The sequence below is a fragment of the Leucoraja erinacea genome, chromosome 1 (assembly GCF_028641065.1).
Source record: "Leucoraja erinacea ecotype New England chromosome 1, Leri_hhj_1, whole genome shotgun sequence".
Lineage (NCBI taxonomy): Eukaryota > Metazoa > Chordata > Chondrichthyes > Rajiformes > Rajidae > Leucoraja > Leucoraja erinaceus.
The window spans coordinates 50,699,458-50,843,636 of record NC_073377.1 but is presented as its reverse complement, the minus strand read 5'-3'; the positions used below and the strand labels follow the sequence as shown (position 1 = coordinate 50,843,636).

The 144,179-nt window shown below is 43.2% G+C and overlaps 1 protein-coding gene across 2 annotated transcripts; it reads right to left on the bottom strand.

Moving 5' to 3' along the window:
* Positions 1–45,463: 45,463 nt before the first annotated feature.
* On the bottom strand, positions 45,464–127,365 carry LOC129696592 (vasculin-like). Of its 2 annotated transcripts, none has more exons than XM_055634645.1 (12): positions 126,857–127,365; positions 121,444–121,613; positions 121,141–121,259; positions 90,127–90,250; positions 78,937–79,157; positions 69,371–69,434; positions 63,650–63,834; positions 62,164–62,283; positions 58,900–59,067; positions 55,350–55,537; positions 53,496–53,598; positions 45,464–46,426 (listed from the first exon to the last, which is right to left on the bottom strand). In XM_055634645.1, the coding sequence occupies exons 3-12, from the start codon at positions 121,201–121,203 to the stop codon at positions 46,286–46,288; spliced, it is 1,377 nt and encodes a 458-aa protein (XP_055490620.1). In that variant the 5' UTR covers positions 121,204–121,259; positions 121,444–121,613; positions 126,857–127,365; the 3' UTR covers positions 45,464–46,285. The 2 variants fall into 2 exon arrangements, with proteins under 2 accessions (XP_055490620.1, XP_055490625.1); XM_055634650.1 differs by having other exon boundaries at positions 126,898–127,365.
* Positions 127,366–144,179: the final 16,814 nt, after the last annotated feature.

Sequence of the window (144,179 nt, the reverse complement as noted above, 5' to 3'; positions counted from 1 at the left end):
ATGATACTGACCCTACTGTATCATTTTTAAGAACTGAAGGGTAAAAATATATGGCCAGGTTTATCCTTAATCATATTTGATGCCCTATCACTGCAGTGGCACATTTACTTTGGATTAATTTAAGATTCATTTTGAGAGGAGAATCACTAGGTACCAGTGGTTAATGCAACCTAGTTTCAGCACTCCAAGAAAGGTGTGAACTAAATTAACAGATATCCAATCTGAATATTGTCCTTCCATCAGTAAAACAGCTCTGAATACATCACTGTACATTTTAATTTTCTGGATTAGTCTACCATGGAGGATTTTATCAAATGCCTTACAAAAATCCATGTAGACAACATCTACTGCCCCACCCTCATTAATCACCTTTGTCAGCTTCTCAAAAAAGTAAATTGTTAGTAAGACAGGAAGATAGACACAAAATGCTGGAGTAACTCCGCGGGGACAGGCAGCATCTCTGGAGAGACGGAATGGGTAATATTTTGAGTTGGAGACCCTTCTTCAGACCAGTCAGGGGGAAGGGAAACGAGAGATATAGACAGTGATGTATAGATATAGTACAAATGAATGAAAGATATGCAAAAAAAGTAACATTGATAAATGAAACAGGCCATTGTTAGCTGTTTGCTTGGTAAGAACTGGAGCGTGGGGTGACTTGGGTGGGGAGGGATGTGCAGAGGTTACTTGAAGTTAGAGAAATCATTTTCATACAACAGTGTTGCAAACTGCCCAAGCGAAATATGAGATGCTAGTCCTCCAATTTGGGATTAGTCTCATTGACAATGGAGCAGGCTAAGGACAGAAAGGTCAGTGTGGGAATGGGAAGGGGAATTAAAGTGCTTTGCAACAGGAAGATCAGGTAGGTCCAGGCGGACTGTGCGAAGGTGTTCGGCGAAATGATTGCCCAATCTACGTTTGGTCTTGCCGATGTTAACAAGAGTCAACATTTTGTACAACGGATACAGTAGATGAGATTGGAGGAGGTGCAAGACCTCCGCCTAATCTTAAAGGACTGCTGGGGTCCCTGGACAGAGTCATGGGAGGAGGTCCAGGTACAGGTGGTGCATCTCCTACAGTTGCAGAGGAAAGTACCTGGGCTGGGTGGGTTTAGGTGGGATCAGTTAACCAAGGAGTTGCAGAGGGAACTGTCTCGGCAGAAGGCGGAAAGGGGTGGAGATGGAAAGATGCGACTTGCGGTGGGATCCCGTTGGAAGTGGCTGAAATGCCGGAGGATTATGTGTTGTATGTGATGGCTGATGGGGTGAAAGGTAAGGACTAGAGAAAGCGGGAGCAAGGGCAGAGCTGTGGGGTACAGAGGAGACATGTGTGAGGGCCTCATCTATGTTGGAAGAGGGGAACCCCAGCGCCCTAAAGAATGAGGGTATCTCGGATGTATTAGTATGGAACACCTCATCTTAAGTGCAGATGCGGTGTAGATGGTGGAATTATGAATAGGGGATAGAGTCTTTGCAGGAAGCAGGGTGGGAAGAAGTGTAGTTGAGATAGTTGTGGGAGTCAGTGAGTTTGTAATAGATGTCAGTCGATGGTCTATCTCCTGTGATGGAGACAGTGTGATTAAGACAGGGGAGGGAGGTGTCAGAGATGGTCCAAGTAAATTTGAGTGCAGGATGGAAATTGGTAGTGAAGTTAATAAAGTTCATGAGTTCTGCATGGGTGCAGGAGGTAGCACTGATGCAGTCATCAATGTAACTGAGATAGAGTTCGGGGATACTACTGTAACAGGGATTATTCAACGTATCCTAGAAAGAGGCAGGCATAACTGGGGCCCATGCGAGTGCCCGTAGCTACGCCTTTGATTTGGAGGAAGTGGAAGGAGTCAAAGTTACGAGTGAGGACCAGCTCCGCTAGGCGGAGGAGAGTGTTAGTAGAGGAAGAAACGGAGGGCTTTAAGGTCTTCCTGGTGGGGGATGGAGGTGTAGAGTGACTGAGCATCCACACCAAAGATGAGGGAGTGGGGTATGGAAAGCGGAAGTCATTAAAGAGATCACCCGACCTGACCTGACCTGACCCGACCCGACATTAAAGTCATGACCTGCAATGTACAAAGCTATGGTGACTGTTCCTAATGAACCCATTCTCTTCTAAGCGGGAGTAAACCCAATCCCAAAGAATCCTCTCCATCCTCTCCAATAGCTTCCCTACCATTGACGTGAGGCTCACCGGCCTATAATTTCTTGGATTCTTTCTACCTCTCTTCTTAATCAAGGAACATCATTAACTACTCTTATTGTACTGAATCTTATTAAATCTAATAATGTCAATTTTAAAGTTACTTAGCTATAAAAATACCATTATTGTCTTTTATGCGATTCATGTGTTACACTGTACACTTTAAAAGGTTGTTTTACTGATTCATACATTAAAGGAAATGGTTATACATTCACAAGAACCAGATCAATAAAACAGCAAATGCTGGAGATATAAAGAACTGCAGATGCTGGAATCTTGTCAAAACAAAGTGCTGGAGTAACTCAGCAGGTCAGGCAGCATCTGTAGAGAGATTGAAAAGGTGACATTTTGGCTCAGGTCCCTTCTTATGGCTGATCCACAGCAAGTTAGCCAACACCTGTAAAGCGGGCAAAGTGTTGGACCTTTCAGCAGAACATTTTTGGTAAAATCTCAGAGATCCCTTTATTCTCCCAACACTTGAAGAACATTGTTTTACCTTGGCAGTAGGAATATTTCATCTTCCTTCCTTCCTTTTACAAAGATCAGGAGGACACATTCAAATACAGATAAAATATGCGAATCCCACTCAATATGTAGGGTAGTAGAGTTCTCCACTTCCAAATGCACACCAACATGTGATTCTGAGTTCCCTGTAACAAACAACATGGAGAGAGTCACAGTGATACAGCACAAAAATACCTTAAATCATCCATGCCAATCAAGATGCCCCTTGCCCCAATCAGCATCAATGGTGCAGAAATGAAAATGGTTGAGTTCCAAGTTCTCCAGAATGAATATTATAAACAATCTGTTGTGACCACCCATATTGATGCAACAGCCAAGGTGGCACACCAAATGTCTACTTCCTTTGGAGACTGAGAGCATTCAGTTTGTAGCCAACGACTCTTACACACTTCTACAGATGGTGGTCAAATACCTCCTCTGGCAGCTTGTTCCATACACCCACCAGCCTTTGTGTGAAAACGTTACCCCTCGGATTCCTATTCAATCTTTTCCCCTTCACTTTAAACCCATGTCCTCTGGTTCCCGATTCACCTATTCTGAGCAAGAGACTGTGTGTAAAGAAGTCTCAACAACACATTGTCTTAACTGTAGCTTTTATTAACTGTTCACATAATTGCTATACTAGCTGTACGTGGTCTGTCACTGGAGCTAGAGAGAGAGACCCCAGGGAGGGAACATGCAATTATACACCTAATAAGGGGAGTGGTTAAGGGTGGTGAGGTCACTATGTTAAAGGCACATGCACTAGCTATCTACATCCTTCCTCTTGGAACAAAGCAATATAACAGTGACAGGGCGACCACGTCTCATGCGCTACAAGCAGGCATACAATGATTACAGAGCTAAACAAAATCCCCGTAGCGAACAGGCGGCTTGACCAGCCTGCCTGACCGGGTGCGAAGCTCGCCACCTCCTCCCCCTGCAGGAACAAGAGCAGCCGGGGCCGGGGCAGGTGAGCGAACCGGGGATACAGGGGGAGAAGAGGCAGGAGAAGACCCACCCGCTGGCGGGGTAGAGGGAGAACGAGGGCTGGGAGGCGGAGACGGGGGCTTAATCAACGGCGAAGGGAGGGATCTGGGCACCTGCGGAACGGCAGGAGCGGAAACAGACAAGGGAGGGGAGAAGGGGGCAGCAGGCGGAGGTCGGGGCTCGTTAACGAGCAGCAGATGCTGGCGGGAACGGCAGTAGATGACCCCGTCGTGGTCCACCAAGTAAGACCGCGGTGAGCCGGCATCACCGACCACCGTGGCGAGCTTGTAGTGGCCAGAGGCAGTCTGCATCCGGACGATCTGGCCGGGAAACAGGGGAGGCAGGGGGCGGCAGGACTGGTCGTGGGAGCGCTTCTGCGAGTCATGCTTGGTGGTGATACGCTCCTGGACAGTAGCAGGGGGGAGAACAGAGGGAACAAGGGATTGCTGGGCAACAGGGAGGGGGGGGCGAGTTCTGCGAGACAGCAGTCGTTGTGCCGGCGAACCCAGGGCAGGGTCGCGGGAGATGTTGCGGAGATTAAGTAGGGCCAGGTGGAAGTCCGACTTGGACAGCCGACAGTGCTCCAGCAAACCCTTAGCACTGCGGACTGCACGCTCCGCCAGGCCGTTGCTTTGCGGGTACTCAGGGCTGCTGGTAAAATGTTTAAAGTTCCACTGAGAAGCAAAACGCTGGAACTCGGCACTGGTGAACTGGCTGCCGTTGTCGGATTGGAGGCGAGCAGGGGAGCCAAACGTGGCAAAGTGGCGACGCAGCCTCCCGATGACAGCCGAGGAGGAAAGGGAGTGGAGTTGGTCGACCTCAAACCAGTTGGAATAGGAGTCGACGAGGACCAGGAAGTGTTTCCCACGCCACTCGAAAATGTCAGTAGCGACCGCCGTCCAGGGGAGATCGGGGGCAGGTTGTTGCAGCAGCGGCTGACGTTGTTGATGTGGGGCCAGGCTGTTGCAAGAAGGGCAAGCAGAGACCCACTCCCGGATGTCGTTGGCCATGCTGGGCCAGTAGAACTGGCCTTGGGCGCTGGACAGAGTGGCCTCGGCCCCAGGATGACCGTTGTGGGCAGACTGAAAATAGGCGACCCTCAGTGACTCGGGCACTACGACCTTGTGCCCCTTAACCACCATGCCGTCATGCAGGACGAGCTCATCGCGGACCAGGAAGTATGGGACTACACTGGCCGGCAAGGAGGAGCGGCGTTCAGGCCAACCCTGGATGATGATGTCGGACAGTAGCTGAAGGGTAGGATCCTTGGCAGTGTGGGAGACGAGGGACTGCATCTGCTTGGAAGGCACAAAGTTGACATTAAGCACCATTAGGTCCGACGACTCGTAGGGGTGGCGGGCAGAGGAAGGCAGAGGGGCGCGGGACAGTGTGTCGGCAATGAACATGTCTTTGCCTTTTCGGTAAACGATGGTAAAAGTAAACCGTTGCAGCTGCAACATCATACGCTGCAACCTGGAGGAAGCAGCGTGGATCGGCTTGTTAAGAATGGTCACTAGCGGCTGGTGATCCGTTTCAATCGTGAAGGTATTGCCCAGAATGTAGTCCTTGAACCTCGAGCAAGCAAACACCACAGCAAGGAGTTCTTTTTCAATTTGAGCGTAGCGCTGCTCGGCAGGGGTCATGGTGCGGGACGCATAGGAAACGGGCAGCTGCTGACCGTCGTGGAGCTGCATGCAAGCGGCGCCGAGGCCAAACTTGGAAGCGTCACAGGTGAGAACAATGGGGTGCTGTAGGTCAAAAAACTTGAGTGTGGGGGTACTGACCAGTCGGGACTTCAGGACGTCAAAGGCGCGTTGGTGTTGCGGGAACCAAGCCCAGGCAGTGTCCTTTTTGATGAGCTCCCTCAGGGGCGCACTCAGTTCGCTGAGGTCGGGGATAAACTTCCCCAGGTAGTTCACCATGCCCAGGAAACGCTGCAGAGCGGGCACATCGGTAGGAGGGGACATTCCAGAGACGGCAGCTGTTTTCTCCGGGTCGGGCTTCAGCCCCGAGGCGGTAAAGACGTGGCCCACGTAAGTGACTTCTTTAACGCGGAATCGACATTTCTTTGGGTTAAGTTTCAGATTAATGTCCCGGGCCCGATCTAGGACTTTACGGAGGTTCAGGTCGTGTTCAGCCACGTCCTTGCCATAGACCAGGATGTCGTCAACTATGATAGCACCCGGCAGACCGGCGAACAGCTGCTCCATGGTCCGCTGGAACACCTCACTGGCAGAGTTGATGCCGAATGGCATGCGCAGAAATCGAAATCTTCCGAACGGTGTGCTGAAGGTCGTCAGGTAGGAAGAACGTTCATCTAACGGTATCTGCCAGAAGGAGCTTTTGGCATCGAGGACCGAAAAGACAGTGGCCGGGCCAACCTGTGCAGCGACGTCCTCTACTGTGCGCATCGGGTAGTGCGGGCGTTTGATTGCCAGGTTCAGGTCCTTGGGGTTGATGCAAATGCGAATCTCAGATTTGTCCTTCTTGGCCGCCACCACCATGGTGGAGACCCACCGGGTGGGCTCGCTCACCTCTTTCAGGATGCCCTTGGAGACCATGTTCAGTAACGCAGACTTCACCTTGTCCTTCATGGCGAAGGAGACGCGGTGTGGCGGGCGGACCACAGGCTCTATGCTGGAGTCGACAGCAATCTTGTAGCAGCTGGGCAGCTTGCCCAGCCTGTCATCGAAGCGATCAGGGTATTCAAGCAGGGGGTCCATGAGGGTCTGTACCTGATGGATGTCGTGATGAAAGGAGACCAAACCGAGGTCCTGGCATGCTCGGGCGCCGAGCAGGGTCACGTTGTCGGAATCTAGCAGGTAGAAAGTGAGGGGCCGAGAGGCCTCCAGGACCTTGCAGTGCAAAGTTGTCTTTCCCACAGGAACGAGTACAGCTCCCCCATATGCATGCAGGCGGGAGTGAGCAGGAGACACTTTCTCACCAGACCTTATCTTGCGAAACAGGCTTGTTGACATAACATTTCCAAAAGCGCCTGTGTCCAACTTAGCTGAGAAGGTCGTACCATTAACGGTCACACGGACAGAAGGGTTAGCAACCAAAGCATGAGAGTCTAGAAGCGAAAACACGCTGGCCTCCCCTTCGGAGGAACTGATATCAGAAAGGGTGAGATCATCAGGCAGGTGCTCTGAGACAGTACTATCAGCCTGAGCAAGGTTGACCGGCACTCTCCGAAAAGGGGGGGCTTGATTCCCGCGGGCTCGGCAGGCTGCAGAAAAATGATTTAGCTTTCTGCAGAAATTGCAGGTCTTCCCCAGGGCAGGGCACACGTTGAATTGATGGGTAGCAAAGTTGCAGTTGGGGCAGCGGCGGGCGACTCCTGACCTGGGTGGGGGTGGACCCTGTTGTCGCCGTGGGGCAACGTTTCTTGGGTGGCCGGTGGCAGAGGCTAAGTCGACATGAGTGTCCTCGGGTGGCAGGGTAGAGGCGACAGCTTCAGCCATGAGTGCAGCGTGTAGAGCCGCATCCAGAGAAAGTTCGGGCATTCTGAGAAGTTCTGCTCTCAGTTTGGTATCGCGGAGGCCGTATACAAGGATATCACGAGTCAGCTGCTCGGGGGTCAGGGCATCAAGGCGGCAGCGCCGAGCCAGGTGCCTCAACGCGGCGATGTAGTTAGTGACGGACTCGTCAGCGCTCTGCCGACGGCCAAACATTTTGAAACGCTCCAAAATAGAGTTGGTGGGAACATCACACAGGGCAGTGAACTTAGCAATGAGACATACCGGATCGAGGGCACTCTCACCAGCAGCATACACAAACGACTCGGACCGTTCCAGGGCGTCGGGACCGGCCAAGTTGAGGAGCAGATGCACGCGTCTCAGCGGTGGCAGCAGGGTGGGCGATGGTCACATAATGCTGAAAATCACGTCGGAAGACATCCCATCGATGGGCAATGTCCCCATCAAATACAAGCGGGTCGGGCTTGCGGCACGAGTTTGCCATGGCACGAGGGAAGGAAACAGGATAAGGGTACTGGGGTATAAACTAAAAGAAAACCGGCAAACAGGAGGCGCAGGGTCTCACAGCTGAGACACCATGTAAAGAAGTCTCAACAACACATTGTCTTAACTGTAGCTTTTATTAACTGTTCACATAATTGCTATACTAGCTGTACGTGGTCTGTCACTGGAGCTAGAGAGAGAGACCCCAGGGAGGGAACATGCAATTATACACCTAATAAGGGGAGTGGTTAAGGGTGGTGAGGTCACTATGTTAAAGGCACATGCACTAGCTATCTACACTGTGCATCTACCTGTTCTATTCCTCTCATGATTTTATACATGATGACCCCTCATCCTCCTGTACAAGGAATAGCCCCAGCCTACTCAACCTCACCCCATAGCTCAGACCCTCTAATCCTGGCAACATCCTCATAAATCTTCTCTATACCCTTCAGCTTGATAACATATTTTGTATAACACGGTGCCCAGAACTGAACACAATACTCTAAATGTGGCCTCCCGTCATCTTATACAACTGCAACATGACCTCTCAACCTCTATACTCTGACTGATGAACGCCAATGTGTCAAAAACCTTTCGACGACCCATAGAAATCTACAGGGTTCAACAAATGCATATGAAGAATAAAAGTGAAATGTTATTTTCAAAATGTCAAACCTTTTCAAAGTAAGGCTTCAAAAAACTAATTGTTAATGCATCACTTATTTATCAAAAAAGTGATTAATGAATAATCACCCACGATTAATCGACTAAAGTGATTACATTTCTAAACTCTCTTTTTTCTAAGGCTAGTACAAGAGTAGGATGGTACGAGAATTCCTTGTTTTTGGTAAGTAAATATTTGGTATTTTTTCAGCGTTTATCAATTAAAGAGCTGAGAAAAACATAAATATAATCAATCAGTTGAATGCGTTCAGAAAATTTCAAACGGCAAAGTCAAATAACTGGATTGATGTTCTAGGCAAGGATTCGGACATTTGTTGGAACCTTCTTGTGAACTAAAACAATGGGGATTTAGTGAAGTGGAAGCATAATGAAGCAACTTTCAAATATCAGCCATCCCCATTCAAATATCATCTAGAACACAAACATGCCTTCCAATTTGACCCAGTTATTCAAACTCGGCAGTTGGCATTTCATCCTGCACAAATCCGGGATCAATCCTTTCACATTTCAAGAAGAAATCAATAAAAACACCCGAGTTTGTTATTGCACATTTCACAACTCTAGACAGAATTCCATTTAAAACTTTGACCAAAAGTGTGGACATCAAAAATAGTTGGAAAGCACAAAGTCTGAACATTTTAAGTATGAGAGAAAGAATTTGTGATATGGTCATGAAGTTTGGAACAAAAATCCAGGAAGAAATTAGGCAGGAACTGAAGGAAATACATACTAGAATCTGGAGAACGCTTTTCACTCACTTTAGACGAGTGCACTTAAAAGATAAATTGACGCTACATGTGTCTGTATTTGCATCCTACTGACAAGCTCTTTGGCCTCCGGTTGATGTGAATTAACTATATAAAATAACCATATAACAATTACAGCACGGAAATAGGCCATCTCGGCCCTACAAGTCCGTGCCGAGCAACTTTTTTCCCTTAGTCCCACCTGCCTGCACTCATACCTTAACCCTCCATTCCCTTCTCATCCATATAACAATCCAATTTATTTTTAAATGATACCAACGAACCTGCCGCAACCACTTCCACTGGAAGCTCATTCCACACCGCTACCACTCTCTGAGTAAAGAAGTTCCCCCTCATGTTACCCCTAAACTTCTGTCCCTTCATTCTCAAGTCATGTCCTCTTGTTTGAATCTTCCCTATTCTCAGTGGGAAAAGCTTTTCCACATCAACTCTGTCTATCCCTCTCATCATTTTAAAGACCTCTATCAGGTCCCCCCTTAACTGTCTGCGCTCCAGAGAATAAAGACCTAACTTATTCAACCTTTCTCTGTAACTTAGTTGTTGAAACCCAGGCAACATTCTAGTAAATCTCCTCTGTAATGGTTCAAAGCCTGCTGGAAAAGGACTAAAAATAATAATTATTAAATTTGTCTATTTGAAAAGAACATCTATGAAAAAGGGAAGATTGAGGAGAACGCTGATGAGGATGAAGGAGATGATAACTCCATCGGCGAGTGTGTTGAAGATTAATCTGCGGATGCTGATGCTCAATTTGCAGACAGCATTGCTGAATGAATTTGAAAAATTTGAGAAATTATTTACTGCAAAATCTAGTCAAATGTGAAAAAGGAAATGAGATGGCATTAATCCTCAACTGCAAAGCATGTTGGAATTGCTAGCTATGCAGAGGCAGATTTTAGAACCAAAAGATGTAACATGGGCTGCGGAACCGGGGGGGTGGGGGGCTGGGAGGGATGCAGCCCCTTACTATTTTTGGCTAGCCATGTTTCAGTGTCTCCGGCTTTGGACAAGGCGCTGCTGTGCTCTGAGCAACCTGGTCGTGGGTGTTTGTGAGCCGAGGCGGAGGGATGGATGGAAGCAGAGGCAGCGACAGATGCGAATGGGGAGCCGGGGCTGGCGAGTGTTTGCGGGGCTAGCGAGCCGCTCATTGCAGTTCCGGCCATGGAGCAGCCTCAGTGCAAGAGTCCCGGGCCGTAAGAAGTGGCCGGGCCTCAGGTCGAAGGCGAGGAAGGAAGCATTGCGCCACTGCCATGAAAGTCTCTGCGCCAAATTCGCCCAGGTGACCGGCATGGACCAGGTTGCGACTCGGTGCATCCTGGAGGACAACCAGTGGCTGCTGGAAGTAGGTACCAAGCACTGGGTTGAAGCGATGGAAGTTAGTGGCCTTCAAATGGGGTTGATTGGACAAAGCATCCTGCTTGCCTGCTAGATTTTCACCGTTACTGTAAATGCAGGAAAAATATTCCCCATGTTTGGGGAATCCAGAACCAGGGGTCACAGTTTAAGAATAAGGGGTAGGCCATTTGGGACTGAGATGAGGAAAAACGTACTTCACCCAGAGAGTTGTGAATCTGTGGAATACTCTGCCATATAGAAGGCAATGGAGGCCAATTCACTGGATGTTTTCAAGAGAGAGTTAGCTCTTGGAACTTGCAAAATCAAGGGGTATGGGGAAAAAACAGGAAAAGGGTACTGATTTTAGATGATCAGCCATGATCATATTGAATGGCGGTGCTGGCTCGAAAGGCCAAATAGCCTATTCCTGCACCTATTTTCTATGTTTCTATGTAACTTGCTCATGCTTGAGTATATGGCAATAAATCTCGACCACTTGATTTTGAAGCATTCATGCATGGTGGAGGTATAACGTAGTCATAGTGATACAACATGAAACCAGGCTCTTCGGCCCAACTTGCCCACACCTGCCAACATGTCCCAGCTACATTACCTGCTTTTGGTCCATATCCCTTCAAACCTGTCCTATCCATGTATCAGTCTAACTGTTTCTTAAATGTTGGGATAGTCCCTGCCTCAAATACCTCCTCTGGCAGCTTGATGCACCAACCACCCTTTGTGTGGAAAAAGTTACCCCTCAGATTCCTATGAAATCTTTTCCCCTTCACCTTAAATCTGTCCTCTGGTTCTCGATTCACCTGCTCTGGGCAAGACATTTTGGAGGTCGGGCCATAACTAAAAGAATAATTATCTGTAGAATAATCTCTCATGTAGGCCCTACATTATCTTAAAAATACTTAAAACAAAAAACATTGAATGCACTAAAACATGATTTTAATACATCAAATTTCAAAATGTTCCTACCAAGGGTGGGGCAGTGCCCCCGTCCCACACACTCCCATCACTCAGTCGCTCCTCTCCCTCGCCGGTTACCACCGAGGACGGTGATCAGTGGTCGCTCAGCCCCCCCACTTTCAAAAACGCTCTGCGGCCCCTGTGTAATACCAACTGTGCTTACTGAGTTTTAATCTAGCTATGTATTCCCATCTGAAATTGAGTTGTAGCAGGCATCCGAGTTAGCTGGAAGTCCGGATTTGATTGAAATGAATCTCCTCGCCCTTGGACGACGTGATTGCGACAAATGTCTGTCCCACTACGGCGACCTAATTGGCGAGTTTAGAACAGTTTGCTCTCGACTCCTGCTCGCAGCATGGTCGACATGAGGTCCTAGAAGGTCTTTGTAACTCTCCTTCATGTTCGAGAGTAGTCCCCGCGTACTCGAGGCCTCAGCTAGGTCGGGCTGTATTTTTCAACATTCTGAAACAATGCCCGCAAGTAAAAAAGGTCGCCATGGAAAAAAAAATTATATTTTTTTTACTCGTAGGTTTAGTCGAAGTAGGTCAGCATGTTATTCGTAGGTAATCAATGGTAGACGACGGTAGTCGTAAATAGTCTTCAACATGACACTTTTTCAAACTCCTCTAAACTCGCTAATTAGGTCGCTGCAGTGGGACAGCCCCTTTAATCAAAGCTGACAAAATATTTGATTAAATAAGGTTTGAGCAGAGAAGAAACGTAGACATTTCACGACTCCTCATGTACTTGGGTGATTCAATGGATTATGACGCTGCCTGAAATTCCCAACGTGTTTCCACCAAAATGATCTTTCCAAAATGGTGAGAGACATTTCCATGTAGCTGTTCTCAAAGATGATGAATCATAGAACATAGAAACATAGAAAATAGGTGCAGGAGTAGGCCATTCGGCACTTCGAGCCTGCACCGCCATTCAATATGATCATGGCTGATCATCCAACTCAGTATCCTGTACCTGCCTTCTCTCCATACCCCCTGATCCCTTTATCCACAAGGGCCACATCTAACTCCCTCTTAAATATATCGAATGAACTGGCCTCTACCTTCTGTGGCAGAGAATTCCAGAGATTCACCACTCTCGGTGTGAAAAATGTTTTCCTCATCTTGGTCCTAAAAGATTTCCCCCTTATCCTTAAACTGTGACCCCTTGTTCTGGACTTCCCCAACATCAGGAACAATCTTCCTGCATCTAGCCTGTCCAACCCCTTAAGAATTTTGTAAGTTTCTATAAGATCCCCCCTCAATCTTCTAAATTCTAGCGAGTACAAGCCGAGTCTATCCAGTCTTTCTTCATATGAAAGTCCTGACATCCCAGAAATCAATCTGGTGAACCTTCTCTGTACTCCCTCTATGGCAAGAATGTCTTTCCTCAGATTAGGAGGCCAAAACTGTACGCAATACTCCAGGTGCGGTCTCACCAAGACCCTGTACAACTGCAGTAGAACCTCCCTGCTCCTATACTCAAATCCTTTTGCAATGAATGTTAACATACCATTCGCCTTCTTCACTGCCTGCTGCACCTGCATGCCTACTTTTAATGACTGGTGTACCATGAAACCCAGGTCTCGTTGCATCTCCCCCTTTCCTAATCGGCCACCATTCAGATAATAGTCTACTTTCCTGTTTTTGCCACCAAAGTGAATAACCTCACATTTATCCACATTATACTGCATCTGCCATGCATTTGCCCACTCACCCAGCCTATCCAAGTCACCTTGCAGCCTCCTAGCATCCTCCTCATGGCTAACACTGCCCCCCAGCTTTGTGTCATCCGCAAACTTGGAGATGTTGCATTCAATTCTCTCGTCCAAATCATTAATATATATTGTAAATAGCTGGGGTCCCAGAACTGAGCCTTGCGGTACCCCACTAGTCACTTCCTGCCATTGTGAAAAGGACCCGTTTACTCCTACTCTTTGCTTCCTGTCTGCCAGCCAGTTCTCTATCCACATCAATACCGAACCCCCAATACCGTGTGCTTAAGTTTGTATACTAATCTCTTATGTGGGACCTTGTCGAAAGCCTTCTGAAAGTCCAGAATCATTTGATGACAATGGTGAAGAAGATAGTGACCCCACTACGAGGCAAAGTTAATAACAGCTCAATGCCAATCTCCAGAAAGCAAGTCAAGAAAATGAAGTCAACATACCCATAGTCACACCCTGCAGTGGGCGCATGTGCGGAGCTCTTCTAGAGTGTGCGCACGCACAGGACATTTCTAGAGTGCGCATGCGCAGGACATTTCTAGAGTGTGCGCATGTGCGAAGTATTTCGGGCAGGAAAAGCCTGCGGAATCAGCCATGTTTGCCAGACGTTTCTGAGTTTATGTATTAAAGAAATAAGTTGCTTAAAGCTTAAATAAAGTTAAGTTAATTACGAGTAGTGAAAGTTTCATTTATCTCACAACAATTTAAGCAACTTATCTCAGAAGTCAAACAGTCCGACTTGGGATGGAGAAGCTACTGAAACCACAACGCTTGGATCTGGATCCCAACTCACCTGCTGCTGCAAAGAATTGGAAGCACTGGCTTTGTATACTAAATAACTTCTTTGATGAGTGTGGCAATGATGCACCAGACAGACTCAAGACATTAATAAGCTTTGTCTCTTCTGATGTATATGATTACATAGAGGAATGTACAACTTATGATTCTGCTATTGATGTACTAAGCAAACTCTTCGTTAAGACACCCAACGTGATATTCGCTCGACACCTCCTTGCTACTCGGAAACAAAAACCTGGTGAGTCACTTGATGAATTTTTACAAGAACTTCAAAGACTTAGTAAAGACTGTGCCTTCAAAGCAGTTACGGCTGATCAATATCGACAGGAAGTTATTCGAGACTCTTTTATCAATGGTTTGGCATCGCCTTTAATACGACAGAGACTATTAGAACACAAAACCTTGGATTTACAGTCAGCTTACAATCAAGCTTACTCTTTAGACTTGGCTCAGAAAAATTCAGATGCTTATGGCTCATCTAATGTGTATTCTGCTGCAACTACTACAAAAGAATTTCACCCACGTACTAATATGGAGCAAACGGAAACAATTTCTACTGATAAAGGTGCCCTTGCTGCAGCATATAATTATTCAAAAAGGAACTTACTTTTGTGGGGGTAATATTCATAAGAGACATGTCCTGCTCGAGAGGCAACTTGTAATAGTTGTGGCAAGAAGGGACATTATTCTAGAGTATGCAAGTCCAAAGCAACTACTAAAAGTGTGACTGCTGCCATATACACGCCTTCTTTATGTGCAATTACAGCTGCATTTCCTGAGCTTGTCTCATGCAGCTACAACGGTATCCATTAATGGCCACACACTTAATGTACAACTTGATTCTGGCAGTTCAGAAAGTTTTATAAGTGAACAAGTTGAATCCCGACTAAATTTAACTATAATTCCTTCAAATAGAGAAATCTCGATGGCTCTGACAACTCTCAATACTCAAATTATAGGATCTTGAATTGTAGACTTTATTCTGAACAAAACTAGCTATAAATCTGTATGTCTTGGTATTTTGAAAAATTTGTGAGCGATATAATTCTAGGTCAGGATTTCCAGAAACTGCACAGATCACTTCAAATAATGTATGAAGGAACTATGCCTGATCTTGTATTGTCAAAGCCACCAGTATTGTGTGGTCTTTCTGCTGCATCTGTTGAATGTCCTTCATTATTCACTAATTTATCCTCCAAGTGCAAGCCAATTGCTACAAAATCAAGGCATTTTAGTAAAGATGATAGGAACTTCATCAACACAGAAGTAACTAATCTTTTACAAGAAGGGATTATAGAACCCAGCTTTTCCCCTTGGAGGGCACAAGTTGTCGTGGTTAAGGACCCCTTGGAGAGACATAGAAAGAGACTCTGCATTGATTACTCTCAAACTATAAACCAGTTCACGGAGCTTGATGCATATCCATTACCTCGAATAGAAGAGATTATCAATACATTAGCTAAGTATAAGATATTCTTGACTTAAAAAGTGCTTACTATCAAATTCCTCTGAAGGAATCAGAGAAGAAATACACTGCGTTTGAAGCAAATGGGAAATTATATCACTACTGCAGAGTTCCTTTTGGGGTAACTAATGGCGTGGCTGTTTTTCAGAGAGAGATGGACAAACTTGTTGAACAGGAAAACCTTAAAGATATTTTCCCTTATCTTGATAATATAACTATTGCAGGAAAAGACCAAACTGAACATGATGACAATGTACAACGGTTTTTAGATGTTGTACATTCTAAAAATCTAACATTAAATGAGGCTGTCAATAACATCAGTATCATCAATTAATATTCATGGTTATTGGGTTGGAAATGATATAATCAAGCCTGATCCAGAAAGACTCCGCCCACTCCAAGAGATACCTGTTCCAGCAACATTAAACTCTCTACGAAGGGTTCTTGGGATGTTTGCATATTATGCTAAATGGATATCAAATTTTTCTGACAAAATTCAACCTTTGATTAGAGCAAAATCTTTCCCCCTTGACTCTACAGCAATTGGTGCCTTTACTTCTTTAAAGAAACAATTGGAATCTGCGACATTACACGCCATCGATCTCCTCTTTGTTGTTGAATGTGATGCCTCTGATTTAGCAGTACAGGTGCACAACCTTTTATCCAGTGTTCCAGAAACCGAAAAGCTCCGAAAACCGGCCATTTTTTCCAGATGTCGTCTGCGCACCAAAGCTCGCGTTTGGCGCCAAACTTGACCCAAAACGACCCACGGTCAACCCAGGTCTGTACTACTGTAGCGGCTGCCTCCTCCCTGGAGACCGGGAGACGCTTAAACATCTGTAAATCATTGCTTAAATGTTAGTCAGTTAGTTTGGAGGGCTTTTATGTGAAGGGGGGTGAAGGGGTAAACTTTAATTCTTAGTCCCCTACCTGGTCGGAGAGGCGGGGAGCGGTCAATGCCTTACCGGGTCGCCGTGCAGTAAGCTCCGCAGCGCTGTGGCCGGTGGGGCTGTGGGCGACGCCGGTTGTAGCTCCGACCCCGGCAACTCTACCCCTGGCTGCGAGGCGCTCCAAATCCAGCGCGGCCCGCAGCCGGACGCCCCAGCTCCGCGAATGTCGGGAGTCGGCGGCTTCGCGGCGCTGGGATACCAGCGGGGAGCGGGCAATGCCTTACCGGGTCGCCGTGCGGCAAGCTCCGGAACGCTGTGGCCGCCGACACACAACATCGCGGAGCGTCGCTGGATTTGGAGCCGCGCAGCTAGGGGTAGAGTTGCCGGGGTCGGAGCTCCAACCGGCGCCGCCCGCGGCCGGACGGAGCCCCCAGCTCCGCGGCTCCAAATCCAGCGACGCTCCGCGATGTTGTGTGTCGGCGGCCACAGCGCTCCGGAGCTTGCCGCACGGCGACCCGGTAAGGCATTGCCCGCTCCCCGCTGGTATCCCAGCGCTGCGATGCCGCCGACTCCCGACATTCCCGGAGCTGGGACGTCCGGCCGCGGGCCGCGCTGGATTTGGAGCGCCTCGCAGCCAGGGGTAGAGTTGCCGGGGTCGGAGCTACAACCGGCGCCGCCCGCGGCCGGACGGAGCACCCAGCTCCGCGATGTTGGGAGTCGCCGACCAGGTAGGGGACTAAGAATTAAAGTTTCCCCCTTCACTCCGACTCCACCACCACCACATAAAATCCCTCCAAACTAACTGACTAACATTTATGCAATGATTCTCCCGGTCACCGGGGAGGAGGCAGCAGCTCCAGACTTTTCAAGCCGCCCGCGCTACCTACCTAATCTACGCTAAAAATCTTCCATTCTGAAATCCGAAAATGTCCGAAATCCGACAAGTGTCTGGTCCCAAGGCTTTCGGATAAAAGGTTGTGCACCTGTATCAGCAACATTAAATCAAGGAGGACGACCAGTGGCTTTCATGTCTCGTACTCTCCAAGGTAGTGAATTGCACTACCCATCCGTCGAAAAGGAAGCTACAGCAATTATTGAAGCAGTGAGGAAATGGAGTCATTTCCTTGCTCGCCAGCACTTCACTTTGATAACAGATCAGCGTTCAGTAGCTTTTATGCTGGATAATCGGAAACGAACGAAGATTAAAAATAGTAAAATTCATGAATGGAGGATTGAATTATCCGCATATAGTTATTCAATTGAGTACCGCCCTGGTAAGGATAATGTTGCTCCGGACACATTAACTCGAGCATTTTGTGCCTCTGTTCATTCTTCTGCACTCACTGATCTTCACAATGGGCTGTGTCATCCTGGAGTCACTCGTTTGTTACACTATGTTCGTTCCAAAAACTTACCTTTCTCTACAGAAGATGTGAAGATGATGTGTGCTTCATGTAGAATCTGTGCTGAATTAAAACCAAGGTTCTTCCGTCCTGAAGAAGGAAGATTGATCAAAGCCACTCAACCTATGGAACGTTTGAGTATTGACTTCAAAGGGCCTTTACCATCCTCCTCTCGAAATGTTTATATACTTACCTTAGTTGACGAATATTCGAGGTTTCCATTTGCCTTTCCTTGTCCAAATATTTCAGCTGCTATGGTTATCAAATGTTTAGATCAACTGTTTTCATTCTGTGGATTTCCAAGTTACATACATTCTGATAGGGGCACCTCATTCATGTCAAAAGATTTAAAGGACTACCTTTCTAAGAGAGGAATTGCAACAAGTAAAACAACACCATATCATCCTATTGGAAATGGTCAGGTTGAGAGGTATAACGGAATCATTTGGAAAGCAGTGAAACTGGCTTTAAAGTCAAATGATATACCAGATCAGCAGTGGGAATGTGTTCTACCAGATGCATTACACTCCATCAGATCTCTACTGTCAACTGCTACCAATACTACTCCACACGAGCGGTTCTTTAACTTCAAACGGCGTTCTTCTAGTGGTACTTCTCTGCCATCATGGTTGACGAGCCCTGGGCCTGTGTTGCTTCGTCATTATGTCCGATTAAATAAGAATGAACCTTTTGTTGATGAAGTTTGAACTGACTGATGTCAACCCTTCTTATACAACTATCAAGTATCGGGATGGACGTCAGTCAACTGTCTCACTTCGTGACCTTGCACCATGTCCATCTTCTCCATCAGCTCCGTCACTTCCTGATAACACTAATCGAGAACTTCCTCCGTCAGCTCCGTCAATTCTTGATAACACTAATCAGGAACTTCCTCCAACACTTCCAGCATCATCTATGGAAACTTCTACAAGAAATTCTAAAATTGAAAATCTAAATAACAATATGAGTGAAGTTGATGACCAAGCAATATATCTACCCTCAGCTATTGAAACACCGGTATCTCCTGAGGCTCCAGTGCTGCGACGGTCATCAAGACGTATTAAACTTCCTGACCGTCTCAACTTATAAATAGGAGGGGAGAATGAAGTGGGCGCATGTGCGGAGCTCTTCTAGAGTACGCGCATGCGCAGGACATTTCTAGAGTGTGCACATGTGCGAAGTATTTCGGGTGGGAAAAGCCTGCGGAATCAGCCATGTTTGCCAGACGTTTCTGAGTTTATGTATTAAAGAAATAAGTTGCTTAAAGACTAAATAAAGTTAACTTAATTACGAGTAGTGAAAGTTTCATTTATCTCACAACACACCCGCAAGACATTTAGAAGATTTTGAAATGAGAAATGGTTGCCCTGGAAAGCACTTTGAAATGGCCAACAACACATTGAAAAAATGTTCAGAGCACTCATGACAATTCCTCCTTGCTTTGTTGAATCTGAAAATAGTTTTAGTGCTGCTGGCCTCTTTGTCACGAAACTGCGCACAGCATTACGTAATGAGACCATTGAGACCTTATGTTTATTGAGATCTTTGACAGTCTAAAGTAGGTTTACATTTGTGAAATAAGGGTCAATTTGCCAAGAAGGAATAGTTTTAATTTGAAAGTCATGAAAACATGATTTTTAAAAATTAATCGCAGTAGCAATGTCATTAATTAATGACTATTCAATTAATTAGCTAATCAGAAAACACCCCCAATTACTTATATTACTTACTTATTATCAATTACTTACTTATACAGGGCTCTTCACACTGTCCTGACTCACCTGGAAAGACAGGGCACGTACGTGAGGATGCTCTTCATAGATTATAGCTCTGCCTTCAACACGGTCATCCCCACCAAGCTCACCGCCAAACTCCACCAGCTAGGCCTCAGCTCGCCGATATGCGACTGGATCCTGAATTTTCTGACGGAGCGACCACAGGCAGTGAGACTGGGCCCGCACCTGTCCTCCACTATCACCCTGAGCATCAGCACACTACAGGGCTGTGCACTGAGCCCCATGCTCTACTCCCTCTTCACACACAACTGTGTTCCTGCATTCGACACCAACACCATCGTCCAGTTTGCAGATGACACAACGGTGATTGGGCTGATCACCGACGGTGATGAAACTAAATACAGAGCGGAGGTGCAGAATCTGGCGGACTGGTGCTCACGTAACAACTTGTCACTAAACACCTCCAAGACCAAGGAGCTGATTATCGACCTCAGGAGGACATATAATGGGGAATACGCTCCAATCTCCATCTACGGGGACAGTGTGGAGAGAGTGTCCAGCTTTAAGTCAACGTTAAGTTAAGCCCATTTATATCAACGGGTCGATGGTTGATAGGGTCAAGAGCTTCAAATTCCTGGGCGTGCACATCTCTGACGATCTTTCCTGGTCCGAGAACACTGATGCAATTATCAAAAAGCTCATCAGCACCTCTACTTCCTGAAAAGATTACAGAGAGTCGGTTTGTCAAGGAGGACTCTCTCTAACTTCTACAGGTGCACAGTAGACAGCATGCTGACCGGATGCATCACGGCTTGGTTCGGAAACTTGAGCGCCCTGGAGAGGAAAAGACTACAAAAAGTAGTAAATACTGCCCAGTCCATCATCAGCTCTGATCTTCCTTCCATCGAGGGGATTTATCGCAGTCGCTGCCTCAAAAAGGCTGGCAGTATCATCAAAGACCCACACCATCCTGGCCACACTTATCTCCCTGCTACCTTCAGGTAGAAGGTACAGGAGCCTGAAGACTGCAGCAACCAGGTTCAGGAATAGACTGGTCTGCCCCACCAGCTGCTGACAACCTTCTACCGCTGCACCACAGAGAGCATATTAACGTATGGCATCTCTATGTGATATCACAGCTGCACAGAAGCGTAGAGGAGAGCTCTTCAACGCGTCGTCCACAGAGCGGAGAAGATTATTGGGACACAGCTACCAGCCTTGGAGGGCATCTACCACACACGGTGCCTCAGGAAGGCCGTCAGCATTCATAAAGACTCATCACACCCTTGTAATGGCCTGTTCGAACTACTTCCCTCCGGCAAACGCTACAAGGCCTTTTACGCCCGCACCTCCAGACTCAGGAACAGCTTCATCCCCAGAGCTATAGCGGCTCTGAACCAGCCCTGCTGAGTGCCCTCCACCCCCAAGAAATGTCTCCCTCAGATGGTCACGTCTCACATCGACCCGGCACAGACACATTTGTACTCTAGGGGCAATTTTGCAGAAGCCAGTTAACCTACAAACCCGCATGTCTTTAGGATATCAAAGGAAAACTGAGCACCCAGAACAATCCCAAACAGTCACAGGGAGAATGAGCAAACTCCAGACAGCACCCAAACCTAGGTATCTAGCACTGTGAGGCAGCAGCACTACTAGCTGCACCACTCTGCCTCTGCCTCCAAGTTTCATTTCATTCCTGTAAAAATACATGGACATTTTTTTCGATGTAAATATAACTGTACATATTCCATTTGTAAGTGTGTGTTGGGGGGTGGGAGGCACCTATGGGGATAAGGTACAAATACAGAAGAATACAGAGATTAGTGTGCAAAATTAGAGCTCACGCTATTGGGGGTAGGGTATTGACATTGATAGAGAACTGGTTGGCAAACAGGAAGCAAAGAGTAGGATTTAACAAGTCCTTTTCAGAATGGCAGGCAGCGACTAGTGGGGTGCCTCAAGGCTCAGTGCTGGGACCCCAGTTATTTACAATATATATTAATGATTTAGACAAGGGAATTAAATGTGACATCTCCAAGTTTGTGGATGACACAAAGCTGGATGGCAGTGTGAACTGCTATGAGGATGCTATGAGGCTGCAGTGTGACTTGGATAGGTTGGATGAGTGGACAGATGTATGGCAAATGCAATATAACGTGGATAAATGTGAGTTTATCCACTTTGGTGGCAAGAACAGGAAGGTATATTATTAACTGAATGGTGTCAGATTAGGTAAAGGGGAGGTGCAACGAGACCTGGGTGTGCTTGTACATTAGTCACTGAAAGTAAGCATGCAGATACAGCAGGCAGAGAAGAAAGCTAATGGCATGTTGGCCTTCATTGCGAGAGGGTTTGAGTTTAGGAGCAAGGAGGTCCTACAGCAGTTGTACACGGCCCTAGTGAGACCGTACCTGGAGTATTGTGTGCAATTTTGGTCTCCTAATTTGAGGAAGGGTATTATTGCTATTGAGGGAGTGAGGGAGCGTAGGGTCACCAGGTTAATTCCTGGTATGGCAGGACTGACATGATGAAAAATGGATCGACTGGGCTTGTATTCACTGGAATTTAGAAGGATGAGAGGATATCTTATAGAAACATCTATCTATATTACTAAAAGTCTGTTCTTGACCGGTTTTGGCCATCTGTGCTGCGATTTCCGAGAGAACGCCGCCACCTACGGCCGTCATTTTTGGCCATCTCGCTCAGAGCCCCCCTCCGCCGTATGTGTGCCAAGGATTTTTCCCGTCGATGAAAAATGACAAATATATATATGTTTTTACAAAATTCCCCATTCTCTCTGCTGCTGCTGCTGGTGGGAGGGGGAGGGACTATAAAACCAGATATACCCTTAATTTGGTTTGAAAATGAAAATATAGATAGTTTGAAGTAAAATAGCACTGTCTGCAAATGGTTGTTTGGGTTTGGGTTTAGTTAAATAGGCACTCTCTCTCTCCACCTGTCTCTCCCCCTCCCCCCCCCCCCCCCCCCCCTCTCCCCCCCCCCCCCCTTCCCTCTCAACCTTACCCCCCACCCCCCCCCTCCCCCCTCCTCTCCCCCTCCCCTCCTCCCCCCCTCTCCTCCCCTCCCCTCCTCTCCTCCCCCCTCTCCCCCCCTTCCCCCCCCCCCTCCCCCCTCCCCCCCCTCCCCTCCCCCTCCCCCTCTCCCCTCCCCTCCACACACCCCTACCCCCCCCTCCCTCCACCCCTCCCTCCCCTCCCTGCTCCCTCCCTCTCCCCCTCCCCTCCCCCTCACCCCCTACTCCCCTTCCCTCCACCCTCTCTCTCCCCCTCCCTCCCCCCCTCCCCCCCCCTCCTCCCCTCCCCCACCCCCCCTAAACCCCCCTCCACACTCCCCTCCACACCCCCTACCCTCTTCCCTCCACACTTCCTCCCCTGCCTGCTCCCCACGTCTCCCCCTCACCCCCCTCTCAGCACCCCCTCTCATCTCCCCCTCACTCTCACCCTCTCTCTCTCCTCCCCTTTCCTCCCGCACCCTCACCCACCCTCCCTCTTCTCCTCCTCTCCACCCCCCTATCCCTCTTGCCCCTCTCTCTCTGTGTCTGTCTCTCTCTCTCTGTCTCTGCCTCTTCACTCTCTACCCCCCCCCCCCCCCCCAGAGTGTGGCAAGTTGGGGGCTAGGCATCAGTAGATAAGGTGGTTATGGGGTAAAAGGAGCAAATTAATAATATTAATATAATATCAAGGGGGGTAATTAGCGTGTGTGGGGGGGGGGGGACAGTTAGTGTGTGACGCTGCATGCCGCCTCCTCCCTCACAACCGCACGTTGGGGGAACAGACCCAACGGGTCTGCACTTGGTCTAGTATAAAATAAAATTCTTAAAAGATTGGACAGGCTAGATGCAGAAAAAATGTTTCAGATGTTGGGGTAGTCCAGAACCATGGGTCACAGTTTAACAACAAGGACCGAGATGAGGAAAAATGTTTTCACCCAGAGAGTTGTGAATCTATGGAATTCTCTGCCGCAGAAGGCAGTGGAGGCCAATTCACTGGATGTTTTCAAGAGGGAGTTGGACTTAGCTCTTCGGGCTGAATGAATCAAGAGATACGGGGGAAAAGCAGGAACAGGGTACTGATATTAGATGATCATATTGAATGGCAGTGCTGGCACAAAGGGGCCAAATGGCCTACTCCTGCACCTATTTTTCTATGTTTTCTATGTCCAACATGTTGAAAAATAATCTCGAGGATGAAATGAACAGATAAAAGACGCTCAACTTTTATTCTGTACTCGTACCTTTAAATGGGTGTGTCATCAAATTGAAACTTTTCTGAGAGTTTAACACAATGAACTCAGTCAGTGGACCATTAACGTCCCGATGAAACTATATATCATTGACGTATATTTAGCATTTCTCAGTCTACTGTGAAACAAATTAACACGCCAATACTAAGACCAGAAATACAAGTTATAAAGAATGCTGCATTATTTGCTATCAATTTGTATTGTAGGATTCCTCAAGGCATCATTCTCTCGCAAGTCTACTGCACAGACAGCAAGAATAAAAGAAGTGACTTTATAATTAAGACCAAAGAAATTCTAAAGAATTCTGCCAAGAAGTTAAACTCACAGCAGCTATTGAACCACCGCATTGAAATACAAAGTATAGCCTCAATCACCATTTAGCCACTCTTTGATCTGGTATTTTGTTAGTTCACAATGGTTCACAATGCTTGATCAATGGTGCTTTTATCATTAATGTTTTATTATTATTAATGTTTAGTGTTTTCTGAGTCATTCGTAACTGTCACTGTATGTCATGTTGTTACTTGTGGGTGGAGCACCAAGGCAAATTCCTTGTATGTGAATACTTGGTCAATAAACTTACTTACTTTAAAGGCCATTTGATGCTGTATTTTGTTTCACTGAGTTCATTGGAATAAAGGGCAAGTCAAAAAAGTGATCTGACATTACAATTGAATTGGATAATTGTTTTTATTAGCCAAATATGTATACATACAAGGAATTTGCCTTGGTGCTTTGCTCGTAAGTAACAACACGATATGCTGTAGACAATTAAAAATAAAACATTATAATTTAAACATGTGAAGAATTAAGTAAAATACCAGAGCAAAAGGAGGCTACAGACTTTGGGCTGTTGAGTAGAGCTACTGCTCGTGGTAAAAAAAAAGAAGCTGTTTTTATGTCTGGCTGTGGCGGCTTTGACAGTCCGGAGTCGCCTTCCAGAGGGAAGTGATTCAAAGAGTTTGTGGCCAGAGTGAGAGGGGTCAGAGATGATCTTCATAGACAGTTCATCGATGGGGAGAAGGTTGCAGCCAACAACCTTCTCGGCTGATCGAATGATGCGCTGCAGCCTACGGATATCGTGCTTGGTGGCTGAGCTAAACCAGACCATGATGGAGAAGGTGAGGACAGACTCTATGATGCCAATATAAAACTGGATCATCAATGCCTGTGGCAGATTGTGTTTTCTCAGATGCTGCATGATGTACATCCTCTGTTGGGCCTTTTATTCTGTGGAGTCGATGGTGGCCCCTCATTTAAGGTCCCTGGAGATGATGGTTCCAAGGAACTTATGACTTCACAGATGTGACTGTGGTGTTGTTGATGGAGAGTGGGGTGAGGGGAGGGGGAGCTCTCCTAAAGTCTACAATCAATTCCACTGTCTTAAGAGCATTGAGCTCCAGGTAGTTGTGATGGCACCAGAACGCCAGTTGTGTCACTTCCGGTCTATAGGCAGATTTCTCCCCATCCTGGATCAGTCCAATCAGAGTTGTGTCGTCCGCAAACTTGAAAAGCTTGACTGTGGAATCTGTGGAGGTGCAGTCATTGGTGTAGAGAGAATGAAGGCGAGGGGAGAGTACGCAGCCTTGCAGTGCTCCTATGCTTAGTGTCTGCTGGTCAGAGACATGCTTTCCCAGCCTCACATGCTGCTTCCTGTCTGTCAGGAAGTTGATAATCCACCAACAGAGGGGTTCAGGCACAGTTAACTAGGAGAGTTTGGAGTGTAGTAGCTCTGGCACAATGGTGTTGAATGCAGAGCTAAAATCCACAAACAAAATCCTTGCATAGGTCCCCTGGCGGTCTAGGTGCTAGAAGTGCAGGCCTAGGTTGACTGCGTCATCCACTGATCTATTGGCCCGGTGTGCAAACTGCAGGGGGTTTGTGATATTTTTCAAGTGGGCCAGCACAAGCACAATTCTGCTGAAGATAAATTTTCCATCCCGGAGACAAAACCATAAAATAATGATCTGGGAAAGATGCGAGAAGGATAAGGAAATGAGCTGCAGGAAATGTTGCACCTTCTAGAGCCGACAGCGACAGAGAGTCGCATGCAACTCTCCAAAATCCTATACTGCATTTGGTGCTCATGCTGTGGCACGTTTACTTGCATTGGTGAGACCAAATGTCATTGTGCAACCATTTTGCTCTGTGTCTGCCAAGGTCTGCAGGATCTCCCTTATGCTAATCATTTTCAATGGTGCTTTTATTTGCACCACAGTGAAATTATTTTCTTACATACAGTCCAGTAATGTATTGCCACACCCAAACATGTTCCCGATTAGCAAAGAGTACAGAAATAGTCTACTGAGCCACATACAAGAGGCGCCAGATTGAGGTGCATGTGGCCATACTGTATTGTTGCATGACCCTGACATGCTTCCTTCCCACCCATATTCCTCAATCCAGTATATTTCATTCCTCTTCTCTTTTTATCTGACACCCTTTAATTCCTTTTTACAGAGTCAGAGTCTTACACCGTGGAAGCAGGCTCTCCGGCCTAACTTCCCCACATCGGCCAACATGTCCCATCCACCTACCTGCGATTGGCTCACATCCCACGATCCATGTACCTGTCTAAATGTTTCTTAACCATGTGATAGTATCTGCATCAACTACATTCCTCCTGAAACTCATTCTATACACCAACAACCCTTTGTGAAAAAGTTACCCCTTTGATTCCTATTACATCTTTTCCCCTTCACCTTAACTCCTATGTCCTCTAGATCTTGACTCCCCTACTCTGTGCAAGAGATTCTGAGCGTCTACCCGACCTATCCCTTTCATAACGTTACACACCTCTGAGATCACCCCTTATCCTTCTGCATGCCAAGGAATAGTCCCAACCTGCTCTACCAATCCCCACAGCTCAGACCCTCAACAGCATCCCTGTAAATCTTCTCCGAACATTTCCCAAATTGACAACATCTTTCCTACAACATGTTCAGTTTGGGAATGGAGGGAGGTTAAAGTGTTTAGCAACCAGGAGATCATGTAGGTTTGGGCAGACTGTGCGGATGTGTTCAGCAAAACGATCGCCGAGCCTGCACTTGGTCTCCCCGATATATAGGAGTCCACACCTGGAACAGCAGAGACAGTAGATGAGGTTGGGGGAGGTGCAGGTTCACCTCTGCAAAATGATATTGCCGGACAGAGTCCTGCACTTGGAAATCTGCCCCGATATATAGGGCTGATCATCCACACCTGGAACCCTTAGCACAGAGCCACATCTAACTCCTTCTTAAAGTAGATGAGGTTACCCTCTGGGGAGAGTGCAGAGTGAACCTCTGCTCTCAAAGGATGAAAGCTGTGACCCCTATCCTGGGGGGAACAATCCTGCATGGACAGAATTTTGTAAGGTTTCTATAAGATCCCCTCTCAATCTTCTAGAGATAATAAACCAATTGGAGGTAAAGGGACGCATGATAATCTTTCTGTCCTGCACCTCCTCCACTGTCAGAGGGCCAATGCAAATTGGAGGTACAGCACTTTATATTTCGCTTGGACAGCACCTCATATTTCACTTTGCTTGAACTTCATCCACTTTGATGTCACATTTTCATACCTTACCCTTCCATATCTCTGCCTCCCTCTCCCCTGACTCTCAGTCTGAAGAAGGGTCTCAACCAAAAATGCCACCCATTCCTTTTGTTGAGAAATGCTGCCTGTCCTGCTGAGTTACTCCAGCATTTTGTGTCCATCTTCAGTGTTAACCAGTATCTGTAGTTCCTTCCTACACAAACAGTAATGGGATCGGCACCGAACCCTGAGAACTAGTCACAGGTTAATCTCATCGGCCTATACCACCCCAACCAGAGTCTCAATTTATCTCATCATTCAGACGCCCTTCCCTCTCATGGGAACATACATGCCCTAAACTGTTTCTTTCACACTTTTAAAAGCATCTCACTATCAGGGCATCACTTTGCCCACAAACCACCTACTCCAATCAACTTTAGCAAGTTAATATCCAATTCATGGGCAGGATGATCCTAAATTTGAGTTACAGGATTGGGTCACAACTAACTTTTGCTTGGTAGGATATGGATCAGTGGCAACAGTGGACCAAAAGCTGCACAGATAACACTTAGCCTGCAGGTGGAGGCAACTTCGCGGAATCAAGGTGGAACCCGAGTTGTTAAAAATAAAAACACATTTGCCGTTAATTGCAGATTCAGGAAATCTGTTGGTTCATTTACTTTCCAGCTCGTAAATATCTGATTGGCATTCACGAGTTTGTATATAGTTCATTGAAAGTGTTGCATATGTGGATTGTTATTGTTCTGTGGGCTGTTTGTATGTTAGATGCAAGCAGTGTTGTGTATATTGAGTATCCATTTGCCGTTAAGAACGACGTGATGCATTTTGTTACATTGCATCAAGTTGAGCGTTATTTGCCATTAATTAAACGAGAGTTGATTATTCCACCATGTTACTTATTTAGAATAAACCCCGGGAGCCGTAGTAACAAAATGCTGCTTTACCACTGATCAACTCTCTACCCCGACAATGTTTGTTACTTATCCTACTTGTTAGCTCCACGAACATGAGTTTTCACTGCAGTTGTAATGTATCGTTATCTGAACCCTCCCACCGTTATGGTAATCTTAACTCCTTGGCCTCTCTTGTTATTTCATGCAATTCGCAATTAAAAAGTAGCCCAATGGAACGGGTCAGCTCACTCTTTCCAGTCTAGCTCATGCTTCGGGAAGGTGTCATCATACCCATACTAAGCCAGAAGTAGAGGAATGCCGGGAGATGGCATAAAACTCACTGTTCAAAGTATCGGCAGATGCTGGAATCATGAACATAACACAAAGAGCAGGATGAAGTAAATAGTTCAGGTAGCATCTGTGGGGGACATGGATAAGCGAATGGGGTCTTTAGAAAAAGTCCCGACGCAAACCACGTCGTCCAGAGATGCTGCTTGAGCCGCTGAGTTACTCCAGCACTCTGTGTTTTACTCAATTTACATTGCCTGTGTGTATAAAGTCTTGCAATAGAGACGCATCTAGGAATCCCCAGGCTGATGGAAAATACTTCCCAAAGTTGCCTGCATATTGAAACACAATAAAGCGAGGAAGAAACGGGTCAGAAGTGTGTGAGCGGCGAGGTTGGTCGGGGCGGGGGTGTTGTGAAGCACTAGGTAGAAATGATGCCATCAAATCAGTGGTCGGCCAATGCCTTTGATGAGCGGTTGATCCACCTCCAGCTACTGCGTGATAAGATCGGTTGGACAACAATGCCATGGCACAAACAAGTGTTACCATGCATCCCTCCTTCCAATGAGCAAAGTTTAAAACACTGCTTCAACTATTCAAAATCTCTCATTTACAGGAAGATCCACCTATTGGACTCTCATTGGTCCATGGCATTGTAGTCCGTTTGTTTAATTAGATACCGGGGGCGTCAATCAACAGGAACAAAGGCAAACTTCCCCTTTGTCTTCAGTCAACCGTGTAGCCAGCGCTGCTTTCTTGTTCAACTCTTACCTTCAGTGCGAACGATGGGTGCTAAGGATGCCAGGAGCAAAATGCGTAGGCTCATCTTGCCCCGAGACTCGGCGCAAAGTATTAATGCCGCCGAGAGCTTGGCTGCCTTTCCATCGTGTGGCCTCACTACTGGCCGCCCTCTGGGCACAGAGCCAGCGACGTGCGCTGCTCGTAGGATATCACTGCCCTCAGCGTACGAGGCGGAGTCGGGGTCTTTACTGCAGCATCTCAGCTTTAATGGACAAGAGTGAAAAATAAAAACAACGTCCTTGTGAATTCCAATAACCTATTTATCATCAAAATCAAGAAAAACTTGGTACTTCGTAATTGTGCAGTCTGGGTACCGAGTGGCAGTTGGCTTTTCGCTACGAAAAGATCCCCAAATTGTTTTTTAATGCCAATGACTGAAATGTGTTGATATATATTGTACAATAATAGATGTAGAAAATATAGCAAATGTCTGGTTTATAATTTCTTCATTTGAGTTTTTAAGAACGCTTGACGGCTTCTTGCAAAGTCTGAGCTAGAAATAGGAAAATTGGTGGTTTTATTAATAATAATAATAATAATATCTTTTATTGTCATTGCACATAAGTGCAACCAAATTTGGGTATGCAGCTTCCAACCGACATCATAACTTAAGTAACTACTAAAATTTAGTTTTAGATATCCCGAGAACATGGTTTGTACAAAGAACATTACAACAGTAAAATAGTCAAAACAGACTAAAGTGCAGATGTGTCTGTGTGACGTGACCATCCGAGGGAGACAGTCCAGGGGGGGATGGGGGGCACTCAGCAGGGCCGGTTCAGAGCCACTATAGCTCTGGGAAAGAAGCTGTTCCTGAGTCTGGAGGTTCAGGCGTAGAAGGCCTTGTAACGTCTGCCAGAAGGAAGTAGTTCGAACAGTCCATTACATGGGTGTGAGGATTCTTTGTGAATGCTGACGGCCTTCCTGAAGCACCGTGTGCAGTAGATTCCCTCCAAGGCTGGTAGCGGTGTCCCAATGATCTTCTGCCCTCTGTGGATGATGCTCTGAAGAGCTCTCCTGTCCGCCTTAATTTCAGGCCAACTACAGGACCAATTTATAAAGAGGCAAGTTATAGAATCACACAGCACAGAAATATGCCCTTTCAGCCCACCATGTCCATGATGTCCACATTAATACTTTTTGCCTGCATCGGAGATTTTCAAGCCAGGAGGCAAAGCAGAGCAGCAGTAAGGTTTAAAAAAAGCATTGTGTGGAAAGGAATTGCAGATGCAGTTTGATTAGCCCATTCTGAATCACAGCATCCTACAAAGAGTCAAGAAATAGAGGAGCCTATTAGGAGGTGCGTTCTGGGACAGGCAGTATAAAGGTGCAAGAGTTGTAATTTGCAGATGTGTTGAGGCATTGGCTGGAGGGACTTTGGCGAGAAGGCCAAGCATAGGGTGACGGCAAGAAAAAGTTAGGTCTTGTTTTTATAAAAGCATGCAGGTATAGCAGGCAGTGAAGAAAGCGAATGGCATGTTGGCCTTTTTAACAAGTAGAATTGAATATAGGAGCAAAGAGGTCCTTCTGCAGTTGTACAGAGCCCTAGTGAGACCACAACTGGAGTATTGTGTGCAGTTTTGGTCGCCTAATTTGAGGAAAGACATTCTTGCTATTGAGGGAGTGCAGTGTAGGTTTACAAGGTTAATTCCCAGGATGGCGGGACTGTCATATGCTGAGAGAATGGATCAGCTGGGCTTGTACACTGGAGTTTAAAAGGATGAGAGGGTATTTCATTGAAACATATAAGATTGTTAAGGGTTTGGACACGCTAGAGGCAGGAAACATGTTCCCGATGTTGGGTCATCCAGAACCATGGGCCACAGTTTAAGAATAAGGGGTAAGCCATTTAGAACAGAGATGAAATGGGGGAGATATTGAATATTTTTTTTCTTCGGTATTCACCAAGGAGAAGGATATTGAATTATGTGAGGTAAGGGAAATTAGTAGAGTAGCTATGGATACTGTGGTTCAAAGTAAAAGAAGTACTGACACTTTTGAAAAATATAAAAGTGGATAAGTCTCCAGGTCCTGACATTGAGGGGTTAGTGTAGAAATAGCCGGGGCTATGACAGAAATATTTCAAATGTCATTAGAAACGGGAATAGTCCCCGAGGATTGGCGTACTGCGCATGTTGTTCCATTGTTTAAAAAGGGTTCTAAGAGTAAACCTAGCAATTATAGACCTGTTAGTTTGACTTCAATGGTGGGCAAATTAATGGAAAAGATACTTAGAGATAATATATACAAGCATCTAGATAAACAGGGTCTGATTAGGAACAGTCAACATGGATTTGTGCCTGGAAGGTCATGTTTGACTAATCTTCTTGAATTTTTTGAAGAGGTTACTAGGGAAATTGATGAGGGTAAGGCAGTGGATGTTGTCTATATGGACTTCAGTAAGGCCTTTGACAAGGTTCCTCATGGAAGGTTGGTTAAGAAGGTTCAACTGTTGGGTATAAATGCAGGAATAGCAAGATGAATTCAACAGTGGCTGAATGGGAGAAGCCAGAGGGTAATGGTGGATGGCTGTTTATCGGGTTGGAGGCAGGTGACTAGTGGGGTGCCTCAGGGATCTGTGTTGGGTCCTTTGTTGTTTGTCATGTACATCAATGATCTGGATGAAGGTGTGGTAAATTGGATTAGTAAGTATGCAGATGATACCAAGATAGTATGATAGTTGTGGATAATGAAGAGGATTTCCAAAGTCTACAGTGATTTAGGCCATTTGGAAAAATGGGCTGAAAGATGGCAGATGGAGTTTAATGCTGATAAATGTGAGGTGCTCCACCTTGGCAGGACAAATCAAAATAGGACGTACATGGTAAATGGTAGGGAATTGAAGAATACAGTTGAACAGAGGGATCTGGGTATAACCGTGCATAGTTCCTTGAAGGTGGAATCTCATATAAATAGGGTGGTAAAGAACGCTTTTGGTATGCTAGCCTTTATAAATCAGAGCATTGAGTATAGAAGCTGGGATGTAATGTTAAAATTGTACAAGGCATTGGTGAGACCAAATCTGGAGTATGGTGTACAATTTTGGTCGCCCAATTATAGGAAGGATGTCAACAAAATAGAGAGAGTACAGAGGAGATTTACTAGAATGTTGCCTGGGTTTCAACAACTAAGTTACAGAGATAGGTTGAATAAGTTAGGTCTTTATTCTCTGGAGCGCAGAAGGTTGAGGGGGGACTTGATAGAGGTCTTTAAAATGATGAGAGGGATAGACAGAGTTGATGTGGACAAGCTTTTCCCTTTGAGAATAGGGAGGATTCAAACAAGAGGACATGACTTCAGAATTAAGGGACAGAGGTTTAGGGGTAATATGAGGGGGAACTTCTTTACTCAGAGAGTGGTAGCGGTGTGGAATGAGCTTCCAGTGGAAGTGGTGGAGGCAGGTTCATTGGTATCATTTAAAAATAAATTGGATAGGCATATGGATGAGAAGGGAATGGAGGGTTATGGTATGAGTGCAGGCAGGTGGGACTAAGGGGAAAAAATTTTTGTTCGGCACGGACTTGTAGGGCCGAGATGGCCTGTTTCCGTGCTGTAATTGTTATATGGTTATATGTTATATGGTTATATGAGGAAGCACTTTTTCTCACAGAGTGGTGAGCCTGTGGAATTCTCTGTCTCAGAGGGCAGTGGCGGTAAGAGAGAGCAAGATAGAGCTCTTAAAGATAGCGGAGTCGGGGGATATGGGGAGAAGGCAGGAATGGGGTACTGATTGGGGATGATTAGCCATGATCATATTGAATGGAGGTGCTGGCTCGAAGGGCCGAATGGCCTTCTCCTGCACCTATTGTCTATTGAATCCCGTGGCCAATTCCCTGCAAGTACAGTAAACCCTTGTTTTTACGGAATTCTTTATAGCGGATTTCGTTTACAGCATACCGACCCACCGACCTTCACTGCCAGGCTGGGCTCACTGCCAGGCTGGGCTACCTCACATGCCACTCCTGTCGTCACGCCCACGCCGTGGCCACCACCACTGTCCACCCTTGCCTGTACTCCTGCCGCCTGCAGTATGCAACCAATGACTGCGCCGATCCAATCTTCTCCCACAGCTATCGCCTCACCTGGTTTCCGAGTCCCGTTCCAGGACAAGAGTGAAGAAGGTTCTGGACCCGAGATGTCACCGATCCGTGTTCTCCAGCGATGCTGCCTGACCCGCTGAATCACTACAGCACTTTTATATATTAATCAGCAACTGTAGTTATGTGTTCCTACTATTTATACAATGATAATCCCTTATTAGATTATACTGGACAATCAGCAATAACAGATCCGACCTCCCCCCATGGTCAATTAAAACGGGGTTTTACTGTATACCCTTTTAGATGCTGTTGGGAGAATGACCAGCATTCAGGTCTGCAGCAAAAGGCCTGGCTCTGAGAAACTTGGAAAGGGTCGAGTCAGAGGGAGATTGTGATAGGAGACTCATTGGTTAGCAGGACAGACAGGAGATTTATTTGGCCACAAACAAAGCTCCAGGATGATGCGTTGCCTTCCTGGTACCAGGGTCCAGGAAATCTAAAGATACTGCAGAACATTATTAAGGTGTAGGTTGAGCAGCCACAGGTGGTTGTGCACTTCAGCACCAAGGACACAGGTAGGAAAAAGGATGAGGTCCTGCAGAGTGAATATAAAGAGTTGGGAAAGTGGTTAGAAAACAGGACCACATGGGACATAATCTCTGGGAATAGTCCACGAGAACAGCAATAGCAGGATAGACTGAATGAATACATAGCTAAAGAGTTGGTGGAGCAGTTTAAATTTTTGGATCATTGGGATCTCTACTCGGGTCAGAGGTGTTCTCTGTACAAGAGACAGGTTGCAGCTGAACTGGAGGAGGACTATTGTCCTGGGAGGGACATATACTAGTACGATTCAGAAGGATTTAAACTAGATTGGCAGGCTGGAGTATTCCAGAGCAGAAAGGAAGCAAATGTGAGGTTGTGGGAAAATATAGTACTCAAGGAAAACAAGATTAGCAGACAGGACAAGCAAGCACGTGGTAAAGAGAGGAAAGATCGGTGGTCTAAATTGTATTTATTTCAACGTTAGGGGGTTAACAGGAAAGGCAGACAAACTCAGGGCTTGGATTGGCTCAGAGGATTAGGATATCATAGCCATAACAGAAAGGTGGCTGAGTGAAGGGCAGGACTCTGTAATTTAAGAAAATAGATGCTGCACCTGTGATACAAATACAGAAAAAAGGGGCAGGGTGCCTCCATATAACAATTACAGCACGGAAACAGGCCATCTCGACCCTTCTAGTCCATGCCGAACACGTATTCTCCCCTAGTCCCATACACCTGCACTCAGACCATAACCCTCCATTCCTTTCCCGTCCATATAACTATCCAATTTATTTTTAAATGATAAAAACGAACCTGCCTCCACCACCTTCACTGGAAGCTCATTCCACACAGCCACCACTTTCTGAGTAAAGAAGTTCCCCCTCATGTTACCCCTAAACTTCTGTCCCTTAATTCTCAAGTCATGTCCCCTTGTTTGAATCTTCCCTACTCTCAGTGGGAAAAGCTTATCCACGTCAACTCTGTCTATCCCTCGCATCATTTTAAAGACCTCTATCAAGTCCCCCCTTAACCTTCTGCGCTCCAAAGAATAAAGCCCTAACTTGTTCAACCTTTCTCTGTAACTTAGTTGCTGAAACCCAGGCAACATTCTCGTAAATCTCCTCTGTACTCTCTCTATTTTGTTGACATCCTTCCTATAATTAGGCGACCAAAATTGTACACCATACTCCAGAATTGGCCTCACGAATGTCTTGTACAATTTTAACATTACATCCCAACTTCTATACTCAATGCTCTGATTTATAAAGGCCAGCACACCAAAAGCTTTCTTTACCACCCTTTCTACATGAGATTCCACTTTCAGGGAACTGTGCACAGTTATTCCCAGATCCCTCTGTTCACCTGCATTCTTCAATTCCCTACCATTTACCATGTACGTCCTATTTTGATTTGTCCTGCCAAGATGTAGCACCTCACACTTATCGGCATTAAACTCCATCTGCCATATTTCAGCCCACTCTTCCAACTGGCATAAATCTCTCTGTAGACTTTGAAAATCTACTTCATTATCCACAACACCACCTATCTTAGTATCATCTGCATACTTACTAATCCGATTTACCACACCATCATCCAGATCATTGATGTACATGACAAACAACAGTAGACCCAACACAGATCCCTGTGGCACCCCACTAGTCACTGGCCTCCAACCTGACAAACAACCATCCACCATTACTCTCTAGCATCTCCCATTCAGCCACTGTTGAATCCATCTTGCTACTCTACCATTAATACCCAACCATTGAACCTTCTTAACCAACCTTCCATGAGGAACCTTGTCAAAGGCCCAGCACAAATTGGAGCAACAGCACGTTATATTTCACTTGGATAGCTTACACCCCAGCGGTATGAACATTGACTTCTCTAACTTCAAGTAGCCCTTGCTTTCCCGCTCTCTCCATCCCCTCCCCAGTTCTCCCACCAGGCTTACTGTCTCAGACTACATTTTATCTCTGTACCGCCCACTCCCAATATCAGTCTGAAGAAGGGTCTCGACCCAAAATGTCACCCATTCCTTCTCTCCAGAGATGCTGCCTGTCCCGCTGAGTTATTCCAGCGTTGTCTATCCACAGCCCTCGTTATTCTTTAGTACACCACCAACACAGTGGCTGAGGTGTGCATCATCCACAAATGTACTGTAGTTACACACCTTGGCCAAAACGTTAAAAGTTATGGTTTATGGTTAAAAGTAGCTTGACTGAGCATTAGTTTTAAAATCTATTTAATATGTATGCCCTGGTTGTGCTAAAATCATTTAAAAATGCAAATTAATGATCACTTACTTGACTGTTTACACTGACACAGTTAGATTTATGCCACGAATATCAATGATACTCTGGCTGTGACAGTCCAGCCAAAAAGAAAGTCAGGAAATTTGAAACTCAAATGAGTTTCGGCCCATACCATTCACACTTGTGTCTTCCATAATCTTTCATGCTGATTGATGATTCACTGCATCCTGATCAGGTTCCAACCAAAAGGAATGCCAGGCTACACATAGAAATTGCAAGACTTAGTCAAATGCACTGGCTCCGATGCCCTTGCAATCATATTGTATAGGTTATTTTGTAACTCTTCTTACATAACCAAATTGACTGGAGTTCAGCAAAAACTTTCAAATCAATTTCACTACTTTTAGTGGAAGGCAGTAAACTTTAATGAAGGGGCAGCACAGTAGATAAATGGTATAGACAACGCCAGAGACCCACATTGATCCTAACCTTGTGTGCTGCCTGTGTAGAGTTTGCACATTTTCCCTGTGAATACGAGTGTTTCTTCCAGGTGCTCTGGTTTCTTACCACATCCTGAAGATGAGCAGATTTGCTGGTTAATTGACCTGAAAATTGCTCCCAGCATGTCAGGAATGGATGAGAAAGTGGGAGAACACAAAACTAGTGTGAACAGGTGATTGATGGTTAACATGGACCCGGTAGGCCTGTTTCCATGTTGCACCATTCGATTCAATTTGATAAACTGTTTGTTGAAGAATAAAAAAAACACCTCACTACCATACCATTCTTAAATATATTAAACTCAAAAAAATATTCTGTTCAATTTAGTATTTTTTCTGACTCATGAAAGATTATTAATTTGTGTCAAGGCAATGAATGTGAGCAGTGATCTGAATTATACCTTATCAATAGCAATTTAAAAATCACACTTTGATTGTAATGTGCATGACATAGAAAATCCCAGCTCTAAATACTTATTAGTTTATATAATAATGGGGTGTAACATAACATGATCAAAATAAAGACTTTTAGAACATAACTTCCAATCAAACAATTATGAATAACAGTATCTTGTAAACAGTAAGTTACGAAATAATGTTAAAAAAAAATAATATTTAACCTCAACCACCCTAAAGAAGGGAAAAACATGCACACTAAATTATCCTCCAGGCCACCCACTTGGCTTGGTAATAGATAATTTCAGCGTTAAAATTCTAACAGCAGCAAAGTAATAATTTCACCAAATTGCTTGCATTTGTTCGCATCAGTCAGCATTACCTCATGAGCAATAATTGGCATCAAATCTGCACCCCCTGAATAGAGAGGTGCAAACATAAATAATAAAAAGAAAATTAGAAATGTATCAAAATAGAGCATGGAGTAAAATAAAGAGTCAGCATTTTACATGGTCACGATTCCAATATAGAAATGCTGAACAAATGTATTAATAGACAATAGACAATAGGTGCAGGAGTAGGCCATTCGGTCCTTCGAGCCAGCACCGCCATTCAATGTGATCATGGCTGATCATCCCCAATCAGTACCCCATTCCTGCCTTCTCCCCATATCCCCCGACTCTGCTATTTTTGTCCTCAAATTAGGGGACCAAAACTGTACACAATACTCCAGGTGTGGTTTCACTAGGGCTCTGTACTACTGCAAAGGGACCTCTTTGCTCCTATATTTGATTCCTTGTGTTATAAAAGTCAACATGTCATACATTTTTTTCGCTGCCTGCTGTACCTGCATGCTTACTTTCATGGACTAATGCACAAGACCCCCCAGATCCTGTTGTGCTTCCCCTTTTCCCAACTTGATGCCAATTAGATATAAAATGAAATCAGTATGTTATGGATCTATAGGAACTGAAATCAATAGACTGTTTGGAGTATTGAGAATTCTTATCCCATTCAGTCTACTCCTTGAATAGAACTGCACGTCATTTAATACCAGAAAAAGATGGATTCTTTGTTTAATGTTACAAAATGACTAGGTATATTTAAAGGCTGAATAAAGATTATGTTTTGCAAGCTGAAAGCAGCTTATATTTTATATTCAAAATGTCATATTTTATCATGCCAAATGTTTTTTTCTCAAGAGCATCCTTTATAGGGAATGTGTTTATTCCAGTTTTAATATACCTGTAACATCACTCATGTCCTGTACGATTTCTTGCAAATCAAGATTAAATAGGATGTCACCCAAATTTTACATTCAACTCTTTGCAAATAGCACTTCAAAATATCATACCTTCCCATCGGACTAAAAATATAACTCATACTTGGCATAGCCCACCTTAATCACAGATTCTAGGCTTTGATTCTATTTGTAACATAGGCCATTTCTAAGGAGGTAGTAATATACTGACCAAAAGTGAGAGAGAATTGTCTACAGGGCTGCCAACATTGGGTGAGAGTTGAGAGTGAGAAATTGCGAGGGAGCTTAGCGACCGGGGGGGGGGGAATTGGGGTGTTCGGGTTTTTCGGGTTAATTCGGCCCGTGTGCAGTAGGTTGCCGAACCCTGTCCTAGATGTTTGGCCTCATTGTGATCCCCCCCCCATGTTTTACAACCAATTCACCTGGTTAGTTCTATCTCCGGCTGCTTCATGTTGTCGGCGGCTGCACATCCAACCAAGAAAGAAGAGAAGAGAAGAGACACGACGTCACTCACAGCCGCCAACTGACGCTCTTCCACAGACCGCACAGATCGCTCTGATGTGGCGCAAAAGAGACAAACTGTGCAGGGACTGAAGGCAGCGTGAGAATTCTGTCAAAGCGTGAGAGTTGGCAGCCCTGTCTCAGGACAGGATGTGACAACAGACACACAGGGAGACACATACACAAAGGAAGACACACACAGGGAGACAGACACACGCACACACAGGGAGGGAGACAGACACACACACACGGGGAGACACACACACAGGGAGACAGACACGCGCACACACACATAGGGAGACACACACACAGGGAGACACACACAAGGAGACAGACACACAGGGAAGCACACATACACACACAAGGAGACACACAGGGAGACAGACACACAAGCGTACACACACACCTTTCCTTCCCCCTCACTCCCTCCATCCTCCCTCCTGCCCCCATCCCCTCTTTCTCCCCCTCCCATCCTCTTTCCTCGCCCTCCCTCTTTCTTCCCTTTCTCCTTTCCTTCCTTCATCCCCTTTCTACATTCCCTCCCCTTGTCTCTCTTTGCCTCCATCCTCCTTTTTTTTCTTTCCCTCAATCTCTCTCTCTTTCTCCTCTCCCTCTCTCTCCCCGGCCGCCCAATGGGGAGTCTGGCGGGCACGGTGTAGCGTGGATTGGCGGCGCTGGCGCTGCCGTGTGAGTTGAAGGGCAGGAGGGAGGGAGGGAGGGAGGGAGGAGGGAGCGCAGCCCTCACAGCCGGCAAACAGACGTGCTGACACCCGGCGGCTGCACATCCAACCAAGAGAGAAGAGACGCGACGTCACTCACAGCCGTCAACCGACGCGCTTCCCCAGACCGTGCAGATTGTCGCAAAGAGACAAACTGTGCAGCAAAGATCGTATAGCTCCACTATAGGATCCTTGCTGTGCAGGGACTGAAGACAGCGTGAGAATTCTGTCTTCAGCGTGAGGGCGTGAGAATTTGCTGAAATGAGTGAGTCTCACGCTCAAAGCGTGAGAGTTGGCAGCCCTGTGTCTACCATAAGGGCGAAAAAAAGGTAACAGAACAAATAGCTCAACTTCAATGTTTTTGTAGTTTGAGAGATGTAACAGCAAGGCAAATTGAATGTTGTCCTTTATAACAAGGGGATGGGATTTAGAAGCAAGGAAGTCTTGCAATATTTGTACACATTAGTGAGTTCACAAAAGGAATATGCAAAAATATTTGGTTTTCTTATTCAAAAAGGTTTATAACTGGAAAAAATACTAGACTAGAAATCTGAAATAAATACAGAAATGTTCGAAGGACTGAAGTTAGGCAGCATCTCTAGACAAAACTAAGAGATAACATTTCAGATGTTATCCTTCATTAGAACTGGGAAATAAAAAATAAGTTACAAACGACTCCCACGTTAGAGGTGTTGCAATCTCAAAAAAGGTCCACAGTGCGATTTACCATAACCCAAAGCTATGTCATCTGCGTATGCACCATGAAAAGCAAGCTGAAAATAAACTTATACGTAAAGTGCTTGAGAGTAGTTTTTTTATTCAGTATCAGATTTTTTGGTCGAAATATTAAAATTCCCAAAGAGCAAATTTCCTTTTCAGTTCCAGGGTCAGTTTTTCTCCCAGCTGTATCAAACAACTGAAAACATCCTACCATAACGAGAGAGCAGTCCTGAACTACTATCTACCTCGTTGGTGACCCTCGGGTTTTCTGTGATGGGAATTTACTGGCTTTATCTTGCACTAAATGTTATTTCATTATCATGTATCTGTACACTGTGAATGACTCAATTGTAATCTTGTACAGTATTAGAGACATAGGGTCATAGAGTAATATAGTGTGGAAACAGGTCCTTCGGCCCAACTTGCCCACACCAGCCAACATGTCCCACCTACACTAGCCCCACTTGCCTGCATGGTGCATATCCCACCAAACCTGTCCTATCCATGTACCTGTCTAACTGCTTCTTAAATGTTGGGATAGTCCCAGCCTCAACTACCTCTTCTGGCAGCTTGTTCCATACACCCACCACGCTTTGAGTGAAAAGGTTACCCCTCAGATTCCTATTAAATCTTTTCCCCTTCACCTTGAACCTATGCCCTCTGGTCCTCGATTCCCCGACTCTGGCCAAATGACTCTGCATCTACCCGATCTATTCCTCACACCTCTATAAGATCACCCCTCATCCTCCTGCGCTCCAAGCAATAGAAACCCAGCTTACTAAAGCTCTCTATATATCTCACACCATCTCGGCCTGGCAACATCCTCGTAAATCTTCTTTGAACCCTTTTAAGCTTGACAATATCTTTCCTATAACATGGTGCCCAGAACTGAACGCAATATTCTAAATGCAGTCACACTAACGTCTTATACAACTGCAACATGGCCTCCCAACTTCTATACTCAACACTCTGACTGATGAAGGCCAATGTGCCCAAAACCTTATCTACCTGTGACTCGACCTTCAAGGAACCATGCACCTGCACTCTTAGATCCCTCTGCTCTAAAACACTCCCCAGAGGCCTACCATTTACTTAGGTCCTGCCCTTGTTAGACGTCCCAAAATGCAACATCTCACACTTCTCTGTATTAAATTCTATCAACCATTCCTCAGCCCATCTGGCTAATCGATCCAGATCCTGTTGCAATCTTTCACAACCATCTTCACTATTTTAAAATGCTTTGTAAAAACAGGTCTTTTTAACTTGTATTCTCCTTCCTGGTTAGCATGCAACAAAAGCTTTTCACTGTACCTCGGTACACGTGGCAATAAACTAACTCAACTGAACAAATGGATGTAACGGTGTGGTCCCTTGTAATTTTGAATTGAAAGAGGGTGGGTATAGGTGGATAGAACAAAGGGACTTGTGTAGGAAGATGCTGGTTTAAACAGAAGATAGACACAAAATGCTGGAGCAACTCAGTGGGACAGGCAGCATCTCTGGAGAAAAGGAATGGGTAGTGTTTCAGATCGAGACTCGTCTCCACATTTTGTGTGATAGGGATGCCTGGGTAATCTCAATATTTACAGAGCTATCTGCTTTATAGTCTTTATATGTCTGAAGAAGGGTTTTGGCCCAAAACATCGCCTATTTCCTTCGTTCCATAGATGCTGCCGCACCCGCTGAGTATCTCCAGCAATTTTGTCTACCTTTATAGATTGAGTAGAATTGTTAAAGAGCAAAAACGATGGTATTTGTAATGTTATGAAATGCAAATAAGAGCTGTTGCTGAAAAACAAAACCTAAAGGAATGGGTCTGTCCATCAGCTTAGATAATTTTCCACAATCCACAGCAGCTCTGCAAGACGAAAAACCTTGAAGAGATACTTCAAAGAACCTACCAAGTTTCCTGGTGTCCACCAGCCTGATTCTCTATCTCAGTAACACTCCAAGCCACTGTTCTGCCATCATAATGCCCAATGCAATTCACGGAACAGCACCCCAGCACCCCACCTCTAAGGGATATACTTACACTGAAGGCAATGTAGAGATAGTTCACGAGGATGAAGGGGTTGGCTTATCAGGAAATATTAATCTTATACTCATTGGAATTTAAGGTTCAGAAGTGATCACATTGAAGGCTGTAAAATTGAGAGGGCTTGATAGGTATGAAGGTCAGAGCACATTTTCCCTTTATTGGGGAATAAAATTAAGGAAGCAGTTTCTGAAAAAAGGATAGCCTATTTAAGACAGATAAGAGGGGGTTGTGAATCAAAAAATTATCTTATCCAAGAGCAATACAAACTGAATGGGTATATATTTATGTCAAATAAAGATCTTTTTTTTTTAAATTGATGCAGGAGTCAAGGTAATAGGATGGTGGTCCTGATCGGAAAAGCCAAAATCTTACAGAATGGTGGAGCAGATTAAAGCGGTGTACAGCCTAGTCCTGCTTGTAAAGTTCTAGCGTCTGAATATATGTTAGTTAAAATAACTTTTATTTGAAATCTTGTTTAAAAAATGAAATTTCTGCAAACCATCATCTACTCCTGTGCAGAACCACATTTAAATTTCCAAAATATATTTCCTTGGCGAATCCTGCCCATGGTATGGATGCATGTTACTCAATTTAGTCACTTAGAAATTAAACTTGTCACATAAACTGGTACGGAAAATCCTACATTCCACAGACATGCTTTAAAGCCCAATGGCATGTATAAACATACTGCCACTGCTAGAGTAATAATAATAATAATAATAATAATAATAAATACTTTATTGATCCCCTCAGGGAAATTCAGGTCCAAAAGTCAACAACCAACAAACCCACACATTCAGTATCCTCAGTTGCAAGTGCTTGTACTGGTGATAAAGCAGCTAGAGATGATAGATCATGCTCCTTTTGTGGCTGCTTTCAAGCCTACCATGGTGTTATTCTACCGTACTTCTACAGTACCGTGCAATGCTGCCAGTACTCTCCAATAATATAAAAGCACAACCTCTTTACTTGTGTGCAGTTGCTATCATCCGCCAAGGCCTAGTTGCTAATCATTTTAGCTCCCCCTCCCATTCCCCAGACTTACCATCCTGTCCTGGGCCTCCATCATTGTCAGAGTGGATGGTCTGCAGCTCATATTCTGCTTGGGTCGCTTACAACCTAATGGCATGAACATCAAATTCTCAAATTTTAAGTAACCTACAAACAACCCTTCCTCCCCCCCCGCCCCCAAACCTTCCTGTGCCCCACCTGGACTTGCACCTATTTCTCCCCTTCCATTTATATTCCTTCCCCTGGCTTCACAATTCACACCGCTTCTATCTTTGTCAAATATCATTTGTCTTTTCATCTCTGGCCTTTGTCCAGTCATCTGCCTATCACAAACCACCATCACCTGTGTCAATAGGCAATAGGTGCAGGAGCAGGCCATTAGGCCCTTCAAGCCAGCACCGCCATACAATGTGATCATGGCTGATCATCCACAATCAGTACCCCGTTCCTGCCTTCTCTCCATATCCCTCAACTCCGCTATCCTAAGAGCTCTATCTAACTCTCTCTTGAAAGCCTCCAGAGAACCAGCCTCCACCGCCCTCTGAGTCAGAGAATTCCACACACTCACAACTCTCTGTGTGCAAACTTTCTTCCTCGTCTCGTTCTAAATGGCTTACCACTTATTCCTAAACTATGGCCCCTGGACTCCCCCAACATCGGGAACATGTTTCCTGCCTCTAGCCTGTCCAAACCCTTAATAATCTTATATGTTTCAATAAGATCCCCTCTCATCCTTCTAAATTCCAGGGTGTACAAGTCCAGCTGCTCCAATCTATCAACATGATAGTCCACCCATAACTCGCCAAGCTTTGTCGTTCCCCTTCTCTCTTCCAGCTTTCTCCCTCTCCACCAGTCTGAAGAAGGAAACCGACCCAAAATGTCACCCAGAAATGTTCTCCACGGATGCTGCCTGAACGGCTGAGTTATTCCAACACTGTCTTTTTCTGCTAAATTCAAGAGCAGCCAAATTGAAAATGTTCCATGAATCCAATTTCATGTTTTCTAAAGTGCTCAAGCTACAAATGCTCTAATCTAAATCTGATAACCACTGCAAAAAGCAAATCATTCGCATTTCCGCCAAAGCAGAAATCTCAAGCGGCCTCTCATGGCAACCCATATCTTCCAGCCTTGGCCTCCAGACCTCAACTTCTCTCATTTCAGTATGTCCCATTTTCCCAGGAGGCACATCCTGATTTTGATATGTACTTCCTGCTTGGTACATGTTGTCTATTATCCAAGGTAGACACAAAATGCCGGAACAACTCAGTGGGTGAGGCAGCATCTCAGGAGAGAAGGAATGGGTGACGTTTCGGGTCGTGACCCTTCTATCATTACTCTTTTGATAGTGGCATTGAGTCTTTAATGCGACGTTTCGGGTCGAGACCCTTTTTATAGGAGAATAATGAATATTACCAAGATGTCTATTATCTCGATGCTTCGCCAGCATTTTTAAAAGATCCATGTTAATGGAGAAAATGAAAGATCCATGCTAATGGAGATCTATGTTATGTTTAGAATAATAATCTAAGATACTGCTGTCCAAATTACAACAAACGAGCAAGAAAATCCCTGTGAAAAATTCAATGTTATACATATTTAAACTCAAAAGAACAGTCAAGAATTGTTAGCTTTTAGTTTGCCGAGTTAAGGATTCTAGTGACCGGAATCCACCTGCCAACCATTGTACATTGACTGTTTTGTGGAGATATTTTCACTGCCAAACAATACACTCTCAATTCTTTTAAACCATAAAATAAATAAATGCAATTCAAATTGTAACAGTTAAAATAAAAATAATTTGGCACATATGCAAACATTCATGCAATCAAAACAATGCTATTTGAATGAAACAACAAAAGTAGTGAAATGATAAAATCTGACTGCGAAAAGTAAGCAGCTAAATAGTGAATAATTATGTTTTTTTGCTGCAGAGAGCTGAGAAAATAATTATAAGGATGCTGGAGCAGTCATTACTCTTTTGATAGTGGCATTGAGTCTTTAATGCATCTTCGTCACTCAAACAGTCTGAATTCAACGTATCATCTAAAAGACAACACTCCTAACAGCATAGTACTCCATTAGCACTGCGAAGGTTTAACCACGATTATGTACTCAATTGCTCATATGGAGATTAAATACATAACCACAACTTTAAGGTTTCATCTCACCTTACAGGGAATTTGAAGCTGTGGCAGATATAAAAAAAATGCAGGAGCACCAGCTCCTAAAATAGTCCTGGCACAAAGTCAGACCAGCATCAGACTTGCTGCAAATCCAGTTTTTATTCCATTTAGTGAATAGATCCAGCAACTGTGATCATAACCCTTTGGTAAGACTTGTATATAACTACTTTTATCAAAATAATCCGTCAATTTTCAATAGTTTGCTTTGTACAGTCCACCCTGAATATCAAGGCTTTGTGTAGCGCGGATAAAGCTCTTGATCTCAGAATTCTTCTTTCTACAAATTGAAGAAATATGACTTAAAAAAAAACTACAAATGGTTAGAAAAGCAATTAACTTTGAGAAAGAATTGGAACGGTACAAGAGCACTCATTCGGTTGCGGCAACAACGAGTTTACTGCATCCACTTTGACCAACATGCCAGATCACCCATTTTCCTGTAGACAGTGGACTTGCAGAGTCCAGTTTTGGTAATGAATATGAATCAGCAAGCAGGATACTGTGTTTTCTATTTGCTGCTTCTCAACAAATGGAACAACATTAAGCCAAAAGCTCCATGGAACAATACACAATTTGAACTTCAATTCGGTTTATTAGATCTGTGAATTATCCCATGATCAATAACTTTTTTTCACATTGTAGTAATGTATCCTCTGATCAGCAGTGATGAAGCAGATCAATGCTAAATCCAACTGAAATCCTCATTACTACAAAAGGCCATTACAAAGCATTAAGCAAAGTTCAAATTAGGCCAAGTCCAACAATGTCCATTCTGGAACAAAGAAGCCCCCTCAAATTTCTTCTGGGTGGGGTATTGTACTGCTTTTAATGCTGTTTATTTTTGGCAGTTTACCACAACGATAATAATTATACCCAAATCATTTTTACGTCTCTTTAACCTCTCACACATCATCATCAGATGTATCACTGCTGCTTGTCTCTGTGTCATCATTAACAGTAGGCTTGTAAGTGCTCTTCCACGTGAAGTTGCAAGTCAGGCCATTTTTCAGAAGACCATTTTTGCGAAGGCCATTTTTCTGGAGCTGAAATAAAGAAATTGAGTTAAAAGTTAAACTGCAATATTTACTTACACAAACCCCCTGCAATACTGAATCAGTCAATAAAAACTATAATTAATCAAATTCCAAGTGTTGTACATTGGTAGTTCAAATCCAGTAGAACATAGAAGAGCCAGATTAATTATCATACGAGGGTCAAACTCTTACAGCATGGAAACAGGTCCTTCGGCCCAACTTGCTCATCCGTCCCAACTGGTCATTGAAGAAAACAAATTGTGTCTTAACTCTCTCCAAGGATGCAGGAGGGACAAGGTCAGAATTCATTACCTTTCATTTATTGTGGTAATGAAGGTGGATAACAGGTGAAGATACATCCAAGAATGCAATTGTGTGGGAGATTCATGCAGCTAGACCAGCAACAATGGCACAACTGTAATACATTTCCAAGTCATCCCTATACATGTACCTACTAGCCTGTCCAGTTTGGTGCTAGAGACCAAATGTTTGGAAGGTTCTGCCAGAATAGCCAAGACAAATACCTGCAGAACATTTTGTAGATGCACCATGACTATGGGATGTGAGAATGTTGGTGGAGGTGATGAATCTTTAGGGTAATAGAGCTACACTCATCCAGGCAAACAGAGAATATTCCATCATGCTCCTGCCTTAAGCCTTGCAGCTGTTGGAGGCTCAACAGAGATATAATGCTGAGACTCTATAAGGCATGTCAAGCTGCATTTGGAGTACATTGCGCAAATTTAGGCCCCATATCAGAGGAAGGATGTGCTGGCTCTGGAGAAGGTCCAGAGGAGGTTTACAAGGAATGAGAGGGTTAGTATATGATTAGCGATTGACAGCACTGGGCCTATACTCGCTGGAGTTTAGAAGGTTGAGGGGGAGGGGGGAACGACATTGAAACTTACAGGATAATGCAAGGCATAGATGTGGATGTAGATGTGGAAAGGATGTTTCCACTGGTGGGAATCTTGGACCAGAGGTCACAGCCTCAGTATTAAAGAGCGCTCTTTTAGAGAGGAGGTGAGGAGGAACTTCTTTAGTCAGAGGGCAGTTAATCTGTGGAACTCGTTGCCACAGGAGGCTGTGGAGCCAAAGTCAATGGATATGGAGAGGCCTAGGGAGCCGTTGGTGCGAGGGGAGGAGTACCTGCGCTGTAAGTATAAAATACATCGCAAGGCTTGCTTTCACAGAGGCCCAGGGAGCCGTTGGTGCGAGGGGAGGAGTACCTGCGCTGTAGTTACACCAAAATCAGCAACATTCCAGAGAAGGAGTCTGGGGGAAGCCTCTGATTGGTGGAAGAGGACCGGGTTTACATTTTTACACTTCTACCTTCAGGTTAAGGATTCTGGGAGTTAAGTGACAGTATTTATTAGTAAAGTTTAAAGGATAAAGTTTTGTGTTTTTTAAATATTTAACAGAGTTAATTTGGGAGTAAGATATGTCAGTGGAGATTGGCCCCGTGGTTTGCTCAGCCTGCAACATGTGGGAGATCAGGGATATGGTCGGTGTCCCTGGTGACTACGTTTGCAGGAAGTGTGTCCAGCTGCAGCTCCTGGCAGACCACATTGAACGATTGGAACTGCGGCTGGATTCATACTGGAGCATCCACGATGCTGAGAAAGTCGTGGATAGCACGTACAGCGAGTTGGTCACACCGCAGGTAAAAGGTAAGAGGACAGAAAGGGAACGGGTGGCCAATAGCCAGCAAAGCAGTAGGCAGGTAGTGCAGGAGTCCCCTGCAGTCATCTCCCTCCTAAACAGGTATACCATTTTGGATACTGTTGAGGGAGATGGCTCATCAGGGGAATGCAGCAGCAGCCAAGTTCATGGCACCATGGGTGGCTCTGCGGCACATGAGGGGGGGAAAAAGAGTGGAAGGGCAATAGTAATAGGGGATTCAATTGTCAGGGGAATAGATAGGCGTTTCTGCGGCCGCAAACAAGACTCCAGGATGGTATGTTGCCTCCCTGGTGCAAGGGTCAGGGATGTCACTGAACGGCTGCAGAACATTCTGGAGGGGGAGGGTGAACAGCCAGTTGTCGTGGTGCATAGTGGCACCAACGATATAGGTAAAAAAAGGGATGAGGTCCTACAAGATGAATTTAGGGAGCTAGGAGATAAACTTAAAAGTAGGACCTCAAAGGTAATAATCTCTGGATTACTACCAGTACCACGGGCCAGTCAGAGTAGAAATAGGAGGATATTGCAGATGAATACGTGGCTTGAAAAATGGTGCAAGGGGGGAGGGATTCAAATTTTTAGATCATTGGAACCAGTTCTGGGGGAGGTGGGACCAGTACAAACAGGACGGTCTGCACCTGGGCTGGAATGGAACCAATGTCCTTGGGGGAGTGTTTGCTAGTGCTGTCGGGGAGGATTTAAACTAATGTGGCAGGGGGATGGGTACAAGAGCAGAGAGGCAGGGGGGTGTAAAATGAGGGTAGAAGAAAGAGGTAGCAAGGTGAAAAGTAAAAGTGGCAGGCAGACAAAACCAGGGCAAAAATCAAAAAGGGCCACTTTTCAACATAATTGTATAAGGGGTAAGAGAGTTGTAAAAACAAGCCTGAAGGCTTTGTGTCTCAATGCAAGGAGTATTCGTAATAAGGTGGATGAGTTGAACGTGCAGATAGCCATTAATGATTATGATATAGTTGGGATCACGGAGACATGGCTCCAGGGTGACCAAGGCTGGGAGCTGAACATCCAGGGATATTCAATATTCAGGAGGGATAGAGAGAAAGGAAAAGGAGGTGGGGTAGCGTTGCTGATTAGAGAGGAGATTAACGCAATGGAAAGGAAGGACATTAGTTTGGAGGATGTGGAATCGGTATGGGTAGAGCTGCGAAACACTAAGGGGCAGAAAACGCTGGTGGGTGTTGTGTACAGGCCACCTAACAGTAGTAGTGAAGTTGGAGATGGTATCAAACAGGAAATTAGAAATGCGTGCAACAAAGGCAAAACAGTTGTAATGGGTGGCTTCAATCTACATATAGATTGGGTGAATCAAATTGGCAGGGGTGCTGAGGAAGAGGATTTCTTGGAATGTATGCGGGATAGTTATCTAAATCAACATGTAGAGGAACCAACGAGAGCAGGCTATTTTAGACTGGGTATTGAGTAATGAGGAAGGGTTAGTTAGCAGTCTTGTTGTACGTGCCCCCTTGGGCAAGAGTGACCATAATATGGTTGAATTCTTCATTAGGATGGAGAGTGACATTGTTAATTCAGAGACAATGGTTTTGAACTTAAAGAAAGGTAACTTTGAGGGTATGAGACGTGAATTGGCCAAGATTGACTGGCAATTGATTCTAAAGGGGTTGACGGTGGATATGCAATGGAAGACATTTAAAGACTGCATGGATGAACTACAAAAATTGTTCATCCCAGTTTGGTAAAAGAATAAATCAGGGAAGGTAATGCATCCGTGGATAACAAGGGAAATCAGGGATAGTATCAAAGCGAAGGATGATGCGTACAAATTAGCCAGAAAAAGCAGCATACCGGAGGACTGGGAGAAATTCAGAGACCAGCAGAGGAGGACAAAGGACTTAATTAGGAAAGGAAAAATAGATTATGAAAGAAAACTGGCAGGGAACATAAAAACTGACTGCAAAAGTTTTTATAGATATGTGAAAAGAAAGAGATTAGTTAAAACAAATGTAGGTCCCTTGCAGTCAGAAACAGGTGAGTTGATCATGGGGAACAAGGATATGGCGGACCAATTGAATAACTACTTTGGTTCCGTCTTCACTAAGGAAGACATAAATAATCTGCCGGAAATAGTAGGGGACCGCGGGTCAAAGGAGTTGGAGGAATTGAGTGAAATCCAGGTTAGTCGGGAAGTGGTGTTGCGTAAATTGAATGGATTAAAGGCCGATAAATCCCCAGGGCCAGATAGGCTGCATCCCAGAGTACTTAAGGAAGTAGCTCCAGAAATAGTGGATGCATTAGTAATAATCTTTCAAAACTCTTTAGATGCTGGAATAGTTCCTGAGGATTGGCGGGTAGCAAACGTAACCCCACTACTTTAAGGAGAGAGAAAGCGGGAAATTACAGACTAGTTAGTCTAACATCGGTAGTGGGGAAACTGCTAGAGTCAGTTATTAAAGATGGGATAGCAGCACATTTGGAAAGTGGTGAAATCATTAGACAAAGTCAGCATGGATTTACGAAAGGTAAATCATGTCTGACAAATCTTATAGAATTTTTCGAGGATGTAACTAGTAGCGTGGATAGGGGAGAACCAGTGGATGTGGTGTATCTGGACTTCCAGAAGGCTTTCGACAAGGTCCCACATAAGAGATTAGTATACAAATTTAAAGCACACTGCATTGGGGGTTCAGTATTGATGTGGATAGAGAACTGGTTGGCAAACAGGAAGCAAAGAGTAGGAGTAAACGGGTCCTTTTCACAATGGCAGGCAGTGACTAGTGGGGTACCGCAAGGCTCAGTGCTGGGACCCCAGCTATTTACAATATATATTAATGATCTGGATGAGGGAATTGAAGGCAATATCTCCAAGTTTGCGGATGACACTAAGCTGGGGGGCAGTGTTAGCTGTGAGGAGGATGCTAGGAGACTGCAAGGTGACTTGGATAGGCTGAGTGAGTGGGCAAATGTTTGGCAGATGCAGTATAATGTGGATAAATGTGAGGTTATCCATTTTGGTGGCAAAAAACAGGAAAGCAGACTATTATCTAAATGGTGGCCGATTAGGAAAAGGGGAGATGCAGCGAGACCTGGGTGTCATGGTACACCAGTCATTGAAAGTAGGCATGCAGGTGCAGTAGGCAGTGAAGAAAGTGAATGGTATGTTAGCTTTCATAGCAAAAGGATTTGAGTATAGGAGCAGGGAGGTTCTACTGCAGTTGTACAGGGTCTTGGTGAGACCACACCTAGAGTATTGCGTACAGTTTTGGTCTCCAAATCTGAGGAAGAACATTATTGCCATAGAGGGATGGCAGAGAAGGTTCACCAGACTGATTCCTGGGATGTCAGGTCTTATGAAGAAAGACTGGATAGACTTGGTTTATACTCTCTAGAATTTAGGAGATTGAGAGGGGATCTTATAGAAACTTACAAAATTCTTAAGGGGTTGGACAGGCTAGATGCAGGAAGATTGTTCCCGATGTTGGGGAAGCTGGTGAATCTCTGGAACTCTCTGCCACGGAGGGTAGTTGAGGCCAGTTCATTGGCTATATTCAAGAGGGAGTTATGTAATGTGGCCCTTGTGGTTAAGGGGATCAGAGGGTATGGAGAGAAGGCAGGTACGGGATACTGAGTTGGATGATCAGCCATGATCATGTTGAATGGCGGTGCAGGCTCGAAGGGCCGAATGGCCTACTCCTGAACCTAATTTCTATGTTTCTATGTTTCTATTTCTAAGGCAGAGATAGACAAATGCCTGATTAGAACGCGAGTCAAGGGTTATGGGGAGAAGGCAGGAAAATGGGATTAGGAGGCAGAGATCAGCTATGATTGAATGATGGAATGGACTCAATGGACCGAATGGCCTAATTGCACTCCTATAACCTTGTGAACATGAGCCACAGTATTTACGTATTCCTTCATACACAGTATTTAAGTGGCCTAGTTGAATCTCCAATTAATGGTAACCATCAGGATGGTAACCATCAAGGGAGTTTGGCATGATATCGAAGGGTAGGCAATTAGACTTTCTCTCTCTCTCTCTCTCTCTCTCTCTCTCTCTCTCATCATGGTTTTGCTTCATATAGGTATCAACTACTTCATTTTCTGAAACCGTGTGAAATATTGCATAATACATAAATATCCCTACTTATGATGAGACGAGGGAAGAGAGATCACTTATGAATGAGCCAAAAGCAATTGAACCAGGGAAACCTATGACCAATTGTTTACCTTCTGCTGGGTTAGTTCAATCATTGCAGCCAATGCATGCATTTTATTGATATCACTCCCCATTTACTAACAAAAATGAGGCATATGATATTCCCGAGGCACTGTCCTGAATGACGTATTGCAGTTGGATTGATTGATCGCCGGCAAATACATCCTTCACCCTTTGTGTGAGAGGTCCCATTCATGTCCATTGACTAAACACTTACCAGAGCTCATTGGTGCCTCAGCCAATTGCTTACTTAAACGGCATGAGAAATACAACTTTTCACTTGTGAAACATAACCTCGCACTTATGAAAACATTCTCACTTGAAATACAACCTTTTGGTCCATGCTTTCACCAAAGTTTTACTGAAAATTGGACCAGAGGATTCTTGGCAAAACCCATACTAAGTATATGCATGCTGGTTTCTGTTGGGCCAACAACATCTTCCAGCAATTTGCTGATAATGGAGAGTAGATTTATTGAGCCATAGTAAGATTAGATTTGTTCTGAATTATGGCCAGGGGATAACCAGTCAAAATTTCTACTTTGTCTATGTCCCTTAGATGCTGGCATAAATTTATTGAAAAACCTTTAACCACAGGCTAGTTCTGGCCAACATATCTTTGTTACTGTAGTCCAGATATCTGGTCCCATAGCCTTTCCTGACTCCACTTATCTCAGCTATTTTGAAATCATTTGGAAGTGGCTGCAAACTGCTTTGAGTGATAGTGGTGATCACAGAAGTCACTTAGACAACTATCAGAAATAACAGACAAATTTGCAGGTCGATTTAGAATTGTAAAAACCCAGCTTATTCTGCAGCCACAATGATATTTTTATAGGAGAATAATGAGTATTATATCAAGAAGTGAGGTTGGTATTAGTTGGTAATGGTTACTCTAAGGTGTTAAAAGCTCGAAGTGATGAATAAGAGTTACAAGGGTAGCATTAACACTTGTGGGACTATAGTATCTAACTGTGTACCATAATTTACAAATTGAGCCCATTTCCATTTGCAAAATGCAGAGTGGAGTTTGATCAATGCACCTCTGAACAGCATTCTGGCAAAACTCAAATCTTAAACATACGATCTCATTAATATCCAACAAGGTACATGATTAAAAGCAGAACATCATAAAGGAAAAATGGGGAATATTAGGTGACTGGAGAATAGATCCAATTCCAAGTAGTACTGAACATATGCTGTTACCTGTTCACTGATGGCCTGGAATTCCCTCATCTCATCCTCTGTTAATGGAGCACACGTTTCATCATTTTCACTTTCTTCCTGCCAACCCATCTCCTTGAGCAGCCTAAAGGAAATAAAGTATTGAGAACAATACATTTTTGCAAAAGCAGAAAATCTATTACATATTAAATGGTTAATGGAGATAGTAACAAATTATTATTTTGAGGAGATTTCTTCCTTCGCCACTTTATTTTTAGCTAGAAGTAAAGTATTAGTTTGTTTATAGATAAAACGTTTATACAGATAATTAAATGAAAACAAAGTGGATATTGATCCTAAGATATAATGACCAGCAAACTTTCCAGACATTGTAAAAGTCCACATCTATTTTTCAATGCAATTCATGACCAATTGTGTCATGGTAATTAAATATGAACTAAATGCTTCAGCTCCACACAATAAAGAAAGTTCTCTGATCACAGAGAATCTCAGTATCTCACATGAAATCAAGTTTGATCTTAAGCAAAAAAATGAACAAGGAGAAAGCAGATGAACTCTTTCACTTCAGATAATACAAGTGAAATAGCAGGGAATTGGTAATTAGAAGGAAGGAGGACATCAGGAACTTACGATCATCAGGCAAGTCAGGGTGAACAATCTGATGTAGCTGCTGCCAAACAAATCCCTGAGGCCTAACGGACTTGATCCAAGGGTCTTAAAAGTGGTTGTTTAAAGAGCTGATGCATCAGTTTCAGTTTCCCCAAATTACTTACATTTGAGGAAAATGTTATTGGATTGAAAAATAGTAAAGATAACTCCTTTCCCTAGATAGAAAGGGAGATCAAGAACATGGGCCAATTCGCTTAACAGCTACTTTTAGGAAAATAGTGAAAGATATAATTAATGTCACAGCTGGGAATTTGAAAGAAATAAAATAAATCAGGGAAGTCCTGATTTTGTGAAAGGAAAATCACATGAGGTCAACTTGTTTGAGTTTGTTATCATATGGGCTGTACATAAAGAATCAGTAGATGTAGCTTATTTAAATTTTCAGAAGGCATTTAATGTTTATTCAAAGGTTAATATGAAAAATAAAAGCTCATGTGTAGGAGATGATGTACTCTCATGAACAGAAGATTGGTTGACTGAGAGGAACCAGGAGAATAGGCATAAGGAGATTCCATTCTCCCTGGAATCTAGTCAACAAGATGTGGTGCTTTGTCACAGAGATTGCATGAATGCAAATGACCTGTATGAAGGCAACAAGAGGGATGGTTACTAAATATTGACATGAATAGCATAAATGGGTCTTTTTCTGGACAACAAGATGTAGAGTGCTTTGTCACAGGGATTGCATGAAGGCAAATAACCTGTATGGAGGCAACAAAAGCGATGGTTGCTAAAGATAGACAGGAATGTAGGCTGCAAAGTAGACACAAGGAGGCTTCACAGCATCCAAGATAGGTCAAAATATTGCAACTAAAAACAATATGGGATACAATAGGTATTTTTCATTATGATAATACATGTTTGCATAATTGTACAAGTGGGGATGGGGGGGGTTAGGATATACATTTATTGTCTCAGATGGTACACAAAAATGCTGGAGAAACTCAGCGGGTGCAGCAGCATCTATGGAGCGAAGGAAATAGGTAACGTTTCAACCACAAACAGCACACTCTTAACAGCAAATAAACAAAATGGAAACTGCAGCAAGACACGCAAGTGGATAATCATAGTCAAAAGCAGGTGGCATCATACTGATCAAGTGCTACATGATGTTTACTGCAACTTGTAAATCATTTGACTCCTTTTCATTTTTACTACATCTAAATCAATAGATGATATCTTTAACCTATAATTATGTACACATACCTATGCTCAGCTTCCAACGAACTTGATAAAATATTAGATTGGGGGAATGCTGAAGAGCGAATAGTTGTCTGGGATAGAAGTCGAGAATTTCCATTCTCCCTGGAATCGCCATTTTTATCAAAATTTCTGTTTTTGTCTCTCTCTTGATGAGTATTCTTGTTGTGTTGCATGTTAAACATTTCATAATCCTGAGGATCAAGGCAGATAAAATATCTAGTAGACCAGCTGTTTGTTACCTCTCATTTCCGAAAAATCAGAGTGCATTCTGGAGCAATGAACAAGTTTTCATATTTAAAGTTCCACTTTGAAAATATAACAAGTTTTATTGCACAAATATATTACTGTAAAATAGTTCTCAAGACGTAAGATTCCAAGCTAATTGTTAAGTAAAGAGGAGCATAAGAATTTTTGATCATAAGACATTGGAGCAGAATTAAGCCATTCGGCCCATTGATTTGATCATGACAAATCTATTTCTCCCTCCCAACCCATTCTCCCAGTAACCTTTCATGCCCTTACTGCTCAAGAACCTATTAATTTCCACTTGAACAATACCCAATGACATGGCCTCCACAGCCATCTGGGGTAATGCATTCAACAGATTCACCATCCTCTGACTAAAGAAATTCCTCCTTATCTCCATTCTAAAGGTACGCCTTTTTATTCTGAGGCTGTACCCTTTGTTCCTAGACACTCCCGCTACTGGAAACATTCTTTCCACATCTACTCTATCAAGACTGTAACAGCCTAGTTTTTGTCCTTGCTTGAAATATCATTAAAATTAATTAAATCTTAAAAAATATTTCAATGGCATACTGCAAACAAATTCAGAAAACTTGATGGCACAAATAATAATTTATATAATTAAAAGTCTCATCTTGACCACTTCCTGTCTGCGCTTTATATTGATTTTAGAAAAAGTGCTACCCTGTATCGCTGTGATTTTTGGCCATCTTACTCAGTCCTCCTCCGCTGAACCAGCCCCGAGGATTTTTCCCATCAATGAAAAATAAAAAAGTTATGAGTGTTTAAAAAACCTTGAGATCAGCTGATTGGTCCTCTCGCCTGTCAATGACCAGGATAACGCCCCTTCTGGGGTGGGGGGGTGCAGGACTATAAAACCCCGGATGCCTGGACGTGAGAGTCACTCTGCAAGATTGCGAGGGAGAGGCCACGACTGTCATTCTAAGCTGTGAATCAACTGAACTGTGAGTCTGCAATGTACTTGCAATAAATGATTTGTTAGCCCTTAATAACAATGCCACGAGTTGTTTGGCCTGCTGTCCTGCCTGTGCTTGAAACTGCAATGCTTTATTAGGTCCGACTGTGTTTGGAAGGAATAAATGCTTTATTAGGTCCGACTGTGTTTGGAAGGAATAAATGCTTTATTAGGTTGGGCTGTGTTTAGTCCAAAAGTCCCGCTCATTTCGTGACTTCCGCTTAGTGGACAGGTCTCGCTGATTGTGTAATTTCCGGTGAGTGCAGAGGTCTCGCTGATTGCATAATTTCCGTTAAGTGCAGAGGTCACGCTGATTGCGGAAGTGCCGCTGACTGCGGAAGCCTCACAGTGGACGTGCCACGCTCAGCCGTGTGAGTAGATTCAAGAAAGTTTACTGTCATATATATGATGTGTGAGTCAGTGTGTGCGAGAGCATGTGTGAGCATGCGAGCGAGTGTGTAAGTGTGTGCGAGTGTGTGTGTGGGTGTGTGTGTGTGTGTGTGTGTGTGTGTGTGTGTGTGTGTGTGTGTGTGTGTGTGAGATGTGGAGGGTGTGCATGTATGTAAGGTGGAGGGTGTGCGTGTATGTAAGGTGGAGGGTGTGCGTGTGTGTGAAGTGGAGGGTGTGCGTGCGTGCGAGTGTGTATTGGAATTGATGGAGAGGTAGAATATTGTGTTGGGGGACCAGCCCTCCCCTGTGAAGCTGGGACCCAACGGGTCCCACTTCGTCTAGTCTATATTACTAAAAGTCTGATCTTGACCGCATTTAACTCGCTGTGCTGCGATTTCCGAGAGAACGCCGCCACCTACGGCCGTCATTTTTGGCCACCTCGCTCAGAGCCCCACTCCGCCTTCCAGGACCAGAAGGTTTTTCCCCATCGATGAAAAATCAGAGAGATATTAATGTTTTTAAATAATTTGTCATTCTCTCTGCTGCTCCTGCTGGAGGGAGGGGGAGGGACTATAAAACCAGGAAGTGGTGTGCCTCACTCAGTCTCTGCAAGATGGAGGAAGCCAGAGGGTCACGTCTCTCTGAGCTCTGAATAACACTGAACTGAGTGCCCTTAATGTGGTTTGAAAATGAAAATATGGTTGGTTTGAAGTAAAAATGCACTGTAAATGGTTGTTTGGGTTGAAGTAATTGGTGGAGAGGTGGAATATTGCGTCGGGGGACCAGCCCTCCCGTGTGAACATGGGACCCATTTAGTCTAGTATCATCTAAAAGTTGTTTTTTTAAAACTGCTTGAGGAACTCAGCGAGTCTCACAACATCTGTGGAGGGAAATGGATAATCGACGTTTTGGGTCAAGACCCGTCATCTTTTTTTTCCCCCACAGATGCTGCCTGATATGTTGAGTTCCTCTTGTAGCTTTTGTTTTTAGCTCCAGATCCTGTAGTCTCTTGTGCCCCAACTAGGAGTAGACTGTAACTGATGTTGGGCTCTTCACGAAGGTCCAGAAAACCCCAAATCATGCTTTGTAATTTCCCAGGATGTTAAATAATTAATAATACTAATTCAAATTCATTCTTGAAATGTGGGTGTCGACAAAAACACTGACCTATTCCAGGTTGCCAAAAGGACCTCACATTGAGTTGTACATTATACTGATATTTTAGAGTAGTTTATGTATCTAGCTTGCTTATAATTTGGAGGTATAATGCCACGATAAATGGACTGGTCATTTGAGATTCAAATAAATTTATCTTGATTAAATGATGGATCATCAATACAGCATGGAATCAAACCCTTTGCCCCATCGAGTCCACGCTAAACATCGTTCACCCATTCACAATGGTTTAATGTAATCCCACGTTCGCACATTCCCTGCACACTTAGGGGCAATGTATAGAGGCCAATTAACCTATAACCAACGCCTCTTTGGGATGTAGGAGGAAACAGGGGCACCGGGAGGAAACTATGCTGTCACAGGGAGAACAAGCAAGCTCCACATGCAAACACTGAGGTCAGGATCAAACCTGGTTCTCAGTCACTGTGAGCATCACCTCCACCATCATTTATCAGAGACTTACAAGTCTAGGTCCTCCCTAAGTTACAAACGCCTGATTTATATACAGTCCTTACATACAAAGTGATTGAGAGGCCGACAGTATTGATTTCCTGGCTGCTGTGGGGCTATAAGCGTCTTTTGAAGCGTTTGAGACGTAAACCTTCACCAAAAGTTTATGCTTTCTATTACAGCAAATTCAGCATCCATATCATAGTTGCATGCATTAATCTTAATAATAAGCCTCTTGTTCATTCTCATCACATCTGTCAAAAGTCCATATATGCAATACCGTAAAATTTCAATAATAAATTGAGGCAGCGTTACCTTTTCTTTATCCACATTATCTCCATCATCTTGATATCCTTCACCCGGCTTGTCCTGTTTCAAAGTCTTCAGAAATTCACTTTTCTTGTCAGATCGCATGCGTGTCAGTTTCAACAGACGTGGTTGACTTGCTATATCAATTGGTGAAGAGGAATTTGACCGACTACTCTGTTTAATGAAATAGAATTAAGTTAATTTATAGTTGAATAACAACACATTTAACATGCAGAATCACAGGCAATGAATGTACTAAATTATATTGATGTGGATTCTATTTCGCCAAACTTTTTTTAAAAATCTGCAAATACAACATTAAACATAAAATTGAGCAAAGAGTGCTTAAACAACCTGAGGTACAAGTGGCAACTTCACCTACATTTTCACAAATGCACAGGGAGCACAAAAAATGTAGGTCTTAAAAATGAAATAAGCAATTAAAACCTGGATAGGACTTGAAATTTAAGAATTAATGTGGCACAATGAAGAGACCCGAGTTCGATCCTGACTACAGGTGCTGTCTGTACGAAGTTTGTACATTCTCCGCATGACCTCGTAGGTTTTCTCCAGGTGCTTTGGTTCGGCACATTCCGTGCAGGTTTGTAGGTTAATTGGCTTCTGTAAATTATCCTTAGAATGTGGGATAGAACTAGTGTACGGGTGATCATTGGTTGGCGTAGACCCGGAGGGCCGAAGGGCCTGCTCCCATGCTGAGTAAACTAAAATTAATTAATCCACTGATAATGTGCAGACAAAAGCACTTTCATGCATATGATACAAGGAGATTTGAAAACACAAATATAGAAATCTGGAGTTTTAATATAACTTAGCTGAATCACAAAATATGTTACACAACATCGTCTTATCATTTGATGTTGTCAAAAATAGATTTTGTTTTACTAAATCTTTTAGAGCTATGGAATTCTGAGACTCTCAAAGTTCTGGATAAATTTGTACTAAGCTTTGCTCGCAAATATCTACCACAAGTGACCACATTCCTAGAAAAACAGCCAATAAAGCGATTTCTCACAACATAAACCACATCAACCGCACTGCGTCATGAAACACCAGGTGGAAAAAAATGTTTACAACTGTCACTATTATTTTTTTTTTTTAAAACAGAAATTCTGTGGGAGCAAATTTTATTCTGTACTTCAAATTTTGGATCAGTAATTCATGAATTCTATGAGCATAAATTTCTATCTCAAATAATTGCTACGCCGGGGTCGTCTGCACATCTGCTAATTATCTTTCCTTTTAAAACACAGATATTTATATTATGTATTGTAATTGCTCCTTTGTAATCTACAAAAGAAAATCTTAGAAAGAAATTTTCAAAAGAAAAATCAATGTGCATCAACATTCTGTCATACCAGAATGTTATTTGTAAATCATTTAAGTGATTGATATCAGAATGTTACATTTACCATCTCTGTCTTTCTGCTGAGCAGAGGTAATCACTGCAATGGTAAAGATGATGCATTTGGAAACTCTGCACTCTAACTTGGGCACAGGCCTATACTGGGGTGCTGATCACCAGGTTTGCTGGAGGAGGATGATTGACCCCACACTGCAACACTGTGCTCCTAATACATTTCATTGTGGTCCTGCAAACTAGCTGCCCATGCACTTATCCTGCTTGTGTCAAATCGGCCTGCACCAACTTGTTTCACACACCGGAGGTGAAGAAGCAGCATTCACAATTTTTTGTGAATAAGACAAAATCACTTAAAATACTTAATTTTGTGAAAGTGAAGAAATCATGCACACTGTTCTGAATTTGACGAGGATCTTCACAGGACATCATAACACAGGTATTATACACATGCAAGCAGATATACACACACATTCCTCAGTTTGAGCCTTTGTGAATAACCATGGGCTCAAAGAGATCTTTGTTTGCCAGAGAGGGGATTTGTAAAGGGCTAATTATTAGGTTTAAGGTTACATAAACATATTAATTCTTCAAAATCCATGCATGGCATGAATAAAAGGACAGCAGAATATGATTTGCTGCAATGTCTTCAAGTTTAGATTGCCAACATCTGTGACAGCTGTAATGGTCAGTGAGCCTGGGAAAATTTTGGTTCATGTGATATCAAAATCATTGAGGAAAAAAAACATTTCATTTGCATGCAGAAATGTAGCCTTGGAAAACACAGCATAGTCTGAGGGCAGACGATCAGCAAGCTTTCCAGACATTGTAAAAGTCCACCTCTATTTTTCAATATCATTCATCTCTATAGGAATTGTGTCGTGATCATTAAATATGAATGAAATGCTTCAGATCCACACAACTAAAGAAAGATCTCTGATGACAATCTCAGTATCTCGCAAGAAATCTAGTTTGATCTTTAGCAAAAAAAGTTAGATCTTGGTATACCCCAGGCCAAAAATTATCAAACTTCAAGGATTGGGTTACATCAAGAAGAAAGAGACATTGATTTGTTGACATAAGATTTAAGTGATTATTTATTATCATCACTCTATGTGCACATCCAACACAGCCAGGAGAAAACCACAGCCACTTATATCAGTCGTCAAAATTTGTCTTCAATAATCCTTTATGGACAGCACAGCAGAAGAGCTGCTGCCCCACAGCACCAGAGACCCAGGTTCAATCCCAATCTCAGGTGTTGTCTGTGTGGAGTCTGTACATTCTCCGTGATCACGTGGGTTTACTCGAAATCCTCCAGTTTCCTCCAACATCCCAAAGACGTGCGAGTTTGTAGGTCAATTGGCCTCCATAAAATTACCCCTAACGTAAGAAATTATGTAAAATTTGGATAACATGGAACTAGCATTAATGGGTGATCAATGGCCGATGCGCCCAAGGCTTATTTTCATGCTGTGCCTTTCAATTATTCAATCAATCATTTTAGAAAAATTAATTCCAGGCGGAAAAAAGTCAATTTATGGCTCACAATAAAATACCAGGGATAGTGGGAACTTGGAATGTTTAAAAAGAAAATTGAAAGTATATCAGTAGACAGCATCAGTAGCAAGAGAAATAGAGTTATCATTTCAGATTGATGACCTGAATAGTAAATGTTGCTCTTTTTTTTCCCTTCGATGACCACATGACCTGCTAAGAATTTCCAGGATTTTCTGTGGTTATGGTAAATATATGATTATTATTAACTGCAAGATTTGTAAGTTGTGATCCAGTAACTCATTAGAGCCAATATAAAATATTTGAAATTAAAACATTCTCTTACATGATGCATCAAATAGAAATTATCTTAAAATATATCTTTTTTTAAATACCTCCTTCAAAGAGTTTGGTGATGAACTGAAGGTCTGAGGTACAGGTTTCAGAAGCGCATTGAAGCTGACAAAGGGAGTTCCATGTTTGTTCTCCTTTGCTGAGCCTTTCCATTGCGCCGGCTAAATAGAAAAATCAGTAAGTGGCAAACAATTTATAAAAAGAATCAATTAGTGCAGGCTGTGGTGGACAGGTAGGAAAGATAGAGCAAAAATTATTAAGAGAAACAGATGAATCAGGAGTTTGTGCACGGTTGGAAAAAAAAAGCTTGAAAAGGAATAATAAGAAGAATAAATGGATTAAGGGCAATTATTGTCCACAATTTATTTCTTAGTTAACTTTCAGTTTTGGCCTAAGTGAAACTTAAACCAAACACGCATATTTAATGTCTTCTCAAATCAAAATTGTTCAATGATATCAACCCTCTTTAAATCTATTTCTCAGTTTTCAAACAATTTTGAAAGAAGTGAAATAGGCTTGACTCAATCATTCAATTTTGACGTGCTGGACGGATTAAAAAAAATTGAGAAACTACACATTAAAAAAGGCATAAATCACAAAAGTACATAGAGTATTGCATTCAACTGTGGTTATCACTTCTAAAGAGGAAATAAAAGCTTTTGGAGCAAATACAAGAGATATTTACTAGAATGGTTCCAAGCACTAAAACAGTAGACAAATTGGACACTTGATTGTACTCCTCATGGCAAAGAAGAATAAGAGAATCAATTGAGATGTTAGTGGATTTAGATGAAATAAACAATTACACATGGCTAAAGGGTTGAACAATTATTTTCTTCTTCCAATTTATTTTTAAGTGAAAACATGAAGTCACTTTTCATTGTATTGACATCTAGAGAAATCTTGCTTTTAAAGGCTTTGCATGGTTTTGCTTTCCTTCAGTTTATTCAACCCTCATATTTTTTGGATTACTACTAAATTCTTCAGGTTTGATAGTAATAGGATTCTTCATATCAGTTCTTATATAGAAACATAGGTGCAAGAGTAGGCCATTCGGCCCTTTGAGCCAGCACCACCATTCAATATGATCATGGCTGATCATCCAAAATCAGTACCCCGTTCCTGCTTTTTCCCCCCTATCCCTTGATTCCTTTAGCCTCAAGACCTCACTCTAACTCTCTCTTAAAAATATCCTGTCTTTATTATACAGTCTCTATTGTCCTTTAAACGATGAAAGGTTGACTAAATTTTGATGTGGCCTCAATACTGTTTTCTTAAACAGGATCATTTTTTTTCCAAATCCCAGTTACTAAAGTGATCAAATAGCTTTATATAGCATTCCATTGTAAAGCTCAATACTATAGATATGAGATCCAGGCTACATTTACATAGGTGACCGGAGTGAAGATACTAAAATACTGAATGCTGAAATGATGAATATATACAAATCAGAAAAAAGGGGAAATAGTAAGTAGCTTCTCATGTAAACTAAATAGAAATTGTTATTGTCAGTTTGTCTCCACTTACCTTTGCAGGAGGACCAGCGGCTTTGGGAACCAATGCCTTATACACATTGGGTCCTGTCCCATTCTTCACAGGCTGGGGATGAGAAACCCCTGTCAGAGGGTATCCTGGGAGTATTGGTTCTTCTTTAAGGACCTTTTTAATGACCAGCATTTTAGACATTCTAGATTTTGGATTTGGAGGATTTTCTACAAGGAAAACACATTTGAACTTTAATGCAAAATAACTGTTTATTAAAACCCTGTGACTTAACACAAAGCTGTAAGAATCTATGACTAACTATATCAGGATACAATTCATAGAAACATAGAAAATAGGTTCAGGAGGAAGACATTTGGCCCTTCGAGCCAGCACCGCCATTCATTGCCCTATCAATAACCCGTGCCGCCTTCCTCCCATATCCCTTGACTCCACTAGCCCCTAGAGCTCTATCTAACTCTCTCTTAAATCCATCCAGTGACTTGGCCTCCACTGCCCTCTGTCGCAGGGAATTCCATAAATTCACAACTCTCTGGGTGAAAACATTTTTTCTCACCTCAGTCTTAAATGATCTCCCCTTTATTCTAAGACTGTGACCCCTGGTTCTGGACTCGCCCCACATTGGGAACATTTTTCCTGCATCTAGCTTGTCTAGTCCTTTTATAATTTTATTTCAAAAGATTATTTTTTAACCTGGTGAAGGCATTTAGGTACAAAGGTATGAGAAACTGCTGAGGCTGAAATTAGGAACAAAAAAATGCAGAGCTGCTAGAGGATGGTGAATGTCGAACTAAAGGTGTTATATTTGAGTGCACGCAGTATACAGGACATGATGGACGAGCTTATTGCGCAGTTAGAAATTGGTAGGGACAATGTTGTGGGCATCAGAGACATAGCTGAAAGAGGATCAGAGCTAGGAGCTGGGAGCTGAACATCCAAGAATATACATCCTATCGAAAAGATAGGCAGGTGAGCAGAGGGGAAGGGGTGGCTCTGCTGATAAGGAATGAAATTCGATCCTGAGCACGAGATGACATAGGATCAGAAGATGTAGAATCCTTGTGGGTAAAGTTAAGAAATTGCACAGGTAAAGACCCTGGTGAGAGTTATGTACAGGCCTCCAAACAGTAGCCAGGATGTAGGGTACAAATTACATCAGAAGACACAATCAGCATGTACGAAAGGTAAGGTTACAGTGGTCATGTGAAATTTCAGGTAAGGTGTTGTATGCGAGGTTGCTAAACAAGATGGTTCTCCATGGTAGAGGGAAGATACTCGCATGTATAGAAGATCGGCTGACTGGCAGAAGGCAAAGAGTTGAAGGGCCTTTTCTGGTTGGCTGTCAGTGACGTGTAGTGATCCAAATGGGTCAGTGTTGGGCCCGTTGCTTTTCACATCATATATTAATGATTTGGAAAATGGAATCGATGGCTTTGTGGCCCAGTTTGCAGATGATACAAAGGTAGGTGGAGGACCAGGCAGGATTAAGGAAGCAGGTAGTCTGCAGAAGGACTTGGGCAGGTTGGGAGAGTGGGCAAAGTAGCAGCAGATGGAATATAGTGTAGTAAAGTGTGTGGTTGGCACTTTGGTAACGCCACATAGAGAGCACCAAGGTTGGAGACGGTTCAGGTAAATCTCTGTTGTACCTGGACAGGCTGTGTATGTGTTTGCACGGAGGTGAGAGAGATGGCATAGAGACAGGCGTTACACTCCTATGATTATAGGGGAAAGTGCCAGGGGAGTTGGGTAGGGAGAGAATAGAGAACCAGAGAATCAAGGAGGAAGCTGTTCCCACAAAAAGCCAAAAAGGGTGGGGAGGGTAGGATGTGGCTAATGCTAGAATCACGTTGTAACTCGCAGAAATGTTGAAGAATGAGGGGCTGGTCAGCCAGAGTTTGTGGGGGTGGAGTGGGGAGAGTAGGTGAGGAGAGTAGGGTGTAAAGGTAAGATATTACAGATATCCAGGAATGCAAAGCATCTTGTGAATGGATGTGGCGGGCACAGAGAAATTGAGTGGAAGGGTCCTTGCAAGAAACATTGTAGCCGGTTGTAGTCTGGGCCGCCTCCCCCCACCCTCTGTTTCTTTCTTCTTCCTTCACCTATCCTATCTGGTTATCACAGCCACATATTCTTAACTGGATCTCCTCTTTTCCACTGAACTCCCCCCCCCCCCCCCCCCCCCCCCCCCCCCCCCCCCCCCCCCCCCCCCATTCCTGCTGCTCACCCATACTATCTACTGGTCCCATCTACCACTCTACTCTTTATTACACTCCATTCTTCACCTTTCTTTCCTCTCCGATTCGTGAATCTGCAGCCTTGTGTTCTCCACTTATCACCATCCAGCCTCTGTTGCCATCTCTGCCCCCACCTGTCTATTAGCTGCCCATCAAGCCATTCTCAACTATATCCACATTCTTTGTGCCAGCCTTTCCCCATCCCTCTCTGCTGACTGTTTCCCCTCTATTATTTCACTTCAGTCGAGTCGATTCTAAATGTCAAAATCCATTTCCCACCACAGCTGCTGCATAACCTATTGGAGTTCCACCAGCATCTTTCCTTATTCTGCATTAAGGAATAATGCCCCTTCAAGCCATTGCACATTACCTGATAATATAATGCAGTAAAAATCAAAGGTAAAGGGCAGGAAGCAGGATTGATTCCGGATCAAGAATGTAGACTAAAATTAAACCCAATAAAAGAGACAACGAAGATGAGAGAAGATTAGTAAACACTTGTGTACAGGCCCTAAGATACCTAAAGAAGGCAGAAGATGAATAGAGGGATGAAGGTAGCTTAGGGATGCTTGCCTTTATTTGTCAGGATATAGAATAAAAGTGCTGGGAAAATTAAGTAAAAAGATGGACATTTAATGAGAGTTTTTTCAGAGATCAGGGCCCACACAACCTCAAAAATACCTTTAAAGGCAAAACATCCCTGCTTCAAAAGCCTCACAATCAAAAGCCTGGCAAACCCACATCTTAGCCACAGGTGGCACCAACAAAATAGAAAAACAAGGCTGATCTAATAATTTGAGTTGGTGAACAAGCAAGCAAAAAATTAAAAAAAAACTGAAGATGCTGGAAATCCAAAATGAAAAACAGAATATGCTGAAATTACCTAGCAGGTCAAGTCACATCTGTGAACTGACCAAGGTTGCTCAACATGAAGTGTTAGTCCTACCCACTGATATGGCCTGGCCTGCAGAGTATTTCCAGATTCTCAGATAATACATGGTTATTGAAAGCTGAAAGATCAGAAGACAAAAGCTGGCACAACTCAAACCAGTGTTGTATTCTATGCTCTTTTAAACAAATATTATGTCATGTTGGCAAACAATAGGGAGGAAAAAAATGTTATTACAAATAGCTCCCTGATATTTTAATAAATATCTGAGTGTGGTGCTTGCCTGACACAGTAATATGATCCCGAACACAGTAAAAATTCAGTAACTACAGACTTCAGGATTTCAATGATGCCAGACTGGCAGAGTTTCCTGATTATTTGATATAATTCAATATTTATACCTTAAAATACGCCAAAATACAGCATAACATGCCCTGTAGTCCAAAAATGTCTAGGTTATGCAAACATTATAATTACAGTGGAGATTTCAAACAATACCAAAGTTAGAAACTAGCTCACAAATTGAAGAATATTCCACATTTAAAAGGATAAAAAAGAATAATAATGTGGACAATTTGAAAAACATAATTAGCATAGTTAAATATCAATATTCCTATGCTTACATATACAGCTAGTAAAGATAATTTAAACACATCAGAAAATGTGATAATCGCAAATACATAATAGAAACATAGAAAATAGGGATACAAGAGATTTACCAGAATGGTTCCAAGAACTAAAACAGTAGACCCACTGCCTCGAGGATATAAAGTGTTGGATGGCCCAGAACTTCCTCCAACTAAACGAGAGTAAGTCTGAGGTCATCCTTCTCGGCCCCTCGGACTCAATCAAAATGATAGCAGGCAGCCTTGGAAGCCTTACCCCACTACTTAAACCTCACGTCAAAAACCTTGGCGTGATATTTGACTCAGCACTGAAATTTGACAAACAAATCAATGCCGTGGTAAAAGCTAGCTTCTTTCAGCTTCGGACGATAGCTAAAATAAAACAATTCCTCCAGTTTGATGACCTGGAAAAGATCATCCACACATTCATCTCCTCCCGCCTAGATTACTGCAACTCCCTTTACACTGGCATCAGCCAATCTTCCCTGTCCCGCCTGCAACTGGTCCAAAACGCCGCAGCGAGACTCCTGACGGGCACCCGAAAAAGGGACCACATCACCCCGATCCTGGCCTCTCTCCACTGGCTCCCTGTGCGGTTCCGTATAAACTTCAAGATACTCCTCCATGTCTACAAAGCCCTCAATGGGCTTGCCCCCACCTACATAAAAAGTCTTCTCACCCACCACTCCACCTCCAGGCCCCTCAGATCGGCCAACTTGGGGTTGCTGAATATCCCACGGTCTAGGCATAAGCTCAGGGGCGACCGCGCCTTTGCGGTTGCAGCCCCTAGACTGTGGAACAGCATCCCCTTTCCCATCAGAACTGCCCCCTCCATCGACTCTTTTAAGTCAAGACTAAAAACTTATCTATACTCCCAAGCCTTTCCTGACGTCCTCTGAGTGAGGGCTACATGTATATATGTATGTAGTCTGTTTTGGTGTGCTATTCTTATAACAAATGTAAAGCACTTTGGCCAACGAGAGGTGTTTTCTAAATGTGCTATATAAATAAATGTGACTTGACTTGACAAGACAAATTGGAAACTTGATTGTACTCCTCATGGCAAAGAAGAATAAGAGAATCAATTGAGATGTTAGTGGATTTAAATAAATAAACAATTACACATGGCTGAAGGGTTGAACAATTATTTTCTTCTTCCAATTTATTTTTAAGTGAAAACATTAAGTCACTTTTCATTGGTACAGATATCCTGATAAATCTTGCTACAAGAGGTTTTGCTTTCCTTCATAGTTTATTCAACCCTCATACTTTTTGGATTACTACTACATTCTGTAAGTTTGATAGTAATAGGATTCTTCATATCAGTTCTTATATAGAAACATAGAAACATAGGTACAGGAGTCAGCCAGTTGGCCCTTTGGGCCAGCACAGCCATTCAATATGATCATGGCTGATCATCCAAAATTAGTACCCCGTTCCTGCCTTCTCCCCATATCCTTTGATTCCGTTAGCCCTAGGAGTTATATCGAACTCTCTCTTGAATACATGCCAAATGCTAAAATAGAAAACAAATTCAGAAAGCTTTGTATCATTTTTTGTTACCTATTGATAATGTGTAATCATATGATTAAAAAAAACCCCGATATTTCCAATCATTCAGCGATGGCAATTTTATTAGTTGTTTGAAAATATTTGTTTTCCATGAGGTATGCAAGATTAAATGAGATCTTGTTAACATCCCTCAAACTTTTTGGCCAAACTACAGTGTTGTAGTCCTTGCACCCAAACTAATGACTTTAAAACTGCAACAATTATATATACACATTTCAGACTTTTTGATATTGATATTGTTTCATTGACTAATAAAGTAGAATGTTAAATATTTTATGCGTCCAACAGAGAACAGTACACAGATATGCAGCCGAAAAAGGACTTGGACGTTCTTGCTCTGTAAGAACGTAACCACCTCAATTATCTGGATTTTTTTTTGCACTACTCACATTTTTGTTATAGCCAGCAATATTCAGTAACTCACCCCATACTCCAGCGATGGATTTGTTCTTGCCAAGTTCTTTTTTCGCCTCAGGATTGAGAGATGGCTGGAGAGAGGAAAATAAAAGATAAACTTTAACAAGGAACCAGTTTCTTCTTTCCTCCAGTACAACTTACATCATTAAAATAACAATAAATTATGAAAAACATGGGACACTCATTTAAAAGAACACTAACGCTCGATACATCAATGCAATGTTTTGGTTATTATGGCTCAGCCAGGGCCGTGCTGTCCATAGGAATTTCAGAAATGCAAGAAAATACATTCCTCACATGTCGCCCAAATCATCAATGGAACCATGGCTTACCCTCCACTCAAGCCTACGATTTTGTTCCATATTCATAGCAAAAGGATTTGAGTATAGGAGCAGGGAGGTTCTACTGCAGTTGTACAGAATTTTGGTGAGACCACATCTGGAGTTTTGCGTACAGTTTTGGTCTCCTAATCTGAGGAAAGACATTCTTGCCATAGAGGGGGTACAGAGAAGGTTCACCAGATGCCATTCCTGGGATGGCAGCTTTCATATGAAGAAAGACGGGATAGACTCGGCTTGTACTCGCTAGAATTTAGAAGATTGAGGGGGGATCTTATAGAAACTTACAAAATTCTTAAGGGATTGGACAGACTAGATGCAAGAAGACTGTTCCCGATGTTGGGGAAGTCCAGAACAAGGGGTCGCAGTTTAAGGATAATGAGAAGTCTTTTAGGACCGAGATGAGATAATTTATTCTCACACAGAGTGGTGAATCTGTGGAATTCTCTGCCACAGAAAGTAGTTGAGGCCAGTTCATTGGCTATATTTAAGAGGGAGTTAGATGTGGCCCTTGTGACTAGAGGGATCAAGGGGTATGGAGAGAAGGCAGGTACGGGATAATCAGCCATGATCATATTGAATGGCGGTGCAGGCTCGAAGGGCCGAATGGCCTACTCCTACATCTATTTTCTATGTTTCTATATACATTCTTACGGTCACAAAAAAAGAAACCAGCCACAAATCTACTCACTGATTAAGCATCTTCTACTCTATTGAATTAAGAATACCAAAGAATACCAAAAATCCTCTGACAAAACAAAAACTATTTATATTTATTTGGTGCCCCATAGAAGTGGGCAAAGTTGATTACGTAATGAAACTGGATCATAAAAAAAGACATAGTTAGGATTAGGAATTAGAGCATAGGTGATCTTTCACTTCAGCGTCACTTTCTGGAATAAACCTAATATTTTGTTTCCTTTTAACATCTTAAAAACAATCCATTGTCATCTTGATGAACAATCCATTCAGTGACTGAGCCTTCAGAGCCCTCTTGGGTAGAAAGAGTCAATGGATTTATTATCTTCCAGGCGATCACAATTTTCTTCACCCATTGCCCAAAAGATAGTCCCTTTGATTTTGAGACCATGACTTCTACTCTTCTTGAGGTAACAGCAGAATCATTACACATTTCATCCCTACACCTACCCTGTCAAAGCATGGGAGTAATCTTAAATTTCAATGACATCATCCCCAAGCTCTAGAAAGCAAAATCCCATTACTCGTAATAGCATCCCCAACCCAGAGAAAGCTGGCAGATTTCTAATCTTGTGAACCTTTGCTGCACTAATTCCATCACAAATATTCCTCCTTGGGTAAGACAACCATCATCCCATGTGCAGCCTCATCAGAAGCCTAAATGAGTGGAGCAAAACATATTTATTCTTGTAGTCGAAACTCTCTTTCAAGGAACACCAAAATACCACTTGCCTTCCACAAAGTACTGATGTGAAAGCAAAACTCTTCTTGACAGTCCAATGTAAATATAGGGAGAAACTAGATTTTGAATATGATACTCCATTAGGAATGAAACAATCTAGCTAAATAACTGCTCAATCCTCCTACATTTCTATAAATCATGTACCATTGCTGACAGGCATTGGGAAAAGGCAACTATTCCCAATCCATCTGCAGGACTAGACCTGCCACCGTGGTTGGTAGTTCACTCTCAACAAAACTATTATCAAAGATTTATTATTGCATAATGTTATCAAGAATCAACTTATTAGACCAATTATTAAACTACAGCAAATTTATGAAGACTAACCAAAGTTTTAGATAACAGTTTCCATAGGCACTGACTTGATTTTCATGAGAGAAAAATTGCCTGTTGTCATGCAAAATCATTGCAGAGGATCTCCCTTCCTCATGAATCACCAGTGAACAGAAGATATTTGAATGAACAGCTATATTCAATTGATCTTCGTAAATAAGAACAGACAATTCTGGAAATAGCAGGCCAAGCAGAATTCGTGGTAATAGGAAAGAGTGAAACAGTTTCTCTCCAGAATTTGTCTCAATTTCAGATTTAGGACATTTACATCTTTTTTCCTTTATTTACAAAGGGTTGTCAGTCTCTTCTCAATATCAAACCTATTGGAAATGACTAAAAAGGATCTTCCAATCTCCAAAGCATTTCTGTGAAAGTAAACAGTAATGGTGTATAGGAATTAACTTTATCCAAAAATTAGCTGTCTCTTTCAAACTGAATATAAATATAACAGACAACTTGAAGCAAATATGAAAATAATGAAAACAATGCAATCATCACTTTAATAATTCTAAAATTAGTTTAGTACACTGTTAATGTGAATCATAATACAGAAATCAAAACTGACATTTTACTGTCAAACATAATGGGTTAATGTACTTTTAAAATTATCATTATGGTAACTTAGAATCGAATGTCCTGTTTGCAGAAAATGATTAAAAAATATCACAAACAAGGCGAGGTGAATTTCCAACATTGCTGTATCTTTAAATTTCAATTTATTAGTAGATTTTCTATGGCCTCCCTCAGAGCGAGTCAGAGCACATACAAAAACATACAGCAAAATAACAATCTCAGTTAGACATCCATGGTTATAAATTATGGCTATGCTTAACAAGTCACAAAATGTGATTAACACAGAATGAATTCACTGCAAATTGGAGGATATTTGCAACCTACACTCTCATTTCTGCTTTAATGCTCAAATCACACATGTCTATTATTTAGTAAAACAATTGTTGAATATCCACAGTATTAATATTTTATTATCTTTAAAATTGAGAATAACTGAAGCGGCATATAACATGTACATTAGCTGGAGAGGCGTCCAAATTTCCTTGGGATCTGTGCCAATTCTCCAAAAGGTAAAGGTAATGGGGAAGGAAGGTTAATCAGGGGGTTATCATTTTCTCTTCATGTGTGCAAGTACACATAGTTTTTCTGTAGGAAAATATACCCCAGAGTTGAAATTTGAGATTTCCTTCACTTAAATTTTGAAAAGGAAATAAATGGAAGTTAGATAGCAAGTACTAAGACTTTGACCCAGCTGCTATAAAGTGATGTAACAGAAAAAAGACAGTGCTGGAGTAACTCAGCAGTCAGGAAGCATCACTGGAGAACATGGACTTGGGTTGGGACACCTCTTCAGACTCCTGATTCTGAAGAAGGGTCCCAACCTGATAAGTCACCTATCCATGTTCTCCAGAGATGTTACCTGACTGCTGAGTTACTCCAGCACTGTCTTTTATCTGTTTCATCACTTTATAGCAGCTGGGTCAAAGTCTTAGTACTTGATATCTAATGGCACTGCAACTGCATCATCATCAGCTGGACTGCAGTAGCTTGTGAAAGCAGCACACCACTCTCCCCAGAGACATTGGAACTAAAAGTAATATACTGCAAATTTGATGAGTTTCTTTAAGGTAACACACAACATCAAATTTGTCTTTGGAAAGTTGTTCTAATAGACCACCATAAAAACTCAAGATTAGAAAATATTGGATTCTGATGTAAGGAGGTCATTAACAGCATCCGAATTAACAATCTTCTTACAGCATTGAACATTTGATAAAATGTGGTCTTTTTGTGGTCTGCTGGATACAATTTCTTTAGCACGTTGCATCTACATTCTTTATCTTATCATAATGTGCTCTTTTGAATGATGACTTGGTGGTGATCAGAAAATAACTAGACTATCTTTGAAGATGCAAGAGACTAAAAATGTTGGAATCCAGAGGAACAAAAAAATTAAAATAAAGCTGCTGGAGGAACTTGCAGTGCCCTCCATTTATTTATTTGCCTCTGTATTCCACAATTTGAGATTTGTAATAGAAAAAAAATCACATCTGGTTAAAGTGCATATTGCCAGATTTTATTAAAGGCCATTTTTATACATTTTGGTTTCACCATGCAGAAATTACAGCTGTGTTTAGACATAGTCCTCCCATTTCAGGACACCATAATGTTTGGGACACATGGCTTCACAGGTGTTTGTAATTGCTCAGGTGTGTTTAAATGCCTCCTTAATGCAGGTATAAGAGAGCTCTCAGCACCTAGTCTTTCCATCACCATTTTATTGCTATTTATCAACATGAGGACCAATTGTGCCAATGAAAGAAGCAATTATGACTCTGAGGAACAAGAATAAAACTGTTAAGAGACATCACCCAAACACTAAGGTTACCAAAATAAACTGTTTGGAACAGCATTAAGAAGAAGAAGAGCACTGGTGAGTTTACTAATCACAAAGGGACTGGCAGGCCAAGGAAGATCTCCACAGCTGATGACAGAAGAATTCTCTCAAAAATAAAGAAAATTCCCCAAACACCTGTACGACAGATCAGAAGCATCTTCAGGAGTCAGGTGTGGATTTGTCAATAACCACTGTTTGCAGAAGACTTCATGAACCCAAATACAGAGGCTGCACTGTAAGATGCAAACCATTGGTTGGCCACAAAAATAGGATGGCCAGGTTACAGTTTGCCAAGGAGTACTTAAAAGAGCAACCACAGTTCTGGAAAAAGGCCTTGTAGACAGATGAGATGAAGATCAACTCATATCAGAGTGATGGCAAGAGCAAACTATGGAGGAGAGAAAAAACTACCAAAGATCCAAAGCATACCATCTCATCTGTGAAACACGGTGGTGGAGGTGTTATGGCCTGGGCATGTATGACTGCTGAAGGTACTGGCTCATTTATCTTCATTGTTGATACAACTGCTGATGGTAGCAGCATAATGAATTCTGAAGAGTATAGACACATCCTATCTGCTCAAGTTCAAACAAATGCCTCAAAACTCATTGGCCGGCAGTTCATTCTACAGCAAGACAATGATCCCAAACATACTGCTAAAGCACCAAAGGAGTTTTTCAAAGCTAAATGATGGTCAATTCTTGAGTGGCCAAGTCAATCACCCGATCTTAACCAAACCGAGCATGACTTTTATATGCTGAAGAGAAAAATGAAGGGGACGAACCCCCAAAACAAGTATAAGCTAAAGTTGGCTGCCATACAGGCCTGGCAGAGCATCACCAGAGAAGACACCCAGCAACTGGTGATATCCGTGAATCGCAGACTTCAAACAATCATTGCATGCAAAGGATATGCAACAAAATACTAAACATAACTACATTCATTTACATGACATTGCTGTGTCCCAAACATTCTGGTGCCCTGAAATGGGGAGGAACTGTGTATAAACTCTGCTGCAATTTCCACATGGTGAAACCAAAATGTATAAAAATGGCCTTTATTAAAATCTGATAATGTGCACTGAAACCACATGTGATTTTTTCTATTACAAATCTCAAATTGTGGAGTACAGAGGCAAATAAATAAATGATGGGTCTTTGTCCCAAACAGTATTGAGGGCACTGTAGCTAGTCAGGGATCATCTATGGAGGCTAAGCATTTACAATACAGGGTTTGTTGATTGTCCTTCTACCTCTGCAGCAGAGGGCCAAGTTCTTCCAGCAGTTTTTTAGCTCCACATCCAATGAAATAAGTCCACTCAACTTTCCATTCACCAAAAATTGTAGAATCAGACATATTTTAATTATAGAATCTTGACCCGAAAAGACTCCCTTTCCTTCTATCCAGAGATGCTGCATGTCCCGCTGAGTTACTCTCGCACTTTGTGTCTACCTTTGGTGTAAAAGAGCATCTGCAGTTCTTTCCTAGACAGTCTTTAAACCCTTCTGCCTTGTGTTGACACAATATTTAGAGGATGGTTACATTTGAAAACAACATTATAGAAATAAAAACCAGTAAAGCTTCCGGTCATGCTTATTCAAAGTGCATTTCCTATTTCATTTTTCTACTATTGACGTGACAGACTGGGACAAGGATTGACAAAAGCAATAGATCTATGGGATCCATGGGAGATATGCGAGGTGAAGTCTTTTTTTTTTTTAAATCACAGAGGGTAGTAATGGCCTGGAACAGTTGTGGGTGGTGGTGGAGGAGGAGGCAGCAGATACACAACCACACAACACAGGTTGTGCCCACAATGTTTATGCCAAGCTGGACTGATCTCATTTGCCTATATAGGGAACCCCTCTAAATGAGGCTGCATTCTGGTAAAACCTTCTCTACACCCTCTCCAAATCGTTACTATAATGGGGTGACCATAACTGCACACAATACACCAAAAGAAACCTAACTAAAAGTCCTATAGAGCTGCATGATGACTTCCTGACTCTTATATTCAATTCCCCTAGGAATGAAAGCAAGCATACCATATGCATTCTTTACCACCCTATCTACAAGAGCTACCACCTTCAGTGAGTTATGCACTTGGACTGTGATCCCTCTGCACAACAACATTGTTGAGGGTCTTGCCATTAACTGTATATAATAATGGTATTAAGCAGCTTTTAGATAGACACATGGATATGCACAAAACCATGGGTTCATGGATTATGTGCAGAAAGAAGTGTTGATTTTCATATCATGTTTGACCATAAAATATAGGAGCAGAATTAACCATTCTGCCAATCTTGGTTCTTGGTTTCTTGGTCTTCCAAAATATTCCAAATGGAATTTAAACTGGAACTGGTGGAGGGAGGTCTTAAGCCAGAAAGGGTTATTGGGAAGAAAGAGCTACTTTAAATTTAGTTACATCTGGTTGGGTAACTATAGTAGGGTGGAGATTATTCCATGCTTTAATTGTGCGGGGGAAGAACGAATTGCTGTACACATCTGTCTTTGTAGCTAGGATCACAAATTGGATCGAATGCCCTCGTTTGCTCCTAATTGGTTTGGGTTTGGTGTAGGTCTTGTAATCTATGTCGAGCTGACCATTTAATATTTTGTAAAAACAGGTCAAACGGTGAGCTTCACGTCTGTCTTGGAGAGGGTTCCACCCCAGAGAATTCAGAAGTTTAGTGACATTCGCTTCTCTCTCATAGGTGTTAGTAACAAATCGAGTCTACTCTGCCATTCAATCATGACTGATCTATTTTTTCCTTCTCAATCCCATTCTGCTGTCTTCTCCCTGTAACCTTTGATGCCCTTCCTAATCAAGAACCTATCAATCTCCGCCTTAAAATACCATTGCAGTCTACGACAATGAATTCCACCGATTCACTTTCTTATAAAGAAATACCCCCTCATCTCCATTCTGTGGGTACATCCTTTTATTCGAAGGCTATGTCCTCTGGTTCTAGACTCTCCTATTACTGGAAACATATAGCCCATTGGCAATGGACATTGTGGGTAGAAGGGTCTATTCCTGTGGCATCCCAACAGGATTTCTAAAGCATTACACTCTAGACATTATCAAGACATCAATACAGCAAGATATTACTTAACTTTATCTAATGCACCCAGTTTTCCCGATGTGGACTCCCTGTACATTGCGGTCCAATTGTAGACTCGGCAAACATTTCGCTGAACACTTCCGCTCGGTCAGCCAAGACCTATCGGAATCTCTCAGTTGCTAAACATTTAAACTCCCCGTTCCATTCCCATACTAATATTTCTGTCCTCGGCCTCCTCCATTGCCAGTGAGGTTGCACGCAAACTGGAGGAACAGCACCTCATGTTCCATTTGGGTAGCTTACAACCCAATGGAATAAACATTGAATTCTCCAATTTTACATATCCTTAAACAACCGCACCCCCTCTTCCTCCCCCCCCCCCAACCATTTCTATCCCACGAGCCCCCTTTCTTCCCTCCCCACATCCCCCCCACCCCTGTGAACCACCGAGACTCACCTATTTCTCCCCACTGCTACATTTATTTTCCTCTGGCTTCACAAGTCACTCTCTTCAATCCTTTTGTCTTACAGCTTTTTATTCCATTTCTGGCCTTTGTCCAACCATCTGTCCATCAAACTCCCACTTGCCAGTGTTCACATGCCATGCTTTGTCCTGCCCCATCCTTCCATTCTTCCCCCCAACCCCACAATCGATCTGAAGAAGGGTCTCGCCTATTAATTCACTCCATAGATGCTGCCTCACCCGCTGAGTTTCTCCAGCATTTTTGTCTACCTTCGATTTTTCCAACATCTGCGGTTCCTTGTTTCTAGAGAATTGATCTTTCTGTAAAACCTGAGGCACGTGATCTCATTGATACATAGACAATAGGCGCAGGAGTAGGCCATGCTTCGAGCCAGCACAGTCATTCAATGTGATCATGGCTGATCATCCACATTCAGTATTCCGTTCCTGCCCTCCCAATACCCCTTGATTCCACTAGCCCTACGAGCTCTATCTAACTCTCTTTTGAATGCATCCAGTGAATCGGCCTCACTGCCTTCTAAGGCAGAGAATTCCACAAATTCACAACTCTGTGTGAAAAAGTTTTTCCTCATCTCAGTTCTAAATGGTCTACCCCTTATTCTTAAACTGTGGCTCCTGGTTCTGGACTCCCCCAACATCGGGAACATGTTTCCTGCATCTAGCGTGTCCAATCCCTTAATAATTTTATGTTTCTATAAGATACCCTCTCATCCTAAATTCCAGTCAATACAAGCCCAGTCACTCCATTCGTTCATCATATGCCAATCACGCCATCCCAAGAATTAACCTTGCGAACCTACGCTGCACTCATTGAGAATTAATATTGATGAAACAATTTTGAACAATGTTCAAATGAACGTTTAAATACTGCAAGATTTACAATTGAAATCATAATGGCACCAGCACCTGAAAATTGTAATACTCTTAAAATATAACTATCGATTACATAGATGACACTGTTTAGCCTTTAACTCCCCATCCCCCCAAAAAACTATCGGATTTCCATGATTGACTTACAGTATTAAATAATAAGGACAATATTCTATCTTTATGCATGTCAAAGAGAGCACAACCAAGGTACTGATCAATAACGTAAACTTCTAATAATTTGGAATATTGGCCCAGAAACCATGGCGCTGCAAGCACTGAAGTTTCAAATATGACCGTCAATGTGAAATGTTCACACCAACAAACACAAAATCAATTTCTCATATTACCAGCTTGTGCATAAATTGACAGGGGGGAAAGACAATGCGAGACGAAACATAATATTTTTGTACGGTAAACAAAATTGGAACTTAAAATGATACAATTTATTGCAACATGTTTTAGAAATAGCTTGAAAATGCATACGCAACATCTTAAATGAGATGGTGATGGCCTAATGCATCACCATTGACATAATTATCTGTGATTATTTGATGAATTTACAAATCAAATTAGAATAAAAGAATTTAACATTAAATAGTGAGATGTTTATTTAAAAAAAATCAACCTACAAAATCCTCAGCCTCAAATTGTTTAGTCTTCTCCTTTTCTTCCCTCTTTGCATTTTCTTCTTCCGTTAAGTTATTTTCGTGCAACGGTGGAGCTTTTCCTCCATGAAAAGTACCACTTCGGGCACGGGAATTTCCTCCATGGTAACCACTTCTTGGATTTACTGTGTCTGTGCCCCTTGTGTGTGTCCGCCAACCATTCTTCTCTTTTCTTCCAAAGTTTCCTACAAATCAAACACAATTTATTCCCGATCTCAAAATAATAAACAAGGTAGATAATCCCACAATACTGTTCTTCAAGATGTTTGCAAAAGATTGCCCATCCGAAAGGGAAGATCAATTAAATTAATTTAAAATGCCATGAAGTGCATAGCCAGGACAGAAGACAGAGAGATCATTAAAGGCCTAAAGTGAAGTGGAAGGATTGGATTGGTTGTGCAGTATAGGACAACTCAACCAAAGCATTCCACAAATTGTAACTGTCTCAATTGCTGATTCAGCGAGGACAAAGATTTGGGCTGACAAAGGTGGCCAAATGTCGCACATGAACCAGAAGGCAAGATGGACTTTTTCAGTGTTTATTTCCTACTTCGATTTTATGCACTATTTATCTCACGGTTAAAAATTCAGGACAATTTCACAAATGTACCACAATGGATGTGGAGAGTCTACTAGATCTCTATGAGAGTCTACGAGAGTCTCTCTATGTGGAGAGAACTAGAGGTCACAACCTCAGAATTAAAGGACGTTCTTTTAAGAAGGAGATGAGGAGACATTTCTTTAGTCAGAGGGTAGTGAATCTGTGAAATTCTTTACCACAGAATGCTGTGGGGGCCAAGTCAGTACATAGTTTTAAGGCAGAGATAGATTCTTGATTAGTACAGGTCAGAGGTTACGGGAGATGGCAGGAGAGTGGGAGGAAGAAATAGATCAGCAATGACTGAATGGCAGAGTAGACTTGATGGGTCGAATGGCCTAAATCTACTCCTGTTCCTTTTGACTTATGACCTTATAATTTCCCTCAGATAAAGAAATTAATCAATTAGAAGTTGTGATGCTTCAAATGTGATTATGTACCATACAACCATCTTATAAGCAGACTGGATGAAGGAAACCAGCTGATGTTTGGATTTTCATAAATATATTAGTGGAGTTGCCACAGAAGAGCTTGTATGAGAAGTCAAGTTCATAAGGTCTGGGATACTGCATTATCATGTATGAATTGAAGATTGATTAATTGAAATAAATAAAACTTGGGAATCAACTGGAAACTTTAGTATTAGCAGGTTCCAATTAAGTCACACATGGTCCAGGTTCTGGCATTGTTACATGTGTTATCTACCAATGATTTGAATGAAAAGACCATTCCAAACATGGTGCTTATAAGATGGTTAGCACAGAAACAAACAACTTGATTCCAGAAAGTTCAGTCCGGAAATGCAACAACCTTGCATGAAAACGCAGTAAACATTAAAAAAAATCCAAACATATTCTCTAAGCAAACTGACAGGAAATATATTATAAGAGAGATAGGGCCAATTAGAAACCAAAAGAGAAATGTACTCGTGGAGGCAGAAGGTATAGTTGAGGAACAAATTAAATACTTTACATTAATCTCAATTAAAGGATGCTTGAGAAGGGGTAGATTTAACAGGAACCCGAGGAGCACCTTTTTCCATGCATTGGGTGGTGGGTATATGGAACGAGCTGCCAGAGGATGTAGTTGAGTCTGGTGCTATAACAACATTCGGGTCCAGTGATCACAATACCAATAGTTTCAATATAATTATGGAGAGGATTAGAACTGGACCTAGGGTTGAGATTTTTGATTCGAGAAAGGCTAACTTTGATGAGATGCGAAAGGATTTAAAAGGAGTCAATTGGGACATTTTGTTTTATGGGAAGGATGTAGAAGAGAAATGGAGGACATTTAAAGGGGAAATTTTAAGAGTACAGAATCTTTATGTCCCTGTTCAGTTGAAAATAAATAGTAAAAATTGGGAAGAGCCATGGTTTTCAAGGGAAATTGGACACTTGGTTCGGAAAAAGAGGGAGATCTACAATAATTATAGGCAGCATGGAGTGAATGAGGTGCGTGAGGAGTATAAAGAATGTAAAAAGAATCTTAAGAAAGAAATTAGAAAAGCTAAAAGAAGATATGAGGTTGCATTGGCAAGTAAGGTGAAAGTAAATCCAAAGGGTTTCGACAGCTATATTTATAGCAAAAGGATAACGAGGGATAGAATTGGTCCATTAGAGAGACAGAGTGGACAGCTATCTGCAGAGCCAAAAGAGATGGGGGAGATATTGAACAATTTATTTTCTTCGGTATTCACCAAGGAGAAGGATATTGAATTATGTGAGGTAAGGGAAACTAGTAGAGTAGCTATGGATACTATGAGATTCAAAGAAAAAGAAGTTCTGACACTTTTGAAAAATATAAAAGTAGATAAGTCTCCATGTCCTGACAGGATATTCCCTAAGACATTGAGGGAAGTTAGTGTAGAAATAGCAGGGGCTATGACAGAAATATTTCAAATGTCATTATAAACGGGAATAGTGCCCGAGGATTGGTGTACTGCGCATGTTGTTCCATTGTTTAAAAAGGGTTCTAAGAGTAAACCTAGCAATTATAGACCTGTTAGTTTGATTTCAGTGGTGGGCAAATTAATGGAAAAGATACTTTGAGATACTATATAGAAGCATCTGGATAAATAGGGTCTGATTAGGGACAGTCAACATGGATTTGTGCCTGGAAGGTCATGTTTGACTAATCTTGATTTTTTGAAGAGGTTACTAGGGAAATTGATGAGGGTAAAGCAGTGGATGTTGTCTGTATGGAAATTAGTAAGGCCTTTGACAAGGTTCCTCATGGTTGGTTAAGAAGGTTCAATTGTTGGGTATAAATGCAGGAGTAGCAAGATGGATTCAACAGTGGCTGAATGGGAGACGCCAGAGAGTAATGGTGGATGGCTGTTTGTCAGGATGGAGGCAGGTGACTAGTGGGGTGCCTCAGGGATCTGTGTTGGATCCACGGTTACACAAAAAAGCTGGAGAAACTCAGGTGCAGCAGCATCTATGGAGCAAAGGAAATAGGCAACGTTTCGGGCCAAAACCCTTCTTCAGACTGATCGGGGGCGGGGGTGGGCGGGGACAAGAAAGGAAAAAGGAGGAGGAGCCTGAAGGCTGGGGGATGGGAGGAGACAGCAGGGGGACTGAGGAAGGGGAGGAGACAGCAAGGACTAACAAAATTGGGAGAATTCGATGTTCATGCCCCCAGGATGCAGACTCCCCAAACGGAATATGAGGTGCTGTTCCTCCAATTTCCGATGCTGCTCGCTGTGGCCATGGAGGAGACCCAGGACAGAGAGGTCGGAGACGGAGTGGGAGGGAGAGTTGAAGTGCTGAGCCACCAGGAGGTCAGCTTGGTTATTGCGGACCGAGCGGAGGTGTTTGGCGAAACGATCGCCCAACCTCCGCTGGGTCTCACCGATATAGATCTGCTGACATCTGGAGCAGCGGACGCAATAGATGAGGTTGGAAGAGATGCAGGTAAACCTCTGTCGCACCTGGAACGATTGCTTGGGTCCTTGAACGGAGTCGAGGGGGGAGGTAAAGGGACAAGTGTTGCATCTCTTGCGGTTGCAAGGGAAAGTGCCTGGGGAGGGGGTGGTACGATAGGGAAGGGAAGGATTGACAAGGGAGTTATGGAGGGAGCGGTCTTTGCGGAAGGCAGATATGGGGGGTGATGGGAAGATGTGGCGAGTGGTGGGGTCACGTTGGAGGTGGCGAAACTGACGGAGGATTACTTTTTGTATGTGACGGCTGGTGGGGTGAAAGGTGAGGACTAGGGGGACTCGGCCCTTGTTGCGAGTGGGGGGATGTGGAGAGAGAGCAGTGTTGCGGGGTATGGAAGAGACCCTGGTGCGAGCCTCATTTATGGTGGAGGAGGGGAACCCCCGTTCCCTGAATAATGAGGACATTTCAGATGTCCTGGTGTGGAACGCCTCATCCGTGGAGCAGATGCGGCTTAGACGGAGGAATTGGGAATAGGGGATGGAGTCCTTACAGGAAGCAGGGTGGGAAGAAGTGTAGTCCAGATAGCCATGGGAGTCAGTGGGTTTATAGTGTATGTCGGTCAGAAGTCTATCACCTGCAATGGAGATAGTGAGGTCAAGGAATGGTAGGGAAGTGTCGGAAATGGTCCAGGTGTATTTGAGTGCCGGATGGAAGTTAGTGGTGAAGTGGATGAAGTCAGTCAGTTGTGTGCGGGTGCAGGAGGTGGCACCAAAGCAGTCGTCGATGTAGCGGAGGTAGAGGTCGGGGATGGGGCCCTGGTATGTATTGAACAAGGATTGCTCGACGTAACCTACAAATAGGCAGGCATAGCTGGGGCCCATGCGTGTTGTGTTGGGTCCACTGTTGTTTGTCATGTACATCAATGATCTGGATGAAGGTGTGGTAAATTGGATTAGTAAGTATGCAGATGATACTAAGATAGATGGTGTTGTGGATAATGAAGTAGATTTCCAAAGTCTACAGAGAGATTTAGGCCATTTGGAAGAATGGGCTGAAATATGGCAGATGGAGTTTAATGCCGATAAGTGTGAGGTGCTACATCTTGGCAGGACAAATCAAAATAGGACGTACATGGTAAATGGTAGCAAATTGAGGAATGCAGTTGAACAGAGGGATCTAGGAATAACTGTGCATAGTTCCCTGAAGGTGGAATCTCATGTAGATAGGGTGGTAAAGAAAGCTTTTTGTATGCTAGTCTTTATAAATCAGAGCATTGAGTATAGAAGTTGGGATGTAATGTTAAAATTGTACAAGACATTGGTGAGACCAATTCTGGAGTATGGTGTACAATTTTGGTCGCCCAATTATAGGAAGGATGTTAACAAAATAGAGAGAGTACAGAGGAGATTTACTAGAATGTTGCCTGGGTTTCAGCAAATAAGTTACAGAGAAAGGTTGAATAAGTTAGGTCTTTATTCTCTGGAGCGCAGAAGGTTAAGGGGGGATTTGATAGAGGTCTTTAAAATGATGAGAGGGATAGACAGAGTTGACGTGGACAAGCTTTTCCCATTGAGAGTAGGAAGATTCAAACAAGGGGACATGACTTCAGAATTAAGGGACAGAAGTTTAGGGGTAACATGAGGGGGAACTTCTTTACTCAGAGTGGTAGCTGTGTGGAATGAGCTTCCAGTGGAAGTGGTGGAGGCAGGTTCGATTTTATCATTTAAAAATAAATTGGATAGGTATTTGGATGGGAAAGGAATGGAGGGTTATGGTCTGAGTGCAGGTAGATGGGACTAGGGGAAAATAATTGTTCGGCACAGACTAGAAGGGCCGAGATAGCCTGTTTCCGTACTGTAATTGTTATATGGTTATTTAAAAGACATTTGGACAGATACGTGGAGAGGAAATGTTTAGAGGGATATGGGTCAAACACAGGCAGACAGGACTAGTGGAGATGGGACATCTTAGTCGATATGGCCAAGTTGGGCCAAAAGGCCTGTTCCTGCACCTGTATGACTTTTTGCTGCTGCTACAGTCTCAGCAGTGGAAGTTTTGTGCAGCTAAATATTGAGAGGAGGTGCAACGAGAAAACCAATTAGAACTTGGTGGATAAATCAATGGTCCAGATGGGACGTATCCAACATTATTGAGACAAAAGAGAGGAAATTATGTGACCTTGGCCGCAATTTTCCGAATGTTCAGGCTGATGCCTGAGGATTTGGAAACAAGTGTTACACCATCGATCAATGCAAAAGTGCTGGAGGAACTCAGTGGGTCACATAGGCAACATTTTGGGTTGCAATCCTTTTTCAGACTGTGTAACAAGCAACTGCTATATCCTTACTCATCACTGAAGTGCTAAATTAAACCTAGCATCTAGTAACTAAATCCCAGTTAACCTCAGTGATAGGCAAAGTTCTAGAAACAAAATCTGGGTAAGCAATCATATGGAGCTAATTAGAGAAAGCCAGCAGAATTAGTTAGCAATTAAATCATATCTATCTAATGCAAGAGTTTTATTTTGAAATAAATGGACAATAGACGATAGGTGCAGGAATAGGTCATTTGGCCTCTCGAGCCAACACCACCATTCACTGTGATCATGGCTGATCATCCACAATCAGTACCCTGTTCCTGGAGAGAAAATTGGTTGGCAGACAGGAAACAAAGAGTAGGGATTAACGGGTCCCTTTCAGAGCGGCAGGCAGTGACTAGTGGGGTACCACAAGGCTCGGTGCTGGAACCGCAGTTATTTACAATATACATTAATGATTTAGATGAAGGGATTAAAATTAACATTCGCAAATTTGCAGATGACACAAAGCTGTGTGGCAGTGTGAACTGTGAGGAGGATGCTATGAGGATGCAGGGTGATTTGGGAAGTTGGGTGAGTGGGGAGATGCATGGCAGATGCAGTTTAATGTGGATAAATGTGAACTTATCCACTTTGATGGCAAAATAAGGAAGGCAGATTATTATCTGAATGGTGTCAAGTTGGGAAAAGGGGAAGGACAACGAGATCTGGGGGTCTTTGTTCATCAGTCACTGAAAGGAAGCATGCAGGTACAGCAGGCAATGAAGGAAGCAAATGGCATGTTGGCCTTCATAGAAAGATGAGTTGAGCATAGGAGCAAATAGGTCCTTCTGCAGTTGTACAGGGCCCTAGTGAGACCACACCTGGAGTGTTGTATTCAGTTTTGGTCTCCAAATTTGAGGAAGGACATTCTTGCTATTGAGGGAGTGCAACGTAGGTTCATGAGGCTAGTTGCCGGTTTGGCAGGACTGCCATATGCTGAGAGAATGGAGCAGCTGGGCTTGTATACTCAGAAGTTTAGAAGAATGAGAGGGGATCTTATTGAAACATAAAAGATTATAGAAACATAGAAATAGAAATTAGGTGCAGGAGTAGGCCATTCGGCCCTTCGAGCCTGCACCGCCATTCAATATGATCATGGCTGATCATCCAACTCAGTATCCCGTACCTGCCTTCTCTCCATACTCTCTGATCCCCTTAGCCACAAGGGCCACATCTAACTCCCTCTTAAATTTAGCCAATGAACTGGCCTCGACTACCCTCTGTGGCAGAGAATTCCAGAGATTCACCACTCTCTGTGTGAAAAAAGTTCTTCTCATCTCGGGTTTAAAGGATTTCCCCCTGATCCTTAAGCTGTGACCCCTTGTCCTGGACTTCCCCAACATCGGGAGCAATCTTCAGGGTTTGGACACGCTAGAGGCAGGAAACATGTCCCTGATGTTGAGGAGTTCAAAACCAGGGGCCACAGTTTAAGAATGAGGGGTAAGCCATTTAGAACGGAGATGAGGGAAAAAAAATTCACAGATGATTGTGAATCTGTGGAATTCTCTGCCTCAGAAGGCAGTGGAGTCCAATTCTATGGATGCTTTCAAGAGAGTTTGATAGAGCTCTTAAAAATAGCAGTCAGGGAGAGGAGGCAGGAATGGGGTACTGATTGTGGATGATCAGCCATGATCACTGTGAATGGCAGTGCAGGCTCAAAGAGCCCAATTGGCCTACTCCTGTTGTCTATTCTCCCCATTTCCTTTGACTTTGAGGATTGTTACAACTAAAGTGTCATTGCTAGAAAGTTGCCCTAAGTGGCAAGAAATAAAGTAGAAGTGAAATAGGCTTTTTATTGGGCTGAAGAGAAATGCAATTATCTTTCTGGGGTTAGTACTAAGGCTATCATTTCCCTTCACATTGATTTGGACATTTGGATGCATTGCAAACCATGTCCAAATCTGGTTTGCACAGAGGATAGTACAGATCAGTAGATTTGGACAAGCTCTTTGAATGGGTGGAGAGATAAAAGTCAGCTTCCATGCTGACAAATGGGGTCTGATATAATGCCGGGAATAAATAAATTAGAGCGAGCAATTCTAAAAGTGGAACAAAAGGAAAGAGATCAGGAGGTGTGCGAGACAGTTTTATTGAAGCAGCTCGGCAGGTTAAGAAAATGCTTAGAGCAGCATTGAGGATTCAGGACTTAATAAATAGTTCAAAGGCAATGATGTCATCAGAAGATGTTACACAACACTGGTTCAGCAACATTTGGAGTATTGTATACAGTTCACGGTTCCATACTTTAGGAAAGATGAGAAAGTTTTAGAGAAGGCTCAGATGATTACTAAATGATTGCAGGGATGAGTGAGCTTCAGTTATGTGGCCACACTAGAGGGATTGGGATTGTTCTCCTCAGAATAGAGGTGGTTGCAAAGAGACCAAATAGGAGGCGTCAAATACAAAGTATGGGTAGAATGCACAGATACATACAATGCATTCCAAAAGTATTCAGACCCCTTTACCTTTTCCACATTTTGTTACATTACAGCCTTATCCTAAATGGATTAAATTCCTTTTTTTTTTTAAATCATCAATCTACACACAATACCCCATAATAAAAAGAGCAAAAGAGGTGCTTAGAAATGTTTGCAAATGAATTAAAAATAAATAACTGAAATATCGCATTTACATAAGTATTCAGACCCTTTACTCACTACCATTGGCAGTGATTACAGCCTCAAGTCTTTTTTGGGTATAACGCTACAATCTTTGCACACCTGTATTTGGGTAATTTCTCCCATTCTTCTCTGCAGATCCTCTCAAGTTCTTTCAGGTTGGATGGGGAGCGTCGATGCACAACGATTTTCAGGTTCCTCCGGAGATGTTCGATCGGGTTCAAGTCCAGTCTCAGGCTGAGCAACTCAAGGACATTCACAGACTTGTCACGAAGTCACTCCTGCGTTGTCTTGGCTGTGTGCTGAGGGTTGTTGTCCTGTTGGAAGGTGAACCTCCACCTCAGTCTGAGGTCCAGAAAGCTCTGGAGCAGGTTTTCATCAAGGATCTCTCTGTACTTTGCTCCGTTCATCTTTCCCTCAATCCTAACTAGTCTCCCAGTTCCTGCCACTGAAAAGCATCCCCACAGCATGATGTTGCCACCACCATGCTTAATCGTAGGTATGGTATTGGCCAGGTGATGAGCAGTGCCTGGTTTCCTCCACACATGATGCTTGGCATTCAGGCCAAAGAGTTCAATCTTGGTTTAATCAGACCAGAGAATCTTGTTTCTCATGGTCTGAGAGTCCTATTGGTGCCTTTTGGCAAACTCCAAGCAACTGTCATGAGCCTTTTACTGAGGAGTGGCTTCCGTCAGGCCACTAAAGGCCTGATTGGTGGAGTCCTGCAGATATAGTTGTCCTTCTGGAAGGTTCTCCTATCTCCACAGAAGAACTCTGGAGCTCTGTCAGAGTGACCATCGGGTGCTTGATCACTTCCCTGACCAAGGCCCTTCTCCCCATATTGCTCAGTTTGGCCGGGCGGCCAGCTCCATGAAGAATCCTGTTGGTTCTAAAGTTCTTCCATTTTAGAATGACAGAGGCCACTGTGCTCTTCGGGACCTGCAATGCTGCAGAAATTGTTTTATACCCTTCCCCAGCTCTGTGCCTCGACACAATCCTGTCTCGGAGGTCTACAGACAATTCCTTCATCTTCATGGCTTGGTTTTTACTCTGACATGCACCGTCATCTGTGGGACATATAGACAGGTGTGTGCCTTTCCAAATCATGTCCAATCAATTTAATTTACCACTGGTGGACTCCAATCAAGTTGTAGAAACATCTCAAGGATAATCAATGGAAACAGGATGAACCTAAGCTCAATTTTGAGTGTCATAGCAAAGGGTCTGAATACTTATGTAAATGTGATATTTCAGTTATTTATTTTTAATTACTTTGCAAAAATTTCTAAACACCTGTTTTCACTTCATTCTGGGGTATTGTGTGGAGATTGATGATAAAAAAATGAATTTAATCATTCTAAAATAAGGCTGTAACGTAACAAAATGTGTACAAAGTGAAGGGGTCTGAATACTTTCTGAATGAACTGTATAGAAATAAGCTATTCCCATTGGTAGATAGGTCAACAACTTGCAGGCCTGGAATGATAACTGACAAAGAATGGTTTTAAATATTTTTATTTACACAGCAATTGCTTTGGGCCGAGATTAAATTACAACACTGAAAAGAGCTAATTAAGGGCATAAATTGTGGGGCTTACTGGAGCGGGCAGTAGAAGTGAGATTAGATGAATTGTATTTGTGGACAACACAGATACAACAAGCCAAATGGACTCCTTCCGAGCTGTAACCATTCTATGCTACTTTACTCAAGGAAGGATGTCCTTCACTGTGAGAAAACGCAACAATGATTTCAGGGATGAAAGGGCAGTGCTAAACGAGATAAACAATTTATTGCATCTGCTGTATCTAGATCAAAAGAATCAGTAGGCAGCATTTTGTAAAAGGGAGAGAAAAATATTTATTTGGAGAAGTAACAATCTTAGGAATTTGCCATCACTGAGAGTCCGGTTGCATTTAAGGAATGAACTGAACTTTAAATGCTGAATGAATCAAGGAATCAAGGTAAAGTGAAATAAAAGTGAATGGAGGCAGAATGTTGGCCTTAATTTTAGCAAATGGCTTTTAGGGCTACTGCCTTACTCCTATCCTTATTCCTCCTAGTCTTCATCCAGACTTTTGGCTTTTAACAAACCACTTGTGGACATACAGAACAATTAAATTAATTCCAGCTAATTCGTTTTATCCAATTTCAGTTTATGGAATAAAAAGAAAACACCAAATAATTCCAATCCTTTGAAATGTGCAGGTTTTGCAATGGATCAATGTTTATCCACAACAAACTCAACCAAATATTACATGAATAACAGAGATAGGGCTAATAAATAGAATACATTGAACGTGTATAGAATATGATGTTTAAATATACCAAATAATGTATTCTCAGAAAATTAATATCAAATACCAAATAAATCAAGATAGCCAGATAAAACTTCAGGAAATTATTTTTAATCCACCCTGTTATGCAAACCTGACCACATTTCACAGCAATCCTGAACGAGTTATATTTGTGTACAACCCTTTAATGCATGGAATGAACTAAGCACAAGAGGGTTGTACAAAGAAAACAAATGATGTGCAAAACAAAATATTCAAAATACGTTATACATTTAAGTATCAATTCCAACATCTTCAAAGCCTGATAATACTTAAAAATGCTATTTTCACTAACCACCCCGTAGTACCTCCAAGCACATTTTAATTCTCGCACCACACTTACTAGATGATGAATTAACACACCTCCACCAGAACGGGCCCCAGCAGACTCCAAACTATCTGAAGAATTGTGTCGCCTGCGATTCACATCATAACGATTTTCCGGTCGGACAAATGTTTCGGGATTCTTCTCGACGCTGAGAGACTGCTATATAAAAAATGGCAACAGATGGTGAAAAAAAAAAGCACTGACGCCAATAGTCAAGTTAAGAGCATTTGTCATATGTACTAAAAATCGAACAATGAAAGGCTTACTTGCAGCAGCATAATAGGTCTGTAAACACAGTACTCATAGACAACATGATAAACAAAAATCAATTAATTACAAATTAAATTTATTACAAATCAATAAATGAGTGCAAAAAGCCCAAAGTCCTTAATGCAACCAAGTTAGTTTGTAGTTTATAATTCATAGTCTGTTTGTGGTGTTCAAGGGTCTGATGGTTGCTGGGAAGATGTTGTTCCTGAACCTGGAGATTATGGTTTTCAGACATTTGTACATTCTTCCCGATGGAGGGAGCGAAGTGAGGCCAAGGTGGTGTGGCTCCTTGATGACACTGGCTACTTTTTTGAGCAAGTGCCTCCTATAGTGCCACCTTCAAAGGTGGGGAGGTCAGTACCCAGTGACTGGGGCACATGAGAGAAACCCGTGCAGTCAGAGGGAAATTGTGCAAACTTCTTATTGGCTGCACCAGAGGTCGTGGGTGAACCCAGGTCAACAGTGCTGTGAGACAACAGGTCTGTAAGTTGTGCACCAAGCTGTACATATCCAACTGTCAACAGTAGCAGGCGATTACATGACCTCCAGTCACAGAGAGAACATGAAAATTCTACGTGGGCAGCATCCAAGATCAGCATTGAGCTACTTCTCAGAGCTGGGAGGCAGCAGCATGCATTTGCCACAACAGGCACTCCTTCCAGCAGCTAGAAGTGCTCTCCAAATCAAAACACAGATCCTGTCTAAATAAAGGCACAGAGGTCAGGATCTTACCGAATGGCAATCGAAAGGAGAATCAGCAGTTTCCCCCATTGATTTTCAGGGTTCTGTCAAAGCCTGAGTGAAAACAAGTCATTCTCTATCCTGAGGGATTACATTACAAAAAAACAAGATTGTCCCTGACAACTGCCTAGCTGTAAAGCTGAAGAATTATGATCCCAAACTAGCTCTACCAATTCTAGTAAAGCTACCACACTCGCATCCCTATTTATTTTTTATGGCCCCAAACCATTAAATTTGTCACGTCATTGAGTCATACAGGGTGGAGGCAGGCCCTTCGGCCCAGCTTGTTACACCGACCAACATCCCATTTATACAAGTCCCACCCGCCTGCGTTTCGCAATTATCCCTCTAAACCGATCCTATCTGTGAACCTGTCCAAATGTTTTTCAAAGATTGTGATAGTACCTGCAGCAACCTCCTCCTCTGGTGTCAGCTCGTTCCATATACCTACTATCCTTTGCATAAAACAAGTTGCCCCTCAGGTTCCTATTAAATCTTTCCCCCTCTCACCTTAAACCTATGTCCTCTGGTTCTTGATTCCTCTAATCTGGGTAAAAGACTGTGCATTCACCCCATCAATTCCTCTCATAATATTTTACACCTCCAAAAGATCATCCCTCATCCTCCTGCGCTCCAAGGAATAAACTCCTCGCCTCTCAACCTCTCCCTATAGCTCTGGTCCTCAAGTCCTGGCAACATCCTCGTAAATCTTCTCTGCATCCTTTCCAGCTTAACAACACCTTTCCTATAACAGGGTGACCGAAACAGAACACGATACTCTAAATGTGGCTGGTACAACTGTGACATGACCTCACAACTTCTATACTCAATACTCACTGATGAAGGCCAATGTGCCAAAGGCCTTCTTCACCATCCCATCTACCTGTCATGCCACTTTCAAGGAAAACAAATGTCAAGGATACCAAATCTGGCAGTACAAGATGGAGACTGTTCTAGGCCACAGGAAAACATGAATGGATTGGTTAAATAAATACCGTAACAAATGAAATGTTATCAAGCAAAATACAATTTCAGTTGGGGTGGGCAAACATGGCAAGTGAATGCAAGATATAAGGATACCTAGAATGACAAAGGAATGGAGAGATCAATATCTAGAAATCCCTGAATGTAGAAGTATAGGTAGGTAAAGGAAGAATAGCAGCTTAATGGTATACTTGCCGTTATTGACTGGAGTAAAGAACGCTCGTGCAGGGTGATCATAATGGAATAGTATAAAATGTTAGTTAAACCATCGTTCAAGTACCATACAATTTTAGTCATGCCGAAAGAAAAAAGATTTATAAGGATATTGCTAAGGCCGGCAAATTCATAAGAGCGTCGGAAAATTAATGGAGCAGGAAGAATTAAGATTAGATAGGATGACAAGGACTTATTTCCCTTCAAGGGCATACATTTGTTAATTTTCAGAATTTCTAGGGAATTGGGGAAAACAAATTTCCAATCAGAAGTCTGCAGATCTGGAACTCTCCCTCTCTCGCTTGGATTAGATGGCTAAAACAGAAAACATCACCTCAATTGGGAATTACCTAAACAGCTAATTGAGAAATCATTACTTTAAAGATTGTGATGAAAAGGTGGGGAATAGGATGAGACCAATCAGTCAATTTTGACGGGCATAGGCACATTAGCCCAAATTTTCCACCTCCTGTGACAATGCTACTGTTGTACTTAACACATCCTGTCTACAAAATGCAGAACAAATAAAATATGTTCAATGACCTGTCACCAATCTCCCCCCATTGGCCAAAGTGATGGAATGTGTTATTAGTATCAAGTAGCTCAGTCACTAACTGGACTTTACAGTCATTACAACCTTCGCCCAAACATTCCGGCCCCCCCCCCCCACCCCAAAAGAAAAGCAGAATTCTAGAAGCAAGATGGTAAAGACAACACTTTGCCTCAAGATAACATTTGCCTCACTTTGAAGTCTGTAAAATTGACAGCAATGGAAATTGTAGAGACAACCCTTCACAATTGTTAACGTTATGAGTACAAAAGACGATGAGAATGGGTGCTGGAAGATAATAATCTTAATCCAAGAATATCACTGCAGAGGTTCAACCCAAGGCCATCTTCAAGAGCCTAATTATAGACATTCAGTGAGGGACATTCCATGAGATTCAGGAATGGGCATGTTTGCTGATAAATAACTAGATACCTGTCACTTACCCAAGCAGTTGTCCCCACTTGCCTTAAAGCCACCTCCATCGTGCCAGTGCCAAAACACTCCACTGCGTCAAGCCTCAACGACTTCCGCCCAGTTGCACTTACCCCCATCATCACCAAGTGCTTCGAGAGGCTGGTCCTGGCACACCTCAAAAACTGCCTACCCCCCACACTGGATCCCTATCAGTTTGCCTACCGCAAGAACAGGAGTACGGAGGATGCCATCTCAACGGCACTTCACTCCGCCCTCTCCCACCTTGATAACAGAGACACTTATGTAAGAATGCTGTACATCGATTACAGCTCAGCATTCAACACCATTATTCCATCAAAACTGATCACCAAACTCGGTAACCTGGGCATCGACCCCTCCCTCTGCAACTGGATACTGGACTTTCTAACCAACAGACCCCAGTCTGTGAGGTTAGACAAGCACACCTCTTCAACCCTCACCCTGAACACCGGCGTTCCTCAGGGCTGTGTGCTGAGCCCCCTCCTCTACTCCCTCTTCACCTATGACTGCACACCTGTACATGGTACTAACACCATCATCAAGTATGCAGATGATACAACGGTGATTGGCCTCATCAGCAACAACGATGAGCTGGCCTACAGGGAGGAGGTCCAGCACTTAGCAGCATGGTGCGCTGACAACAACCTGGCCCTTAACTCCAAGAAGACCAAGGAGCTCATTGTAGACTTCAGGAAGTCCAGAGGTGGCACGCACACCCCCATCCACATTAACGGGACGGAGGTGGAACGTGTTTCTAGCTTCAGGTTCCTGGGAGTCAACATCTCCGATGACCTCTCTTGGACCCACAATACCTCTACTCTGATCAAGAAGGCTCATCAGCGTCTCTTCTTCCTGAGGAGACTGAAGAAGGTCCATCTGTCTCCTCAGATCCTGGTGAACTTCTACCGCTGCACCATCGAGAGCATCCTTACCAACTGCATCACAGTATGTATGGCAACTGCTCTGTCTCCGACCGGAAGGCACTGCAGAGGGTGGTGAAAATTGCCCAACGCATCACCGGTTCCACGCTCCCCTCCATTGAGTCTGTCCAAAGCAAGCGCTGTCTGTGGAGGGCGCTCAGCATCGCCAAGGACTGCTCTCACCCCAACCATGGACTGTTTACCCTCCTACCATCCGGGAGGCGCTACAGGTCTCTCCGTTGCTGAACCAGCAGGTCGAGGAACAGCTTCTTTCCGGCGGCTGTCACTCTACTAAACAACGTACCTCGGTGACTGCCAATCACCCCCCCCCCCCCCCCCCCCCCCCCACTTATTATTTATTTTTTTTTATTCAAATCGTTTGCTATGTCGCTCTTCAAGGGAGATGCTAAATGCATTTCGTTGTCTCTGTACTGTACACTGACAATGACAATTAAAATTGAATCTGAATCTGAATCTGAATCTGATACTAGTACAAATCAGAAGTGTGACTGTATGTTTTCACTTGCCTGGGTCAGTGCACCTCCACTTCAAGTAGCACAATTCTAGGACAAATGACAAAGCTGCCTGCATGTCCAAACACCAGCTTCTTACAGTTTCACTCCCACTACTATTCATGCATCATGACTGCACAGTATTAGCATATACTCAACAACCTGTTGAAAAGAACTACAGATGCTATTTTAAATCGAAAGTTGACACAAAATGCTGGAGTAACTCAGCAGCACAGGCATAATCTCTGGAGAGAAGGAATGGGTGATAATAGGCAATAGGTGCAGGAGGCTCTAGCATGTCCAAACCCTTAATAATCGTATATGTTACAATAAGATTCCCTCTCATCCTTCTAAATTCCAGAGTACTCTCTCCATTCTCACAGCAAATGACAGTCCCGCCATCCTGGGAGTTAACCTCGTGAACCTACGCTGCACTCCCTCAATAGCAATACACAATACTCCAGGTGTGGTCTCACTAGGGCCCTGTACAACTGCAGGAGGACCTCTTTGCTCCTCTTCTCAACTCCTCGTTATCAAGGCCAACATGCCATTCGCTTTCTTCACTGCCTGCTGTACTGCATGCTTACTTTCAGTGACCGATGTACAAGGACACCCAGATCTCGTTGTACTTTCTCGTCTCCCAATTTGACACCATTTAGATAATAATCTGACTTCCTGTTTTTGCTACCAACGTGGAGAAACTCACATTTATCACATTAAACTGCATCTGCCATGCATCTGTCCACTCACCCAACCTATCCAAGACACCCTGCATTCTCATAGCATCCTCCTCACAGTTCACACTGCCACCCAGCTTTGTGTCATCTGCAAATTTGCGAATGTTACTTGTAATCCCTTTATCTAAATCATTAATATATATTGTAAATAGCTGCGGTCCAGGCATTGAGCCTTGTGGTACCCCACTAGTCACTGCCTGCCATTCTGAAAGGGACCCGTTAATCCCTACTCTTTGTTTCCTGTCTGCCAACCAATTTGCTATCCATGTCAGAACTTTACCCCCAATACCATGTGCCATAATTTTGCCCACTAATCTCCTATGTGGAACCTTATCGAATGCTTTCTGAAAGTCCAGGTACACTACATCAACTGGCTCTCCCATGTCCATTTTCTTAGTTACATCCTCAAAAAATTGCAAAAGATTAGTCAAGTATGATTTCCCCGTCGTAAATCCATGCTGACTCGGATCGATCCTGTTACTGCTATCCAAATGTGCTGCTATTTCATCTTTTATGATTGACCGCAGCATCTTCCCCCCCACGAATTTCAGGCTAACTGGTCTATAATTCCATTTTCTCTCTCCCGTCTTTCTTAAAAAGTGGGATAACATTAGCTACCCTCCAATCCACAGGAACTGATCCTGAATCTATAGAACATTGGAAAATGATCAATAATGCATCCACAATTTCTAGAGCCACTTCCTTAAGCACCGTGGGATGCAGACCATCAGACCCTGGGGATTTATCAGCCCTCAGTCCCATCAGTTTATTCAACACCATTTCTTGTCTAATGTGGATTTCCTTCCGTTCCTCCGTCACCACAGATCCTCTGGCCACTAGTAAATCAGGAAGATTGCTTGTGTCTTCTTTAGTGATGACGGATCCAAAGTACCTTGGGTCGAGACCCTTCTTCAGACTGACGTCAGGGGTGTGGGTGGGACAGACATAGAATGCAGTCGGAGACAGTAGGACTGGTGGGAGAACTGGGAAGGGGAGGGGATGGAGAGAGAGAGAGAGGGAAAGCAAGGGGTATTTGAAGTTAGAGAAGTCAATGTTCACACAACTAGGGTGCAAGCCACACAAGTGAAATATGAGGTGCTGTTCCTCCAATTTGCGCTGGGCCTCACTCTGACAATGGAGGAGGCCCAGGACAGAAAGGTCTGATTGGGAATGGGAGGAGGAGTTAAAGTGCTGAGCAAATGGGAGATCAGGTTGGTTAAGGCGGACCGAGCGGAAGTGTTCAGTGAAACGTTCGCCAAGTCTGCGATTGGTCTCGCCAATGTACCGATGTCGGCGAGTTACAACCCTGGAACTAATAACACTGGTTTAAGGCAGCATGCAACGGCAATAAGGAACAGCAAAAAACAATGATCTTGTCTTTGCCACCTTTATACTGTGAATGAACTATTGCTTCGTCATTTCCTGCAACCTTTGCTTTAATTTTTGGAAGAGAATGCATATCCATTTTTTTTTTTTTAATTAGAAGCAATGTACATACATCTTAATCATGATATGCAACATACTACAATTTGTGTACAACTTCTTTTTTTTTTTTAAACTTTAACCTATAATAGAAAAAGAGAAAAGAGAAAGAAGAGAAGAGTGAGGATAGTAGTGAAGTGTAGTCCGCAGTAGTTGGCGTTAAATGAATGCTGATAGTTAAGTAAACTGCCTGCTTGAAAAAGAAGAAAAAAGGCCCCAAAGAGAAGAGGGCCTTAAGAAATGAAAATAAATAAGTAAAGAATCCAAAAAAGGTAAAGCTAAACAAAAAAGAAAGTGAATGTGCCTAATTCATAATGATTCACACCCATCACCTAGTTCTAAAACAATTACTTTCCAGGGTTGTGTTGCACCATATTACACTTGTAACAAATCAATGAAAGGTGACCATATTCTTAAGAATTGCTCTTGTTTTCCTGCTAGAACGAGTCTCATTTCCTCAAGATGTAATATTTCCGACATATTTGTGATCCACATTTTGAACGTTGGGATCAGAGCGTTTTTCCAGAATTTAAGTATGTTTTTTTGCCGTTATCAAACCATAGTTTAAAGCTTTCAAAAATTTCCTTCCAAAATTTCTGAAGTTTTGCACAGGAAACAAATGAGTGTGCTATTGTTGCCTCTTTAGTTAGGCACTTATCACAGATGGGAGAGACCTTTGGAAAACATTTATTTAGTTTTGTTTTTGAGTAATATAATTTGTGTACAATTTTAAATTGGATCAATGTGTGTCTAACATTAATCGAACATTTGTGTACATATAACAAATTATCTTCCCATCTGGCCTTGGAAATTTCTATAGACAACTCATGTTCCCATTCTTTTCTTATACCTTCTGTCGAAGGTACATCTATATTTAAAATAGTATTATAAAAATACAATGTTAAGTGATCCAATTCTAACTGTCTATTCATGCCTTGCTCTAGAGGGTCCAACTTCAAATTTTGATAATCTTGTGAGTGTTTTTTCAAATAATCTCGGGTTTGTAAGTATCTAAAATATTGGTTACTTTCCAAATTGTATTTAAGCTGTAAATCTTGGAATGATAAGAGTTTTCCCACTTCATACAAATCTTCCCAAGTCTTAATTCCTAATCGTTCCCAGAAAGTAAACGTTTTGTCAATAGTCGATGGCTGAAACGCTGGGTTGTTAGCTATCGGTGAGAGAAGCGATAGGATTTTATTTGTCCTCAAATTCGTATTGTGCTGTGAATCATCAAGTTTCTCTTATATATTGTGTTCTTCAGTTTTATTGGGGAGAAAAGGATTGCTCCGGTGAGCCGTGCCTTCAATGCCGCCTTCAGCTGCCGGTGGAACCTCTCCACCAGACCGTTATAATGGTGGTAAGCCGTGGTGTGGTGCAGCTGCACCCCCAGCAAGCGAGCCATGGCTGACCACAGCTTAAAAGGAGTGCGGTCCACCATGGTCAAAAGGTGGGTGATGGCGCTGGATCTTTGCTGTCTGGCACGGGATGCAGGTGCGAGCCTTCTCCATTATTCAAGACGGAGTCCGGAGATGGCAGTCTGCCAGTTGTGTTGAACTGTCCAACCAGTACATTATATTTTTAATGTTCACTGCCGAATGGTAGTACAGGCGCACAACCTTTTATCCGAAAGCCTTGGGACCAGACACTTTTCATAATTCGGAATTTGACGGCCTTCGGAAAGGACATTTTTTAGCGTAGATTTTAATGGCTGGCTCAGTGGTAGAGTGCTCGGCTCATATCCGCAAGGTCGCGAGTTTGCGCCTTGATCCCGGCAGTTCCTCGGTCGCGAGTTTGACATTTTTTCCAGGATGTCGTCTGCACACCAAAGCTCACGTTTGGCACCAAACGGACGTCGCCTCTGCTGCACACGGATATAAGGGTGTGAAAATGTCGCCTTAGGCCGCCTAAGGGCATGTAACCTCGCTAGGGTGACATGAGTGCGAGAGGTGATTCAATGCTGCGGTCACATTTACAAATTCAGGAATTCATTCAACACACTGCATTTCATACAGACATTTATTCTGCAAGAAAAAACTACATTGAAGACTGAAACTCGCGACTGAGGAACTGCCGGGATCAAGGTGCAAACTCGCGACCTTGCGGAAATGAGCCGAGCACTCTACCACTGAGCCAGCCATTAAAATCTACGCTAAAAAATTTCCATTCCGAAGGCCAACAAATTCCGAATTACGAAAAGTGTCTGGTCCCAAGGCTGTCGGATAAAAGGTTGTGCACCTGTATATGACCCGGGGTCCTCTATTTTCTGTAGATGTGGAGAAATTATTTCATTAATTTTTTTTTATAGAATTCATTACTAAATCCGTCCGGTCCTGGTGTTTTACCGTTCTTCAAAGACTTTATTGACTCTTCTATTTCATTAATTGAAATTTGAGCTCCTAATTCTTCCTGTTCCATCACATTAAGTTTTGGGAGATTATACTTTTCCAAAAAAATGGTGATTTTGATACTATCTGTTGATGTTTTTGATGTATATAAATTTTGGTAGAATTGGGTAAATCTTTTGTTAATATCTTTGGGTATATCCATATTTTTGACAGGAATTTTGAAGAAAGCAGTTCAGCCAACAGTTATGAAAGTTAACAAGTCCCACTCAAAGAAAGTCTGAAAGATTACGTTCTAAAATTTGCAAATGTTACCAGATGATAATCATTTTTGTTTACTTTGGTTGACAATTGTTTGCCAAGCTGTTTACCTTAGCTGGGAAATTATCAACCTCATTGTGGATCCATTGAAAAACAATGGGGCTAATGTTGGAAATGAAACCGTGAGCTGGACTCTTAAAGGGACCTTCCTCTATCGTTGGAGAGAAATACATCCAGGAGCTTTTTGCTTCTCTATACTGCAGTGGTCCAGGTGAAGCCAAGTAGACAGAAAAGCCGAGACAAAAAATTCAAAGATTCAAAATATTAACAATCTTTTTTTTCTCTTTCTCTCCCTCTCTCTCTCTCCATATGATGAATATTTCCAGCGCAAAGGACATTAGGAACATCATAAGCCGCATGGGCCATGCTGCAGCCTCCTGTGCTGTTGTACAGTGAAATGTTCTGATTATTGTAAAAATGTGGTTTACTAATGGCCTTCAGGGAATCAAAAGTGTCATCTTGATCCAGTCTGCACCATGTATGAATCTAAAGGAAGTCCAAACCTGAGAAACCACCTATTTGTTCTCCAGAGATGCTGCCTGACTCATGAAGCAACAGTTAGTTGGGAATAAGTCATGCCCCCTTTAGAACTCCAGCAGTAATATCCTACAACCAACAACCCTATCTGTAACACCTTATGGATTATGATGATCTATTCATACTATCATTTGCATCATGGCACGTACGGTCCAATGCCCCGGTTATACCAGCCACTCACTCATGCAATTTACAGGAGAAATTTACAAGGGCCAAATAACCAACCAACTTGCATGTCCTTGGAATATTGGGAGTGGGGTGGAAAGAAACTAGATTACCTGCAGGAATCAAGGGAGTCACAAGAAAAATGCAAACTCCACACAGGCAGCACCAAAGGTCAGGATTGAACCTGGGATGCCATGAGCTGTTCACCCCTTGATGCCCATGAACTTCAGATTTAACAGATTTCCTTGATGCTCAAAACTATAATTTGCAAATTAGCTCTGTATTTCCGTTCTTTAGTCTGTGTTTGTCAGGAATTCAGAACTTTGATCCAAGTTTTTTCTCCTTGGAACAAGGTTTGCTGAATAAACAGGCTTTTAAAATGAACTTTGTAAGAGAAACACATTTCATGGATAATTTTGAAGAGCATAGTCAAGCCAAAAATAATACATTCTGATCGTCTTTTTCAAATAAAATGTAGATACACTTCGAGAAGATGTGGAATGATTGGCAGAAATAAAGCATAAATTGTTTCATAAGGTCATACAGTGCCCTACATAATGTTTGGGACAAAGACCTATCATTTATTTATTTGCCTTTGTACTCCATAATTTGAGATTTGTAATAGAATAAAATCACATCTGGTTAAGTGCATATTGTCAGATTTTATTAAAGGCTGCTTTTATACATTTTTGTTTCACCATGTAGAAATTACAGTTGTGTTTATACATAGTCCTCTCATTTCAGGGCACCATAATATTTCGGACACATGGCTTCACAGGCGCATGTAATTGCTCAGGTGTTTTTATTGCCTTCTTAATGCAGGTATAAGAGAGCTCTCAGCACCTAGTCTTTCCTCCAGTCTTTCCATCACCTTGGGAAACTTTTATTGCTGTTTATCAACATGAGGACCAAAGTTGTGCCAATGAAAGTCAAAGAAGCCATTGTGAGACTGAGAAACAAGAATAAAAGTGTTATGGTCCTATCCCACTCAGTAATTTTTTCGGCAACTGTCGGCATCATTGAATGACGTATCAGGTCACCGAAAATGTCGCAGCGTGTCACAACATTCTTTTTGTCGCTGCTGGATTTCGAAATGTACAAAATCTTTCGGCGACCTACTACATCAGTCAATGACGCCGGCAGTCGCTGAAACAATTTGTCACGTGGGACAGGCCCTTTAGAGACATCAGCCAAACCTTAGGCTTACCAAAGTCAACTGTTTGGAACATCATTTAGAAAAAAGAGAGCAAAGGTGAGCTTACTAATTGCAAAGAGACTGGCAGGCCAAGGAAGACCTCCACATCTGATGATAGAAGAATGCTCTGTATAATAAAGAATAATACCCACACACCTGTCCCGACAGATCAGAAACACTCTTCAGGAGTCAGGTGTGGATTTGCCAATGACCACTGTCTGCAGAAGACTTCATGAGGAGAAATTGTAAAATTGTACAAGGCATTGGTGAGGCCAATTCTGGAGTATGGTGTACAATTTTGGTCGCCTAATTATAGGAAGGATGTCAACAAAATAGAGAGAGTACAGAGGAGATTTACTAGAATGTTGCCTGGGTTTCACCAACTAAGTTACAGAGAAAGGTTGAACAAGTTAGGGCTTTATTCTTTGGAGCGCAGAAGGTTAAGGGGGGAACTTGATAGAGGTTTTTAAAATGATGAGAGGGATAGACAGAGTTGACGTGGAAAAGCTTTTCCCACTGAGAGTAGGTAAGATTCAAACAAGGGGACATGACATGAGAATTAAGGGACTGAAGTTTAGGGGTAACACGAGGGGGAACTTCTTTACTCAGAGAGTGGTAGCTGTGTGGAATGAGCTTCCAGTGAAGGTGGTGGAGGCAGGTTCGTTTTTATCATTTAAAAATAAATTGGATAGTTATATGGATGGGAAGGGAATGGAGGGTTATGGTCTGAGCGCAGGTATATGGGACTAGGGGAGATTATGTGTTCGGCAAGGACTAGAAGGGTCGAGATGGCCTGTTTCCGTGCTGTAATTGTTATATGGTTATATAAATACAAAGGCTGCACAGCAAGATGTAAACCACTGGTAGCCAGAAAAATAGGATGGCCAGGTACAGTTTGCCAAGAAGTACTTAAAACAGCAACCACAGTTCTGGAAAAAGGTCTTGTGGTCAGATGAGACGAAGATTAACTTATATCAGAGTGATGGCAAGAGCAAAGTATGGAGGAGAGAAGGAACTGCCCAAGATTCAAAGCATACCACCTCATCTGTGAAACACGCTGGTGGAGATGTTATGGCCTGGGCATGTGTGGCTGCTGAAGGTACTGGCTCACTTATCTTCATTGATGATACAACTGCTGATGGTAGTAGTATAATGAATTCTAGGGCCACCTCCTTGAGTACTCTGGGATGCAGACCATCAGACCCTGGGGATTTATCTGCCTTCAGTCCCAACAGTTTACACAACACCATTTTCTGACTAATGTTGATTCCCTACAGTTCCTCCCTCCCACTAGATCCTCGGTCCCCTAGTATTTCCAGAAGATTGTTTGTGTCTTCCTTAGTGAAGATAGATCCAAAGTACTAATTTAACTGTTCTACCATTTCCTTGTTTCCCCATTATAAATTCACCTGTCTCTGATTCACCTAGGATGGCCTGCCCTCTAGTAGGTTCCTCTACATATTAGTTTAAAAACCCATCCCGTATACATTTCAGAAAATCATCCTCCTCAACACTGGTACCAATCTGGCCTAATCTATATGTAGATTAAAGGTTGAGTAGGCTGGGACTCTATTCCTTGGAGGTGGGTGTGGCACAAGCTGCCAGAGGAGGTAGTTGAGGCTGGGAGTATCCCAATGTTTAAGAAACAGTCAGACAGGTACATGTGAAAGAGCTTAGTCATATAGTTTACAAAATTGAGTTGTTCTTCTACAAAAGCATGGTCTAGTATTACAAAAGAATGGCTCGGTGCCAAGTCTGAGTGACTTTTCAAATTATATGGAACATAATATGGAGGACAGGTTGTCTTTTTTAATATAACCATATAACAATTACAGCACGGAAACGGGCCATCTCGGCCCTTCTAGTCCGTGCCAAACACTTACTCTCACCTAGTCCCATCTACCTCCATTCCTTTCCCGTCCATATACCTATCCAATTTATTTTTAAATGATAAAATCGAACCTGCCTCCACCACTTCCACTGGAAACTCATTCCACACAGCTACCATTCTCTGAGTAAAGAAGTTCCCCCTCATGTTACCCCTAAACTTCTGTCCCTTAATTCTCAAATCATGTCCTCTTGTTTGAATCTTCCCTACTCTCAATGGAAAAAGCTTATCCACGTCAACTCGGTCTATCTCTCATAATTTTAAAGACCTCTATCAAGTCCCCCCTTAACCTTCTGCGCTCCAAAGAATAAAGACCTAACTTGTTCAACCTTTCTCTGTAACTTAGGAGCTGAAACCCAGGCAGCATTCTAGTAAATCTCCTCTGTACTCTCTCTATTTTGTTGACATCTTTCCTATAATTTGGCGACCAATAAAGACATTAAGATGGAAACCTGCGTAATAACATGTGCTTCTTTCAAGGCCATGAAGCCAAGATTGAAAAAATAGCTGATGCTCCAGAGATAAGTAATAACTTGTTATTGGATGAGCTTGATTTGGACCCAGCTTTACCTATATTCTGAAAGGCTATAGAATCTTTCAATCATGCCATATTCAGACTTGGTAGGAGTGATTTACTGATAAGAAAAATGTATAATTGCACTAACTTTCCTTTGTTCTGTGAGTGGAGCCTGAGAAGCACTGAGCAACGTTTGTGCTCATTGTGGATCTTGCCACTCCCGTCTGACGAATCAATTAAAGATTGTCATGGTTTACCTTTAACCAGTTTGTTGCTGTCTGCTTTTTAAGAGACAAACTTTGGCACATGGAAAGGACAGGTTTGGAGGAATATGGACAGGTTTGGAGGAACATGAACAAAAATCACAGGCAGGTGGGACTGGCATAGCTGGGACATATTGGCCAGTGTGGGTAAGTTGGGCCGAAGGGCTTGTTTCCATGCTGTAGCACTCTCTGACTCAATGACAATCTTTCCGTTTAGAATTTAACAAGTACACTAGTTAGACTATTCTATTGTCCACCAATATAGAGAAGGATATTGATATTGAGGAGCAAAATTGCGGGAAAATTGCAAGCATGTGCACAAGAATGCAAAGTAGTAACAGCACGAGTCTTCAATTAGCCAAATATAAACTGGGATTGCAATCATAAACGGAAAAAGAGGGGTAGAGTTGCCTTCAGGAGAAATGTCTTCATCAGTACAATACTTGACCAACCTTACGAGTTCTGGGAAACAAGTTGATGGGGGAACATAAATGGTTGTAATAGCTGGAGAAAAGGTTATAGACCATTCCAATTGGAGAAGAGATGGAAACATCAGACCTGGATAAACTGAAATCAAAGCTTGGCAGCCAATACTGTAGTTTAACAATGGGAGACCCTTAAAAGTGCAGATATTTCAGCCATACTCTAGATATATTCCCATGAAGAGCATCAAATAAACAAAAATCAATAGACAAAAAAAATCTGAAACAAAGAGAGCACCAAATAAATAGAAGCAATGAGTGCAAGAGCAAAGAAGTAATTTGGAAGCTATTAAAAACATTGGTTTGAACACAACTAGAGGATTCTGGCAAATGATAGCATCAAACAAGGAAAGATGCGAAGGCTTTGGAGAGGGTTCAGAAAATAGTCTGTGATTTCATGATTATGGGGCTTTATTTATGTGAATAAATGAGGTTGAGGTTGTTCCTATAATGGAGGAGGTTGCAGAGATCAATTGAGCTATTAAAAGCCATGAAAGGTCAAAGCAGATGTCGATAGACAGAAATTGCTCATATGGCAGATTGGTCATGAATTAGGGGACAGAAAATGAAGAACAAATACAAAAAAGCCCAAAGTGAAATAAGGATTTTAAAACTATATATATATATTTATATTTAATACTGCCAGGGGAGGTAATGGATGCAGGATCAATTGTAAAGTTCAAAACAGGATAACTGAATGAAGGAAAAAGAATTTACAAGGAGGGGTACTAACTGAACTGCTCTTGCATAGCCATACAGATTTGATGGGCCAATTGCCCTTCTCTATAGTGTTACCATTTTTCGATTCCTTGGATTTGGTAAAGTGCCTTTGAGTATGAAGATATATCACTCTGTGGTTAGATTACTTAAGGGATTCTCAAACCATCAAAGTGGGGCACCAATGCACTTCTCAATGCATTAGGCAAGCTGCACCTCGACAGGAATTTCCCCACGGTTCTATTCAGAAAAGGTGTGCGTCTCAATGTCAGCACAAAAACACAAGCAGTCGACGCCATGACTTGAAAAACTCAGTTTAGAGGTACAACATGAAAACTGGCCCTTCAGCCTACCAAGTCCATACCGACTGTTGATCACCTATTATCATTGGTTCTATGTTATCCCAATTTCTCAACCACTCCCGAAACATTAGGGGCAATTTCCTGAGGTGAATTAACCCACAAACCCACAGGTCTTTGGGATGTGCACCCAGAGAAAACCCATGCAGTCACAGGGAGAACGTACAAACTCCACCCAGACAGCACCGAGGTCGGGAACAAACCCGGGTTTCTGGTGCTGTGAGGCAGCTTTTCCACCTGCTGTGCCACCATGCCGCTCAATTGATTATCATGTACAGCCCAATTATGGAAAGAATATTAAAGAAAGTATTGTTATGAAAGGCCCAGCAGAAAGGTCAGGAAGAGTCACTCCAATAAAATCACAGCAATGTAGGTTTTCTGAAGAAATGCCCTGTTTTTCCATGCACCCATCCACTCCCTGAAGAGAAATGACCTCACCCGATCACTTGTACATTATTGCCAGCTAGGCGAGAATAAAAAAGATGGAACAAAGCCCTATCAAACTTGCAAGCAATATATGAGCACAGATTTATTAGGCCAAAAAACACGACTCACCAAAACAACAAGTAAGCAACACAACTGCTTCCAGACTTAATATTGTCTCCATTCAATGTCGTTTCATCGAAGTGAGAAATTATAGATGGCCCCTACCACAGAATTACTTCCACAGAAGCACAAACGGTCAATTAAGGATTACAGATACATAGAAAATAGGTGCAGGAATAGGTCATTAGGCCCTTTGAGCCAGCACCACCATTCAATGTGATCAAGGCTGATCATCCACATTCAATACCCTGTTCCTGCCTTGTGCGTTACTTTGGCACCTTTGGGGGGGGGGGGGGGGGGGGGGGGGGGGGGATGCGGGGCGACTAAAAATGCCGTTTTCTACTGCCTGTCAGACGCAGACTTCCTCTAGCTGCCAGCTGCTGAAGAAAAATCGAACCGACTTCCGTTTTTTTTTTTTAATTTAATCGCGAGACAATTTAATAATTACATTAAAATAGAAAGCGAATTCTAACGGCCTCAGCGCCTACAACGTGGCGGATCGCATGAATGGGACAAAACATAATGTAAGTCATTTATCTATATTACTAAAAGTCTGATCTTGACCGCTTTTGGCTCACTGTGCTGCGATTTCCGAGAGAACGTCGCCACCTACGGCCATCATTTTTGGCCACTTCGCTCAGAGCCCCCTTCCGGGAGCGATGAAAAATCAGAGAGATCAGAGAGATATAAAAAAATTTTTTTTTAATTCCCCATTCTCACTGCTGCTCCCGCTGGCGGCAGGGGGAGGGAGTATAAAACCCGGAAGTGTAGTACCTCACTCAGTCTCTGCCAGACCCAGGAAACAAGAGGATCATGGCTCTCTGAGCTGCAAGTAACACTGAATGCACGTCTACTCCACGGTGAGTCCCCGCGATGCGGCTGTAAAGTGGCTGCAGCCCAATTGTTTGCCTCGCCTTTTTAACAAGTTTGTGTTCACTAAATGAATTTTGGTTGTCAGGAGGCTGCAGCCCAATTGTTTGCCTCGCCTTTTTAACAAGTTTGTGTTCACAAAATGAATTTTGGGTGTCAGATGGCTGCAGCCTAATTGTTTGCCCAATTGGTGGAGAAGTGGAATATTCTGTTGGTGACCAGCCCTCCCGTGTGATGCTGGGACCCAACGGGTCCCACTTAGTCTAGTTTTACATATAATCTTGTTTCTTGGTTTAATCAAATTTTACGATGCGAAAATGTGATGTGGGCCCCATTCGAACCAGCAGTGTTTTTCCTGCCGATATGGGGTTCAAATTCACCGCAAATGCAACATTCCAATCGATTGCGGTCCAGAAAAACCCACACGCAAGATGATTTAAATGCTCGGTTTTTTTGGACAATCATGTCATAAGAGCTCTAAATCGTCTATATTTTGTGTCATTGTCTATCCATAGTCAATATTTTTATACTAAATATCAGTTTTAGTCAGAAAGGCATGTCATGCGTGGTTTGAAGAGCAAAAACTTATAGTTTACAATGCCAAAATTGAAAAGTTGAGGAAAAACAAGGTGTACAGAGTTGCTTATTGGTTACAATCTGAGCAGTATGATGATGCTATTGATTATGCTATGCCAATGTATCAGCTAGCAACTGATCTTCTCCATAAAAACTTGGTCTATTGCTAGAAATTGTAATTTATTTACCTATCTGTTATGGATTTACAGCATATAATACAATCTGATCTTCAGAATATCACACTTTTGAATTTTCAAGGCAGTCTGGGTGTTTATTACAATTTCCGTCACAACGGTCAATTTTGTAATTAACTACAATTAGGTAATTAACTAATTATATGGTTTAATTTCAGGTCATCCAAGTAAGATGTTTTATATTTGTTTCAGAATGCTTCAACCTATAATAACTGAAAATTTCATTCAGTTCTCTTGATTTTTAAGAAAGTTATGGGCTTTTGACTGTCCTCGATCACAGCTTTTGTGTTAAGTCAATGGAAAAGCAACAGGGAACAAGATGCTAATTTCCGAGTAATAAAATGGCCATAACTTTTTTAATACTGAAGATATCGATGTGAATTAGGTGTCAAATTAAACTTCTTTTTATGCTTTATCTGATGGGATAAATTGCAGACTTGATTTTTTAAATCACAAATTGGTGTAACATTTTTGTATGCATCTAGTGAACCGGCCTCCACTGCCTTCTGAGGCAGAGAATTCCACAAATTCACAACTCTCTGGGTGAAAACGTTTTTCCTCATCTCAGTTCTAAATGGCCTATTCCTTATTCTTAAACTGTGAGCCCTGGTTCTGGACTCCCCCAACATCGTGAACATGTTTCCTGCATCTATCATGCCCAATCCCTTCATAATTTATATGTTTCTATAAGATCCCCTCACATCCTTCTAAATGACAGTATATATATATGCCCAATCGCTCCATTCTTGCATCATATGACAGTCCCGCCATCCCAAGAATTAACCTTGTGAACCTACGCTGCACTCCGTCAATAACAAGAATGCCCTTCCTCAAATTAGGAGACCAAAACTGCACACAATACTCCAGGTGTGGTTTCACCAGGGCCCTGTACAACTGCAGAAGGATCTCTTTGCTCCTATCCTCAAATCCTCTTGTTGTGAAGGCCAACATGCCATTAGCTTTCTTCACTGCCTGCTGTACCTGCATGCTTACTTTAAGTGACTGATGTACAAGCACACCCAGGTCTCGTTGCACCTCCCCTTTTCCTAATCTGACACCATTCAGTTAATGTGTGTAAAACGGCACAGAACCAGTCAATTTCCGTCTATCAATACTCTCCTCCGCCGAGCAGAGCTGGTCCTTACCCTCAACAACTTATCATTTGACTCCTCCCACTTCCTCTAAATCCAAGGCGTAGCTATGGGCACTTGCATGGGCCCCAGCTATGCCTGCCTCTTTGCAAAGTACATCAAACAAACACTGTTCCAGGCGTACCCTGGCCCTATCCCCGAACTCTACCTCCACTACATTGACGACTGCACCCATGCAGAATTCACTGGCTTCATCAACTTCACGATGAATTTCCATCCTGCACTAAAATTCACTTGGACCATCTCTGATATCTCCCTACCGTTTCTGGATGTCACCGTCTCCATCACAGGAGACAGACTATTGACCGGCATTTACTACAAACCTACTGACTCCCATAGCTATCTAGACAACACTTCTTCCCATCCTGCTTCCTGTAAAGCCTCTATCCCTGACTCCCAATTCCTTCATCTATGCCGCATCTGCGCCCAGGATGAGGTTTTCCATACTAGATCATCGGAGATGTCCTCATTCTTTCGGAAACAGGAGTTACCCTCTTGATGAGGATGTAAAAAGTAATGAGCCTCTAGATGAGGCTCTCATTAGGGTCTCCTCGATATCCCGCAGCTCTGCTCTTGCTCGCCCTCCCCCCATTGGCAACAAGGACAGAGTCCCTTTTGTCCTCACCTTCCACCTCGTCAGACATCACATACAGCATATAATCATCCAACACTTTTGCCACCTACAACGGGATCCCACTACTGGCCACATCTTCCCATCTCTGCCCCTTTCTGCTTTCCGCAGAGACCGTTCCCTCCACAACTCTCCGGTCGTCCCTTCCCACCCAAATCACCCCCTCCCCAGGTACTTCAGATTCAGATTCAATTTTAATTGTCATTGTCAGTGTACAGTACAGAGACAACGAAATGCATTACCCACGACCCTGAGATAATGCATTTCGTTGTCTCTGCAACTTTCCCCTGCAACTGCAGGAGATGCAATACCTGTCCCTTTACCTCCCACCTCAACTCCATCCAAGGACCCCAACAGTTTTTTCAGGTCAGCCAGAGGTTGCATTTGCACCTCCTCCAACCTCATTTACTGTATCCGCTGTTCCAGACGTCAACTTCTGTGCATCGGCGAGACTAAACGCAGGTTCGGCGAATGTTTCACTGAACATCTCCGCTCAATCCGCCTTAACCTACCTGACCTCCCGGTTGCTCAGCACTTTAACACCCCCTCCAGGGCTCGAAATTAGCGGTTGCCCGGGTGCCAATGGCAACTTATAGTCCCGCCGGGCAACCTAAAAGCCATGACTTTTTGCCCACCTTGGCAAGCAACCGGGGCACCCGCCCGCCATCCGTGTCCGAGTTTCGGCTCTCCGCTAGCTCTCGGTGCTAGCTCTCAGCTCTCGGCTCTAGCGGTCGGCGCTAGCTCTTGGGTCTCCGCTCGGCGTTCGCTCTCGGCTCGGCCGGCCGCCGAGCACATCATCGGCCGTGGTTGTGCGCATGTGCGGCCCTGCACATGCGGACTGCCACGGCAACTGGTCGGCGTCGGCCACTTTCTCCTTCCCTTTGCATTGTGGGAGTTCTGGCCACCATTACTGTCCTGTCGCTGCCACACCGCGACCGCTGAAAAACAACACAGAATCACTCCCTGGAGCTGCAGTAACTCCCTGGAGTAACTCTTGCTTCTTGGTTTCCTGGTCCTCCAAAATTATTCGAAATGGAATTTAAACTGGTGGACCCACCACCACCAAACTTTTATCCAGAAAATAACAGCCTATTGCATTTTATCTGTTTATTTATTGTGTATATATATGGTCTATAGTATATAGACTCACTGAACTTTTATCTCCTGTGCTGTATTACGTTTACATATTCTGTTATGCTGCAGCAAGCAAGAATTTCATTGTCCTATCTGGGACACATGACAATAAAACACTCTTGACTTGGGACTTAAGCAAAAAAGGGTTCTTGGGGGGCAAAAAAAAGCTACCTTAAATAGTTGTGTCTGGTTGGCACCTATGGTAGGGTGAAGACTATTCCATGCTTTAATTGTGCGGGGGAACTCCATGGAGCAGCCAGCATATCTGGATAGAAAAAATTGGGTGATGTTTCGGGTAGAAACCCTTGTTTACATTTCCTCTGGTTTTAGTGTTTTTAGTTTAATTTAAAGATACAGCGTGGAAACAGGCCCTTCAGCCCACCAAGTCCACGCCGACCACCAATCACCCGTACTCTAGTTCTATCCGACACATCAGCGACGCAAGTCAAAAGTTTTTATTCTCTCATGTCCCAGTTAGAACAATGAAATCCTTACTTCCAGCAGCACAACAGAATATGTAAATATAGTACTCTGCAAACAATGTTATAAACGAGAAAACAAAACTCCATACAGACAGCACCCATATTCAGGATCAATTCCGGGTCTATGGCAATTTTAGACAGCAAATCTATGGCCAATGTACTGCCCCAATAGCCTTGAACTGAATTAAAACATACAGTAGCTGTAAAGGGGGATATAGCGTCACTTAGAAACATAGAAAACAGGTGCAAGGAGTAGGTCATTCGGCCCTTCAAGCCTGCACCGCCATTCAATATGATCATGGCTGATCATCCAACTCGGTATCCTGTTCCTGCCTTCTCTCCATACCCCCCGATCCCTTTAGCCACAAGGGCCACATCTAACTCCCTCTTAAATATAGCCAATGAACTGGCCTCAACTACCTTCTGCGGCAGAGAATTCCAGAGATTTACTACTCTCTGTGTGAAAAAAGTTTTCCTCATCTCGGTCCTAAAAGATTTCCCCCTTATCCTTAAACTGTGACCCCTTGTTCTGGAACTTGTCACTTAGAGATTTAAGACAGAAAATGGATAGTTTCTTTTTTTTAGTAACCAAAGTTATCAACGTATAATTTTTTTGTGTTGGCAAATAAAATATAGTGGCACAGCTGGTGGACTTGCTGCCTCACACGCCAGAGATCTGTGTTCGATCCTGTTCTCGGGCACTGTCTGTGTTGAATTTGCACATTCTCCCTGCAAGCGTGTGGGTTTCCTCACAAATCCCAAAGACGCATTGGCTTTGTAGGTTAACTTGTCTCTGTAAAATTGCCCCTAATATGCAGGGAGTGGGCGAGGAAAGTGGGATAACAGAACTTGTGTGAATGGGTACACAAAAATGCTGGAGAAACTCAGCAGGTGAGGCAGCATCTATGAGCGAAGGAAATAGGCGACGTTTTGGGTCTAGACCCTTCTTCAGACTGATGTCGGGAGGGGTGGGGGGGGCGGGAAAAAGAAAGGAAGATGCGGAGATAGTGGGCTGAGGGAGAGCTGGGAATGGGGGGGGGGGGGGGGGGGGGGGGGGGGGGGAGGGAGAAAGCAAGGACTACCTCAAATTGGAGAAAATGTTCATACCGCTGGGGTGTAAACTACCCAAGCAAAATATGAGGTGCTGTTCCTCCAATTTGTGGTGGACCTCACTCTGGCCATGGAGGAGGCCCAGGACAGAAAGGTCGGATTCGGAATGGGAGGTGGAGTTGAAGTGCTGAGCCACCTGGAGATCAGGTTGGTTATTGCAAACTGAGTGGAGGTGTTGCGCGAAGCGATCGCCAAGCCTGCGCTTGGTCTCACCGAGGTTGATCATATGCTGAATAACCATATTTTTGTTTGGAAGTGGAAATAGATAATAGAAATTGCATTCATTGCAACGTGTAAAAAGATACTGTATTGTAATTTTGCTGCATGTCATTATGGTATATATCATGTCTTGATTGGTGAATATGTTTAATTTGTGACTTTATTTGAAGCAGAAATAACATGTGAATGCCTCATTGACCATAATTCTGACTGGTAACTACGCACTTCGTCCGAGCACATTATCACACGTCATGCAAGCCATCTTAAATGACCACTTAAACTGTCATTTGGCAACCCAAAAAGCTGCCGAGGTAGCCCGGCTTTCTGTCCTGGGCCTCCTCCATTGTCACAGTGATACCCAGCGCAAATTGGAGGAACAGCATTTTATATAACAGTGGTATGAACATTGACTTCTCCAAGTGGCCCTTGCTTTCCCTCTCTCTCCACCCCCATCCTCCCTCCAGTCTTACTGTCTCTGACTACATTCTATCTCGGTCCCGCCCACTTCCCTGACATCAGTCTGAAGAAGAGTCTCGACCCGTAACATCACCCATTCCTCTCTCCAGAGATTCTGCCTGCCCCGCTGAGTTATGTGTCAACCATTTTGTGTCTCCCATTCAGATAATAATCTGCCCTTTTGGTCTTGCCACCAAAGTGGATAACCTCACATATATCGACATTATACTGCACCTGCCATGCATCTGCCCACTCACCCAACCTATCCAAGTCACCCTGCACCCTCATGTTACTTTTAATCCCTTATAATAATAATAATCTTATTTATATAGCACATTTTTAGTCTTACATTGACCCCAAAGTGCTTCACATAATTACATTACATTTTACACACAGGCAAAGGTGGGTGAAGTGTCTTGCCCCAAGGACACAACGACAGTATGCACTCCAAGCGGGATTCGAACCGGCTACCTTCCGGTCGCCAGCCGAACACTTAGCCCATTGCACCATCTGTCGTCCCTTAATCTAAATCATTAATATATATTGTAAATAGCTGCGGTCCCAGTACTGAGCCTTGCGGCATCCCACTCGTCACTGCCTGCCATTCTGAAGGGGACCGTTAATTCCTACTCTTTGTTTCCTGTCTGCCAGTCAATTTTCTATACATGTCGATACCCTACCCCCAATACCATGTGTTTTAATTTTTCCCACGAATCTCCTGTGGGACCTTATCAAAGGCTTTCTGAAAGTCCAGATACACTACATCCACTGGCTCTCCCTTATCCATTTTACTTATTACATCTTCAAAAAATTCCAGAAGATTAGGTAAGCAATATTTCACCTTTGTAAACCCATGGTGACATGGTCAGATCCTGTTACAGCTATCCAAGTGCGCTGCAATTACATCTTTAATAATTGACTCCAGCATCTTCCCCACCACCGATGTCAGGCCAACTGGTCTTTCTCTCTCCCTCCTTTCTTAAAAAGTGGGATTATTATTAGCTACCCTCCAATCCACAGGAACTGATCCAGTATCAAAAGAACATTGGAAAATGATCACAGATACGCCCACGATTTCTAGAGCCATCTCATTAAGTACACTGGAATGCAGACCATCAGGCCCTGGGGATTTATCAGCTTCAGTCCCATCAGTCTACCCAACACCATTTCCTGACTAATGTGAATTTCCTCCAGTTCCTCAGTCACCCTAGATCCTCTGTCCCCAAGTACATCTGGGAGATTGTTTCTGTCTTCATAAAGGAAGACACAAACAAAGTACCTGTTTGTCTGCCATTTCCTTGTTCCCCATAATAATTTCACCTGTTTCTGTCTTCAAGGGACCCACGTTTGTCTTAACTAATCTTTTCCTTTTCACATAGGTAAAGAAACTTTTACTATCCTCCTTTATGTTCTTGGAAAGCTTACCTTCATACTTCATCTTTTCTCCCCGTATTGCCTTTTTAGTTACATTCTGGTGTTCTTTAAAAGTTTCCCAATCCTCAGGCTTCCCACTTATCTTTGCTATGTTATACGTCTTCTCTTTTAGTTTTATACTATCCTTGATTTCCCTTGTCAGCCATGGTCACCTCTTACTCCCCTTAGAATGTTTACTTCTCTTTGGAATGAAATGATCCTGCATCTTCTGGACTACGCCCAGAAATTCCTGCCAATACTGTTCTACTGTCATCCCTGCTAGGGTCCCTTTCCAGTCAACGTTCGCCAGCTCCTCCCTCATGCCTCCATAGTCTCCTTTGTTCAACTGCAATACTGATACTTATGATGTTGCCTACTCCCTCACAAATTGCAGATAAAAACATAAATGGTTCCTTTACCTTGAGTTCCCTTATCAAATCCGGTTCATTACACAACACTAAATCCAGAATTGCCTTCTCCCTGGTTGGCTCCAGTACAAGCTGCTCTAAGAATCCATCTCGGAGGCACTCTACAAACTCCCTTTCTTGAGGGCCAGTACTAACTTGATTTTCCCAGTCTACCTGTATATTGAAATCTTCCATAACCACCGTAGCATTACCTTTGTTACATGCTAATTATTACTCCTGATGCAACTTGCACCCTATATACAGGCTACTGGGGTGGGGCATCATCAATTTCAAATTACCATTAAGAGATGAGGGTGTATATAAGACAATATTTCTTTACACTGACATTTACTATATTAAGTAACAGGGTACAAATTAAAAAAAATAATGAAACTTTAAATGGAAAATTTTATACATTGTTATTCATTGTACAGGGTGAGGACATAGCAAGTAAAGACTACTATCGAACTACTCATTAAATGGTGGCCGTAGCTTGTTTTTATTTAAATCTATGCAGTCCCAGCGTAGCCATTTTCTACATTACTCAATGACTTGCTCAACCACTTCAGATGGCAATTAAAAGTCAATGACATTGCTCCAGGTCTGAAGTCAAATACAGTGACCTCCATAATGTTTGGGACAAAGACCCATCATTTATTTATTTGCCTCTGTACTCCACAATTTGAGATTTGTAAAATTAAACAAATCACGTGGTTAAAGTGCACATTGTCAGATTTTAATAAAGGCCATTTTTATACATTTTGATTCACCATGTAGAAATTGCAGCAGTGTTTATACATAGCCCCCCATTTCAGGGCACCATAATGTTTGGGACACATGGCTTCACAGGCGTATGTAATTGGTCAGGTGTGTTGCCTCCTTAATGCAAGTCTTTCCTCCAGTCTTTCCATCCAGTCTTTCCATCACCTTTGGATACTTTTATTGCTGTTTATCAACATGAGGACCAAAGTTATGCCAATGCAAGTCAAATAAGCCATTATGAGACTGAGAAACAAGAATAAAACTGTTAAAGACATCAGCCAAACCTCAGGCTTACCAAAATCAACTGTTTGCGACATCATAAAGAAGGAGGGCACAAAATGGGGAACACGCCCCAATCTCTATCAACGGGGACAGCGTGGGGAGAGTGTCCAGCTTTAGGTTTCTGGGCACACACATTTCGGTGGATCTCACATGGTCCACCAACACCGCTGCGCTGGTCAAGAAGGCACGGCATCGAATGTTCTTCCTAAGAACATTGAAAAAGACTGGTCTGCCCCAACAGCTGCTGACAACCTTCTACCGCAGCACCACAGATAGCATACTAACACATGGCATCTCTGTGTGGTATCTCAGATGCACAGAGCCAGAGAGGAGAGCTCTTCCGCACGTAGCCACTGGGCGCAGAAGATTATTGGGACACAGCTACCAGCCTTGCAGGGCATCTACTACACACGGTGCCTCAGGAAGGCCATCAGCATCCACAAAGACTCCTCACACCCTTGTAATAGTCTGTTCAAACTCCTACCTTCCGGCAGGCGTTACAAGGCCTTTTACGCCCGCACCTCCAGACTCAGGAACAGCTTCATCCCCAGAGCTATCGCTGCTCTGAACCGGCCCTGCTGAGTGCCCCCCCACCCCCATGAACTGTATTCACGCACATCGACCCAGCACAGACATATTTGCACTTTAGACTGTTTTACTGTTCTTTTTTTTTATAAATCATGTTTCTCGGGGTATCTAAATTTTATTAGTTGTTTAAGTTATGACTATTGGGTGGAAGCTGCATACCAAATCTCGTTGCACCTATGTGCAATGACAATAAAAGAGATTATTATTATTACTATTATTATTATTAGAAAGAGAGAACTGGTGAGCTTACTAATCGCAAAGGGACTGGCAGGCCAAGGAAGACCTCCACAGAAGAATTATTTCTATAATAAAGGGAAAAAAACCCAAACACCTGTCCGGCAGATCAGAAACACTCTTCAGGAATCAGGTGTGGATTTGTCAATGACCACTGTCCACAGAAACATAGAAATTAGGTGTAGGAGTAGATAAGACGAAGACTTCATGAACAGAAATACAGAGGCTACACTGCAAGATGCAAACCAATGGTAGCCACAAAAATAGGATGGCCAGGTTAAGATGCCAAGCAGTACTTAAAAGAGCAACCACAGTTCTGGAAAAAGGTCTTGTGGATAGATAAGACGAAGATTAACATATCAGAGTGATGGCAAGGGCAAAGTATAGGGGAGAGAAGGAACTGCCCAAGATCAAAAGCATATCACCTCATCTGTGAAACACAGTATTGGGGGTATTATGGCCTGGGCATGTATGGCTGCTGAAGGCGCTGGCTCATTTATCTTCATTGATAATACAACTGCTGATGGTAGTAGCATAATGAATTCTGAAGTATAAAGACACATCCTATAGACATTTTGGTGGGGGCGCTGCAATGGCGGCAGCCCTGTCAGCAGCACGTTAGTTTTTTTCAACTGTTTTATTTTTTTTTAGTATGTTTTAAAGTATGTTTTTAATGTTTCTTTGTGTGTTTTGTGTGGGGGTGGTGTGGGGAAACCGTTTAAGCCGCCTCCTCCATGGAGAGTCGACTTTTTCCAGGTCGCCTCCCCCGTGGCCTAACAGCAAGGATCGGCACGGCCTTTCCCGGAGACGTGCCCGGGGCTTCAGCGGCGGGTGCAGCGTGGACTCGGCGTGGAGCGGACGAGCCCTCGCTGGAGGGGAGCGCTCCGTTTCACTGGCCCAGGGCAGGCGGCAGCCTGAAGCCGCGCGCGGTCTGCACAGCTCCAGCTGGCGCGGCGTCTACAGCCCGGGATCCCTCGTGGGGGACCCGGGAGAAGAAGAAGCCATCACTGCCGGCCCGCGGCCAACTTCTACCGCGGGCGCGGTGGCGACTTACCATCACCCCTGGAGGGGAGCTTCGACCGCCGGCCCTGCGGTCTGCGGTGCTTCTGGCTGCGGCGGGGACTTTAAACTATAAATCTTCGACCGCCGGCCTGCGGCCTACACCAACGTAAAGCCGCGGTCTCCGGTGGGGAAGAGCCGACTCTGGACTTACCTGGACTTGTACCTTGTCCATTTACCATCTGGACGCCCGCAGTAACGACTGTGATGAATGCTGTGGTGGATGTTTATGTTAAATTTTTATTGTGTTTTTGTGTGTGTTCTTTATAATTGTACCGCTGCTGACATATTCATTTCACTTGCACTTTATGTGCAATGTGACAAATAAACCGTATTGTATTGTTGTATTGTAACTGTTCAAGTTCAAACAAATGCCTCAAAACTCATTGGCCGGCGGTTCATTCTACAGCAAGACAATAATCCCAAACATACTGCTAAAGCAGCAAAGGTGTTTATCAAAGCTAAAAAATGGTCGATTTTTGAGTGGCCAAGTCAATCACACAATCTGAACACAATTGAGCATGCCTTTTATATGCTGAAGAGAAACCTGAAGGGGACTAGTCCTCAAAACAAGCATAAGCTAAAGATGGCTACAATACAGGCCTGGCAGAGCATCACCAGAGAAGACACCCAGCAACTGGTGATGTCAATGAATCGCAGACTTCAAGCAAAGGATATGCAACAAAATACTGAACATGACTACTTTAATTTACATGATATTGCTGTGTCCCAAACATTGTGGTGCCCTGAAAAGGGGAGACTATGTATAAACACTGCTGTAATTTCTACACGGTGAAACCAAATTGTATAAAAATGGCCTTGATTAAAAACTGACAATGTGCACTTTAACCACATATGATTTTTTATATTAGAAATATCAAATTGTGGAGTACAATCAAATAAAGAAATGATGGGTTTTTGTCAAAAACACCATGGAGGGCACTGTATAGACCAAACCTGATAAAACAGAAGTAGATTTCCTCCCTGAACCAGATCTATTTTTCCAAATTGTATGATAGATTCATGTGAACAAAACTTGTCTAACATTCTTCCTCAAAAAAATTATATTAAATTCACATGCTACAATGTTGGAACTTGAAGCAAATGAAGGAACAGAACAAGTAAATACTGGGAAAGGGATTAACATAGAACATAAACAGCACAACACAACAACAGGCCCGTCAGCCCACAATGTCAGTGCTGAACATGCCAAGGACATTATTTATTTACCTGCACACAACCCATCCCACTCCATATCCATATGCCTATCCAAAAGACTTTTAAATGCCACTAACATATCTGCTTCAACCACCAACCCTGGCAGCACGTTCCAGGCACTCACCACCCTTGCTCTCCAGTATGATTTTTCTATCCTGAAAAAAAATGTCTCCATCCCATCTACACCCATTTAATTTTATATACTTCCAACATCTGCCATTCCAGAGAAAACAATCCAGAGCCTGTCCAAGTTCTCCTTGTGGTTAATACCCCAAAATCCAGGTATCATTCTGGTAAACCTCCTCTGCACCCTTTACAAATCTTCCATATCCTTCCTGTAAAGGGGTGATCTAAACTGCGCACAATATTCCAAATGCAGCCAAAGCAAAGTTCTACAAAGCTGCATCGTGATTTCCTGATTCTTATACTCAATTCCCCAACCGATGGAAGCAAGCATACTATATGCCTTCTTTACCACTATTGAAACCTATGCAGACCATATCCACCACTCTACCCTCATCAATCCCCTAGGTCCTCTCCTCAAAAAACTTGATCATTAGCAAGAAACAACCTGCCATGTCAAAGATTGTCCCTAAATAACCCATTCTCTTCAAAATGTTGCATGGTCTCCCCAGCAGTTAAAGGCTGCACATGTCGAACAGCCGTATCCTGGGGGGGGGGGGGGGGGAAGAGAGGGGCTGTTCATTGCATTTTGATTCAGGATGTTTAGTGTATTGCCTAAAGCAGAAACTTGAAAAAGAGATTCAAACTTGCAGGAATACCAATAACAGATTTGGGAGGCAACCACTCATGCAACATCTATCACCAAAAGTTACTGGTAAGCACCACTGATTAAACAGCCCCAGAGTACCTATTGGGGTCTGCAGTGAATGAGAAAAAATAGACCAGGAGGGCAAGACCCAACCAGTTCACCCACAATCATTGTGGATGGACCTATCCATAACTTTTGGTATGAATGATCCTTGTGAAGACTAGATTCTGTCTTCACACAGAGGATGCTCCCCTATTGTGTTGCATATCACAACCATTTTGCTCATGCACCATCAGGAGCAACACAATTTGAATCCCAGTCCAGCATATCGCTCCCTTTACAATCATCTGTCAAAGTGACCAAGTCACGTCCAACAGAATGAATGAAAGAACATGGCAAGAGCTGTTTTGTGCACCAAGCTGGTGAAGAAACAACAAGACCACGTTTATTCAACTGCTGCTGAAGCCTAGTAATATTGCAGCCAATCAGATCAAAGCTCTTAGGTTGTACATATCCAATTGTCAATATTGGAAGGCAATTAAGTAACAAACAGAAGGAGAAAATCCAAATCCAGTCAGACAGAACATGCAATCTCTACATAGACAGCATCTGAGGTCATCATTGAACCAGGTCTCAGTGCTGTTAAGTAGCTTCTTTACTTTCTCCCATCCAACAGAAAGAACAAAATCTTGAAATCACACGCCTCCAGGCTTAGGAACAGCTTCTTCCCCTCTGTTATCAAGTTTCTGAATGGTCCTTCCATAAGCTAGGGTACTATCGATTAACCTTTATCCCATTGTGGACATTGGACTTTGTCAATGCAACTGATGCATTAAAATGTGGCACAATGCTAAGAACTAGATTCTGCACTGTATCTTCTCCTTTGCTCTATCTATTGCACTAGAGTTTGACGATTGTATTTATGCATGGTATATCTCATCTGTTTGGATGGCATGCAAAACAAAACATTTTTACTGTACATCAGTACACTAACAATAATAATAACAAACCCAAGCCCAAAGGACTCTGCATAATTATGATGTACCAATAGCATGCTGAAGCCGATATGGATGCTTGGCAAATCTGACTATATGGAAAAACAGTTTAATCAAAGCCAGTAATGATAACCAATATTTGATCCCGAACTAGAAGACCAAATTTAATTGTGAAAAAAAATCATGTGGCATATTTTCTGGTGCATGCGCACAACAAAATACAAAAGCAGATAGAAGAAAAAAAAGTCCACAAATATTCAAACATTTAAAAACTTCAAAACTTAAATTTATTGCAATACCTTGGTTGATGAAGGTGGAGTTGGAAAATTAAGCCAGGCTGGAGCAAAGTCATGCTGCGCCATTTAGGTCCTATGTCTCCAAATTTTAAAATAAGGTATCAACACCTCATGGCGAATCCCTGAAGAAAAGTGAAAGATGTCCATTATCTTAAAATCTGCTTGTTAGTTCCTTTATGCAAATTTTCCAAACAAAAATAAAAGGCTTTTATTTTACCCAATTCACTCATGAATCATGATTTTGAATTACTGATAAATAGCTACAAAACCAATGCATTAAATATAATTGAGGATCCATCAACATACCTTTCTCCAAAAAGGAAGGAATCCCACAATGTGAACTTCCCAGCAAGAGCAGCACAAGACTCTGCTTCTTTTCATTGCAGCACAACATAAGGGTCATTCAAAGGTTCATTTTTCTAGTTGTATGCATATCAGCACCTATTGCTGTACGAGCCTGGCAAACAGTCTGAAAACTATAGGAATATACCATTTTAAAATTACATTCGTTTTTTCATAGAATTCTACTGCATTTCATTTGTTAGATCAAAAACTACGTGACAATGCGCTTATTTACAGAGGATTTCATCTGTAAATTGTTAGTATTTTACTGCACCTTAAAGACTAATGACAAAGGAGAGAAAGCCATCATTGTCACCACTTATATTCACACTGCATAATTTGCAGCATACAAGTGGCGAACATCTTCAAATATCACAGCATCAACATTCTATGAACATAGTATGTTGATGCTGTGATATTTGGAGATGTTATGAAACTTATTATATTCTCTGCTCTTTCATTGAACACTTATTTACACAAACATTACCCTCCCTTTAAGCCTCCAAAATTCTAATTTGAAAAGGGAAAATATCTAACATCTTCACAACTATAAAAACTTTAGTGTTCGCATTTTATACAAACGTATACCAAACAATATAAGTGTTGATAGAAACATAGAAAACAGGTGGGTGCCATTTGGGCCAAAACGGGCGCCATTTGGCCCTTCGAGCCCCATGATCATTCAATATGATCATGACTGATCATCCAGAATCAATACCCCGTTCCTGCTTTCTCCCCATAACCCTTGATTCCATTAGCCCTAAGAGCTATATCCAACTCTCTCTTGAATACATCCAGTGAATTGGCCTTCACCGCCTTTTGTGGCAGAGAATTCCACAGATTCACAACTCTGGGTGAAAAAGTTTTCATCTCAGTCCTTAATGCCTACCCCTTATTCTTAAACAGTGACCCCTGGTTCTGAACTTCCTCCAACACCTAGAACATATTTCCTGCATCTAGCCTGTCCAATCCCTTGATAACTTAATATGTTTCTGGAAGATTCCCTCTCATCCTTCTAAATTCCAGTGAATATAAGCCCTGTCGATCCATTCTTTCATCATATGGTAATTCCACCATTGCAGGAATAATCCTCAATTCTTCTTAAAAGAGAAATGCAGCAATTACACTTTAACAAAATAAGGGACAGTTAAATTATTTATTTCCAGATAATGTTATGTATGTTTATAGCAAAACAAAAAAATACAACTGCATCATTGAAAATATTTATCTCATTAAAGCATAAAACATCAACAAATATAAAATTAATTTACAAATTAAGTTTTGTTTTAGTTAAACTATCAAGTTTAGCAATCAAGAAGAAAAATAATAATGTTTAAAATATACCAAACAATTAATAAAAGGGTGTAGGAAAGAACTTAAACCGAAGATAGACACAATATGCTGGAATGACTCAGCTGGACAGGCAGCATCTCTGGAGATAAGGAACGGGTGAAATTTTGGGTCGAGACCCTTCTTCAGACTGATGTCAGGGGGAGGAAGTTGCATAGATAAGGAAATATAATGTGTGAAAATAGGTCAAAGGGAATGGACACCAAGGAAAAAAAGTAGAATAGATTGTTAGCCAAGAGAAGGTAACAACAAAGCAAACAGAGATAAAATGTAGGACACAATAAGACTAGTCGCAGAACTCGGAAGAGGAGGGATGGAGAGAGGGAAAGCATGTTTACTTGAAGTTATAAGTCAATGTTCATGCCGCAGGGCTCCCAAAGCAAAAATGAGGTGCTGTTCCTCCAATTTGTGCCGAGCCTCACTCTGACAATGGGGGAGGCCAAGGACAGAAAGGTCAGTCTGGGAATGGGAGGGGCAATTAAAGTATTTTCCAACCGGGAGATCAGGAAAGTTTAGGCGGACTGAATGGAGGCATTCAGCGAAACCATCGCCGAACCTGCGATTGGTCTCGCCTATATATATAAGTGCACACCATCAGTAGATGAGGTTGGAAGAGGTGCAGTTGAACCTCTGCCTCACTGAAAAGACAGTCGGGGTCCTTGGACTGCGTCGAGGGGAGGAGGTACAGGGACAGATGTTGCATCTCTTGCGATTGCAGGGTAAAGTACCTGGGAAGGGGGTGGTTTGGGTGAGAAGGGACTAGTCGACTAGGGAGTCACAGAGGGAACGGTGTCTACGGAAAGCGGAGGAGTTGGCAAGTTGTCGCAAGTGGTGGAATCCCATTGGATGTGGTGAAAATGTTGGAGACTTATGTGCTGTATGCGACGGCTGATGGGGTAGAAAGCGAGGACTAGGGGAACTCTGTCCCTGTTACGACTGGGGGGGGTAGGGGGAGCAAGAGCGGAGCTGCGAGATATCGAGGAGACCCAAGTGAGGGCCACATCTATGATGGAAGAGGGAAACCCCAATTCCCTAAAGAATGATGACATCCTAGTATATCTTCTCCCAGCTATCAATGATCCATTCTGGATTTTCCCTGATCTCCATTCCTTTTTATCCTATATTCACACCTTACACTTCCTTATATCTCCCTCTCCCCATGACATCAGTCTGAAGAAGGGTCTCGACCCGAAATGTCACCCATTCCTTCCCCAGATATGCTGCCTGCCCTGCTGAGTTACTCCAGCTTCTTGTGTCTATCTTCAATTAATAAAGGGAATAGAGTAAGAAAATTCATACAATGTGAACCATATTCAAGTTGAAATATCATTAAATCTACAGTAGACCAAGTCTACAGTTAACTCTGGAGCTTACTGTCAATTAAATCTGGCAATGAAAAATGTTGTGATTGACAATTTTCCTTTATCCATAAAATATTAATTTTGAATATTTCACATCAGACTATTTACCACAATTCTATTACTGGCTAATTTACATTCACCAGAGGAATCCAGCAGTTCCTGGTGACAGATTATTACCACTTTTTTGACCTGAGGGATGGACAACAGGGCTGGTCATGGCAGTGATATCCAGCCTCCCCAAAATGGCGAATTAAACTAAATGATGCAATTTCTATAAAATGTATTGTTGAATCAGATATTTCAAATACAAATATCTCCATGGCATACATGATTCAAATAAGAGAAATCAAATGTCAGATACTGTAATCATTACATTGAACTTAAATGCACTTCAACGTTTCAGTTCTTACAAAACAAAGACGAATGCCAACTGTTCCATAGTCAGACACCATTGTAGGCATCATCAGTAAGAGTCAACTGAAGCACACTGAAAATGTTTTGTAATCTCTTCCTCACTACCATCAACTGATATTAAATTTCTGTATAGAAAATTAGGCTCAAATTCTATTTTTATTTTTCCTGGAAGAGTTCATGAATTGTCTGTGTTCATTAGCAAAAAACAAGAGGGTTTTCCTCATTCCCATGTCAATGCATTCAAACGTAGACATGTGCTAGATTAAATCTCCATGTACGCCTTTCCAACAAAGTCTTAGAATTGTCCTTGATTTTTGGAGAGCATCGCCATTTTTTTTAATGCAAGGAGTGGATCGTACCAAAAATGCTCCCAATTAGAAAAAGAGCAGAACTTCCAAATCTTCTCTAGTGCGCAACTAGAATACAGTAATAAAATGAAAGCTTACAACCAGATGAGCTCAAACTGCAAGAAAAAGACCTAGAAGCACTGTGGTGGATGTTTATGTTAAAATGTATTTTGTGTGTTTTGTTGCTTTTTATTTCTATGACTGTATAGCAAATCAAATTCCTCGTATGTTGCAAAAGATACTTGGCTAATAAAGTCTGATTATAATTATGATGATTATTATCATTAGACGTATAGATGGTCCTCAGGATAAATTTAAAAAAATCAGGAAGGTAATAAAAAGTACAAAAAAAGTTCAAAGAAGCAAAATCAAGGAAAATTCCAAAATGTTTTATTAATATTCAAATAAGTATAGAAAATAACCACAGAAAGTGTAAGGATCATCAGAGATCAACTGTAGGCTGTGTGTGGAAGTGGAAAACATTATATTCCTCAAATTAATACCTCGCTTGTGTTCACAAAACAAGGTGATGCGAAATAGCAGTTAGTGGGAAATTATGTTAATGATAAATTGAAAATATTCAAATAGGCTCGTGAACCTTAAAAAGTAAGAGTTAATCACCAGACCCTGACAAAATGCAGTAAAAGCATAAAAAGGACATGGTTGACACAATGTTTAGTGACCATTGGCCTGTCGTGGCAGCCCAATTTCCCCTCCAGGGATTAATAAAGTTTTATCATATTGTATCGTATTCCATCCAAGTCAGCATCAGGTCCTTCATGTTTCCGATGTATATACACATCACTGATTCGGACCTAAATGTATGGTCCTTGATTAAAACTAATCAGAATTAGATGACTATGTACAGTCAGTCAACATTATACAGAAAGTATGTACTGGAGAATGCTACACAAGCGGAAAAATTTGCACAATGAGGAGAGATTTGTTAGGCTGTTGTCATTTTCCTTTGCAGAAAGGGAAGATTTAATTTAAATGGTGAAATATTTAAATAACACCATGAGAATTCCAGGTGGCAAGAACAGAAAAAAAAAGAGACAGAGAGAGGACAAAATTCACCCAAAACAGTGGTAGGTTTCTGGAATTCATTGGCTGAAAATGTGGTGGAAGCAGAAACCTTCATATATAAAATGAATTTAACTGAGCACAAAAGAAAATAACCTACATGGATAAAATCAAGCTGTTAAGTGAGATTGGCCTTTTTTTGTTCTCATATTAAACTGAAAAGCAAAAAAAATTCACTTCCATGACAAATTCTTAACATATACTAGTGTGAATTTCCTATTTCTTCATTTATTCTATGCTTCAATGTTTATATTAAACAAATCACATAGAAATTAAACTGAGATTACCCAATTCCATTCACGGTTTCATCCATGTGATTCTCAAAATACTTTTCCATCTCAGTTATACTAAATATGAATACTGACACCCCTGACCATCTTATTAATGTACAGTGCACATCAGCCCTTTTAAACTGTGAATAATTCATGATCAGTCAATTGAAATCGCCTGTTAGATTTGAAGTTACAGAAGTTCACAAATTTAATTGCAATGGACTATTAAACAAAAGATGTGCAATAAAACTCTTAGTTGTTTGATTTGACTGAATTAATTAATTGGAACAAAATTTACTATTTTTGGCCAATCCACGAAAAAACAATTCACTGTACAGGTCAAAATTATTATAAGTGACGTTCTCCAAATTGATCTGGACGAGTTTCATGTCGATAGTAATTAATGCATTGTATTGTTTAATTCCTGCATGCATGTTTTTTTTCCGTATTTGGACAAACAAGTAATTATTAAATATTTACACAACATAGAAAATTTTATTTACAACATTTAACCTTTTAAAAAAGAATATATATAAAGCGTTATACTTACTGCTGCAGATATCCCGCGGCATAACAGTGAAGCAGAATTACCTGAACCGATAATATAGTGTAACAGAGAATTCAGGAACAAAAATCAGATTGAACACATGGAAGTTCTGACAAGTACTCGCCAGCAGCACGTTAAGTGTTAACAACGAAAGCAATGTTTTTTTCTCGCAATTCTTGTTCCCAGAGCGATAATTAGGCCTCGGAAGTGTCTCACATTTGTAAATATTTGGAAAGCGGAATGAATGAAAAGATCGAGGAAATCTGCTAATCTGAGTGTGGGTGGGGGTGAACTGTAAACGCACGGCCGACAAGGATTCAACTCCAGCAGAGGCAGACGCGGCGAGAGCCAGACGCAGGTTGTTGTAGATTTTAAATTAAATCCTCAAACTCTTGCAGCGCCTCCACGATCCGGAAAGTTGGGCGACCTCGGGCGGGCAGCGGGTGATGACGTCCCCTGGCCGGTCGCGTGGCTGACGTCACGGCTGCTGGAGGTGCGAGGCGAGAGAGTGGGAACCTCCATCTGGCGGAGGGAGGAGGAGGAGGAGGGAGGGAGGGGAGCTCCGGGGAGGGATGGGCGGGGACGGGCGACCGCGACGCGGCGTGACGGGCGGGCAGCTATTGTGTGATGACGTCCCCTGGCCGGTCGCGTGCCTGACGTCACGGCTGACTGAAGGATGCGCGGCGAGAGAGTCTCCTCCACGGCGTGACCCCGACGCCGTGACGTCACACGTCAGGACCCAATGGGAAGAGGAAGAGGAGGGAGGCGCCGGGGGCGGGAGGAGGGAGGAGGGGGAGCAAGGGGGGGATGGGACGAGGACGGGCGAGCGACGTGACGTGACGTGCCAGCTGCTGCCGCCGCTATTGCTGCTGCTGCCGCCGTTACTACGTCGTCGTCGCCGCCGCCGCCTCCTCCTCGTCGCGCTGACGACTGAAGGATGCGCGAGGCACGACGCGGCCTCTCCACGGCGTGACCCCGACGCCGTGACGTCACGTCACGTCAGGATTCACCCAATGGGGAGAGGAAGCTCCCTGTCAGGTTCTCGCGAGAGGCGCCGGGGCGGGATCTGGCGCTCGCAGTGAGGTGACGTTGGAGCAAGATGTGTTGTGGTGACAGTTGGTCACAGAGGTGTGTGATGGTGGAGACAGGCACCGACCCGGGGCTGCAGGGGGGCACTCACGGCCACGGCAACGGGAACTGGGGGTGGATAGGCCATTCGGCCCTTCCAGCCAGCACCGCCATTCAATGTGATCATGGCTGATCATCCCCAATCAGTACCCTGTTCCTGCCTTCTCCCCATTATCCCCTGACTCTGCTATCTTTAAGAATCCTATCTAACTCTCTCTTGAAAGTATCCAGAGAACCGGCCTCCATCGCCCTCTGAGGCAGAGAATTCCACAGACTCACAACTCTCTGTGTGAAAATGTGTTTCTGCCTTCTCCCCATATCCCCTAACTCCGCTATTTTTAAGAGCCCTATCTAACTCTTTAAGAGTTCCATCTAACTCCTATCTTTACGAGCTCTATCTAACTGGTTAGTTAATGGGACAAAGGTCTCAGTGACACTGCCAGTGGGTCAGTTAATGGGACAGGGTCTCAGTGACACTGCCAGTGGGTCAGTTAATGGGACAGGGGTCTCAGTGACACTGCCAGTGGGTCAGTTAATGGGACAGGGTCTCAGTGACACTGCCAGTGGTGAGAGCTGGGACTGGGGGCAGGAGGTGGGCACTCATGCCAACAGGAACTGGGGAGGGACAGAGACTTAGTGACACTGCTGGGGGGGAGGGGGTTAAAGAGTTGAAACTAGAACTGGAGGGGACCAGTCACGGCAATGAGAACTGGGAAGGGGCAGTGAAGGACAGAGTGTGAGTGGCACTGTCAATGGGGGGGGGGGGTCAAAACTGAGATTGAGTGCAGGAGTGGACCAGCCAGGGCTGTGGGAACCGAGAATGAGTGACAGACAGTGCCAGTGGTGAATCAGAACTGAGACTGGGTGCAGGAGGGAACCGGTGATGACAGTGGTAGCAGGGGATGGACACTGATTGGCGCAGCCAGTGGGCATTTGGTGGCAATGGAAGGCAAAACACTGTGCACTAGTCAGGGGGCAGTGAGGGACATAGAATGATTGACACAGCCAGTGGGAGGTTAGTGTAAAGTCAGTCAAATATGGACAGAAGGTCAGTTAGTCAGCCAATAGGAGAGACTGAAGAAGGATCTCAATCCAAAAAGTTGCGCTTTGTTCACTGTCCCATATCTTGACTGAACCGCGCTGTGATTGGCCGTTGAGAGGAGGGGAGGGAGGGTTTTGGGGGCGCAGTCGGTTTCCGCCACGGTTGGTCGTGGTTTTGCTGCGCTCATTGTGCTTGTTCGGAGATTCTGGATGTCGGAGGCATTCAGAAGAGGAGAAGAATACGCCTGCGGGCCGGATAATTTCAGGTTATGAAACATGTCTCGCCAAAAAAACTGGAGGGGCTACAGCCCCCCCCCCCCCCCCCCCCCCCCCCCCCCCCCCCCCCCAACCCCGTTTCGCGGATTGACAAATCTTGACAAGTAAGGGCGTCAGGTATGGGGACAATGGCGTTGAGAGGGGAAGATAGATCGGCCATGATTGAATGGCGGAGTAGACTTGATGGGCTGAATGGCCTTTTTCTGATCCTAGAACCTATGAAATGATTATCATCGTCTTCATGCATAAGTGCAGCCTTTGGACAAAGGGTCACTGGACTGATTTCTGGGATGCTGGGGAGTTTCACATGACGAAGGAAAGTAGTTGACTAAGCTTGTATTCACTTAGGTTTAGAAGAATGAAAGATGATCTCCTTGAAAACTGATAGTTTTGATTGGGTTTAACAAGCTGCATACATAGAGGAAATTTCCCCTGCAAGATGACTGGAGGCCAAGTCAATAGATATTTTTTAAATGGCGATTGGGAGATTTTGAGGATGACACAAAACTGGATGGCAGCGTGAGCTGCAAGGATGCTGCTATGAGTCTGCAGTGTGACTTGGATACGTTGAATAAAACCGTATTGTATTGTGTGGGCAGATGTAGTATTATGTGGATAAATGTGAGGTTATCCACTTTAGTGGCAAGAACAGGAAGGCAGATTATTATCTGAATGGTGTCAGATTAGGAAAAGGGGAGGTGCAACAAGGCCTGGGTGTGCTTATACATCAGTCACTGAAAGTAAGCATGCAGGTACAGCAGGCAGTGAAGAAAGCTAATGGCATGTTGTCCTTCATTGCAAGATAATTTTAGTTTAGGAGCAAGGAGGTCCTACTGCAGTTGTACAGGGCCCAGGTGAGACCACACCTGTAGTATTGTGTACAATTTTGGTCTCCTAATTTGAGGAAGGACTCAATTGAGGGAATGCAGCGAAGGTTCACCAGGTTAATTCTCGGGATGTCGGGATTGATTTATGATGAAAGAATGGGTTGACTGGGCTTGTATGTACCGGAGTTTAGAAGGATGGGATCTTGTAGAAACATATAAATTGGACAGGCTAAATGCAGGAAAAAATGTTCCTGATTTTGGGGGAGTCCAGAATTAGGGGACACAGTTTAAGAATATGGGGTAGTCAAGTCAAGTCAAGAGAGTTTATTGTAATGTGTCCCAGATAGCACAATGAAATTCTTGCTTTGCTTCAGTACAACAGAATATAGTAGGCATGAATACAGAACAGATCAGTGTGTCCATATACCATTATATAAATATATACCCACAAGAATAAATAAACAGATAAAGTGCAAATAAACAGACTATGGGCTATTAATGTTCAGAGTTTTTGTTTTAGTTGAGCTTAATAGCCTGATGGCTATGGGGAAGTAGCTATTCCTGAACCTGGACGTTGCAGTCTTCAGGCTCCTGTACCTTCTACCTGAAGGTAGCGGGGAGATGAGTGTGTGGCCAGGATGGCGTGGGTCCTTGATGATGCTGCCAGCCTTTTTGAGGCAGTAACTGCGATAGATCCCCTCGATGGTATGGAGGTCAGAGCCGATGTTGGACTGGGCAGTGTTTACTACTTTTTGTAGTCTTTTCCACTCCTGGATGCTCAAGTTGCCGAACCAAGCCACGATGCAACCTAGGCCATTTAGGACTGAGATGAGAAAAAACTTCTTCACCCAGAGAGTTGTGAATCTGTGGAATTCTCTGCCACAGAAGGCAGTGGAGGCCAATTCACTGAACGTTATCAAGAGGGAGTTGGATTTAGCTCTTAGGGTCCTCAAAGGAATCAGAGGATATGGGGGGGAAAGGTACTAACTTAGTGTCATCACCAATTTGTCCAAACTTTGCATTAAGGAAGACTTGTACATGAAACGCAGATGGAGATAGGTACAATATATGGCAGACCTTTTTTGGAATTGGTGGACACAAGAATACTTGACTCTAATCCAGGAACCACAACGATCATATTGAATGACGATGCTTGCTCGAAGGGCCGAATAGCCTACTCCTGCACCTATTATTCTATGTTTCTAAGAGAGTCTAGAACAAGGAGTCACTTTCTCAGAACATTTAATTGAACTATTAAGATTGAGAGGAAGAGAAGACATTTCTCTCAAAGGTTGGTGACCTTTGAATGGCTGTTTCCCTCAATATATTTAAGGAAATATCTTTTGAGATACAAAAAACACCAATGGATGTGGGGAGAGAACAGGAATATGGTCTTGTGATCTTGGTTGATCTCACGGAATGGCAGAACCTTGACAAACTTCTATTGTTCTATGTGTCTATCAACACTGCTCTCCTATGTGCTTCTGATACAATGGGAAAATACTGCTAATCCTGTCACTGCAATATCCTCCAAATCTTTTTGTAAAATAATTGCACCAACACCAACACCACCTTCTGCAATATTGAGACTTTTAGAACCCTTACCTGGATATGTTGACAGGCTATTTTGCTCACGTGACCATCATGAGACCCCCTGAATATGACATAGTATTCCAAACACTGCCACAGAGAAGAATACCAGCCAAACAGACAAAATGATTAAAAGATTTTAAGAAAATACGAGACCAAGTGTGACCCGTTGGGTCCCATGTTCACACGGGAGGGCTGGTCCCCCAACGCAATATTCCACCTCTCCACCAATTCCAAAATTGGTGGCCAGTGGGGGAGGGAGGGGTTCTGGAGCGCTAGTATGGGTATTGTGGGTGGAAGGGACTGATTTTCAGAGGGCTAGTATGGACATTGTGGGCCAAATGTATTCTTGGGGTGACAGCTCAGTCACTCCAGCCTGATGTGCTGGTAGCTCACTCACGGCTGGTAGGCGAGCAGTTGACTCACGGCTATTCCTTGAAATTCCATTTCAAGCAGTGTGCAAGGCCACCAAATTCAAGTGCAGTTTCTTACCACCACCAACAGCCATTCGCAGTGCAGCATTTCAAAGCAGTTACCACCACCAACAGCCATTCGCAGTGCAGCATTTCAAAGCAGTAACCACCACCACCCACAGCCATTCGCAGTGCAACATTTCAAAGCAGTAACCACCACCCACAGCCATTCGCAGTGCAGCATTAGTTGCACACGAGTCTGTTATGGATGATGAACACTTCATCCACTTTCCACTCCAATTTCTTAAGACTAGATCAAGCTTTGCCATCTCCTGTGTAGGGCCCTCTACATATTGCCTGAGGAAACATTCCTGAAAACGTTTGATAAATTTGTCCCGTCTAAACCTTTTGCACAAAGACAGTCTCAGTCAATAATGGGAAAGTTAAAATCCACTACTATGACAACCTCATTAATCCTGTAGCTGCCTGCAATCCCTTGGCATATTTGTTCTTCTAATCACTGTTGACTATTTGGGGGCCTGTGGTACACTCCCGGTACCCGGACGTGGCGCCGACAGATGAGAAGCCGAAGCAAAGAATTGGAAGCCAAATAACTATGGAAACAAAGCCGAAATGCCAACTAACCGAAAGGGTGGGACACCTAAAAGCCAACTAACCAAAAGGCTTCATCACCTAAAAGCAAACTCACCAAATGGCCGCTTTGCCGAGACGTCACCTACCCAAAAGGCAGCATCACCTACAAGCCAATGCACCGAATGCCGCTCAACAGAAAAGTTAAGTAACGGATATGACGTTGTCAACGATTGGTCCAGATCCCCGCGTCCATCACATCATTGTGGAGGGATGAACATTGTCCCACACCTCCGCTCCACCTGACCCACAGCCCGCGGAGGGTGGCCGTGGGAGAGTGGGGGCTGTCCGGAGGGATGCGCATCTTTGGCTGCTTACAACTTGGTGCTTGGGTTCAGATTGCCCAGGCACCTATGGCTTGCCCACTCACCTATCCATTCTCTCTCTGCCCTGCTCTTTTTCTCTCCCCTCTTCTGCCTCCTCTCTCTCCCCCTTCTCTCTCCCCTCCCCTCTCCACTTCTTTATTTTTCTCCATTTTTCTCTCCCACGCACAAAACACCAGAATCTGTAAACTGTTTTAACCAAAGATGGACACAAAAAGCTGGAGTAACTCAGCGGAACAGGCAGCATCTTTGGAGAGAAGGAATGGGTGACGTTTCGTGTCGAGACCATTCTTCAGACCTGAAGACTGAGTCTGAAGAGTCTCGACCCGAAACACCACAAATTCCTTCTCTCCAGAGATGCTGCCTGTCCCACTGAGTCACTCCAGCATTTTGTGTCTATCTTTGCTGTCAGTGCCAGTTTTCTCAACTTCCATAGCCGCTCTGCATAAGTGGGGGAGAGAGAGAAGGGGGGAGAGGGAGAGAGGGAGAGAGGGAGGGGGGTGAGAAAGAAATGGGGAGAAAAAGAACCCAAGCACCAATATGAACCCAAGCACCAAGTTGTAAGCGGCCGAAGGTGCGCATTCCTCGGTATTCGCCCGGCCACGCTCCGCGGGCTGTGGGTCAGGTGGAGCGGAGGGGTGGTACAATGTTCATCCCTCCACAGCAATGTGATGGATGTGGGGATCTGCACCAATCGCTGACAACGTCCCGCCCCCCGGCAACGTCATGTCCGTTATTTAAATTTTCTGTTGAGCGGCATTCGGTCCGTTGGCTTGTAGGCAACGCCACCTTTCGGATAGGTGGCGTTTCGGCAGAGCAGCCATTTGGTGAGTTTGCTTTTAGGCAACGCAGCTTTTTGGTTAGTTGGCTTTTAGGCATCCCGCACTTTCGGTTATTTTGCATTTAGGCGTCCCACCTTTTCGGTTATTTGGCGTTTCGGCTTAGTTTCCATTCGGTTATTTGGCGTTTCGGCTAGGTTTCCATTCGGTTATTTGGCTTCCGCTTCTTTGCTTCGGCTTCTCGTCCGTCGGCGCCACGTCCGCACACGACACTTCCACCCAACAAGGTGATTATCCCTTTCTTATTTCTTAGCTCCACCCATATACCTCACTGGACGAACCAGTAGCAATGTCATCCCTGACCAGTGCCGTGACATCCTCCTTAATAAATAAAGCAAACCCCATTCCTGTTTTACATCTTTCTCTCCTGTAATATCTCTACCCTGCCACTTTAAGTTACTAGTCCAATCCCACTATTAACCAGGTTTCAGTAATGGCCACAACGTCCCAGTCACGGGTACTTATCCACGCCCTGTCTTCATCCCAGCCGCACTTACAGTACCAATTCACGTCCTGAGTTCTCTGCTCCTTTAAGTAACTATGGGAGAATGGTTATAGCTCAGAAGAAAAATCATATCGCCCCTTAAGTTCCTGTTGACCCTTTGCAAGAATGATCCAGTTGACCCATTATCCTGCTCTTCCGATAGTCTGGCAGATACTCAAGTTCAAGTTCAAGTGAGTTTATTGTCATATGCCCCTGATAGGACAATGAAATTCTTGCTTTGCTTCAGCACTACAGAACATAGTAGGCATTGACAACAAAACAGATCAGTGTGGCCATATATCATTATATAAATATATTCACACACATGAATAAACAAACTGATCAAGTGCAAATAACAGATAATGGGCTATTAATGTTCAGAGTTTTGTCCGAGCCAAGTTTAATAGCCTGATGGCTGTGGGGAAGTAGCTATTCCTGAACCTGGTCGTTGCAGTCTTCAGGCTCCAGTACCTTCTACCTGAAGGTAGCAGGGAGATGAGTGTGTGGCCAGGATGGTGTGGGTCTTTGATGATACTGCCAGCCTTTTTGAGGCAGCAACTGCGATAGATCCCCTCGATGGAAGGGAGGTCAGAGCTGATGATGGACTGGGCAGTGTTTACTACTTTTTGTAGTCTTTTCCGCTCCAGGGCGCTCAAGTTGCTGAACCAAGCCACGATGCAACCAGTCAGCATGCTCTCTACTGTGCACCTGTAGAGGTTAGAGAGTCCTCCTTGACAAACCGACTCTCCGTAATCTTCTCAGGAAGTAGATGTGCTTTCTTAACAATTGCATCAGTGTTCTCGAACCAGGTAAGATCTTCAGAGATGAGCACGCCCAGGAATTTGAAGCTCATGACCCTTTCAACCATCAACCCGTTGCTATAAACGGGACTGTGGGTCCCCATCCTACTCCTTCCAAAGTCCACAATCAGTTCCTTGGTTTTGCTGGTGTTGAGGACCAGGTTATTGTGCTGGCACCACATGGACAGTTGCTCGATCTCTCTTCTATACTCTGACTCATCCCCATCACTGATACGTCCCACAACAGTGGTGTCGTCAGCTAACGATGATGGAGTTCACACTATGACCGGCTACGCAGTCACGAGTATAGAGTGAGTACAGCAGGGAGCTGAACACGCAGCCTTGAGATGCTCCAGTGCTGATTGTTATCGAGTCAGACACATTTCCACCAATACGAACAGACTGTGGTCTGAGAATGAGGAAGTCGCGGATCCAATTTCAGAGGAATGCGCAGAGACCCAGTTCTGCGAGTTCGGTAACCAGCTTGGAGGGGGTGATTGTATTTTAATGCCGAGCTGTAATCAATGAATAACAGCCTGACATATGAGTTTTTGTTGTCCAAGTGGTCCAGAGCAGAGTGGAGGGCCAGCAAGATCGCATCCACCGTCGATCTGTTGCGAACTGCAGTGGGTCCAGGTTTTTGTCGAGGTAGGAGTGGATTTGCGCCATGATAAACCTCTCAAAGCACTTCATCACCACAGGCGTTAGTGCCACAGGTCGATAGAGGCAGAGAGATGCTTTCCTTCTAGATACTTACACTGCATTCCTTTAAATCTGCCTCCACTAGCATTCCAAGCAGTGCATTCTAGACCATAACCAGTCACTGCATAAAGACAAAACTTCCTCACACCATTTTTGACTCTTTGGCCAATCATTATCATTGTGTATTCATAATTCTTGCCCCCCTCTGCTATTAGGAAGTGTTTATCTCTATCTGTTATCAGATATTTTCACAACCTCCACTGTTCAAAATTGAACCATCCCAAATTCTCCACTCTATCCACATCTTTTAAGACCCTTGTTTACTATACGTCATAGTTTTGATTCCTCTGTAAATTTGGAAAGTGTGCCCTGTGCATATGTTACAAGGGAACAGGTTCAAGGATCTGACTAGTGGAACAGAAAGAGACTCGTCAGTTTAGTTACAAGTCAGATTTATTGGCAAGAGAGAACAAAAACAACACTTGTCTTGGTATGCATAGGGCCCGTTTCACAGGAGCAAATCATATCGCCCTTAAAGTTCTCTCTGCCTCTGTCCGCGGCACAGATCGCGACCCATCTGCTGCCGGCTGCAGACTTGACACGCAAGGCAATACACACAGCGCTACCGGCTTGGCGTGCAAAGTTTTAAACAAAGCACTGTCGGTTACAGCGCTATCAGCCATTCAACAAGGCAGTACTGGCCACAGCACCTTGAGTCTTTAAACATAGCTCTACCAGCCACAGTGCTATCAGCCATGGTCCGTTCGGGAATAATTCCTATTACAGAATACCATTCAAAATAATTCACTGAAAAGCCAAGCCTAAGTAATTAAAATAAGCTGAGAGACCAAACAGTCTCTCGAGCTTGCTTCACCATTCAATAAGATCATTGATGATCCAATCTTGGCCTCAATCCCACTTTTTCTCTCTCGTGCTTGACTCTTTGCTTTTACATTCTTCCTTCCCACGTCCCACCTTTCCTTCATTTGCCAAAATCTTTAAAGGACTATAGCAAATTTGTCAAACATGATTTATCTTTCAGAAAACTACACTCACTTATGATTTTCTACACGTTCTGCTATAACATTTGTAATATTGTATTACAGCAATTTCCACGTGAACTGGCTATAGTCTCCTACTTAATGTCTTCCTACTTTCTTGCATAGTGGTGTTGCATTTGAGGTTTTCCAGTCTTCTGACTACTAATTATGAGAGGCATCTATATAACTAAAATTCTCATCTTGACCACTTCCTGTCTGCGTTGTATATTGATTTTAGAAAAAATGCTACCATATATCGCTATGATTTTTGGCCATCATACTCATAATCGTCCGCTGAGGCAACCCCGAGGATTTTTCTGATTGATGAAAAATAAAAAAGTTATGAATGTTTAAAAAAATCTTGAGATCAGCTGATTGGTCCTCGCGTCTGACAATCACCGTGAGGAATGTAACGCCCCTGCCGGGGGGGGGGGGGGGGGGGGGGGGGGGGGGGGCAGGACTATAAAACCCCTGATGCCTGGACGTCAGTCACTCTGGAAGAACGCGAGGGAGGGGCCGCAACTCTGATTCTGTTGTGAGTCTACTGAAATGTGAATCTACCGTTTATGTGGTTATGTGCTTTATGCAGGTAACCCTTCATGTACTTGCAATAAATGATTGTTAGCCAGCAGAGTGCTTACAATGAATGATCATTTGTTAGCCCTTAATGTCCTTGCAATAAATGATTTGTTAGCCAGCAATGTGCTTGCAATGAATGAAGATTTTTTAACCCTAAATGTGCTTCCAATAAATTATTTGCTAGCCAGTAATGTGCTTGCAACAAATGATCGTTTGTTAACCCTTAATGTGATTGCAATAAATGATTTATTAGCCCTTAATGAAATGAAATTAGTTGTTTGGCCTGTGCTTTTGCTTTTGCTATGCCATTGCTTTGCTTGACCTCACCTGAAATGAAAGCAAATGAATTGTATTGTTGACTGGCCCCGCCTGCCCTGTGCTTTTGCTTTTGCTTTGCCTTTACTTTGCTTGAGCTCACCTGAAATGAAAGGAAATGGATTGTGTTGTTGGTTGGCCCCGTGAGCCCTGTGCTTTTGCTTTTGCTTTTGCTTTGCCTTTGCTTTGCTTGAACTCACCTGAAATGAAAGCAAATGGATTGTATTGTTGGCTGGCCCCGCCTGCCCTGTGCTTGACTTGACTTGAAATGAATTGAAATGGATTGTTGGCCCCGCACTCACTGTGCTTGCCTTGACTTGACCCACAACACCCATGCTAGTACTGCAGAACCCACCACTGGCCACCAATATTGGAATTGGTGGAGAGGTGGAATATTGCATTGGGGGACCAGCCCTCCTGTGTGAACCTGGGACCCAACGGGTCCCATTTAGTCTAGTAGCCAATTATTCCCATGGTAAAGGCATGTGTAAAACTAGAGCACATAGGTTCAAGGTGAGAATGAGGAGGTTTAAATGGGATCTGAGTGTGTAAACTTTTCACACAAATTGGTTGCTACGTGGAATAGTCTGCCCCTTGGAGATGGTCGATGCAGGATCAGTAACAACATTTAAGAGATATCTTGATTGGTATTTGAATGAGAGATATGGACGAGTAAAATTAGTATAGATAGGCGTAATCGTCAACTTTTTCTCCGAGGATTGTCACCTTGTCGTAGTGGAGAAGCTTGTGAGATCCTGAGAGCGATGTCGTCTGGAGCTTTGCTCCTGGTAGGGGGCACCCATGATGATAAGGTCGAGGGGGAGGACTCTGACAAAGAGCAATCCAACCAAGATCTCAATGGTGGAAGAACAGACGGAGGAAGATGGCTGACCTTAGTGGAGCGTCACAACGACTGGGAAGGCGGATGAAGGCTGCAGCAGAAAATGGTCTGCGGTTGTCTTCGACTCCATGACACTGGATCCTGACCCAGATCTGTTAAGGACTGTCTGTGCACCAGTCTCCCCGCGTTAAGCAAAGTCACGCACAGGCGTCCTCCAACCCTGGAGACATCCCATGACCGAGGGGGGCCTGAGAAGAATCATCAGCATTGACAGGGTGGGCTGGTTTCTGTGCTGTACTACATAATGACCTCTCCAGATTCCAGGGAACACTGGCATATTACAACCAATGTATCCGCGATGTGTAGTCCCATCCTTTCAGATATATGTTCAAGAAGGAACTCAGATGCTGGAAAATCGAAGGTAGTCAAAAATGCTGGAGAAACTCAGCGGGTGTGGCAGCATCTATGATGCGAAGGAAATAGGCTAACGTTTCGGGCCGAAACCCTTCTTCAGACCGATGCAGGGATAGGGGGGGGCGGGAAGAAGAAAGAAAGAGGAGGAGCCAGAGGGTTGAGGGAGAGCTGAAATGGGGAGGAGACAGCAAGAGATACCGGAAATTGGAGAAGTCAATGGTCAAGCCGCTGGGGTGCAGACTGCTCAAGCGGAATACGAGGTGCTGCTCCAATTTCCAATGCTCCAATGTGCTCACTCTGGTCATGGAGGAGGCCCAGGACAGAAAGGTCGGATTCGGAATGGGAGGGGGAGTTGAAGTGCTGAGCCACAGGGAGATCAGGTTGGTTAATGCAGACCGAGCGTTCCTTTGCTCCATAGATGCTGCCGCAACCGCTGAGTTTCTCCAGCATTTTTGTCTACTTTCAGATATATGGATGCTGTTGATCAGACCCAGAGGAATTAGGAACTAGGAGCAGTAGACAATCATATCCTGTGAATTTGCTCTACGATGCTGATACTATCTGATCTTCTACCTCAGTGACATTTTCCGGCACTCTGCCCATAATTCGTGAATCTTCACTAAGATGTTGCTTAGTATAATGCAACAAGCTATTGATCGTTTTTTTTTGAATGAACACTGTCTGAGTCTCCATAGAGCACTTGGCTGGGGAACTGGTCATGTTGTTTGTTTCCAGATTTTGTCCGCCACTTAGATTAAACTGACTGGACTGTGCTTACAGTCGTTATTGATGCACGCTTCAAAGAGAAAGCATGGAATTGTTTTTATGACCAAGTCTTTAGGCACCATTCTGAACATTTAGATGTTATGGGGATTATAGCGAATCTCTATGCAATTTCCTTCCTTGCTTCCCGTCACGGCAGCACAGTGAACCACCAGTAGAGCTGCTGCCTCACAATGCAAGAGACCCAGGTTTGATCCTGACTATGGGTGCTGCCTGTTCAGAGTTTATGTATTCTCCCTGTAACTGCGTGTGTTTTCTCTGGGTGCTCTGGTTTCCTCCCACATTACAAAGACATGTTGATTTGTAGGTTAATTGGATTCTGTAAATTGCCCCTAGTGTATAGGATGCAAATCTGAGACATCATAGAACTAGTGTACAGGTGATCGATGGTCAGCATCAACAAGGTGGACGAAAGGGCCTGTTTCCATGCTGTACCTCTAAAGTAATAAGACTGAACCTAGGATCAGCTGGATCAGTGAGCTGTTCACTTTGTCCCTCTTTAGCTATTCACTTTAGTACCTCTCTGTCAAATTTTAGTCTGCCCATGATCTCAATTTCATCATCCGTCACAAAAAGTGAAACAACATCTAAGTGAAGATTAATATTAGATACCCAGTTAGAACATCAGCCTTGTCTTCACATTAGGCTTCACATCACAAAACCATTTATCTATTCATGCCAATAGTGTGTATGAAGTGCAGATGCTGGTTTAAATCGAAATTAGACCCAAAATGCTGAATTAACTCAGTGGGTCAGGCAGCATCTCTGGAGAGAAGGAATGGGTGACGTTTCGGGACAAGACCCTTCTTCAGACTGATATCGGGAAGGGGCAGGACAAAGATAGAATGTAGTCAGAAACAGTAAGACGTGGGGGAACTGGAAAGGGGGAGGGGATAGAGAGGGAAAGCAAGGGCTATCTGCAGTTAGAAATAATTGACTGAATCATAATTGACAATAATTTCCCTCTCTATCCCCTCGCCCTTCCCAGTTATCCCATTAGTGAATAGGGTATTTTTTGCATACCCTTTTATGATTTCTGCCAGCATTCTTTATGGTCAACAGTGCTTTATTGTCATATGGCTCAGATAGAACAATGACATTCTTACTTGCAGCAGCACAACAAAATATGTAAACAAGTACTCTGTAAACAATAAGCAAGAAAAACAAAGTTTGGTATGTATGTATAGAAGATAGACATGAATTTATTGTTTTTGCCTCTCTTAGTTTCTTTCTTATTTCAGAACTTTCTGCAATTAGCTTATTTATTATTTCTGTTCATGACTGGCATCCATCTTGTGCTCTTTTTCCTGGCTCTATTTATTTATCTATCTTTTTTCTTAGATGGACAGCTTTAACTTCAAATTCCTTACTCTTCTCTCTTATGCAAATGTAGTTATCTGTATCTAAAATGCATCTGCTTTAAAGGCCATTCACAGTTTGCTTGCCAAGCTTTGACTCCAATTTACTCAGTCCATGTATGTTATTGAAATTGGCTTTGCATTCACTATGTTTACTTTGGACCGTTTGATATGTATGTCATGAGCTATTCTGAACATTTTCATTTTTCTATTCTAAACTAGACTAAGTGGGACCCGGGGGGGGGTGGGGGGCTTTCTGGAGCGCTAGTATGGGTGTTATGGGCTGAAGGGACTGGTTTCCAGAGGGCTAGTATGCAAATTGTGCGCCAAATGGATTCTTGGGTTGTCGGCTCAGTCAATCAAGCCTGTTGTGCTGGCAACTCACTCACTCAAGGCTGGTGGGCTGGTAGTTGACTCGCGGCTAATCCTTGAAATTCTATTTCAAGCAGGGTATAAGGCCACCAAATTCAAGTGCAGTTTCTTACCATTTGAAGTAGGGTGCAAAGCCACTAAAGACAGCGAGTCGTGACCTCTCCCTCCTTCATCTTGCAGAGACTGAGCCACACTCACATTACCGGGTTTTATAACCCCTCCCCCCCCACCGGAAAAGGTGTGGCTTTCATGGAGTGATTGACAGGAGAGAGATTCTCAACATTTTTTTAAACTAATAACACTTTTATTTTTCATTGCACCCAAGCCACCATCTGCAGTAAGTAGTGCCTTTCAACTTCAAGCCACACCCAAGCCATCATTTGCAGGACGTAGTGCCTTTCAACTTCAAAGCTCCCAAGCCACCATTTGCAGTAAGTAATGCCTTTCAACTTCAAGTAATGCACCCACGCCATCGTTTGCAGTAAGTAGTGCCTTTCAACTTCAAACCAATACACCCATGCCCCCATTTGCAGTAAGTAATGCATTTTAACTTCTAGCCATTGCACCCAAGCCACCATTTGCAGTAATAGTGCCTTTCAACTTCAAGCCAAAGCTCCCAAGCCTCCATTGCAGTAAGTGGTGTCTTTCAACTTCAAGCCACACCCAAGCCATCATTTGCAGTAAGTGGTGTCTTTCAACTTCAAGCCACACCCGCCACCATTTGCAGTAAGTAGTGCCTTTCAACTCTAAGCCAAAGCAACTAAGCCACCATTTGCAGTGATAGTGCCTTTCAACTTCAAGCCATAGCACCCAAGCCACCATTTGCAGTAAGTAGTGCTTTCAACTTCAAGCCACAATTTGCAGTAAGTAGTGCCTTTCAACTTCAGGCCAATGCACCCACGCCCCCCATTTGCAGTAAGTAGTGCCTTTCAACTTCAAGCCACACCCAAGCCATCATTTGCAGGAAGTAGTGCCTTTCAACTTCAAGCCAAAGCCTTTCAACTTCAAGCCAAAACAACCAAGCCACCATTTGCAATAATAGTGCCTTTCAACTTCAAGCCAAATCTCCCAAGCCACCATTTGCAGTAAGTAGTGCCTTTCAATTTCAAGACGCACCCAAGCCAAGCAGGAGGGGGGAGGGGCTTTCTGGAGCGCTAGTATGAACCATTTTAGAACCTATAGACATTTTTTTTTTTGCAAGCTTTAGAACCAATAGACATTTTTTGCAAGCTTTAGAACCAATAGACATTTTTTACAAGCTTTAGAACCAATAGTCATTTTTGCAAGCATTTTAGAACTAATAGACATTTTTTTTACAAGCATTTTAGAACCAATAGTCATTTTTTTGCAAGCATTAGAACCAATAGTTATTATTTTGCGAGCATTTTAGAACCAATAGTCATTTTTTTTGCAAGCTTTAGAACCAATAGTCATTTTTTTTGCAAGCTTTAGAACCAATAGTCATTTTTTTTGCAAGCTTTAGAAACAGACATGTTTTGCAAGCTTTAGAGCCAATACGCACATTTTGCAAGCATTTTAGAACCACTAAGGGCACTTACATTTGAGTAGACATGTGTTCAGTGTTATTCACAGCTCAGAGAAACGTGACCCTCTGCCTTCCTCCATCTTGAAGCGTGTGAGGCACACCATTTCCTGGTTTTATAGTCCCTCCCCCCTGTGGGGGCAGCAGAGAGAATGGGGAATTTTGTGAAAACATTAATATCTCTGTCATTTTTAATCGACGGGAAAAATCCTCGGCACACATGCGGGGGAGGGGGGCTCTGAGCGAGGTGGCCAAAAATGACGGCCGTAGATGGCGGCGTTCTCTTGGAAATCGCAGCACAGATGGCCAAAACCGGTCCAGAACAGACTTTTAGTAATAGAGATAGATATTAAGGGGGAAAAAAGCAACTAGAGTGAGAACAGGGCCCCTCAGAAATCAAAGTTGTTATCCATGTGTGGAGCCTCAGGTGCTTGGCAAGATCCTCAATTAATATTTCTCATCCGTTTTTATTGCAACGAAAGACTTGGTAATGTTAATGATGATGATGACACATACCTGGATCTCTTGCCATCAGGCACGAGATACCGTAGCATCAAAGCCTGGACTACCAGACTGCTAAACAGCTTCCAGCCACAGGCTGTGAGGCTGCTAAACAGTCACTCCACCTGATTCTGCTGCTTTGCACTGACAGTTTAATTACTCTGGCACTGGCCACTCAAATCAGCTGCCCTGGACATTTTAATGATTGTTTTTACTGTCTTTTAATGTTGCTGTTTTACCTGTTTTAATTATTTATACTGTTTCATCAGGGACTGGATTGTTTTTACTGTTATTATGTGTGAAGTGTATGTTTTATGTGCGATGCTCCGGTATTCCCTGGGAAACGTCTTCTCATTTTGCACTGTACAATTGTTGCTTTGCAAGATGACAATAAAGGTTGATTGATTGATTGATTAATTGATTGATGTCTTGCGGACCGTCCATATTACAGTCAAGGAGATGCGGAATGTCCTAAAATTTGTGAAAGTTGATAAATCTCTGGGACC

What these genes read in the sequence shown, in the direction of transcription:
- LOC129696592 (XM_055634645.1), bottom strand. Translation starts at nt 121,203, where the DNA reads ATGGCGCAGCATGACTTTGCTCCAGCCTGGCTTAATTTTCCAACTCCA. An exon ending in ATCCATCGCTGGAGTATGGG is followed by an intron (nt 63,835 to 69,370) that starts GTGAGTTACTGA and finishes TTTTCCTTGTAG; the next exon opens with AAAATCCTCCAAATCCAAAA. An exon ending in TCGTTGGAAGCTGAGCATAG is followed by an intron (nt 53,599 to 55,349) that starts GTATGTGTACAT and finishes TATTTCCTTTAG; the next exon opens with GCTGCTCAAGGAGATGGGTT.